Below are 142,411 nucleotides of genomic sequence, written 5' to 3'. Positions count from 1 at the left end.
GTTCTTGATGTAGACGCTAACATCTGTGTTTCTTGCTTTGTTCCTCAGATTAACAGGTATGCCAAAGGAAAAATATGATCCTCCAGATCCCCGCAGATGTTACACCATCATGCCAGCGGAGGAGGTGGCCAGTGGGAAGAAGTCTTACTGGGCCGAGCTCGAGATTTCTGGTCAGTCCAACTATCAAACTATTAAGAAAAAGGAGGTTTATTATTGCCGGTCTCCTACATGTTTGAAGATAAATCAGTTAAGAATGTATTTAGTGTTTTTCTCTGTTCTTGTTTTCATTCTGTGTCCTTTATGTACGTTGTTCCACTGTTTGTATGTGAGTGCAAACTGAAGCTGAGCGGTTGTTTCTAATTTCTAGTGTTGCAGATTAATCGACAGTAAAGTATTTTAAACTATTTATTATTTTAGTAATAGTTTTTTTTTTTAATTCCTTGGTTTTTGGGGCATTTTAAAAAATATTTCCCCACATATTACGGAAAAAAAACGCTTAATTAACTGATAAAGAAAGTCAATAATGGAAACAGTCCTACATTGCAGCATTGCTGTTGGTTAAAGGGTTCCTAACGGAGATAATGAAGCTCTGTGAACCACATGAAACTCTTCAGACTTCAACAGAACCACAGGCGTCTCCTGTTAGAGCTTCTCAGCTGAGTGAACGTGAAACGGAGAAACAACAAACCTTCCCTGATTCTGTTGATGTTGTTCGACCTCTTAATCAGGAGGTTTGTGACCGGAGCTTCAAAAGAGCAATCTAGAAATTCATTTCTTTGCTTTTCATCTGGTTTGATCCAGTTTGTTTCTTATCAAAGTGCATCAGTGTGTTGTTGTGTCCCATGATGAGTCCGTTTCATGTGGTTTTCCACCCTCAAAACAATTGTAGTCGTGTTCTTATTTTGGTGTGAAAAAGGTCTAAAGCAGGATATCTCCACAGATTAAAAACCAACATTATCAGTTTTCAACAGAAGTGTGTTTTGTTCCCTGGTTCAGCTGTAACATCTTGTTTCTCCTCTCCACATCTGGAGTTTGATGCCCTTCTGTTTGTCTGGATGCAGGACGGGTGAGGAGCCTGAGCAGCTCCTTGTGGACGCTCACCCACCTGACGGCGCTGCACATCAACGACAACAACCTGAGCCGCATCCCGCCGGACATCGCCAAGCTGCCCCACCTGGTCTACCTGAACCTGTCGTCCAATAAGCTCCGCAGCCTGCCCGCCGAGCTCGGCAACATGGTCTCTCTCAGGTAGGCCGGTCCTGTATCCAGAGACACAACACAGAACCTGGACATTAAAATAAGCTTTGTCGCTTTGCTTCCTCACAGATCTTCAGAGAAATGTTCAATATGATGCGGTAGAGCTGGAAGACCTGGATAAACATCACAGTATACAGTCATTTCTAATAGTATGAATTAAATACCTAAAAATCAGGGTTATTCATCGCATTGATACAGAAATCATGATCTTTATAATCATCTCCGTGTAAACAGTGAATGAGTTATTGGAGCTGATAGACTCTGATTGTGACTGACTCAGAACCTGAATGATGTGCGATGTTATCGATCACGCACGGTCTCTTCTAGTGGAACAGAACCTGACTTGTGATCAGTTCGGTTACGAGCTAGAAGATGATCTAATAAGACACGGATATAAGAGGATACGGTCATAATTAGAATTAGGAAAGTTCCTCCAGTGCAGCTCAGCATGGAAACAAAAATAAGACACTTTGAAGTCCATCGTGTCGATGTGATGAACTCAAACTGCTCGTCTGTCCTCGTGTTCGCTTCAGATGAACAAAGACTTTAGATTTTCTTCCTCATCAATAATATTAGAAGCACTTTAACGAGATCTCTTAATGTTAGAATGAACTTTAAAAGAAGGACTTTCAAACATGCGGCCGCCTTTGAATCTGCTGTTCATTCAGTTATTGCAAATGACCCACTATACATTTTCAGATGTCATGTTGGTACGGTGCAATGTAATAAATCATAATTTCATGGTCTCTGCTTAAGTCTAATTCCTTAAGAAAACAAATCCTTTTGCACTCAGCATGTCTGCTGACATTCGTCCACGTGTTTGAGGTTCACACAAAGGAGTGATGCTTTTAATCACTGCGTGTCTATTCTGTCTCCAAAAATGGTTCTTTGGATTCATTGAAGAGGTTACGTGACGGTAGAATAAAAAGTGATAAAAACACTCAGAAGAAAGAGAAAGATGATGAAAACCTCATCTCAACAAACAACAAAGACGACAAGCAAAGACACGTTGTGACTAGAAGACAACCGAGGACAATGTGTGGATGTTTTTACATCAATGACTCAAAGTACTGATCATTCTGTCTCATTGTTCTGACAGGGAATTGCTTTTAAACAACAATCTTTTACGAGTTCTGCCTTATGAACTTGGGAGGCTTTTCCAGTTACAAACGTTGGGGCTAAAAGGTCAGTTTGTTTCCATTATTACTATTAGTTTAAACTCAATTAGATGTATTTTAAATGAACTTCTGACAAGTGATTTCTGTCTTCAAGTCATTATTTCTTTAGAATACATCAGTGAAACCTGAAAACGTCTCGTCAGATGTTTGTTTTTACACGTGTTTAATATGTATTGTATGGTTGTGTTGCAGGAAACCCTTTGTCCCAGGACATCCTCAATCTGTACCAGGAGCCGGACGGAACCAGAAAGCTTTTGAACTACATGCTCGACAATCTAGCAGGTGAGCGGCTCGGCCCGCTGATCAGAACTCCTGAATATTGAACCACCTGTTTGTTAATGAGGCTGAGCAGCACAGGTTCACGGTAGCAGCTGTAACCTTGTGTGTGTGTGTGTGTGTGTGTGTGTGTTTGCAGTGCACCCAGAGCAGCTCCCCCAAAGACCGTGGATCACTCTGAAGGAGCGAGACCAAATGAGTCCCACAGGTACGTTCATCAGGGTTAAAGTAAGTTACTGCTCCCTGTTGCATGAAGATTCACTTCTATTATCAGCTTAAATCAGCAGTCGTGGCATCACATCCTCACTTATTGACCAAATGAAAGCGTGACGGTCGTCGGTTTGTTCTCTGATGAGACATTGAAATGTAAATTGTCTCCTAAACCTCGTGGTCGTGACTAAAGGGCCTCAAGACTAACCTGAGCTGGTACGAGTCGGGAGGTAAAAGAAGAAGTAGTTTACATTTATCTAACTTGTCAATTACAATCCTGATCAAACCTAGAACATCTCGAGTAGCAATCCGTGTTCTCTCACCTGCATTTCCTCCTTCACATTTGAGCTCAGATGTGGATGTTTTCATCAGGACGGTAGCCGTCCTTTAAACAAAGTCCTGATTATGAGAGTAAATGTTTTTATAAAATGATCCTACGCACATTGTTTATATGGATCGAATAAACTGATGATTTAAATTGTGATGTGTTGTTATAGTTTAGCTCAATGTTAATGTTGAAGGAAGCCGTCCCCTGAGCGCCAACGGAAGGTAACTCGTTAAAGAATACAGATATAAAAGAATCCTTATTGCCATTTGGATTTTACTTGTTACGTACTGAATCATTCACGCCTCTAAAAATACCTTGAAATAAAAGAATCACAACAAATGATTTGGTTGAACTGCAGTAACAAGTAGAACTCTGCTAAATAGCTCAGTCGGGTTTCAACCAGCAGGTTAGTTTAGTTCACTGACACAAGAACTACAAGAGTAACGAGGCAGGAGGCTGCAGCTTCTATTAGCTCACTCACAACCTCTTATTTAACTTATAAACAGTCTTACCTCTGATGTTTCTTAAAGTGCTTAAATTTGACTCTTAAAAAGCAGTACGAACCCTGAATAACCAACACAAGTTGTCCAAAAAACATGTTTGCAAGTCCAAAAAATAGAAATACCCCTTTGTGTGTTTCGGTCGTGGTTGTAGTCCTAAATCTCTTTACTTTAAACGGAGCCAGAAATGTAAATTAAACTTGCCGATATGACAAAGAAAAAGACACAGCGTAGCTTCCTTCATATCACGCTGTAGGTACAAAGATTTAAATATAATCAGGTGAGGAGAAGGAGAGACGTGTTGAACGAGACCTCACGGGTCTCAACAGTCATCATTGTGTGTGTTCCTCTGCAGCCGTGTTCACGGTCATGTGCTACAACGTGCTATGCGACAAGTACGCCACGCGGCAGCTGTACGGCTACTGTCCGTCCTGGGCCCTCAACTGGGAGTACCGGAAGAAAGGCATCATGGAGGAAATCACCAGCTGTGACGCCGACGTCATCAGCCTGCAGGTAAACCAGCTGGAGGCTGACTCCGCCTCCATGTTTACCTTGTTCGGTTGTTTTGGTTTGTCCACAAAGTGAAACTGTGCGTCTCAACAGACTCTGTTAAATGCTGCTGTCATCGTTTCTTATTCATATTCTTTCTTTCTTTTGTTTCTGACGGTAAGCAGCATCTTCAGAACATCACACAGAGGATGTAATGTTCGTATCACTTGTGCTGTGATCCAATTTCAGGCCTCCAAGTGTTCCAGCTTCCCAAAAACAGACAAATATTTGCTCATCTGAGCAGTCAGAGTCCCGTTAACGTACCACGGGCCCCGGGGCTACGACTCAGTCAAGGCTTTTTTAAGCCCCCTGTGTCCGCCTGGCAGCGCTTCTACAATGAATTTCATTTAAATCCCCCCCCCCCCCCCCCCCCCCCGAGCCTTGTGGGCCCTTATTCATCGTGCAGCAACTAAATATGATTTAAATTAAGCAATTAATCTCTCAAATATTAATTTTAGTGCATTGTTTGGTCTGTGATTAACGATCCAGAAGTGTGCGTTAAACAGAAGTAACAGGAACGGTTTATCTGCAGTAATGTCTTCTTTCCACAGGGTGTCACTACTGACATGAGCTAAAAGTAAAAGTACTTCTTTGATGTAATAAATATAAATGAAGAAATAATGGGAGCAATAAGAGATTTGTTTCTGAGGGCTCCAGATTATTACGTTTGAGGTCAAGAGTAAGGCATCACTTTATATCCTGTTCCACAAATCACATCCGTATTTCTAAACTGTCAAACATTCATTTAACAATCGACTTCACGCAGTTCCTCACGAGCGTATCCTCAGAGTATTCTAAAGAAAAAGATCAAGTTATTCAGTCTGAGAATAAACCGTCTCAGTTTATTATCCTTTTCACACTTTAATGGAAATCTTCATCTTCAGGACGGAAACAAACTCCTGAATTATATTTGCCATTGATATGTGACTGTTATACGGGACATTTCTTTCCCTGTGCGTCTGCAGGAGGTGGAGACGGAGCAGTACTACACCATGTTCCTGGAAACCCTGAAGGAGCGCGGCTACGACGGATACTTCTGCCCAAAGTCTCGCGCCAAACTGGTTTCTGAGCAGGAGAGGAAGCACGTGGACGGCTGCGCCGTGTTCTTCAAGACCGACAAGTCCGTTTTATTTCTGACGCTTTACAGAACAGGATTTATTGAACACGCTTGTGTATTTTGAAGTTTTTCTATCGTTTGGATCAGAACGGATAGCGATGTATTTTTAAGAACAAGAACTCTGTTCAACGGTTCAACCAGACTGACTAACACACAAAGATCCTCTGAACAAGTTGAATAAGAAGAGAATAAATCAGCAGTCAGAAGCTAAAGAAACTGGAAGCTTAGATTTAAACAGGAACAGCTTCCTGTTTCAGTGTCGAGAGTTTCACAATAAAAGCAGCCTAGAACGAGCTGGAATTACCTTTTTAGCAAAGCTCTTCTTCACACTCCTCAATAGAAACAGAAGGTTAGTTTAGAGTTAGCACTGCTGGAGTTCAGCTCAATAAATCACAGACTAACTCAATAATACAGTTCAATACTTCTATTTCTAATGTAAATAACACATTCAGTGTCTGAATTACACAGTTTTTGTTTCTGTTGAACGAGTTCTGATTGAAGGAAAGAAGAGAAACATCGACATAGTAGCTGATTCTGAACTTTTAAAGGGTAGTGTAATGCGTCTTTGTGCTCCTGCAGGTTTACTTTGGTGCAGAAACACACGGTGGAGTTCAACCAGGTGGCCTTGGCCAACTCTGAGGGGTCGGAGGTCATGCTGAACAGAGTGATGACCAAAGACAACATCGGGGTGGCCGTTCTGCTCGAGGTCAACAAGGACGTGTTCTCCGACGGTAAGAAGCTTCTTCAGAGCGTCACACAGAAGCAGTGACTGAATACGATTCTAATCAAGCAATTTATCTGTCGAGTATTGATTTTAATTAGTTGTGTGGTATGTAGTATTTCAGAAATGAATGGACAGGGCTCAAGGTGACGTCTTCATTGCTTGTTTCTTTTTTCAATTTTATGGTCTCAATCTCTAGTTTCAAGTCTTCTTCAATACAGCATGATGTTCATTTAGTAAATGATGGTCCATTTAGAGTCAAACAGACCATAAAGCAGGGGATGCTTTAGGGCGGGGCTACACGCTGATTGACAGGTCTCTACCAGAGACGTATACGGCGTCTCTACGTCACTCCTCCTCAGTCCATATATGGTCACTTCCTGTTCACTGGTTGCAAAAACAACAAGATGGCGACGGCCAAAATGCTAAACTTGAGGCGTAGAAACATCAATCCACAAACCAACGGTTACTACGTTCACTTCTTATACAGTCTATGTAAAGCACAGCAAATCCTCACACTTGAGAAGCTGATAAATTATGATAATCAATTATCAACAGTTATCAACTAAGAGCTTCACCACAGGAGTCATAGAAAGACATATAGTGTTATTATTACTGTATATTATGTACATAGAGCCACGGTTGCGTTGTGAAATAGTGCAGCTAAAGATAAGACAACAAGGTGTTGATACTGACTTTAATTATAAAGTGAGTCTGTTGTAAGTATTGAGAATAGTTCTGATCCTGCTCCGTTTCATAAATCAGTGTTTTCACAGTTGATTCATTAAACTTTGTGAGAAACGGAGTTCATGTATTTCACAGTGACGGTCCATGTGGAGTTTAACTTCCCTGTTTGTGGTTATTCCTTTTTCACTCGTGTTCTGTAATTCCCTCTCTTCCTTTTAATACTTTTATTTTAACGTACAAAAGCTCTTCTAAAGTTGCATCAGCGCTCTGGGCTTTCCTTTAACTAAAATAAGACCATGTTTGGGTTTATTTTAACAAGGCTTTTCCTCATGTTGAAAGTTTTAACATGTTTATAATCCCTTTAAGATAATCCTGGTGGACCTGATTTAATTCCACAGTTTTAATCCGGTTTTAACTTCTCTGTTTTCAGGCATGAAGCCTCCACAGGAGAGGCAGCTGATCCTGGTGGCCAACGCCCACATGCACTGGGACCCCGAGTACTCGGACGTCAAGCTGGTCCAGACCATGATGTTCCTGTCGGAGCTGAAGAGCATCGCTGAGAGGGCCTCGGGCTCCGTGGGGACCGGCTCGCCCTCCTCCTCCTCCTCCTCCTCCTCATCCTCCGACCCGTCCTCCATCCCCATCGTCCTGTGTGCTGACCTCAACTCGCTGCCCGACTCCGGTACGACCGTCCCGCCTCTTCAGGAACCTCCGCCAATATATATCTGATCCTGGTGTCTATATATATATATATATATATATATATATATATATGTATATATATCCGTGTCCGTCACTTCCAATAAGTTCGATCGCATAATTTGAATAAATATCACCACACAATGTTGTCCGAGCACATCAACACAAACTAAGCACGGCGGCTCCAACAACAAGCTTTTCCTTCCGTGTGACCCAGGTGTGGTGGAGTACCTCAGCAACGGAGGAGTGGCCGAGACCCACAAGGACTTCAAGGAGCTCCGCTACAACGACTGTCTGACCAACTTCAGCTGCAACGGCAAGAACGGCAACTCCGACGGCAGCGTCACCCACAACTTCCAGCTGAAGAGCGCCTACGACAGCAATCTGATGCCTTACACCAACTACACGTATGACTTCAAGGTAAACCGTGTGTCTGTTTGGGAGTTTTAAACACCTGAGTTTAGACTTTTGGATGGATTTTAACTTCCATCACAGGCTGCCATTGGCCTCCATTCATTTCTGCAAGGTAGCACATCTCTAACTAGCAGACTCTGGTTCGACAACTTAAGCAAATTACACTGAAGCAAGTTTAAAAAAATATGCAAATTTACTTTCAGATTGTTAAAGAATGAATGGAAACCAATGGATGCCTGGAACAAAATGAACAAAATACATTAAAATGTTCTAAAACATCAAAATGCTCAACAGTAATGAAAATAATGTGTTTCCAAGTTCGTGGGCTAAACATGTAAAACAACTGGAATTAGAAAAGAAGACTTGAAACTAGAGATTGAAACCATAAACTCATGTTTACAATGTTTACTGAGGTAATAAATCAAGAGAGAAGTAGTCATTTTCTCATAGACTTCTATACAACCAGAGGAGTCGCCCCCTGGTGGACATTAGAGAGAATGCAGCTTTAACACACTTCACGTCTTTGTGTCCTCAGGGCGTCATCGACTACATCTTCTTCTCAAAGACCCACATGAGCGTCCTGGGCCTGATGGGACCGCTGGACACCCAGTGGCTCGTCGACAACAACATCACCGGCTGCCCCCACCCGCACATCCCCTCGGACCACTTCTCCCTGCTGGCCCAGCTGGAGCTGCACCACCTTCCCCCGCCCCACCCGCTCAACCCCCTCAACGGGCTGCACCTGCCGGTCCACAGGTAGTGCAGCCTGACCGAAAAGCCCCGCCAACACCTTCCTGTCTCACCTTTAAAACACTCCCCCACCCCCCCTCCCTCCAGCTTTATACAGGACCCTGTACAGACCACCGATCATGTTAACACTCAAGACGCCATCCGACCCTAAAGGAGTGAAGTATTCGCCTGTTTGTTGCTCCTTTTTTTGTGCTTTTGCACAATGTAAATGTTTGTTTTAATACATTTATTTCCCTCCCCCTTAAAAAAAGGCTTGATACCAAATGTTGGGCTTGGGATGAAGTTTTGAATTGTTTTGTTTTTTCCTCTTAGAACAAGCTACTGCAACAACAAACCTTAATGACTAATACTATCGAGCAGATCAGCTGAATTACATTTGTTTTTTTGTTTTTGATACTTCACAGCCGTGAAGTTTTTAGAGTAAAAACACAACTTAATATTAATGTTGTGTTAAAGTCACAGTCTCTAGAAATGGAGCCTGCTGTCACTCCCCAATTTACCCGACAGGTATTTTAAATAACGGAGAAACACTACAAACAGCTGAAGGTTAGGGACGTTTACGTGAAAAAGGTTTGTTTACATCGGTCAGTTTTGTAAACGCAGAACCATATCCTCAATTCTGTTACACCGAAATATTTAATTTGATCACGTGTGGAGAAAGTACCTGTCATTGTTTTAAGGTTAAAGTACTGATTGGGCATTTTAAAAGTAGTTAGTTACACTAAATTGGTGTTTTGTTTTCTTCATATAGGAGCTAGACTATGAAATCATCTCATGTCACATCACTGAGGATATAGATGATTGTTTTCAGGGCTTTCAGATTCACACAACTTTTCATCGTTTGAGATTTTGTCGCCTGGTGTTCGTTTTAAAGATGTCGCCTGACGTCGTCCTTGTTGCCAGGCAGAAAATCTCCACCTGCCAGCCTCCCGGTGCTGTGTGAATGAGCTGCTGCGTTCACTGCTATGGGTTTTATTTTATTTCTTTCTTCCATAATACGGGTGTCGAACCTCTTTTCTTCCATCGTTGCTGAATATCTGACTTGTGTTCATCTCGTTCATGCTCTCTGCAGTTTTCAAAGATGCAACACGTGATGATGACGAAGACATTAAACAAAGTTCAGTTCAGGCCAAATGTTAATTAATAAGCACTTGCAACCAAATTAGCCCCGAAATCTTTGACCTGCTTTGAAACAGATAGTTAAAGGCATGAAGGGACTCGCTCCTGCTGAGGATCAACAATGAGCTTCATGAAGTCGTGCTTTCAAACACCTCCGGTCTTAAGAGTATCGTATCGCCTGCCTAGCCAAAGAATCTCCCCAGTGTGAGTGACAATAATATAATATTTATTTATTGGTGCCGGAGACGAATAATAGAACTTCCTGAGCAGAACCAGAGACTCGTGACCAGGAGCTGAATGTATTCACCAGAGGCTCACTATGAAATGAGTTGTTACGCCAGATTCCTGTGGACTTTGTGTCAGATGATTAGAACTAATAGCCCTTTATGTACGTTGTAACTCAGGGCTATGCTATGCTACGCTATGCTATGCTACGCTATGCATCCAGCAGTACCTCTCAAACTACAGACTCAAGAGTCGTACGAGCAAAAACCAAACAGGAAGCTATTGGTTTGTAAGAATCCTTTATAAAGCACAGGTAATGTATGTGTTTACATACATGGATGTTGTTGTTGTTGTTGAGGTCCCACGTCTTGGTGCATTTTTGATAAAACTGCTGCTGCACTTTTGCTCCATTTCCAAAGAAGAATAACTGATGAGAAACTTAAATTAGTCCAACTTATGCGTTGTCAGAAGGTGCAAAAAGCGTTGAGATAAATGTGGTGGCTCTACCTTGTTTTTGGGGACTTTTCTCTAATCTTTGCATTACTTCCTGTATATTTGGTGTCAGGTGTCGGTTAAATTCTAAAGAGAGAACATCCCTCTTTGATTGAGAAATACATTCAGCAAAGACACCGTTCATTAAAGAGTTGGGAGCCACTGGTCTCAACAACTACTTTACCTAAAATACAAGTCTTTTGACTTAAATCGGGAACTGATTACAGACATCTAACCCCAACGTCTCTCTTGGTACAACAGAACATATTGAGGTTTGATAGCCAGACCTGCCTGTAAGGGTACTAGTGGACTCTATATTAGCCACCTGCACCAACAGTGTCCAACATATCTGTCACATTTCACACCTTTTCCTTAAATTGAACGAGTGAAATGAGTCAAAGCGTTTGCTGTGTTCAGTATTTACCGTAGTTTCGTTCACACTAAGCTCGGCTTTAGGCCGGGGTCAGATCAGGCTTTGCTTCATTTTGCACATGATTTGACGCTAATGATTTGACGCTAGTGCTAACGGATCGGTGGAGTTGATGAAGTCGACCTTTGTGAGCGTTTTGAGGCCGATACTTCACTCCTAAACTCACCTCACAGGGTTTTTACTGATTTTGTACAACAGCTGTACATAAGTTGAATTGCCTTTTGATGACGGGGCGTCGTTCACATCTGTGTGGGGGAATGTACCATTCTCCAAATAGGGGTGCGGCATCTTTTCTCACGAATCAGCAGACGTACCTGGTGTTGTACTTTTTATTTAAGATCTCATATGTGTCTCAGATGAACCCTCGGAGAGACAGACTTTGTTTTTGAACCGAGGGCATGCAGTCTCTCAATTGGTACTTTGTACAATTCAGTATTACCAAGTTCTTCTTTTGAGAAACAAAGATAAATGTTCTAGGTTTAAAAGCAGTTTGTCTCTTTTATTTCTCTCTGAGATGATCCTGAACTTGGTTTCTTCCTCTTTATACACATCATCCAACATCCAACAACCACGTTTCTTCCCACAGTACCATGTGCCCTGTTCATTTAGTCTCTGTAGAGCACGCCTCACACACTCTTTTCTACAAACAACGTGCCTAGTTTGTACAGTTTCTCCAAACAGCAGCACTGCCCATGAGACCAAGACGCTCAGAGATTAACCCAGCGCCATCATCCCTCCATCCTTTCATCCTTTCCTTCCTCCAACCGAGGAGCAGGACCTGAGGCATCGCAGCTCAACTCAGACTGGTTCTTTTTTTTAAATCGAGGACAAATCATCTGTTCAGAGAGGTTTCTGTGTCTCTCACAGGATTATCACGACCGTCGTCTCATGAGATTTTCTGAATGTAAAAATCCTGTTCAACATCTGGACCTGGTTTCTTTGTTTGTTTCTTACACTGTTTATTCGGGCTGATTTTACCGCTCCATGAGGTGTTTTTAGCCTCTGGTGGCCAATAAGGCGCATTAGAAGAGATTATGTGACGAAACATTGAGCATTTGGACGAAGGTGTTTTGTTGTCTTTAATCTGTTGAATGTGACGGCCTCCAGCTAGACCAGGCTGAGCATCAGGACAGGGACACGTGAAGTTAAAGGGTGCTGGGTAAATGTTTTAACCTGTAAACGACAACGTGGAAAAGGAATTCAAAAACACAACAAAATGCCAAATAAGTGTGATTAAAAAGAAAGAGATTATGAACGATTTGAACCTTTTAAAATGCACGGTGTATCTTGAATATGTTTAATTTAATCTGCAGGTTAATGCACTGGTTAACGTGCTGCAATGAGACCATTTTAAAATGAAAGATTCGGACTACGACAGGAGGAAGGCAGCAACTTCAGCGTCAAAACACGTTCACAAGTCTTCCTCTCGTCAGTCGGTTTGACAATTAAAAGAAACCTTTCTTTAAAGTCTTTCCTTAAAACTTGCAATTGGCGAGAAGTGACGAGAAGAGGAAATGCGAGGCTGTTATTGTTCTGAAAACAAATGATTTATTTCCTTGGAGCATTCCTAAAATAAAAGGTATTTTAAAGTTGCCGCCTTTCAGCAACTTCCAGCAGATTTATTCACGTGACGTGAGACCTGGTGAGGATCCTCAGCCACCAACAACGGTGCTACATCCTCTAAAGAGATGATTTTTAAAGAACTGCACTTAAACCTGTTTAAGTTAAGTTTCTGTTTATCAGATTCCAGAACAGCAGCTCTTTCACCACACAGTGGTTTTTCAATCCAACCAGACGAGAGGAAGCCGTCAGCGAACGTTTGACTGGAAGGAAACACTCTGTGGTGGAGAGCTGCTCAACTCAGACGGAAGGTTTTGGTGTCGAGGAAGCTGAAGTGTGCATCGCGTCTGACTGTTAAATGTCAAAAAAAGGTGCAAAAACTGCAGCGACGCGAGCTACTGTTGGCACGCGAGGACGAGTGGAAATTTGTCTGATGTCGGTGGCGGTGCTGACTTTGGTTTTCCTCTGACAGAGAAATACAGATCCATCCTTTGTAGGAGTCCTCCTGACGTTAGTTATGAAAGTTACAGCCGCAGATTGTAGGCGAAGAAATCCAGTTTTGTGCTCTTAACTTATGAAGACCGAGAGGAACCAAAATCACCAGAAAATGCTTAAATTAAAGAATAGATCAAAGATTATATTTTTAGTATATTTTATGTTTTCATATCATTTGAAATATCACATTCTCTGTGAATTCAGATGATGAACTTATTATTTAGGTGAAAGGGGAACATTACACAGTGAAAACCTCTGTGTAATGTTGTCTTTGGTTTGGATTCTTTAAAATAACTGATTATGCAGCAGTGATGTCATCAGGGTTAGAGACTTTTAACAGAGAACTAGCTTTAAAAACTGGAGGTGTGACATTTGAAACAAGCAGGAATATAGAAAGTCTAATGAAAGACTATTGGGTTGCATTATGGGAATTGTAGGATACAGTGTTTTTGCTGTTATCTTAAAGTCGGGGTGATCTGTCGTGAGATACCAAAGTTATGAAGTGCTTTGCAAGGAAACGAAAAAAGGTCAAACAATTAAATCAAATGCAACTAAAAACAAACAATGAGACACTTTGTTCGGGGATTATTAATAAAACTGGTTCCCCCAAAAATCTGACATTTGGGTTTAAGGTTTTCATCCAAACAAGTGATTTGATTGAACTCTTCGGAGCCTCGGTTGTTATTTGGGGCCCTAAGAAGCTGCTTATCGTCTCTCAACACTCTTGTTTGTACAGAAAGAGTTTGTTGTTGTGTTGAAGTGACGTTTCATCGACTGAATGGAGGACTTCTCCAAAAACCACAGCTGTGTTTAATATGTTGGAACCAAACAGCACTTGTATCATCTCTCCACATGAAGCCCCGACTCGCTCCACCTCCTGAAGGCAATAAACAAGTCATTTTATCAAGATTCTCTTCGTCTGTGATTTATTTATTCATGAGAAGATGAGTCACGGATACAACACAAACATGTCAAGAGGTTACAGCATCACCGCGAACATCGGATTCACATTATGTCGTCAAATTTACAGGAAAGCATTTTCTGTTTTGTGCTTTTATTTCACATTATTTACTAAAAGTAGCACCGTTACTATCAAGTGTCAGTACTTCAGGCACATGATGAAGCACTAACAGTATTATTGTGTATTTATTAGCATTTTTCCTAAAGGGTAGCACCGGAAAGGCCAAGAAAAAAGTATAAAATTTGAATTATAAAGGTAGTTTTTGAAGCTGGACAGCGGCTCGTTCCTCCTGCAGTTGATTCACAGCTGGATGAACTTAAATGAAGCCATGTTTACGTTGAAATGCGTGATCAGAAGTCAGTTGTGGAAGCAGTGGATGACGTGGTGGTCGGGCCAGAGTTCTCATGTTTACTGTAATTACAACAAGAAAAGAAAAAATAATCATTTAAAGACTAGAGTAAACAGACAGTAGCTTAATGTTTGGTGATCAGGGACGACATGATAACCCAGCAAGAAAATATTCAGTTTTACATGAATTCTATTAAAGTTTTTATTACCATTACGTCAATAACTGATGACCAACACAAGAGGAAGCTCTTCCTCCGATACATCTCGCCCTTTAGACACAATGAAACACCAGTAAATACACACCGTCAGAAAAAAATGTAAATAAACTGTTGTCTTCAAAGTTTCAAAAAGGTGCTGACAAAAACTGATAGAATCTGTTGAAACTGTTTAAGAAGTGTGTAAACTAAAAGCAGAAACACATAAAACATAGCGACACATCTCCATGACCACCAACATACACTTTATGTTAAAGGCTGCAACTAACAACTATTTTCATTATCAATCATTTAGTTTATAAAATGTCAGAAACTTGGGAAAAATTCAAATTCAAATTTCAAAGAGCAAACTGTGACTTTTCCCCAGATATTCAGTGTACAACGTTGAACCCTGACCTGTCAGAGGCTATCTGTGGTCATCTAATCAAGGTATAAAATCATGTTGATGGACAAGAACACATTCACTGATAGAAATAAAGACTAAATGAAGTCATTACCTTTGCAGATTGATGAGCAGGGCGTTGACCCACATCGCCCCCGGTTTCACACACACCTTTGAGCCGTTCCTCCTGGTGATTCTGGAGAAGGACACGGGTTACATTTTATTATCATTAAAGAGCAGAGAGATCCTCACATTGTGTCACCAGTACTTTCTCTTTTGCTCTGAAGTACTTTTATCTGAATATATATCGGTGTGCTAATCCAAGCTAAGGAGGTGATTAGCTTAGCTTAGCATGAAGACTGGAAGCAATGGGACACAGCTAGCCCCGACACCTTCCAAAGTTTAAAAAATAAGAAAAGAAAAAATGATAAGTGAGCTCTAGAGGTGCTAGAAAGAGCAATGCTAGCTGCTTCCTACTGCTTTCAGTGGTTATGCTAAGCTTCATGATGCGTTTGACAGAAAAAATACAACACAGTATGTAAAATAACAACACTAAAAGGCTGTTGCAAGATGAATACTTTTGAATGATACTTATATTCTGCTGACTATAAGTCTGATATGGAATATTTTACTTGTAGTTAAATGTAAGTAAAATTGCTAGGCTAGTATTTCTTTTTACATATTGCTACTTTCACCTCTACTCACATCAAATATACCGGTAAGTCAGAACTATCGTACATCATAAACAATGAATGAGAAACAAAACAGTCCTGCAGTCTCTGAATCCATCTTGGATCTTGAATACTTACATGATTTCAGTCCGACGACAGTGTCCTGAAATAGGAATCAGCTCCACTGCCTTGATGACCCTCAAGGGGACCACAGTAGTGATGGTCCGAATGCAGCGACACCCCTGTGACGGAAGAGCTGTGAAAAAATTATAAAATAATGTTTAAATATTATAACTCAGTCTCAAAATGTCAGCAAATGTTACCCCTGAGGAATCCATGAAAAACAGAATGAAAAAGAAAACTCAAGGTCCAGTCAGGAGCTTTTTCTGAAGCTTTCTACAACATCTCACTGTCTTCCTCAGAGGACAGAGTTTACTCAGTAGTCACAGAAATAGCTCACGTGAGCTAAGTATGACACTACACCAGCTAATGCCATTGGCTGAGAAAGATGGCAAGATGCGGTTGAAAGGTCCAGAAAAAAGCAAGTAAGTGGACCTTGAATTAAGATTTATATTTTTGGACAATTTATATTGGACAATTTCCAACGTCAAGAATGAACTTTAGCATCATAATATAACTATTCACTGACGGCTGTGACACTAAAGGTTGTGTGCTTTATTTTTGTTTGGTATCAAAATGAATATGTAAAGAAAATCTGTTGTTACGACACCGTTTTGTAAACTTTAGTTTATCTAGTGTGAAAGCAACATAAACGTAAATAAGATCAACAAAAATTGCCTAAAATGAGTAAAAACATCATCTTATGCAGACGCCACATCGTCGTTTCTTTAACTTTAAGTTGTACGAATTCCAAAAACACTAAACTGAGACAAAGCAATGTGATTCCAGAGTTAAGAAGACTTAAAGAAAACTCATGAACTGTTTATGAATACGTAAGAAAGAACGGTTACCGTGCAGAGAGGCGATGCAGCAGCAGAGAGTCAGTGCAGCCAGCAGCAGCAGTGGTTTGGTCGTCATCTTGGTGGTTGTTTTGATCTCTCAGCAACAACGAGGATGTGAGAGTGATGTGAGAGTGATGTGAGAGTGATGTGAGAGTGAATGAAGTCTGGCTTTATAAAGCGCAAAATACGGAAGTGAGCCCGTCTTGACACATCTAAATGTAAATATTGTAGCATCCTGACTTTTTGATGGGGGTTTTTTTTGTGTGAGCTTTGAGTTTCTTTGAGGGTCTATTTTTACTGATCTATCAACCAGGCGTCACTGCCCATCACTGTAAAATAAAATACTGCAACTACTTGTTTTTTACTCACTATTTATGCTGCACAATGTTGGACACTAAGACCCCATTGACACCATGGTGGGAGGGTGAATTCATGCCAGCAGACATGACTGAATGACTGAATAATTATCGAGAATTGACTTCTGGTAATATGAGAGGCAGTGGTAATAACTACGTGTCAATAATTAAATGTTTTTAGTCTTTTAAAGCCTATAAAGTTTTATATGACGGAAATGCAGCTAGAGCGTACCAATTCAAGCAACTCTTACAAAAAATATGAAACCCCTCTATGGTTAAAATAATACTTGATAAAAATGATTATGTAATTAATGTAAATCAATAACTCACCCCGTGTTACATGGAATTATTGAAGGACACCTTTTCTCTTCTCTCATGCCTCCACAGTGAATGAAAAGTCTGAAAAACAGAGAAAAAGTCTCGATGAATCTTGAAGTTTAAAAACAGCAAAACTATATCAAAACATCTGTGTGAGCTTACTACTCTCCAAACACATGCATCTGTGCTATAACCTTACTACTTAACACACTTCGTGAGACTGCTCATGTCTACATTAACAAAGATGCACGTGTTTGGGAAGTACACAGGGTGAGTTATTGATATACAAATGCTCAATTCGTGGTTGAATTATTCCTTCAAGGTTGAAGCTCACTGGCTAACACTCCAGAAAGGTTAATTGTTCAAAGAAACCAACACTGAGTGCTAGTAGGAGATGATGGGATGCTAACAACGGTCTCCAGTGTCGTAAATGCTGTCAGCTTGTTTATGTTTCTTATTTACTTCAAGTATATTCTACATATCCTACTCTACAATCCCTCTGAATGAATCTGAATCAAACATACGACATATCTTTGCTGGAGGTTGGCTGAATTTACCTCCAGCTGTTCACTTAAATGTAACACTCAGGTTGAAATTAAAAATAACTTCTGTTTAGAAGCAGCAGCATCACATGATAGGAGAGCAACTTTTGTTGGCAATTCCAAATCGGATTGCTATAAATTTGGTCAAGGACAGACTTTGTGTAGTTGCACCAGTTTGGGATTAACCTGGTCCAGAATCAGGAACAGAGACACCGGAGAGTACCAAGAACCAAACTGTAGCAGAGCTGTACTTCTGTTTTCAGCTCGGAGATGCTCCACTAATAACCACATCCTTTTCTGGTAAGTAATTAATTGAGGGGAATATAACCCCCCCCCCCCCCAAAATTAGACTGTAGTTCCTGTTTATGAAAATGAGATGCATATTCTAAGATTAAATTTAGATAAACTCAGTCATGTACGGTAAATACTAAACTCTGTGCGGGATCAAGCTGGGGACTCCCGAACAATCATGAGGTGGTTCTAGTCGAGTGGCTCAAAGTCTGAGGCTGAGTTCTACGTGCATATTATTGTTAAATACTTATATTAGTTAATCAGGCTCCAAAATAGATATTACAAGAGGGTGTTCTGGTGGTCCTTGTTCTAAATGTACAAAATGTAAAAGATATGTTATTACTTTTGCCAAGGAGGTTTTGCTTTTTGTTTGTTTGTCAGCAGGATTACGGGAAAAACTACAGATGTTCATGAAACTGAGTGGAAGGGTGTAGCACAAGCCGACGAGGAACCCAATTAAATATTAGATTATCAGAGCAGATTGGCCTCTCCGAGTGCCTTTCTAGTTTCAGATGTGATGATTGACAGTAGTAATAGTAGTAAAATATACTTGTTTTGTTCTCTGCATTTAGTAATCCGTGCCCTCAAAATACTGCAGTCATCCCCCAGAACGATAGAGTCCGTCTGACATATGAGGTCAGGATAAACTGACATGGCCACAACATTGCTTCTCTTTCATTTACTACAGTGACGTCACCAGCGCTTCTTAACTTGGCGGCCGCATTCCTTCTCTCCTCATTGGGAACAATTGAAAAAACGTTAAGAAAAGATGGCGTTAGTGGACACAGGCCCTTAATCTCCATTAATGTGAAATATTTCATGAACTACTTCCAGCTTTAGCAAATGATTTGGGGAACTGAACCTCAAGTTTAAGTTTATCCAACACTGACCTGCTCCCATCGTCTGCACTGATTTGATATCAAACAGCTGTTTTCTTCAGATTACATCATCATGGTGCACCGTCCAAAATTCTGCAGCAACACAACAAGAACAATATAAAAACAGATTCAGGTTAAGATTAACCTTGACAATTCAAATTCAGCAAAATAGGTTGCATCATTAATGAATAATGAATCAATGGCTCAGAATCAGGGCTTAAAACATGTCAAACTGTAGTTCAGCTTTTCTGAGACAAAACTAATCAACTTTTGTTTCCATTAGGTTGATTCTGATTGGTTAAAATATATTCCTGATCAGCTGTGCTGACTTATTCAGAGGACTGATGTAGCAGCAACAACGCTAAATTAAAGATTAGAACGTGAGGATGTGTAGTTTGATTTTTTATTTGATGAATTATCTGAATATTGACTGAAACGCAATCATCACGAGAGTAGATCACAATATAAATCCCTCGATCAACATTTCGCTAGGCGACCAGAGGGAGCTGACGGTAGCTGAACAGAAAAGAAAAAGAAAGTAAGAAGGAAAGAGGGGAAAGTGGTACTGAAATTCATCTTTTCCTGAGTCAATCACACATATGCATTTGCACAGAAATGATACTTCACACCGACTCGCTACTAAACAGGAAACTGTTGAGATCAGAGCATAAAGTGTGAAATCTGATAACGCTTTTATGCAGTTAATCCTGGAATTGATGCTGCACACATGAGTAACACTGACACTTCGTATTACAGTGTGAAAAACATTTATTTTGGAGAAAAATGTACAGTAACAGTAACAGAGCAGCTTAGTGGAAGTGATGTGGAAGATGGATCGTCCAGACGAGATTTCAGAATAAAAACCTGCCAGAAAAATAAAGTCATCTGAGGTGAGGCTCCAGTTTCACAAAGTTAGCTTTTGACTGATTTATATCGATCTAATTTCAGATTTCAGAGAGAAAAATGAATTAAATTTTCGTTATTGTGTCATCATATAACTATGCACAGCTCACGTGGCCTTACAGGACACCATACATCCATACAAGCCGGGCCCAGAATGTAAGATATACCTCAAACAACAGAGAAGTCACTGAAAGAAACATACTGGAAATAAATCTGAAATTAAAGAACCATTGTGCCTTTTTTTCCCAGGCTTTTGAGACAAAGCTGGCAAACTAAATAAGCGGAAATTAAACAGCTGTTTCCAATCTGTACAGCAGAATGCATGAAAGAGCGACCGCATAAAACAGAACATGTTTGCTTCTTGTAGAAGAATTAAACAGTTACAAGGACATTTGACTGCAACAATACAAGAACTTTAATTATAAAATCAACCAGAGCAGACTTGTGCAGAGCTGAGCTGCTGTGGCTTTATAATGTGGCAGGACTCCGTACCGATGTCGTCACTGTTGTATTCCAAGTAACTCTGTAAACATTTTAAACTTTCTCTAAAAGTTGATTCCTCATTTCTTAATCCACACTGGTGTCATTGATTGCTACCACAGAAACATGGCTGCAAGTTGGCCACTAACTTTTCTTTATTTTTATGAAATATATTTGTTTACTTTTGGGTTTCAGTAATCTTGAAGCAAAATCAAGACTGTCTTCAGACTACAGATCAGCCTAAAAGATCTTGTATCTTTGAAAACCCCGTGACTTATTGTCCTTAGACCGTTAGACCGATCCTAAGAAACACAGACTTTGCTTCGTTTCTCCTCATTTTCAAGATAAGACGAAACTTAAAAGGACTTCTGTGGAGACTTTAGTGTTGCTGCAGAAGCAAAACTAAAGCAGAGAAAAAGAAACAAATCCCTATCAACTGCTTCCTCTTGGGTGGCAGCGCGTCCTTCACCGCATGAACTGACTCTGCAGTCTATTATTGGCATGTTGAGGGTATTACACCAGCCTCTGAAGGAGAAACACATCTTGTCTACCAACACAAGAAACCCCTGAATTTCAATTTCCCATGTTTCGACAACTCAATAGTCAGCCCTCCCACAGAGAAACCCGACTGCTTATCTCAGCAAGAATTCATCAGCGTTTGGATTGTGTCTAAAAATCTGCTACAATGTACAGACAGGCTGTTAAGTTCTGCTACTTGTAGTGCAGCTGAAATATTATGGATCTTGTAAACTGGGGGTTAAAATAGATGAATGTATTTTTTAATATCCTATGTCATGCTGATGACATAGAACAGTACATTTCAGGCAGAAATTAGCTGAAAGAAATCCAGTTACTTTTATTCTTCGCTCAACATCGTTGTCGTATGTGAACTGATATGTGTGTGATATGAATTGTAACTCGATACATTACAGAGCTATTCGATCATTTTTTGGGGAGTTCATAACACCGATTAGTGGGAATATGGGATGAGAAGCGTCAAACGTCGCACATACAAGTGAGATGATTCGACTTTCTAAAGCTTCGCAGGGTTTCGCGCATCGGATTTTGCGCCTTTTGGTTCACATCCGACACTTGTTACGCGGACACGGAAAGAGGCGGAGCAAATGGAGAACCTCGATGTGCTCCTAGAGGCAGAAGTGAGGAAGTACAGGCATCTGTACGATTTCTCAATGAAAAATCAAAGAGACGGCCAGATGGCTAAAAAATCCCGGCTCAGCAATCTTTAATTGATGGCTCGAATGACAGCAAATACATACGTATAATTTCTAAAGGACGGTATACTGCGCTATAAACATGCAACCATTTCATGTATATTACATTTCTTTATAAATTCCTAAATGTTGCAACTGAATTTAAGGGGTTAAAACTGTTACAAATCACAAAATACCTTTATACTTTCCCTTCAGTAAGGTGTTGAACACAGGACTTCTAATTGTAAACAAGTATTTTCAGTGTGGTATCAGTACTTTTATTGAAATATCTGAAAACTTCTTCCGTCACTGGTTTACAGTATGACTCCCATGGAAATAATAGTGAGAACTACTGGAGCAGAACTCCTGTTGTAACTGCAGTGATGCGGAAACTGTTTGTCATGTCTGCCCCACATGTTAATCTATTAACTACCACTTCATTTTTCCTTTTAATGCACTTTAAGTGTTTCTGTATATTGATGTTGACGGAGGGCTTCACAACACGAACAATGTTACATTTCTCCCACTTGGAAACTAATAAATCTCTTCAGTTTGCTTCTTCATTTGAGGAAAGTTTCAACCACACACTCTGTGGTGCTCACACGTCTCATCTCACTGCAACTGTCAGTCACAGCAGCCTACTGGTGTTAACCAGTAACCGGTGTTTCTTGACTCATGAAGTATACAGGAACGCTCCTACACTTTAACGCTACATAGAGCAGAGCTGTGATGATATCTTTGATATCGCCTTAAGGTGCCAACCACAAGTCTGCCAAGCAACAGAAAATGATAAACAGTGTGAAACACGTTGTCTTTTTTTTGCTGACTGCTATACCAGGCAGTAAACGTCTGTGTGACAAACATGTCGTGAAAATGTAGATTGTGTACAATGATGGAAGTAGCAATAAGACAGCATAAAGGTATTAGCACAAAAATGTACTAGAGAATGCAGAGTGGCTCAGTGGATCATTATGTATAAGTATTTTTTAATTACATACTACTACTACTACTACTACTGCTGCTGCCGCTACTACTACCACTGCTGCTACTACTACTACTACTTCTACCACTACTACTACTACTGCTACTTCAAAAGTACTTCAAAATTGTACATTACAGTAACGTTACTACAGTAAATGTTCTTAGGTAGCTAGTTAACTACATTCCGCCACTGCTAGTAACTCCAGCTGATAAATAAAGTGAAGTAAAAAGTACAATATTTATCTCTGAAACGTAGTGGAGTAGTAATATATGGTAGCAGTACATCAAACGTACAGTACTAAATCTACTTGGATACTTCCAGCCCCAGAATATAACGTTAGCTCTGTTAAGCTAATGTACCTAAGTAAGCTAGTGCCTAAATAAAAAACACATAATAACTGATATAGCTAGCTTCTCTTAACTTCTCTAAAATATATCAACTTAACATTAATATATATAAGAGAGAGAGAGAGAGAGAGAGAGAGAGAGAGAGAGAGAGAGAGAGAGAGAGAGAGAGAGAGAGAGAGAGAGAGAGAGAGAGAGAGAGAGAGACTTAGCTGCAACATTAGCGCAGCACCAGTTAGCTTAGGCTAACAAGCTAACTAACATTAAGGCTTCAGAGTGTTAGCCTTAATTAGCATATAATTAGCATTAAGTTAAATCACCGTTATCAGCGTTTAAAAACAACTACACCTGGATATTATTGAGCAGAAATATATCTTAAATACAGAAGAGAAAACTCATATATTCACTGACCTCTGCACCGCCAACTGCCCTCCTAATTAATCAATCAATCAATCAATCAATCAATAAGGGATGAAAAGAGAAGGCCAATATGGTGTCGGATAAACTCTGCCCAGTGAGGAGAACCTCTTAATTAATCTAATTAAGTGACAGCACCTGTGCAGGTAAACCAAGAATGTGTAGTGAGAGACTCTGAAGACCAAACCTCATCTTGAAGGTTTATTCACTGAAATAAATACTTCATTATTTTCATTTTTTTTTTTGCTACTATAAAGATGCTTTTTGGTAATTATTATTAATATTATTATTAATATTATTGACTACATTTTGATTCGTATTATTCGTATTATTAATATTGTTATTATTATAAATATTATTAATATATATATATATATATCGTATATTAGTACATATTAATACATTAGAGCTGGAATATACTTTTGAACAGCTCTTTTTCCAGTGGTGCAGTGTAACCAAGTACTCAAGTACTATACTTTTGAGATACTTGTATTTTACTTGAGTATTTCTTTTTTGTGCTCCTTTACAGACCTACTTCTAGTCCACTATCTATAGCTACTTTGCAGATTCAGATTATTAATGCTAAATATTATCAACAAATAATAATAACATTAAAGTTATAGCTTTAATAATATATTCATGCATCAGTAATTATAAATTATTCATATTTTGTTTTTCTGAAAATGGCCAAAATTATTACTTTTACTTTTGGTACTTGTATATATTTGATACTATGTACTCTTACTTAAGAGTTTGAATGCAGGACTTTTATTTATAACAGAGTATTGCTGTTGATAGCTAGTTTTACTTCAGTAAATGATCTGAGTACTTCTTTCGCCGCTGATTTTTTTCTGACACATTTTGTTTCCCAGAAAACAAAAAGCTGCTGCTGAATGTTTAAAAGTCTGGTTTAAAGGTTTTAACTCTGCAAAAAGAGCAGTTTTGTTGCCATCTGCAGAGCATCTCTGCTAAAGTCATAATAATAATGTTAATAATGTGCAGAGCGTCCTTTTCTGCTGGAGGAAGAGAATCACAAAAGTAAAATCATCTGAAGACTTTTCCACACCTTCATGATTGAACTGACACATACTCCTTTGAAAGTAATTTTAAGATATTTAGTCGAAAAAAACTATTTTCACTCTTTAAATAATGTGTATAACTGCAGACATAAACTACACTTATTCCTGTAAACCCCCAAATTCTCAGAAATATTACAGAGGACATTTAAATATGAAAACTTTTCAGAGTTTCTTCTCGTGGTCTTTACAAGTTGAACCTGCAGTACAGGATGTGAAGCGCTGTGGTGTAGAGACAGTGTGCATGGTGTAGTGGAAGGCTTCTTCCAGTGGGGGGCGCTACAGAACACAGAGACACGCTGATGATGATGATGATGATGATGATGATGATGATGATGAGATCTATCTCTAACTTATTCTGGGATTAGTTGTTAGTCTTTATTTTAGATTAAATGTGAAAGTCCATGTAGTCAACAACCTGAACTCAAGGGCTGCGCTTTAAGAAGTCAAGAATTCATGAGGACCGGCTGCCGGTCACAAAGGTTTATAGGATCAATGTTGAGTTATGGAGACAGAGTTATGAAGAGGAACATATCACTTTATTCTTCTTCTAACTCCTTTTAGGAAATAATATATTTATTTATGTTGTTTATGAGTATTTGTTTATTGACAGTTTGATATATTTACTGTTCATTTTATTTGTGATTCTTGTTTTGTTTGACTTATTTGATGCATGTGCAAAATAAAAAGTGAAACTAACCTCAAAGTTAAATCACACAGCTACAGAGTACAAGATATGAATACAAAGTCTCACATTTAACTCAATAAAATTCATATTTTCCGTGTCAAACAGAGAAGTCTTAGAGAAGTGAGAGTTGGAGCAGAGATGCAGATTGTTTCAGATTTGTGGATCATAAGAACTGAATGCTGCTTCTACAGGTTTAGTTTGGACTTTGGGGTCAGAAAGTAGACCTGAACCAGATCCTCAAAGTGATCCATCGTTTACATGAATATTCCAAAACAGCTGAAATAATAGTTTGATCACCTTTCTGTGTTAGATGTAAAGTGAGTGAGGACACACACACTCACCTCTGTTGTCTGGTTCATTATCAGGACACTTTCACTGCTGTTCTTTAACTCATGACAGAACGATGGAGGTGGATTATGATTCAGATGCTCTGTGGCAGCTTTGAAACGTACAGAAAACTGGTGGAAGTTTGGAATGGAGCCAAAGGACTTCTCTTGAAGAGCTGGACAGAAAGGAGCTGGACTGTAGAGCATTGGTTCTGATAGAACTGGTTCTGGAGGGGTCTGGATCTCCAACAAGACTTTCTTGTATTTTACCTCTGAAAAGTGAAAGGCAGGTGTGTAAGTTTGACTCCACTGAATATCTTTGGCTTCTGGACTCTCGGTCGGACAAACCGAGACATTTGAAGATGTCTCCTTGGACTCAATCTCAACAATGTGTGCTGCACTAAACACCACTCGAGTTTTATAGACTCAATGATTGATCACTTTAAAAACATAACTGATGGATTCATCAACTATTAATCTTATGCTTAGTTGCAGCTGTAATGTCTCCTCTGAATGACTCTCTGCTGATGTTGAAACATGTAACGGAAATAATAAGACGACGCTGACCACATTAATCTGATCGGAACATCTCAGCCTGGCCTGGTGCTCATGGAAACAATCATAGAATCTGCAATCAGTCAGCAGCTTCTTGTGAAATTAATATGATCAATTTAACAGAAACACAGTTCAGAAAGGTTTGCCAAAATTCACTGAGTGTGAATATCTTAAATGGACCGATTTAACAAAGGCAAGGGCAGTGAGCAAGAGACTCACAACAACCACAGAGAGTTAAAAAACAACCACAAAGAGACATAAACTGACCACAAAGAGACTCAAAACAACAACAAATTGTTACAAAATGACAACAAAGAGACATAATGCAACTACAGAGAGACTCAAAACAACCATAAAAAGTTAAAAAAACATCCCCAAAGAGCAGTGGTGGGCCGTCAGGGCCAGCTAAGCCTTCTCTGCTGGCCTAAACAGAATCACAAAGTTATAGCTATTTTATCATTTAATAATTTTCCATAAATACACTACATGTATTATAAATATTTTCCCATAATCTTATTTTCTCATTGCACAGCTCCTGTCTTCCTCTGTTGCTCTGCTTCCAGCACAGCTTGTTTTAAGGAGAGCTTTTATCCAATCAGATTTCACCTCTATGTCTCTACAGAAGAGAGGCCCGAGGTCCTCTAGGTAGACTTTGCAGATTAAAGTGAATGAGGACGATATTGTTGATTGTCATAGTCTTCAACCAATCAGATCTTTAGTTTGACATGTTGGCCGTATTCTCTGACGTGCCAGTGGAACCGAGGTAGCCTCCTAAGTACGTCTGCATTAACGTGCGCCGTGATTGGTCAGTGGGCCAGCGTGACTTTTGTCCAACAGAAAGCTAGCTAGCAGATCTTAGTGTTGAGTAAAGTTCAGGTTGAAACATATGTAAGAGAAGTTATGACATTTGTAGCGTTTTGCTTGGTGTAGATTCTTTGTTTTTTTAACACTCAATGGCTGAAGGAGGAGAAATGGATTTAGGAGTTACTGACTTTGTTAACAAAGAAAGGAGGATGGACTTTGTCTTTAAGTGAAGGCAGCTGTGGTAAGTGAACTGCTTTTGTTTTTACATCTGCAGTAGCGTTATGTAACGTTCATTTGTCTATCGTGTCGTTTTTATGAATGATATGAATGGCTCGTGCTCTAGCGCTGCAGTGTTGCTGGGTAATTACATTGATTCTGACTTGTCCGTCCATGACGAAGTAGGGAATCAGCTAACTGCTGTTGTTTCCCAGCTAAGCTAGTTAGCTTAGCCTCCCTGAACACATGCGGGGCCTCAGCTGATTTTTGTTATTGTTCCGGGTTCAAAAGGTCGTTGTCTGTTACGTGAGCACAGTCCACCAAAAACATTATATTTCCCACAAAGAGACTCAAAACAACAACAAATTGTTACAAAATGACTACAAAGAGACATAATGCAACTACAGAGCGACTCCAAACAACCACAAAAGCTTTAAAACAACCACAACGAGACGTAAAACAACCACAAAAAGACATAAACCTTCAATAAAGAGACTCACAACAACATACGATTTAAAACATCTACAGAGAGACTCAATTGAACCACGAAAGTTAAAAACACAGTTTTAAAATGACCACAAAGAGATGCAAAACAACAACACAAGTTTTAAAACAACTATAAAGAGAATCTAACTCTTTCCTATATTTCTATTTCTCTAGCTCTATAGATCTATAGTTCTATGGTTCTATATTACTTCCATGAGCCCACATGCTGTACAGCACAATAACTCAACAGACCAAAGAGAACCAAGACACCAGAGTGAAGTCTGATCCACTGGTCACACTGGAAACATGGTGGACAGAAGAAGCTGATCATGTGACAGAGACTCTTCTCTGTAAAACTAAAGACAGATAAACCATCAGCAAAGCTCCACCTCTTCCTGTACGCAGATATACAACGAGGACAGCAGAAAGAGACTCAGACGGGAGAGAGACGGACAGAGAGACGGACAGAGAGACGGACAGAGAGACGGTCAGAGAGACGGTCTACCTGGACGTCATGGATCACCTGTTGATGCTTCTGCTGTTGTTGTGGAGCTCAGGTAGGACTCTGATTTAGAGATGATGCGTTTTATTACAATATTACTGTTGTATCTTTAAATCAGAGAACACACACATACAAACACACACACATACACACATACATACACACATACACACTTACATACACACATACACACGCACTTACACACGCACACATATACACACACACACACACACACACATACACATATGCACACACACGCACACACATACACACACACACCTACACACACACATATGCACACGCACACACACACATATGCACACACATACACACACAGACACACACACACACACACACACACATACACAAATACATACACACACATACACACTTACATACACACATACACACACTTACACACGCACACATATACACACACACAGACACATACACACATATACACACACACACAGAGACACATACACATATGCACACACACACATACACACACACACAAACAGGCATACACACACACACCTACACGCACACATATGCACACGCACACACACACATACACACATACATACACACAGACACACACACACACACATACACAAACACAAATACACACACACACATACATATACACATACACACTTACATACACACATACACACACTTACACACGCACACATATGCACACACACACACACATATATACACACACACACCTACACACACACACAAACAGGCACACACACACACACACACACCTACACGCACACACACACATACACACATATGCACACACGTACACACACAAACACACACACCTACACACACACACACACATACATATGCACAAACCTACACACTCACACACATGCACACACACAAACACACGCACACATACACACAGACACATACACACACACACATGCACACACAAACACACACTCACACACACACACACACAAACACACGCACATATATACACACACGCACACAAAAACACAAACATATACACAGACACACACACACAGGCACACAGACACACACACATGCACAAACACGCATACACACACACACACACTACATTTCAGAGTCAGATTTACAACTACAGGACTGTCTCAGAAAATTAGAATATTGTGATAATCCCCATACGTGTGATTTAGTTTACTGAACCAAGCTGAGTGTTTTTCAAGGCTCAGGAAACCCTTGCAGGTGTTTCGAGTTAATTAGACGATTCAAGTGATTAGTTGAATACCCTACTAGTATACTTTTTCATGATATTCTAATATTTAGAGATAGGATATTTGAGTTTTCTTAAGCTGTAAGCCATAATCAGCAATATTAAAAGAATAAAAGGCTTGCAATATTTCAGTTGATTTGTAATGAATCCAGAATGCATGACATTTTTGTTTTTTTAATTGCATTACACAAAATAAAGAACTTTATCACAATATTCTAATTTTCTGAGACAGTCCTGTATATGAATCCAATAGAGTAGTTTAAATCATTCAATTGGCAGCTTGCACATTGACTACTCGTTGTTTTTCATATTTCATATCAGCATTCTTTACAGACACGTAGGTAAGCTACATATTTGATTCCACCAGGAGCGTGTGCTCCGCGATTAGGCTGCACATAGTGTTTTATTTTGATAAATTACCGGAAGCTCTATCCCTTTTCGGTGTCTGACTTCCTGTCTGGGTCGATCTGCTCTGTGCATCTTGATGCGACTTCAGCGCGGGTCTGTCAAGAATAGATTCTCGCGCGCCCCCTTCATTGAGGCAGAGGTACTGTTGGCCTCCCCTCTGTGCTCTTTCTCTGCGGTGTCTGTCAGATCAGCAAGACTAAATAGGTTCTACGTGAAATACATGACCTATTCTACAGAAATTACATTTATAACACAGTTCAGTAGAGAAATATTAATATTTATTTTATTTTATCATTGTGTTTTTTTAATTTTCATGATGGCAGGTGAGGCTCTGCCTCCAGTGACCGCACGTCCCTGATACAAACACATGTCTTTAAAAAAAGTGACACTTAGTATAATTAAATAGATTTTAAGTTCTACAAATTTGATAAAAAAATATTGAATAAATTCACAAAATGTAAACAAACATAATAAGTGTATTCAACTCAATTTCTCAAGCAAAACTGAAATAGTAAATCAAAAGTACTTTTGCTCAGATCCTTATCTGAGCAAAAGTACTTTTGATTTACTCAATATCTGAGTGAACTTGATTTGTATATTTACTAATCCTCTGAGGGAAATTGATTTATATTCACTGATTATTTGAGTGAAATTGATAAAAGTTACTAAATATCTGGATAAACGAGCAGTCACGCTGCCAATGTTCTCAACTACACAGTTAAAGATTCTCAGAGGTGAATTTAATGATGAAATATTACACAAAACTTATAGAAAACTTTCTTCTGCTTCTCTGCTGCGTTGGTGCTCAGCCCTCTGGTATCTTCGGACCGGGTCGCCTACCTTTGGACTACTGGAACAAATAATAAGCTCACTCTCCTTCCTTAGCTAGGCTAACGTTAGCAGATAGCAGACACCTGTAACGACTGGAAGGGTGTAGCCAAACGGAGGCAGAGTAGGGGGCGGGTCTTCCCCCAAGGCATTGTGGGTTGATGCGCCCAGTGAGTCATGATCAGAAACATGTCAAAGAAACAAGACAGCAGTCATTTTGTTCATGTTGTTGTCAGTGGATTCATGTGAGACTTTGTCGTGAGTAACAGACAGATTACATCCTACAGAGCACATAGAAGTAAGACAACCAGCCTGAGAGAGAGGTTTAGTGTAGAACCTGTGCTATGGGCGGGAAGCTAGTGGCCCGGCCCATCCACAGTGACCTCTGTGACCCACGTATGCATCCTGTCCCCTCGATTTACTGCCTGATAATAATATAATATGCTGTTATTATCTGTAGTAGTTAGCAGCATCGTGTTCCAGCCACTGGTGGGGAAACACTCGAGACGCCTCACGGATGCAGCAAGAATAAATCACTCTTAAGGTTGTAAAAGGAGGAAGTGTTTAGGAAAGGAGACAAGGACAGGTTTAAAGAGTCTAAGCACAGGTTCAGCCATGAGGTGAGAGATGCTAAACAACTGTACTCACAGAGACTTCAACAGCAGTTCTCAGCTGACTGCTTCTGTCTGAAAGGTTCTCACACTGAAGTTTACTCAAGCAGCACGAAGCTTGTTGTGATTGTATGCAATGGTGTGTGTGTTGGAAATGTTTGGATGTGAGCTGCTGTCTTCTTCATTTTGGACATTTCTCTTTTTTTTAGCCCCTCCCCTCAGGATGCTCTGCCTTCTGAAGGAAGGGGCTAAATAAGAATTACAAATTAAATTAAAAATTAAACAAATTGTTTTTGTTTTTGTCATATTGTCATAACAAATATTACCCTTTAATCTACTCTTCTGTGATTGGCTGAAAAGGAAGGAGGCGTCTAAAAAAAACAGTCCTGTTTTTAAATGCAGGTTTAACTGTCTGAATATAAATGTAACAACATCCAAAAAGGTTTTAGATGAAAATTACAAATACATTTATAAACAAATATTTGTGTATTTCTTTTACATTTACTTAAAACAACAAATATGTGTCTATTTCTCCAGAACTCCAGGCTGAAGGAAATCACACATCAACAGGTAAATAGAGAAAGAAAAGAGAAATAAAGAACCAGTGAAGCAGAATCAGCAGTCAAGTTTTAGTTTGATATTTTATTAATTAAATTCATTTCTTTACTGACGACTCTCTTGTTTCTGTTCAGAAGCTGTCAGGTTGGTGGGAGGAGACAGTCGCTGTGCAGGAACACTGGAGATGAAACATCAAGGAGACTGGAGACCAGTAGATTATTCTGACTGGACCCTGAAGAAAGCAGCTGTTGTCTGTAGAGATCTGGACTGTGGCTCTGCTGTTTCAATGAGAGAGAGAACGGAGTCCTCATGGAGACCTGTGTGGACGAACGACTATGACTGTGTTTACTCTGGATGTGATCTGAGAGAGTGTTTAACACCAGGTTCCTCTTCCTTCATCGTGGATCTCACCTGCTCAGGTAAGCCCATCAGTGACATCATCTATGACAGTAGTGTATCCAGGTTGACACACACATGCTGCTGCCTCAGTAAATCAGGTGCTGAATGCACCAAGATATCTTTATATATGAAACCTCCATGTCTGCTGGTTCAGGAGTCCTCTGGGCCGACCACCACCCAGCCTGAAAGGACTCCTCCTTCAGCTCCACAGCTTTCTTATTCACTGGTTTCCACCAGCAGCTTCTTTGGTTTCCACCATAACAGGCACCAATGACCTGCTGGACACAACTTTGAGCAGCTCAGTTCAGCCGGGGGCTCGTCAGTATCTCCACACCGTCCTTCACCCTGAACACTCCTTAAGGAGAGAGTCCAGCCCCATCTCTCTACATGTTAAGGATCATTTTATAAACATTTATATTCTGGGTCACAGATCTTCTCAGAAAAATAAGACAGAATGTTATTTAGTGTCTGGTGCAGTCGAGCCGGACCCTGCAGACCCTTTCCCTGAGATCTCCCCGAGCCCAGGGCTAGGGGAACTCACCGGCCCCCTGCTTGGTACAACACGCCCAGAAAAGCTAACACTATACATATATACTATATACTATAAGGCAGACAAAAATAACTTTTATTTTAATTGCGTGAAGGTCACAAACAGAGCGGACTGTGCAACAGGCTCCCCACTGTGTGGTCAGACAGACTGGGACAAAACGGACCTGGCCCACAGTGGAGGATTTTATATAAACCTCCCCTGAAAAAACAGACTGCCGACCTCCAGCGGAGGATTTTACATGGTGCTGTCGCCTCCAATGCTTTTCTCGGTTCTTAATCCCTCTGTTCTGAGCCAGTGCCCGTTCTGTAACATTAGAGAGACTGTTTACCATGTTTTTACTGAGTGTAAGAGACTCACAGAGTTCTTCTCTCTTTTAACATTGTTTTTTAGTCTTTTTAATGTGGTTTTTACAGAAAGGGTTTTTATTATGGGAACCGCCTACAAAAAAAAATGGGAAAAGAAAAGTGGCAGCTCCTGAACTATCTTTCAGGAGAAGCCAAGATGGCAATTTATTTAAGTAGGAAAAACAGAGTGGAGAACGGGGAGGGGCAGGACAGTCTGGATGTGTAACATCAGGGCCAGACTCTGGCTAGAGTTTAGGTTTTATAGACACATTGGAGACTTAGATGCTTTCAAACAGCGCTGGTGTTTTAAGGACATTGTTTGCTCTGTGGTCGATGATGAATTGACATTTGCAAAAGTTTTTATCGGGTAAACTGTTATGTATATTTAATAAAAAACGCACTGGCACTTTATTGAATCGTTGAAATTGTAAAAAATATAAATATGTAAATAAAGTGATTTTGAAAAATCAGATCTCTCTCGCTCTCTCCAGACTCTGTCAGGCTGGTGAATGGGACGAGTCTGTGCTCAGGCAGACTGGAGGTGAAGTCTAACCAGTCTAACCAGTCTAACCAGTGGTGGTCCTCAGTGTGTGAAGATGACTTTGACCAGCAGGATGCAGAGGTGGTCTGTAGGGAGCTTAGCTGTGGGGCTCCTTCAGTCCTCCAGGGGGCGCTCTATGGAGAAGTGGAGGCTCCAATGTGGACCAAAGAGTTCCAGTGTGGAGGCCATGAGTCTGCTCTCCTGGACTGTAGAAGCTCAGGCTCAGATAGAAACACCTGCTCACCTAACAAAGCTGTTGGACTCACCTGCTCAGGTAGAAGAGGAGCTGCAGCTTTGATCTGGTTCATTTCTGTTCTACTGAAACTCACTTTGTTCTTTTACTGACGACTCTCTTGTTTCTGTTCAGAACCTGTCAGGTTGGTGGGAGGAGACAGTCGCTGTGCAGGAACACTGGAGGTGAAACGAGGAGACTGGAGACCAGTAGATGACTCTGACTGGACCCTGAAGAAAGCAGCTGTTGCCTGTAGAGAGCTGGACTGTGGCTCTGCCGTTTCTAACAGACGGAGAAAGGAGTCCTCATGGAGACCTGTGTGGAGGATCAACTTTGACTGTGTTCACTCTGGATCTGCTCTGAGAGATTGTTTAACATTAGGTTCCTCTTACTCCATCGTGGATCTCACCTGCTCAGGTAAGCCCATCAGTGACATCATCTATGTGCCAATCTACTTCATCTGTTTTGGTCCAGTCCCTCCCTCACTACATCCTGGGAATCTGTCTATAAAACACTCTCTGAGGTGGCTCTATCCCTTCACTTGTCTCTTCCTTATTCGGTGTACCATCAGATTCCCCATTGTCTGCTTTCAAACGTTACTTTTTTGCATGTTTAACTCTACTGGCTCAGCACCTGGTGTTGCTGAAGTGGAGACATGTTCCTTCATCAAGTTCAAGGCACATCTTCTGAGGTGTGGATATTTGTGTTCCATCAGTACGTCCCATAACTCTTCATTCATGCCAGTTGTTTCCCTTGATTTGATCTCAATGTAAATGTGCAGTTAGAGAATCGCTTTCCCAGCAACAAAGCTGTCCAGGTGGAACACTGATACTATTTAGCTCTCAGTAAAGCTCTTCTGATGTTCTCATGTTGCTCCTCATGGATGTCAAGCTGCACAATGTCTTTGTCCTGATGTTTCACTTCTGTCTGCATGTGAGGAAAGTTCACAGCGTTAAAGCCTAATTGACAGCAGTTGTGTCTTTTAAACGTGTTTCCTTCACTGATGCTGTTGATGACATGTTCATCATAGTCCTGCAGCTCTGAATCAGCTTCGTTGAACAGTAAAGGGAGATCTGTCAGAAACACTGAATCCAAAAGCCACTGGTAGTCCTCTAGCTGTGCATCTTCTGCATGTAATGAAAGATTCAGAAAGTCTCACTGAATGTCAACAACAATGTTCCTCTGCTCAGCCATCTTACATCAGTGTGCAGCAGTAGGTCTCTGTGTTCAAAGCCCTTCTCCTCCAAGTGAGTCCAGAATACCGTTCTCTGTAGAGTCCTGGTTCCAACACAACTCACAATCTTCAAGGCAACATCCCTCCCTTCTTTCATGTTGAACATCTTCCACCACAACGCTTGCTGGTGAATTCTACATGATAATGAAGGAAGTAGAGGATCATGTCTCTATGTTAGCACAACATGATGAACCCAGTAGCACTAATCCGTCTCTGAGCTTCTGTGCACCATTTTGTAATGCAGCTCCAAAGTGCTCTACATTGGTAAGACCACGCTCACAATGCAGACAAGACAGACGCTGTTTGAATTTCAGTCAACATTAAAATAATTCTCCTCCCAGTCTGACTAAATGTGTTAAATTCATGATCTTTTGATATTTGTGTTTTGAGCTAACTTAACTAGCTGGTTACTGATTATTATTATTATAATTATTATTGACTTATTGTATTATTTAATTGTGTCTCTGAATTATTGTTTCATGACATCTTGTTATTTAGTGTCTGGTGTCTTTTGTCTCTCTCTCTTTCATCTTCTATCATCTCTCCAGACTCTGTCAGGCTGGTGGATGGGACGAGTCTGTGCTCAGGCAGATTGGAGGTAAAGTCTAACCAGTCTAACCAGTGGTGGTCCTCAGTGTGTGAAGATGACTTTGACCAGCAGGATGCAGAGGTGGTCTGTAGGGAGCTTGGCTGTGGGGCTCCTTCAGTCCTCCAGGGGGCGCTCTATGGAGAAGTGGAGGCTCCAATGTGGACCAAAGAGTTCCAGTGTGGAGGCCATGAGTCTGCTCTCCTGGACTGTAGAAGCTCAGGCTCAGATAGAAACACCTGCTCACCTAACAAAGCTGTTGGACTCACCTGCTCAGGTAGAAGAGGAGCTGCAGCTTTGATCTGGTTCATTTCTGTTCTACTGAAACTCACTTTGTTCTTTTACTGACAACTCTCTGGTTTCTGTTCAGAACCTGTCAGGTTGGTGGGAGGAGACAGTCGCTGTGCAGGAACACTGGAGGTGAAACTGGGAGACTGGAGACCAGTAGATTATTCTGACTGGACCCTGAAGAAAGCAGCTGTTGCCTGTAGAGATCTGGACTGTGGCTCTGCTGTTTATAACAGACGGAGAGAGGAGTCCTCATGGAGACCTGTGTGGAGGATCAACTCTCGCTGTGATCACTCTGGATCTGCTCTGAGAGAGTGTTTAACATCAGGTTCCTCTCCCTACATCGTGGATCTCACCTGCTCAGGTAAGCCCATCAGTGACATCATCTATGTGTCAATCTAATTCATATGTTTTGGTCCAGTCCCTCCCTATGTCACAGCTCTGCCACAACTTTCCTGTTTTGTCCATCTCTCACTCACCTAATCAGTTTATTCAGTGCACCTGCCAGTCACGCCCACCTCATCAGCTCATCTCTCTCACCTGCTCACTCTGCTGCACCCACTATTTAGACCTCAGTCTCACACACACTCACTGCCAGATCGTTCTCTGCTTTCATGCAAGACCTTCCAGCGTTTCCCCGTTACCGACCCTGCCTGTTCTGGAATACCCCGCCTTGCCTCTGCCCCGGTAATTCACCCAGCCTTCTGTCCCCGACCACGAGAACCTGCCGCTGTCTTCCTGTGTATGTTCTACCTGTTGTGTGTGCCGAAGGAAATAAAGCTTTGATTCAAAATATCCCTGGTGTTTGTCGTACTGCTCCTGGGTCCTTACTACACCCGTTACACCCTGACTACATCCTGGGAAACTGTCAATAAAACACTCTGCACTCTGTGCATCTTCTGCATGTAATGAAAGATTCAGAAAGTCTCACTGAATGTCAACAACAATGTTCCTCTGCTCAGCCATCTTACATCAGTGTGCAGCAGTAGGTCTCTGTGTTCAAAGCCCTTCTCCTCCAAGTGAGTCCAGAATACCGTTCTCTGTAGAGTCCTGGTTCCAACACAACGCACAATCTTCAAGGCAACATCCCTCCCTTCTTTCATGTTGAACATCTTCCACCACAACGCTTGCTGGTGAATTCTACATGATAATGAAGGAAGTAGAGGATCATGTCTCTATGTTAGCACAACATGATGAACCCAGTAGCACTAATCCGTCTCTGAGCTTCTGTGCACCGTTTTGTAATGCAGCTCCAAAGTGCTCTACTTTGGTAAGACCACGCTCACAATGCAGACAAGACAGACGCTGTTTGAATTTCAGTCAACATTAAAATAATTCTCCTCCCAGTCTGACTAAATATGTTAAGTTCATGATCTTTTGATATTTGTGTTTTGAGCTAATTTAGCTAGCTGGTTACTGATTATTATTATACATTTTATTGACTTATTGTATTATTTTATTGTGTCTCTGAATTCTTGTTTCATGACATCTTGTTATTTAGTGTCTGGTGTCTTTTGTCTCTCTCTCTTTCATCTTCTATCATCTCTCCAGACTCTGTCAGGCTGGTGAATGGGACGAGTCTGTGCTCAGGCAGACTGGAGGTGAAGTCTAACCAGTCTAACCAGTCTAACCAGTGGTGGTCCTCAGTGTGTGAAGATGACTTTGACCAGCAGGATGTAGAGGTGGTCTGTAGGGAGCTTGGCTGTGGGGCTCCTTCAGTCCTCCAGGGGGCGCTCTATGGAGAAGTGGAGGCTCCAATGTGGACCAAAGAGTTCCAGTGTGGAGGCCATGAGTCTGCTCTCCTGGACTGTAGAAGCTCAGGCTCAGATAGAAACACCTGCTCACCTAACAAAGCTGTTGGACTCACCTGCTCAGGTAGAAGAGGAGCTGCAGCTTTGATCTGGTTCATTTCTGTTCTACTGAAACTCACTTTGTTCTTTTACTGACGACTCTCTTGTTTCTGTTCAGAACCTGTCAGGTTGGTGGGAGGAGACAGTCGCTGTGCAGGAACACTGGAAGTGAAACGAGGAGACTGGAGACCAGTAGATGACTCTGACTGGACCTTGAAGACAGCAGCTTTTGCCTGTAGAGAGCTGGACTGTGGCTCTGCCGTTTCTATCAGACAGAGAGGAGAGTCCTCAGAGAGATCTGTGTGGTTGATCAACTTTGACTGTGTTCACTCTGGATCTGCTCTGAGAGATTGTTTAACATCAGGTTCCTCTTCCACCATCGTGGATCTCACCTGCTCAGGTAAGCCCATCAGTGACATCATCTATGTGCCAATCTACTTCATCTGTTTTAGTCCAGTCCCTCCCTCACTACATCCTGGGAATCTGTCTATAAAACACTCTCTGAGGTGGCTCTATCCCTTCATGATCCCTATCCTGTCTCTTCCGTATTCGGTGTACCATTAGATTCCACATTGTCTGCTTTCAAACGTGACTTTTTTGCATGTTTAACTCTACTGGCTCAGCACCTGGTGTTGCTGAAGTGGAGACATGTTCCTTCATCAAGTTGAAGGCACATCTTCTGAGGTGTGGATACTTGTGTTCCATCAGTACGTCCCATAACTCTTCATTCATGCCAGGTGTTTCCCTTGATTTGATCTCAATGTAAATGTGCAGTGAGAGAATCGCTTTCCCAGCAACAAAGCTGTCCAGGTGGAACACTGATACTATTTAGCTCTCAGTAAAGCTCTTCTGATGTTCTCATGTTGCTCCTCATAGAAGTCAAGCTGCACAATGTCTTTGTCCTGATGTTTCACTTCTGTCTGCACGTGAGGAACATTCACAGTGTTAAAGCCTACTCGACAGCAGTTGTGTCTTTTAAACGTGTTTCCTTCACTGATGCTGTTGATGACATGTTCATCATAATCCTGCAGCTCTGAATCAGCTTCGTTGAACAGTAAAGGGAGATCTGTCAGAAACACTGAATCCAAAAGCCACTGGTAGTCCTCTAGCTGTGCATCTTCTGCATGTAATGAAAGATTCAGAAAGTCTCACTGAATGTCAACAACAATGTTCCTCTGCTCAGCCATCTTACATCAGTGTGCAGCAGTAGATCTCTGTGTTCAAAGCCCTTCTCCTCCAAGTGAGTCCAGAATACCGTTCTCTGTAGAGTCCTGGTTCCAACACAACTCACAATCTTCAAGGCAACATCCCTCCCTTCTTTCATGTTGAACATCTTCCACCACAACGCTTGCTGGTGAATTCTACATGATAATGAAGGAAGTAGAGGATCATGTCTCTATGTTAGCACAACATGATGGACCCAGTAGCACTAATCCGTCTCTGAGCTTCTGTGCACCGTTTTGTAATGCAGCTCCAAAGTGCTCTACTTTGGTAAAACCACGCTCACAATGCAGACAAGACAGACACTGTTTGAATTTCAGTCAACATTAAAATAATTCTCCTCCCAGTCTGACTAAATATGTTAAGTTCATGATCTTTTGATATTTGTGTTTTGAGCTAACTTAGCTAGCTGGTTACTGATTATTATTATTATTATAATTATTATTGACTTATTGTATTATTTAATTGTGTCTCTGAATTCTTGTTTCATGACATCTTGTTATTTAGTGTCTGGTGTCTTTTGTCTCTCTCTCTTTCATCTTCTATCATCTCTCCAGACTCTGTCAGGCTGGTGAATGGGACGAGTCTGTGCTCAGGCAGACTGGAGGTGAAGTCTAACCAGTCTAACCAGTCTAACCAGTGGTGGTCCTCAGTGTGTGAAGATGACTTTGACCAGCAGGATGCAGAGGTGGTCTGTAGGGAGCTTGGCTGTGGGGCTCCTTCAGTCCTCCAGGGGGCGCTCTATGGAGAAGTGGAGGCTCCAATGTGGACCAAAGAGTTCCAGTGTGGAGGCAATGAGTCTGCTCTCCTGGACTGTAGAAGCTCAGGCTCAGATAGAAACACCTGCTCACCTAACAAAGCTGTTGGACTCACCTGCTCAGGTAGAAGAGGAGCTGCAGCTTTGATCTGGTTCATCTCTGTTCTACTGAAACTCACGTTTGTTGTTTTACTGACGAGTCTCTTGTTTCTGTTCAGAACCTGTCAGGTTGGTGGGAGGAGACAGTCGCTGTGCAGGAACACTGGAGGTGAAACATCAAGGAGACTGGAGACCAGTAGTTGACTCTGACTGGACCCTGAAGAAAGCAGCTGTTGCCTGTAGAGATCTGGACTGTGGCTCTGCTGTTTCTATCAGATGGAGAGAGGAGTCCTCAGAGAGATCTGTGTGGTGGATCAACTCTCACTGTGTTTACACTGGATCTGCTCTGAAAGAGTGTTTAACATCAGGTCCCTCTAACTTCATCGTGGATCTCACCTGCTCAGGTAAGCCCATCAGTGACATCATCTCTGACATCAATATTTCCAGTATGTTCCTTCCTCTGTCACAGTGACAGTCAGTGGGTTTCCATTGGACTGAACTGTAAATTTAAACAGGACAACGACACCCTGAAGTGTAGAGAGGTGGGCTTGTTTCTGGAAGCTTCAAACCCTCCATAGACTGGACACACCTGTTTGTCTGTCTGTCTGTCTGTCTGTCAGACCTGTGACATCACGTCCTTATTCAGGGTCCATCTCGTTTAATGGAGGCTAAACATGAACTTTCATCATCTCTCTGTGTTTACAGACCTGCTGCTTCAGCCAATCATCACTGTGTCCTCCTCAATGTACGGGGTCTCCGAGGCCCAGCAGCAGGGGGCTCCGGTGCTCAGGCGCTCCACCTTCACCATCTGCTGCTCCATCCAGCCACAGTACCCAGGAGGCTCCTTCCAGCTCACCTCCACCTCCTCCAACTCAGCACACAACTACACCCATCCGGCTGTCAATCACTCTGCCCACTTCCTGTTTCCTGCTGCAGAGCCCGCCCACCAAGGAAGCTACAGCTGTGTTTATCACCTCTATGTTTTTAATCATAACTTCTCCTCTGAGAGCCGTCTGCTCTCCATCACTGTCTTAGGTAAGCTGACTGTTTACATGCAGGTTTGAAGATGATTGGTCCAAACTGACTGAAGATGATCAGCTGACCACAGAGTCCATGTTGTTGTTGTTTCTGGAATGACTCTGTGACTCCTGTCATTGTGTCACACATGTCATATAGTAACCAAACCTAAACACAGTCTATGAATGGCAACAGCTAACAATCTACTGTAGGACAGAGCAGGTTTGGTTACCAGGATAACTCAGGCTCTCTGAGAAATGAAGCACCTTCTGACGTGACCAATCACAAAGCTCCACTGCCACCACATCAGTCATAACACCCCTTAGCCCCCAACTCGCAATTTTCAAGTGTAGTTCCTCCACCAATCAGAAGCAAGAAGGGCGGTGTGCTCCGATACCTCACTCAGAGAACCAGGGTTATCCTGGAAACCAAACGTTGAGACAGTCATTAATGATAGCGATTACGCTTTCAATTGACTCTTCACTAAGTCCCGCCCCTCTAGCGCTGACTGGCCAATCACAGCGTAGCACGGTCCAACTCTGACCACGAGCTCTGGTGATGAAAACAGGACGTAGGTGATGACATCATTGTAGCATGAAACCAAGACTAACCAGATTCTCTCTAGTGTTCATCAGGGGGCGACTCCTCTGGTTGTATAGAAGCCTATGAGAAAATGACTCTACTTCTCTCTTGATTTATTACCTCAGTAAACATTGTAAACATGATTTTATGGTCTCAATCTCTACTTTCAAGTCTTCTTCAATACAGCATGATGTTCATTTAGTAAATGATGGTCCATTTAGAGTCAAACAGACCATAAAGCAGGGTTTTGATGTGATGACTGTCCATGTGTTTGTTCAGATCCAACACCTCTGATCATCAAAGCGATCGTCCTGCCGCTGGCTCTGCTGTTGGTGAACGTTGCCCTTTACTTCTACTGTAAGGTACGGACACACGTCTGTTGTTTAGACCAGCCACTGACATGAAGCTCTCGCTCTGTGTTTAGTGAACTGAAGACAGGACTGTGCTGTCATGTCTCTCCAGGCCAGCAGGGGGCGGATGCCGTGCAGACAGAAGAATACTGAGCTACATCGTTATAACCTGGGTGTTCCTGCAGCTGAAGAAGAAGAAGAAGAAGAAGAAGAAGAAGGAGAAGGAGCTCAGGGAGCAGAGGAGCTCCTCCAAGGAGCTCATCTCACATCCAGATGATTTCTACCACACAACCACCATCAGCTCCCTTTGATACGCATGTTCCCTTAAACCAGAAGGCTGAATATGTTCTCACATTATTATAGCCTGTCTGTCTTACTCTCAACAATGTGTTGGTCTCTCCACACGTTCTGACTTCCTGTCTGTGGCTCTCAGCTCCAAGCCCATTGGTTCCTGCTGAAGACGTGAATCTTTAAGAACACCTCACAGATATAAAGTTTCATTTAAAAGTAGACTTGAGATCAGGTTTACCAGAGTCCAAGCAGAAACCAAAGACTACCAGGAACAAAGTGAATGTGATATATTAGAATAAATATGAAACATTGACATACTGTATATCTTCTACATTCTGTAGAACGATTCTCAATGTTGACAATCTGTTGGTGTTTGTCCTTTAAAAACATAATGAACTTCATGACTTCACTTATTGTAGTGAGCAACATTTTGTCAGCAGGACAACATTTAGCTAAAAGATAATCAGAATAATACAAATAGGAACAACGTCCCGCTGTGATCAGCCCCTAAAAACTCATTTATTTGAGATTCAGACATTTTACTATTTTGCTCATAGTTGTACTTGATGATTTTACTTCATTTAGTAATTAAGGATTTTACTCATTTTTTATAATTAAGGATTTTGCTTTCATCATCAGAACATTGTAATCATTGATTTTGCTTGTTTTTTTATAATTAGAGGGATTTACTTAAATCATAATTTAGGATATTACTTATTTCATGAGATTTTTGCTTATTATTGTACTAATATATATATATATATATATATATATATATATATATATATATATATATATATATATATATATATATATACATATACATATATATACATATACATATACATATACATATACATATACACACACACACACACACACACACACACACACACACACACAGTATGAGTGTACTGTGAGCCACAGTATTTAATGTGAAACAGAAGGATAGAACACGGATTATTAAAAACACAGAAACAAACTCAAATCAGCTTTTTATTGTTTAGAAGTAATTTCAGCAGAAATACCAACAAAAAAAATGTCTTGATTCTCTATAAATGTCGGATATACTAGCTTTGTTACAATAATTTGTTAGTTACTAAAAGAAAAGCGCTCAGGGAGGTGAGTTGTGTGCATAGCTTATGATCAACCTCCAGACACAAACATAAATAAATGCTTTTAAAGAATACTAAAGGCTGTGGCGACGTAAACCCAAATCCAGACTCTGAAGGTCAGTGGTTCATCCATGTGATTAATAAAACATAAAGCTGCAAAATACAAAGTAGTGTAAATACAAGTGATTCAACTTTGATATAATGAGCTGGATTCAACCGGCGTAGTGAGAAGAAGAGACGACAAGCTGGACAAACTGCAGCTTCACTGCAAAAATAACGGCCGAACAAAACAGTTTACTGATAAAGAACTGATTTAAAGAACTTGATGAAGAGTCTGAAAAGCTGATTTTTATATTTATTGTAAATGAGGTAAAATATTCTGCCTGTTTCCAGATTGCTTCTTTTATTCATTGAGTACGATTGTGAACTGAATTTGAAGATCACAACCTGGAAAACTTTGACTATTTTTCACCATTTTCTGTCACTTTATAGTCGAAACGATTAACCAATTTAGAGATTACTGAATCATTTAAACAGGTTTGAATTGTTGAGGAAAGTCATCATTAGTAGCAGCCCGATGATGGAACAGAACGTCTGAGTCATTCAAGTAAAGTCAAGACTTGTTTCACCTTTTTTTACAAACAGAAAAATAAGATTTTAAGACTCTGCACAAGATAAAAGTTCAAACTCCAAACAAAAAGCGTCTAAAACTTTTAAAAAAAAAGCATCAACCAGCCAGCTGGTTGCCAACAATTGAATTCCAAAACTTGTCCTTTTTTTAGCCTCTTTGGTGTTTGTTCATCTGAAGACTGCTGTAAACAAACTGGAGGTAAACATCCTCGTAAACACCAAAGGGGAGAGAAATGTGCATGAACCTTGTTGCTCCACCAGGGGGCAACAAAGACCTCTACAGTCTGCACGAACTCTTCACAATAAAAGCAGAACAGTTTGTACCACAGAACTAGAGTCTTCCAGCTGACGTCACGCTTACTTTTGACTCTTGTTGGCGGAGAAGAGCGAGAACGAACCCTCATACAAGTCATCCTTCATGGAGCCACAGAGCAGCAACATGCAGAGGGATTTCACAACAACACTGACACCAAACAGAACAACAGAAACACAGGAAACAGTATTTCTCTCCTCACCATCAGCAGCACTCTGTTCTCACAGTGTTCGTGGTGCTTTAGGATCATTCAAGAGAAGCTTTACAGGCACAAAGTGGTTCCACTGCTGTTCCACCGATCAACAGCGAACAGCAACAAATACAAAATAAAAAGAGACAGAAAGCGTTTTGCATCGTCACGGCCGCTCAGTGGTTTTTCTAAACTCTTGAATCACATTCAGTGTTTGATGTGCTGCCTGTCGGTGGAACGTAAAAAGGATCAAAATTTACACGTCACACTTTTTGTTGTGCGACGCATGAAACAGGAAGTGACGTCATCCTGTTGGGACTCGTTTTAGACGTTTTAAACGTTTCCCTGCTGAATCTAAATCCGAACATTACACATGAACTGAACTCCCAGTGAGAGTCTCGCTTCTGCAGCAACAGGTACGTGTCTGATAAGACGTGTTTAAAATAATATAACCAATCCAAACGTGTTACACACCTAAAAGAAAGGTCCACCTAAAAGAAAGATCTATAGCGGTGTAAGTTCACGCTATATTTAGAACATTTTCACCACTTCACCTCGTTATCACACAGCCCTTTTACCACCCAAACTTATACAATGAGTCCCAGTAGGATAACATAACGTTCTTGTTTGAAGCTGATATCTATGCTCTCTTCAAAGCCACAAGACTCCACTGACAAAATAAGTAATTTACTCTCTCAGACCACTGAACTACCTCTGCCTCTTTACGTTCGTTAGTTTGTGTTACTGTCTAACTTTGGTGAATCCAAACTAACCCTTTAAAGTCACAAACTAACCGATCAATGCAGCGATAGACCAGAAACTCACATGTTCTGTGAGGTAAAGTCTGGTGACTTTGAAGAGTGATTATAGATAACAGCTTCAGTTCCTTGTCAGAAAACAGAAAGTTATCTTTTCTGATGATTTTGGTGTCTGTATCTTCATCACAGTAGCGATGTGTTGAAGTGTGTTTGTATGAGGTTCTTCTCCATCGTCAGTGTTTTACTACAGAAACACACTGTGTTACCCTGGACTATTTTTCACCATTGTATAGTCTCAATTAACCAATTTAGCAATTATAGATCAAACGAATGGTCAAATCGATGAGGAAAGTCACCGTTAGTTGCAGCCCGATCATTGCACATAACATCCATCCGTCATGTAACATAAATTCAAGAGATCTGTGACCTGCATTTGAAAAAGAAGCATTATCTTCACTTCTTCATCTTGCTGTCAGAGTGTCTTTCCAGACTCCATTAACAAAATCTTTACTTTTACCTCGCAGAACACGGGAGTCTCTGGTCTACAGCCGGCTCGTCTGTGATATCGTGTGACTTTGGTGTTTGAAAGGGTTTGTTTCTGTGAATGGAGTCTGGTGTCTTTGACGAGCGTAGATAACACTGACAATGGAGAAGAACCTCACACAACCACACTTCTAAACAGACAGACTGTCCCTTTAACTGGTCAAATTAAATGACGATAAAGATCCACATCCAAACTCTAGATGGGTAAACACACAACAAGGCAGCATGAGAGAGACGTTCTTTGTGCAGACAAACTTCACATAAAGTGCAAACTGACGAGGTGTTTTCCCCCTCACGGCGTCAGACCGGCTGAAGCTCCAGGAAAAACCAGCAGCGCGACAGAAGACGAGGACGATCCGTCCGTCCGTCCGTCCTCGGGTCGACGTGTCCGCCGGTTTAATGGCTCTCGATCACCACGGGCTCGTACCCGCCTGCAGAGACCCTGCAAGGACCCAAACGCACCGGACGACAGTCAGACGTCTCTTTACTGCTTCACACTCATTGTTACCACACACGTTAAATCAGGGTGAATTTCTATTTGTTCTATTTAATTGCAATGTATGCATCTATATTGTATTTTACTATTATTGTTTTATGAATTTTCTTTTCTTATTGTGAAGCACTTTGTAACATTGTTAAGAAAACTGCCGTATAAATAAAGTTTATTACTATTAGTCAATAAGTTTATTGTGTTGCATCAAACTGAAGTCTTGAATGAGGCATTTCTTTTTGGAACATTTGCGTTCGATGTTTAAATTAATTGGTGGATTATGGTGCGACTTCTATAAAGAGAAAACTAAAAATACTGCACAAAACATTCTGTAACTTCTGTGGAAAAAAGTCTGTTGATGCGATCAAGTCAGCTAAATAAATGTTATTATTATTATTATTATTATTATTATTATTATAATAACCCAAAAACACAAGTTTGCCTGATTTTGCAATCTGAGTTTGTTGTAATCTGTACTTTAAATATGAACAGCTATGAACTGGTCAGTTGGAAATAATGTTAATTAATAAGTTAATTGTGTCCAAAACAAAGCAGCTGAGCCAAGAACAATGAGACAAATATATTATCAAATTAGCAAAATGATTTTTGACTTTTTGATTGTTGTTTTTTTAAGGTTGATTTAATTAATTTGCACAATAAGAGATATAAAAAAAGAACTAAAAGGTTTATAAAAGGAATCTCACTTCAATATGCATTAATAGAACATAAAAATGTCATGTAATCAACAAATAAAATTAATCTAAATAAAGAATAATTAAATTATAATTAATAGAACTTTACTAATACGACAGAATATTGCTGCTGTTTTAAAAACGTTGTAGTTTGTCCGTCACATTCTAAATTAACCAGAAAACTGTTTCAGAGCCACAAACTGGGATTGTTTCTGAATGCGGAGCAGAAGTGTTCCAAGAACTAAAACTCCAGTCTGCAGAAAGTTAAGTGAAAGAGGAAGAGAGACCGACAGAGACCGACAGAGACAGAAAGTCACGAGTGGAGCTTCTCACCTGTTTCCCAGCCTGATGCCGCTGAGCGCCGTCGTTCCATCTCTGCTGACGAACAGACGCAGGTTGCTGTCTGAAAAACACACAAACACACAAACACGGTCAGCTCACGGAAACCAGACGGCATCGACAAGAGGCCAATAAGAAGGTGAGAAAACACAGAGGAGAGAAGGAGATCTCGGTCCAGAGACGCTGCAGGAGTTACACGGTTTTAAATACAACATACAAACCAAAATACACTGTTAAACTGTAACCTAACTGTAATGTACGTCTTTAATGTAAAGGACGTAAACTGTCAGAGAAAGGAAACTGTCGGCTTGTTTGCACCATGTTTGTAACAGAGCGTCGACACGGCCCTCAATGAACATGTTGATAGAAGTGGATTATGGGAAATGTAGTCTTTACAGCCGTAACACCATTTTTGTTTGTATCTGTAACCTTCGGGCCATTAACGGGAAAGTTTGGATGTTTAATGTGAGGTTTGGAGAAACTGGAGGAGACCTAAGGTCCTATAAGTTCGGTGTTATTCTTCTTAAATTCAGTGTTTTCTAAATTTCTCAGGTTCCTGTGTTTACGTTTACATTTTTCAAATTTATTTATCACACCGTACCTTCAGTGTTGTTGACGTCTGCAAAGTTCTGGCTTTGGACGATTTTCTCCACGATGTCGTCGGCGTCCATGCGGGTGTCGTTTACCCAACAGGGGTGACTCTCCACTGAGTCCTGCTTCCTCCTGAAACACAGCGATCAGAAGCAGAAGAAGAAGAGTTTAGAACAGGACGGCAATCTCAGCGATCCAACGACCGGAGGACTCGGGTCTGTGTCTGTACCTGGGGGGCCTGTTGGAGGGTAAGACGGGTCGCGGGGGTCTCGGGGGTCTTTCTGGACGTCCGGCGTCCTTGTCGCCGTCTGTAGGCGCGTCAGCGGCGAAACACAAGCCTCCGGAGGCGCTGCTTCCTGTCGAGGTGTTCCTGCGATGTGTGAGGTCCGACAGGCTGGAGGAGCAGGAGTGCTCGGTGCTGTAGCCTGCAGGGAGACGAGAGGAGACATCAGAGGCTATCAGAGGCTATCAGAGCGCTGCTTTCGGGCTGGTAACCTCATTCAAGCAATGAATTCCATATTTTTTAAAGGTCACTTTTCTGGAATATAAAGAGCTTTAAGAATAAAAGTCTGCGGGTGAATCCTGTACCTGAGATTTTGCTGTGCTGGCTGGCGTAGCTGGAGTTACGAGAGTGGCCCGACTGGAAGATTTCTGCAGCACCGTACTGGTTCACTTCGGATTCTTCAAGGAGACCTGAAGGCATCAAAAGCATTAAAAAAACAAAACGTTACCTCAAATGAGTTAGTTTTTAAGATAAGAAAAGATAAGATGGAACTTTATTGATTAAAAAAGTGTGTTTGACGGATTCCCGAACCCGACGCTTTGCTGATTTGAACAACTTTAGTCTTTCAAAAAACAGGTTTAATCTTACTTCAAACTGAATCTTACTTCTTTCTTAAGAAAGAAATAAATAAAGATGAAGTAATGAATTCATGCCCCTTGTGCATCAATTCAATAAATATTTATCAAACAATAACAATTTATTGTGCAAAATAAAAAGTTAAACGCACAAATCTCTCCCAACAAACTAAAGAATGTCCTCGAGAGCGAGAACGAGTCAATCTTTGGCAAAACTTTGGCAGCTCTGCAAACATCAAAGCTCACGTGTTTGTTTTTCCTTCATGAAACAGATTATTTCTAAACCCCCCCCGGTCATGTATGACCTCTTGCATTGTCTCTGCACGCCCTCATAGGGGCCCAACACCACAGTTTGGGAACAACTGGCTGAAGGGAAACTGGGTACTTTGCCAGCTCGGAGTCAGCCGTACCCGAGCTGACGATGGAGGGTCGAGGTTTGGAGGCTCGGCCCAGAGAAACCCCTCCAGCCGGCCCCGGCTCGGCCGTTCCCTCCCCCTTACAGTCCAGCTGCAGGGTGTGCTCTCGTCCCGGGACGGAGATGGACTTCGCTGTGCTGGCAGGCCTGCAGGAAAAAGACAACACACAACGCATCAGTCTGGAACAGATTAAATGAGCACAGAGCTGCTCGGCTTGGCGCGCTCAGATGAGACTCATGTTATCGACTGAGTCACTGCAACACAGAACAAAGGAGCACAAATATTATTAGTGTTTAACGAAGGTTCAAAATGTACATTAAACACCAAGAGACCGATAAATACGTGCAGCAACATTAACCACGACTCCTCCAACACAAGTGTCAATGGTTTAGTTTTGAAATGTTGACGAGTGACGTTCCTCACTCATAGTGAGATCAATAGTTTGATGTGACGGAGGCTCCGTGATGAACACTGTGTGGTTAAACATTCAACATTTAGAAATCACTGTGACATGAAGATTTAAAAAAACAACTCACGTTTTAAAACACGGATCTCCAGACAGCAGGGTCATCCCGATGATCACCTGGAATAAAACATAGAAAAAGATATTTCAGCACAAACTTTTCACTCTTTTTCAGTTCCAAAACGTTGTTACTGTGAAGAGGTGCTCCTTAGAAGAGGGCGTTCATTCTCTTCTACTTGAGCTATTTGAGAAGCAGCAGTGAACACGTTTGGCTGCCTGAGCGTTAATAAAAACTAAATTCCCAGAAAGCTCACTGACGTCAGAGTCGGTCGAACATGAAGTCCTCCAGGGGAACGACACGACACGATGACTCGTGACTTTTCTCGGCTCTTTTGTTTATTTCACAGAGCGGTCTGAGTGGACGGCCTCCGGGTGGCGCCGCAGAGCTCCTTCACTCACAGAGACACTAGAACTGCTCCGGCTGCTGTGACGTTTTAACAGCTTTAAGATATAAACGAACAATCGCTCTCACTTTAAAAGAATAAGCAGATTATCTTCTAAATAAATCTAGGATCCTTTTGGTCTGCACAATGTCAGGAAGGTGACGACTATAAATAGCTTTAAGTCTTTAAGTTTACTATTACATAACAAAACGAAAGGCAGCAAACGCTGGAACTTTTGATCTACGATCGATCGATTCATTCTGCAGGTCGGCCAATTCTTTAACGGACTACTCATCACACCTGAAGGTGATTTATATCAAAACACATCCTGATAGCTGCTTCTAAAGAGCACCGTGTCTGTTCACAACAGATTAATGGATAGGTTTATGAAATCTATTTTTATTATCTATGGATAAAACAAACAGGAGAGTGACGGACAACACAAAGGTAAAGCTGCAACGATGAAACAAAATCAAACAGCAACTATGTTGATGATCACTTAATGGTTTCGGTCAGTTTTTAAGCACAAATGCAAAATAGTATCTGGCTCCCGGTTATGAAATAAAAAGGTTTGCTGCTGTAGACTCAGTTCATTCAGTACGTCTCCTGTGTACTTTTAAAACAAAGAAGCATTGAAAAAGTAAACCCAACCTGGAAGTCGATAGAACTACGGCTGCAACTATTGATTATTTTCTATCTCGATTAATCGGTGGGCAATAAAATTAAGATCACAATATCCAAAAACTCAAAGTGATGATCTTTAAATGTTCAAAACCCTCCAAAAATATCCAGTTTACCAACAATTAAGACAAAGAAAAGCAGCAAATCCTCACAACTGAGAAACTGGAACTTGAGATTAATCGACGAGATGAAAGTAAAAGTAACAAAATATATTTTCACCAGTTTTACACGACAATTAACACACTCATTGATCTTTCCACTCTGGTCGCTTCTTGGAAAGCAATAAAAAACAAAAAAGGTCAAATGTCAAAGTCTCCGATTTAACGACCACGCTCGTTAAATTCATGACACAATTAAAGTCTCAGACGTGTAAAATAAATGAATCTCCCCTTCGTCCAACGGCGTTTTTAAGCATCCCTCTGTTAGATAAACGCTCACAAATAAAGACGTTTTAAACACGGCGTACGTTTGCTCACTGATCACACATGTGCTTGCCTTCAGTATGGAGTTGTCCTGCCGTGTGTTCTTGGTGTCGTAACCCTCCAGCAGACAGCAGCGCACGGTGGAGCCGGAACCGGCGAACTCCGCCATGTTGAGGTCTGTGAAGCCCAGCTGAGGGTGAGGAAGAAGAAGAAGAAGAAGAGTTCATCATAGATCCACTAATGGAGGCGTTCACTGGCACCACTAGATTTCTGTGACACCCATCGTTCAGTTAAAGAAGTCTCGAGAGTCTGAGGTTTGGATGTACGATCTTAACGGACATCAAAGAGTGGAGCCTATATGTTTGAAGTGAGTTGGATTAAGGTAAAAACACCTTTACATTTGTAATATGTTAGCTGATAATATCCTCCACAGCTACTGGGTACCGTAGAGCAGTAAACTGCTCGTAACATCCCAGGGACAACGCTGGTGCGGCTTAGTTGTGAACATGGACTGTATATAAGAAGTGGACCAAGTCGTCGTGACGTCTCTCGTTGATTTGTGGACTTCCGTTTTGAGGCCTCGAGTTCGGCATTTTGGCTGTCGCCATCTTGGTTTTTTTAAAACTATTGAACCATAAAGCAGGGTCACGGCAGTCTCTAAATATTCTGCAGCCAACACACTGTAGTGTTTCTGTCAATGAGGAGTTTGTGGTTCAATAAACTGGCAGGGAAGGCCCGATGTTGCCGGAAGATTTTCAAATTCTGTTGTTTCTCCTTCATCTCAGACTTCGGCGGTGGCAACGGTGTCTCGAGAAGTGCAGCTGAACGCTACCGGTATGCTCGCTGTGTCATCAACAAAGTGTGGTTGTTTTTTTACTTCGTACACATGCATGTGGGCGTGGAGAGAAAAAAACAACAAGGAGAATCCCCGGCCCTTCTTTTAACTGAGAAGCTTATTTCAATTGATTATTAATTATTAATGAATTTCATCAATTACACTTGCACTTATACCAGGCATCAACCTCCAGTTCTGTCGAGTGAAGACGATGCTGAAGTGTCTTAAAGTTGCATTCTCTCTAATGTCCACCAGGGGGCGACTCCTCTGGTTGTATAGAAGTCTATGAGAAAATGACTCTACTTCTCTCTTGATTTATTACCTCAGTAAACATTGTAAACATGAGTTTATGGTCTCAATCTCTAGTTTCAAGTCTTCTTCAACACAGCATGATGTTCATTTAGTAAATGATGGTCCATTTAGAGTCAAACAGACCATAAAGCAGGGGATGCTTTAGGGCGGGGCTACACAGTGATTGACAGGTTGCTGCCGCTACCAGAATCGTATACGTCTCTACGTCAGTCCAAATATGGTCGCTTCTGTTCACTGGTTGCAAAAACCAAGATGGCGACGACCAAAATGCAGAACTCGAGGCTTCAAAACATCAGTCTACAAACCAATAAGAGACGTCACGACGACTTCGTCCACTTCTTATATACAGTCTGTGAAAACAACTCATTTCCACACAGTCCCAGATCAAACCGATAAGGACTCACGACCTTTACCCTGAAAACAAACCTCACAGCTTCTTGCCGTGTGGAAACTGCTTTTGTCTGAACTGCAATCATGATGTTATTTTAAAATCAGCTCCTCTCCAGCTAAAGGTTCCCATTCTTTATTCCACAGGTTCCTCTTTTCCTTTACGAGCTTCTGTTTTCAAAGGTGTGTATTTAAAGGAAGCCAACTTCTAAGGAGGGAAGCGGGGTATATTTAGCCGTAAGGAAACCTAAATGGAGACGGGCCGCAGAACAGAGGAAACGGTTCCTGTCGGGCGACAACGTCCACGGATAAACTTGGTGAGGGCTTTGACATTGTAATTTCAATCACCAGACGTGACTCATCTCTCAGGAGCTCTTAAGACTTACGGTTAAGCGAGGTGTTGCCAGGATGTTCCCGAAAACTCTGAGTAAATGTGAACCACGTTCTTTTGATTTATTGTCACGCCGCTGCTCTTGGCATCCTCGTCTGTGAGAAATGCTAATATTTACACGATAGGGCAGCGCGGTTTACATCTGTACCTGCTTCTATGTGTTCGTGAGCGTGAGAGGAGACTCGAGCTCTTACCTTCGTGTATGCTTTTCCTCCTTTGAGTTCCTGCAGGGGAAAACAGGAAGACAGTAATGAACCCCGGTGATCCAACTTTATATTACAGAGGCCTCAGATTACAGGGCTCCCGACGAGAGAGAGTTGAAATTACAAAGTAGAGACCGCACTGGTGGTTTCTCAGAGCACGGCAACTGAAATAGCCTGAAGGCAACTTCTGTGAGAACGTCTCTGACGTCTGAAAACAGTCTGCTATAGTTCTGAAGGGTATCAATACAATAGCTTTAATACAGAAATACTTATTTTAATATCTTACTTGGAATATAATATCTTTCTGTTTCTACTAAATCCTTTCCCCAATTAGCATTTATTTGTTGATTTTCAGGTGAAAAGACAACCAAAGCAACCAAATTGAAGCTTTAAATTGTGATATTTCATCAAAATCACTTTATTCTACATCTCATTTAAAATCCCCCCCCAAAAATAAACAGGCGGCATCAACCAAATCCTGCAAAAAACATTAAATTCTGAGCTCGTGAGCGCAACTGGGAAGATATGAATGACTGGGCTGAGCCCATAAGTCACATGACAGAAGCTCCTGAACAGAGCAAAAAATACAGATGTGATGGTGTTGTTTATAACATCTTGACATAAAAAAAACAATCCTTGGTGTCCTCTAATGAGGAAAATAACGGACTCTCGGCATCGCCGATTGTTTCCTAGTATCACGACACCTCGTCATGCATCATGGTGACTTTTGGAGAGGAAAACGTTGAAAGAGATTTGTTTTTGATCTAGTTTTATACTCCGAGCCTCGTACCTTCCGGACTGACACCCTGCAGACCGACGGGTCCAGGACTCCCGTGTGGGGGTTGGCGCTCATTTTGGACACGAATGTGAACCTCTTCCTCCAGCGAACACAGTTCTCACGAACCTCCTGTCTGTAAGGAGACAAAAAGAAAACACACACACAGCTTGTAACACATAAATCTCAGCGATGAACAGTTTGGTATTCTTGTGCTTCCGATGAATTATTCATGATTAAGTGCCTTTCTATTTGTGCGTTCTCCTCACTTCTAGAGCTGCAGACTTTGTTTCATGGTAGTATGAATCATTTCTCTATTTGCAGAGACAATAAAAACGTCACATTTCATGTAAAGCGGCAGCAACCTAAAGTGTGTATTTATGCTATTTCCCTGACATTTATGTCAAAACCTCTACATCCTCCAGACTTAGCAACTCATCATTTTGATTCGTTTTGCTCTCCGACTTCAGAACAACACGTTTTTTTTCCAGTGATGTCATCCCAGTCTCACAGCCTCGTGACCAGTATCGTCCACTGAGGATCACATTTGTCAGAGAGACACTCAGAAAACATGTTGTGAGCAACTTTTTCCAAAAACGAACTGAAGAAGCGAGCTGATTCATACGGCTTCTGACAGTTCTACAGTTTTAGTTTAGCTCAAGTTGGCTGATTTTGTAGATGGATGCAGCTTTTTTTGGGAGGGGATTATGAACCGGTGGGACTTTATCAACAAGACGTTCTTGATGGTCCTGCTTTACTGACAAGAAACCCTGTGAAGGAAGCGGTGTACAATGGTCTAAAGACGTCTGTGAAAACACACTTTGCCTGGTCAGAAAATGCCAGTGGACTAAAGCTTTAAGTGTCCGTGCATCCTGGCTGACGGGTGGGAACGCAGCAGGAGGTGTTACAACAAACCGGGTCACTGATCTGTTTATTTCTCAAAACAAAAGCTGCAGAAAAGAAATGTCATAGAAACACTGGAGCAATGCGGCAGCAGGAGGAGGAATGTGGATTAGTGACACATCCTGATTTGTTTAATAAATCACTTGTGACGTGTGTTGTGAAGATTCCCTTCTAAATCTGATTTTATGCAGCCGTGCAAGTCATCTGTTAAGTTAGGCAACAATTGGTCAACTAATCAATCAGTGGATCGACAGAATGCATTTGGACTACTTTGATAACTTTCCAGCTTTTCTTATATTCTTATAATTTGCTCTTTTGTTTTAAACAAGCAATTTATAATTTATCGCTTCAGGAAATTGTGAAAGGCATTTTCCACAAATGTATTTACGCTCTCAAATTTTATTAAGAAAATAATCAATTGATTAATGGATTAATGGACCATATTGAAAATAATCGTTTGTTGCAGCACTATTGATTTTGTGAGCTTCATGTGTATTTTGTTTGACCTTTCCATTAAAAAGATAAGATAAGCTTTTATTGATCCCCAGAGGGGAGATTTTGGTGTTGAAGCAGCAAAACAACAGAAATAAGAAATACGAATCGAAGCGTATCGAAGCGTATCGAAGCGTATCGAAGCGTATCGAAGCGTATCGAATCCCATCGTATCAAATTGTATCTTATCGTTTCTACAGTAGCCCAGAATGAATAAAAAAACAAACTCTGGCTCCAGATGGGGCCTTTCACGTTTTTGCGTCGCCCACCGTAGTTCTCCTAAACACTTGGCACAGCTAGATGCCACCTAATCCTACACACTGCACCTTTAAGCAGGTAGAGTGTCTCCCATTGGTCACCATCGTAGTCTGAGGCTGATGAGGATGTCTTTAGTAAGTTAAGGGATCATAAATGCAGTAGTTGTCGAGGTAAAAATCACAAATGTCGGATGAAAAAGTCCAAAGACATCCTCTAGGAATCATTCATGTTTGTACCAAATGTCTTGAGATATTTCAGACTGGACCCAAGTGGTGATTCTACGGTGTTATTTCTAGTTAATTAGTAACGTTTCTGGTGCTGAAACATGGTAGTTTAAAGTTTTACTCTAAAATGCTACATACCAATTGTGGTAAGACTTCATTATGTCTAAGTTAAGAGACTCTACGCTGTTCTGTGAGCGACCATCACTTTGTCAACCAAACGTTTAAGTTAAATACCATAAAGAGCCCCGTAATCTGTGTGAGTGAAAGCAAAGAATCAGCTCATTTAGGAGTTTTCATTAGATTCTCGGTCACAAAGACATGCCGAGAAGAAGCAGACGGACCGAACAGACAAATGTTTCTGCAGTAACTTTAACTGCATGACGCCTTCTTAATTCTAACACATGTGAATCACATGGAGGCTGAAAGAGAAATGCTACCACTGATGAGCGGTTTCTATTGGAGCAGCTTGAGAACATCAGAGTTACGAGTGCAGCTTTGATACTCTTGATGAAGTACAATTTCATAAAGTTATTTATCGTCATACGCACAACAATTACAGAGAAGCAGTCTGTAGCAGTGAAAATCGCCGGTTACCTCCAACAACGCTGATTAAATATATAAAATATATTAAAATATGTAATCGCACTATTGTGACGGACCTAAAAGGTAACGAAGAAGTTATTTATTGTTATGTGCACGACAATTACATTGAAGCAGAAGCTCTCATTAAATATGTATGACAATAAAAAAACACATAAAGAATGAGAATATAAGACGTAAAATACTGCATAACTTTAAATATATAATCAACGACGAGTCAGCTGTTCTGCTTGAGTTTTAATTCAGTTTCAGGCTTATTTTATTACGTTTATCATCAGAATTAGAATACTTTATTGATCCCTGGGGGGAAATGTGCAGGTTGCAGCTGCTCCTCTATAGAAGCACAAAGAAATACAAGAAGAAATATAAATAAAAGGACTGTGTAAAATAATATGTGTAAAACTATACACAATATATACAGAGAATACAAATATATATAAAAAACAAGAAACAAGGAATGAGAAATACGAGGAGTGTGTGCATCAGACGAACACAACCACAGTGCGAGAAGGGATCTGTTGAGTTATTTAAATAAAGAAGAGAAAGAATATATCTCGAAATAGAATACATCTTTAAATGTACAGTAAAACGCAGTATTGCACGGTTACATTTCTCAAGTTAGGAGTTTTATCATTATTTAGATTTATTCTAATCACTGCACATGAGGCAGTTTGAGTGATGGTGTGAGACAGAAGGTGCTAATGACACACACACACACACACACACACACACACACACACTAGCAGCAGCTGCTCCCCCCCCCATCACAGTCACCATTATTCACCATCTCTCCACAACGTGCTTTCTCCCGGTTTTCTTTCTTTGACCACTTTTCATTGTGTGTAGTTAAATACCTTTAATTAGGAATATCAGGCAAAGTTGTTTTGCTCTGGCTGTTCAATGAAGTCTCAGTAACATGTAAGTGTACGATGTTCACCAGTCCTCACGGTGCGCTTTGCACTGAATGGAAACATAACTTTTGTTTGTTTACAAGAAAACTCCACCGGGTCTCTGTAAACTACAGTGTCTACTAATATAAATCCATCCTAATCCATGCTTTACCCAAAATCGTGGCACCTGCAAGAATAAATACTTCCAAAACAAAACCACAAAAGAGGTTCGTAAATCTCCTTTAAATTCTGATCCCAGAACAACTACAGTGAGGCTTCGCCCTCATGCATCTATCCCTGGAAACCAGTGCGGTTCTCAGAAGAGTAGAAACACTCGCTCTTATCAGGACCCCCTTGCTATTGGTCCTCCAGTGTGTTGCAACGGGGAGCGTTTCCAAAACCGCATTCCTCAGTCCAGATGGCTTTGTTCAGCCGCCATGGAAACCTCTCACTCCTCGAAACCCACCGACGCTCCGCCAGCAGCTCAGAGGAGGAGGAGGAGGAGGAGGAGGAGGCGCTCACACCGACTCCCTCTCTTTCAGCCTTTAGACCTTTTTACAAGCCCTCCGTTCGTTTGCTTTTAATCTCACCTGCAACCTTTGTGTCTCTCGTGTCTACTCCTTTTACTCTGGCGTGTTTTAGGGTTAGTGTTGTGCAGGAGGAGGAGGAGGAGGAGGAGGAGGAGGAGGAGGAGTGAAGCTGTTAACATGTGTTTGCACTCATTATCCAAACTCTGACTTTTGCCTCTCAGATGAGACTCACATCTGAGCTGAACAGCAAAAACCTGCACAGACTCGCGCTGTTTCTGATCAGAACCACATTCATATCTCATACCAACAATAACCTGTAAAAACTAGAGTCTAAGACATAAAATACTGCATAAGTTAAAATATATAATCACAATATTCCACGGAGCTAAAGGTGATGGTAAGATGCCAAAAATATCCTGCAATGTGCCAGCAAAGGTAGAAAACTGAGCTCACCCCTCACGGTTCGGCACACTTGTGAACCGTACAGGACGACCTGTCAATCACCGTGTAGCCCCGCCCTAAAGCATCCCCTGCTTTATGGTCTGTTTGACTCTAAATGGACCATCATTTACTAAATGAACATCATGCTGTATTGAAGAAGACTTGAAACTAGAGATTGAGACCATAAACTCATGTTTACAATGTTTACTGAGGTAATAAATCAAGAGAGAAGTAGAGTCATTTTCTCATAGACTTCTATACAACCAGAGGAGTCGCCCCCTGGTGGTCACTAGAGAGAATGCAGCTTTAACACATGAAGCATCGGCTTCACTTTTCAGAACCGGAGGTTGCCGCCTGCTTTCACCTTTGGCTTAAAAGAAAACAAGCAGTCTTCATGGAGGTTCACGTTTCCTAGTTTAGATGTTTTGGACATCTTTATCGCCGTGTAAAGTCCTCACAAAGACACTCGACTCATCCGAGAATAAAAAGACTAGATAGAAGCAGCACTGTGCTCAGCAGCAAACAGGGTTAAATCCAATCACAGTGACAGTAGACAGACACTGCAGCTGAACGGAGCTCACATAAACACTTTCATAACGCATGCAAAGAGAAACAAACACAAAGGCCGCCGTTGTGCGTGTCCTCTTCCACGCATTCGTCCCGAGGGCGACACTTTCATCGTGTTGAACAAAAAGTGTTCCAAACAGAAAACTGCCTCGACCGAACACGATTAACGACAGCTGAAGATAGAGCAGAACCTGATGTTTCCCACACATGTGGCAGCTCAGGGAACAGCAGGCCTCCTGCAACATCTACGTTTAATCCATTATCTTTACTAAATGTTCACCCAAGAGGAGCGACGCTGTCCTTTGTTGAGGCCTCAGAACCTCAAACCAAAAGCAGAAATCGTAAAATCAACAGAGAAGTCTGCCCCCAAAGCTTGAGAAGCAATCTAATGTAGAACAGGCTCAAATTCCTACACCATCAACAATTAGATGCACATTTTAAGAGTCAAAGCCAACAAGAGATGGAACAGAATATTCCTGTGACTATATAATAACCAGAGTCGATTAGGGAAGTGGTAGGAAAAAGCAAATACGAGCAGAGGAAGAGAGGATTCATCACCTCAAAAAGAAACCTCAGAGAAGCAAACAGAGGAGGAAGAAGTGTAAGAGACAAAAGTTTGAATTGGGAAGAGAAAGAAAGGATGTGAGATTATTTACAGGAAACATCGCAAGAGAATGGTTTTATGGTGAGCGACGTCACCGCGAGGCCACACAAGATATGAAGAAGTGAGGAAATAAAACAGCTTCTTCAGCTTCAGAAACACGTTGCCGTCTCCTCCAGCCGCTGACTCTTTAGGGTTTATCACCGTTTTGTAGGTTTTGATTGGTCTAAACTTCTAAAAACTCTTTAAGATGATGTTTCATGTTCTTTCCAAGTTGTGGTTTTTAAATGAGATGGTTTGTGTTTCATGTTTTCGTCTGTAAATCTTTGTTGTTGCAGCATTTCTCAACCAGAAGCCTCCTGAACAAACATTACTGATCTCAGTCGGGCTTTCCAGGTTAAAAAAGGTTGAATTTGTTTTATTTTATTTAAAAAGGAAAAAAAGGATTCCAATCAGAAAAAATGCTTTTGTAACTTTTGTTACATCAAAGAAACGTTAAACAAGAATTTGTCCACGTGTGTGTTTATTTTTTACGATTTGTTTCTTCCTCCAGGTGAATCTGTTTGTGCTTTATGTGCACAAACAGATTCAGACTGAAATCTACCAATCAGCTGTCCCTCCTCCTGGGAAAACCTCTCATTCGTAAATGTTTCGTGCTGAGCTAAAGTTACAGGATCTGGAATCAGATTTGTTTTGACCGTCTCTCTGCTGCCAAAAAAAAAAAATCAGCAATCTGGCAAAAGGACAGGTTGTTAAAACTCTGTCCAGTAACGGAGATGTTTCTGACTCTTTGGGAGGAAAACTGAACCTAAATGAGACAAACGCAACAGAGGCGGAACAAACTAAAGCTGCGATTGCAAACATAGAGCTCATCAGAAAGCCTGAAAAGTAAACATGAACACCCTGATTTGAGTCCCGCCCCCCCCCCCCCCAAGCATGTGATGACTCAACATGTCAGCAATGCAGCAGTATGGGATCCTTATCTCCCATCCTGGCAGCGCGGCTCCTGGGGGCCCCGCGGCAGAAACACAAACAGCAGCCGAGCCGGTCCCGGGTCGCGTCCAGGGCTCAGATAAACAGCTCAGAGAGCAGAGTGCTGAGGAAGCAGACGGATGCTGCAGAGGGGACGGTGACGTAAGGACCAACCGGGACGGGGGGGACGGGGGACGGGGGGGGGTCAGCGAGGATTTACTGTACCCTCAAAAGGTCACAGGGTCGATCCTCGCTGACAGCCTTTAAACAACCATCTGTAGAGGACACGCTGGACAGATCGTCAATCCAGTTTTTGCAACCGATAAACAGGAAGTGACCATATCTGGACTGAGGAGGAGCGACGTAGAGACGCCGTATACGTCTCTGGTAGAGACCTGTCAATCACCGTGTAGCCCCGCCCCTAAAGCATCCCCTGCTTTATGGTCTGTTTGACTCTAAATGGACCATCATTTACTAAATGAACATCATGCTGTATTGAAGAAGACTTGAAACTAGAGATTGAGACCATAAACTCATGTTTACAATGTTTACTGAGGTAATAAATCAAGAGAGAAGTAGAGTCATTTTCTCATAGACTTCTATACAACCAGAGGAGTCGCCCCCTGGTGGACATTAGAGAGAATGCAGCTTTAAGACACTTCAGCATCGGCTTCACTCGGCAGAGCCGGAGGTTGCCGCCTTGTCTCTGCGCTTGATGCTGAAAAGTTGAGAATATTTCATCTTTTTAAATTGCACGTCTTAAAACCGCTAGAAAAACAAGACGTGCAGCGCAAGAGAGTTTGAGGATAAATCGTACTGAGAACATTTCAACATCACCAAACATTCCTCGTCCGCTTTCTAAGCGAGCGAAAAGAATAAATACAAACATGGCGTCCGACGAACGTTCAGAGCTCCACAGTGCTGCTCCGCTGGCGACCAGTTAGGACACAGTGTCATGGATACAATAATAATAATAATAATAATAATAATAATAATAATAATAATAATAATAATAATAATAATAATAATAATAATAATAGATGTTTGAATAGTTCGAACCTATGTGCAGTGTTCACAGCCCTCCCCCATCGGTTTCCTCGGGGGCCATAATCTCATGAGGATTGTGCTGCTTTTTGCAGCCGTTAAACCGGAACAACAATAAATCAAAAGGGAACCGTGTAATGTTCAAAGCACCTCCAACTGTGCTGCCAAGCAAACGGCGTCACGCTGCTGCTCCCGTGCCATTTAAATGAGGCGGTGCACATAAAACTGGCCTTTTTCTACACATAGAAACATCAAGATAACAAATTGCTGAGACAGAGAAGTTCTGACCATCAATGGAGGAAGAGACATTTTGATTACCTGGCCAGATACCAGAGGAATAATGTCCAAAACACCCCCGCATCTCTCACACACACACACACACACACACACACCCCCATCCGCATCCCAGCAAAACGCGAACGGCTGGAAAAGTCAGATGAAAACAGGAAACAGCTGTCGAGAAGCCGCTCTTCCCGGTCGATTTCTAACTCTCCTCACAAGCGCCTTCCTTCCTTCTCTTCACAGGACGAATGTCCAGCCAGGTGACAGGAGCACCACTTTCTCTGAGCACAGACGGTGCATTCAAACACTCTCAGGGCTGTCGGACGGGACGCTTTCGTTAATTGGATGATCGTCAGTCGATCCGATGACGTGTTGGTGTTGAGACCCTGGGGAGGAAGACGAGGCTCTCACATCACCGTGAACATCAGCCTAATGAGGTTAATGACTTCTGTGCCGCCGCCGCCGTCACAGGGGAGCCGCGATTCTTTATTCAGAGCGGAGAAGAATCAGACGGGTTCTTCGTATCGACCCCACGAGAACCTTCACTTAAAAAAACACACACAAGACCCGAGGAAGCAGGTAAACAGCTCCTTAGTGCCGTCACCTCAGAGCAAAAACAGCAACACGTACAAGCTGCATGTGACAACAAAACATCCATGTGTTGTTCTTACAGGCTCCCAGAACAAATTCATCATCCTTCAATCATGCAGGAGTTAACATCTGGGGACATCTGCTGCATGTCATCAACGCTTTTCTACCAACGCGTCTATGAAAACAAAGGCAAGGAAAAGACAAATCAATGAGAACGCGAAGACGAAGAACGACGTAGAAGCTTCAACAAAGCCGTTCACGATAAATCAAACCCGGTCCAGTTCTGGGAGGCGCTGGACAAGACGTTCTGCCAACTCCACCCAAAGGTTCCTGCTTCTTTTTTTCTGGATGAGGTTCCTTAAAGAACCTCATCTAGAACCGCTAAACACAAACCTGTGAACAACAAGAGTCCACTGGAAACGTTTAACTAACTCACAGACTGAGCGATGGCACCAGTTCAACAGATTTATACCAAATAGATGAGAAGTCATAAGTGTGTGTGTAGATGTGACTTTGGGCTAAAAGAGATACAAAAATACAAAAATACAAAAACGACATTTGAAAAATGAATTTCTGGAACTCTTCAACAAGTCTCCTAAAGCAGAGTTTGCTCCGTCTTCCAGGATGGTTTTAGTCTCCTCCTGTACTATCTTTGTTTCCATGGAGCTCTTCAGCAGACGCACTAAAATAAAAAGCACGAGTTGTGTGTAATAAGAGAGTTCAGATCTCAGAGGTTGTTTAACTGTTTCCATGCGTTTGTGTCTCAGTGACTAATGGCACTGTTTTAGAAAGGAGAAGGCTGCCGGCCTCTTCACCGTCAGCGTTCGTCCACTGAACGTTATCGTCACCGACAGCCTCAGAGTGTCTTTAAAGACATTATGGAAAGAACCCTTCAGAGAAATTAAGCGTGTTTCTTGACCCTTTTCTCTTGATCCGGTCTGTTTCTTATTTTGTCCAAACCAGACAAGGTCTCCTTCAAAATCATCTAAACATTAAAAATCTCTTAGATAACATGAATCTACGCTTTCTGTCCTTCAACACAACAAACTCTCGCTCACGTTTCCACCGTTTGTCTTCAGGTAACAAGTCACATGACTCAACAGACGGAAGGTGTTCTCTCTCTGGAGGGTTCTCTAGAACGTAGTCAGACATTTAGAACAGCAATCTGAGTCCGTCAGCGGCAACAACAAGCATTTAGTGGACGTACGGTGATGAAGAGGAGTTGACCCGATTACATGACAGTCCAGCTAGCGTCTGCTGTCTGCAGCCTTCTCCTTCAGTACCGGACCAGCCTAGAGAGCATGGAGCAGTAGAGTGAAGGGGTGAAGGAGTGAAGGAATGAAGTGGTGAACGAGTGAAGGAGTGAATGGGTGAACGAGTGAAGAAGTGAACTAGTGAAGTGGTGAACTAGTGAAGGAGTGAACGAGTGAAGGAGTGAACGAGTGAAGTGGTGAACTAGTGAAGGAGTGAAATAATGAAGTAGTGAACTGGTGAAGTAGTGAAGTAGTGAACTGGTGAAGGAGTGAAGTAGTGAACTAGTGAAATAATGAAGTAGTGAAATAATGAAGTAGTGAAATAATGAAGTGGTGAAGTGGTGAAGTAGTGAACTGGTGAAGTAGTGAACTAGTGAAGTGGTGAACTAGTGAAGTTGTGAACTAGTGAAGTGGTGAAGTAGTGAAGTAGTGAACTAGTGAAGTAGTGAAGTTGTGAACTAGTGAAGTGGTGAACTAGTGAAGTGGTGAAGTACTGAAGTAGTGAACTAGTGAAGTAGTGAAGTGGTGAAGTAGTGAACTAGTGAAGTGGTGAAGTAGTGAACTAGTGAACTAGTGAAGTAGTGAAGTTGTGAACTGGTGAAGTAGTGAAGTGGTGAAGTAGTGAAGTGGTGAAGTGGTGAATTAGTGAAGTAGTGAAGTGGTGAAGTAGTGAAGTTGTGAACTAGTGAAGTAGTGAAGTTGTGAACTGGTGAAGTAGTGAAGTGGTGAAGTGGTGAACTAGTGAAGTGGTGAACTAGTGAAGTGGTGAACTAGTAAAGTGGTGAAGTAGTGAAGTAGTGAAGTTGTGAAGTGGTGAAGTAGTGAAGTAGTGAACTAGTGAAGTGGTGAAGTAGTCCTTTAAGAGCTGAAGTTTGAAGCAGCTCTAAATGTGTTCTCCATTAAAAACCATCGGCTGAGGGTTTAAAAAATCTCATAAAATAAAAACAGATTTTGGCAAAAAACGCTTGACTTCACCAGAACGTTCTGAAAATGGATTCCTCACTTGACCCTGTAATACCCCATGATGCTTTGCATCTATGTGTGTGTGTGTGTGTGTGTTGAATCAGTATCTGAACAGGAAATGAACACAATCTGTCCTCGCTGCCACATCAGAAGCTCCACGTTTAACTTCTTCTCCTCTGCCTCCATCACAGCTCTCAGTGTCTTTTTCTTGATCTTTAAAACACAAAATAAACCCCTCTGCTCCCAGAATCCCGTTGTTGCGGTCGTGTCTTCACACCGTTTACAACCGGCTTCACTCAGGAAGAAGACAACGACGTCTACGATGTAAACCTTAGAATGTCAAAACAAAAACAGAAAGAAAGCCGACAGAAACCCGAGCTCGTGTAAAATGTCTTTCTGTGCCAGAATCCGGATGGAGAGCAGATGGTTTGAGAAGCTTTGGCTGCGTTGACTGTGAAGCTGGATTTCGGGTGCTTTCCGAAGGCGATGCTGCTGCTCGAAATGAAATAGCAGATCTCAAATGACAAACTTACTTTCATAATTTGTGTTATTTGCAGCTGCGTTCAGACATCAGGCCATTCAGTCCTATATGTGTTTATACACACATTATGAAATGAAATTAATTAAGTTCCTGTCCCAGTATTCCTGTTTTAACGTAACTCTTCGTTTGCCTTCGGCTCCTCTTTGTGTTTGCCGTGTCCGATTGTCACAAACGCACCGTTTGGTTCGACGTTATGTCACTAAAACACAGAGCGTCTGATGTCCGCTCATTGAAAAGGTTACATCATCCAACAGCTGCGTATCAATCAGGCTCTTCTATTGTTCAGATCAGTCATAATATCACGAATCAAAAACCTTATTTTGTGTAAGTTTGTTCCTTTAGAAGCCAAAACGTTGAGATGTTCTCCCGTAGTTTGGTTCTCATCTCAGGGATTAAGCATCGTGAGAGTATTATAAACCACTGTGCCGTCTGATAAGTCTCTGAATTCATGAAATCACATTGTGTTACTCAGACTGGACTTCCAACACAGGAGGTCATGTTGTTTCAATGTCATCATATTCATTGTTTAAATCAATTCATGAAGGAAACATTCGCCGTTTCCTTCATCTCAAGTTTGATTGATTGCTTTCCTCAAAACCAGACACTTGAAGACACTTGTGATTTCTGCCCTTTGTGATGTAACGGAGCTCAACATTGAGCTTCTCTGCTAAACGTTCCACTGTTGCTGCCGTCTTTGGCCCCTCGGCTGACCTCCTGACGGCACGTCTCCACCGTGCAATGATCACACCGCGCGGTGTGATTCTGGAGGAGGAGCTCAAGATGTTGCTGAGGAAACACGTGAATGTGTTTGCGTGCAGCGGCTGACAGACACCAGTCAGGCCAAACAACAAGCGACATATCGGTCCGGCATCGCAGCATGTGATCCAGGCCAACAGGGACCGGACCCGCTGCATAAGCTCCCCCCCCCCCCCCCCATCCCCCCAAATGTTCCCGACCCACAACGAGACCAGGCCCCCTCACACAAAGGCCGGGTTTGTCAGCTCTGTGACATAACGCTTAATCTGTGTCCTCGCTGAGCCGTCGCCTCGTCCTCTGAGAGGGGCCTTGTTCTCAGCCAGGGGGACCATGACGGAGACGTGGAGGTTATGTAACCTCCAGAGGAACGTGACCTCAACCGTGGAGGGACAGGAGCTCCTAGGTTGTTATTTCTCCGAGTTTCAGTTCGATCAACAAACCAGGAACACAATAATCTCAGTGACCGCGAGGCTCGAGCCAAAGAACGCCGTGTTGACGTTTCACTGAACGTCTGGAACAAAGTCTGCGTGATTGTGTTGAAGTGGAGACTTTGGCACCGTGCAGTTAAACTGTGAACATGTGACTTGTTTATTTAGTTGTTTTGCACGTAAGCAGCAACAAGAAAAAACATGAAGAGGAGGACAAAGATCAAGACTTGAGCTGAAGGCTGAACATCGGTGTGAACCAGGCTGTGACTCGGCTCAGAGGGGATTCATCTTCTGTGGAACATCTGCAACCCTCTCCAGAGCAACCCGTCCAACCGCTGTCGCAATATTTACATCTGGAGCGAACCGGTGGACGGACAAACCAAACGGAAAGAGGACCGTCTCCTAAACGGTTTACACACAGGTGTACCAAGAGCTGCTGGTCCTCTTCTGAGGCTCATCACCAGGTGTTGACTTTAAAGAGAAATAAACAAAGAATAAAACACGATCCTGAGCTGCAGGGCTGAACATGTGCTCCTCACACAGCTGTGCTTCTTTGGTTCTGTCCACACTCACAATCTGCTCTTTAGTTAACGGATGAAAGCTACGACGACGGGAGAAGCATCCGCCGACGAGGAACCTGATCAAGATGATCGCGATCTGTCAGTGTTTATTTACACCAGAGACCACCGGAGTCCTGAATGTGACGCATCTTTGACTCAACAGACGTGGAAACCCAGGTCCTTTGAGACAACAAAAACTCTGATATGATTCATGAAACGCCTCACGTTGTTCAACAAGTTCAGGTTAGTTTAGTTGTAGCAGACAGAGCCCAAACCAACCACCGAAAACACAAGACATCCTGTATAGTCGGGGGGAAAAATCAATATATTTAACTTTACAAACACGATTAAGCAGCATGAAGAATATTATAAACTCTGTGAAAGTGCAAAGAAAGTCGCACCAAAAAGACTCTTCCAGAAGTTGAGCATGTGTTCCTGAGCTGCAGTGTTAGCAGGTCAGACGGTCTTTGTGCTTCAGGAGGAGCGTAAACAACCAGAGTTTAAAACGAAAGGTTCTCTGTGATGTTTGCTCACTTATTCATCTGACGTGGGACACAGTGTGAACCTCACACCTGTGATGTAGAAGAAGTTCCCCTTTGGAAACGATGACACGTCAACTACTGACACAAACATTTGGGGAACGGTGTCGCAGGTTCTCGGGTCGTGGCTCTTTGTTTCCTCCGTCACAGCGAGGTTAAGAAAGCTGATCACTGAGTGCTGGCGATCACGGAGTCCTGACTTCATCTTTAAACTAATGTTAAAGAAGAAACGCGGAGACGTCTGAAGAGACTCTGAAGACCCAACGATCATCTCGTGAATCAAACACGGAGCTCAATCTACATTCTGTGACGCGAGTCCAGAGACGAACAGACTAAAAACACCAAGAAGCACCATCTCCACCGTCTGCTGTCGCTTCACCAGAAAAAGAGAAAGCTGCTGAGTTTAGGCCCAACATGTTCTTTACTTGAGGTTTAGAGCCGGTAGACCAGACCGGTACATCAGACCGGTACACCAGACCGGTAGACCAGACCAGTAGACCAGTGTGAACTGGTTGTGAGTTGTGTTTATTCTGGGATCCACAGAGAGGCCACTGAACATGACAACACCCTGCGTTTAAATGACTCCTTCCTCCAGCAGCAGCACACGAGCTGATGCAACGTAAAGATGAAAGACTTTGATCGCAACGAAACAATAACTCTGATTCTATGGAAGATGAAAGTGCAAAGATTTGAGTCTTTTATGACGCTAAAGGAGAAAGAAACCAAACCAACCACCTAAAACACAAGAAACCCTGTTTCTATCCTGCAGAGTCACTATTTCTACTAGAATAAACTCACCACAAGAATATGAACCATATAGCACATTATAGAAACACCAGAGGAGTCAGAAAACTCTTTAAAGTATGAAACATGTCAATAGATGCACTGCGTAGCTACATGAATGCACTTTAAGATCACTGAAAGTCACTTTGACAGAGAAAAATAGTTTGTAAATTATATTAAATTGGACAAAAATACCTTTAAAATGCTACTTAAATACGTTTTGTATAAATTAAGGGTGTTTGGGGATGTTTTCGTGTGAGAACAACAAACAATAAAACAGTTTGTCACCTAAAATATGAGGAATCCTTTACGAATCAATGCTAAACCACTATTCTAGACAAAACAAACCATATAACATATAACAGGAGGAGCTGGAAAACTATTTAAAGTATAGAAAATGTCAATAAATCCACTGCGTAGCTACATGAATGCACTTTAAGATCACTGTAAGTGACTTTGACAGAGAAAAATAGTTTTATAAATTATATCAAATTGCACCAAAATACTTTTAAGTTTATCATAAATGAAGTGATGTTAAAATAACAAACAACAAAGCATTTAGTCATCTAATACAAAATGTATGTATTTGGCCCAACAAACAAGTTTAATAATGATGTTGAATATTATAAAAACACAATTAAGTATAAGAAATGTCATTATTTTCACAAAATAGCTCCTTTTAGGTGCATTAAAGTGACTTCTAAAGAGGAAAAAACTATTTTTAACCGACATAAAAGCAACTTAAAGGAGTTTGCATGGATAAAGTGATGATTAAAGGAGTTTGCATGAATAAAGTGATGTTTAAATGTGTTTGCATGTGATTTAATGTGTTTTTATTGTTTTACCTGGAAGAAGTAGCCGCAAAGTCTCCGTCCAGCAGCCGCATCTTGCAGAACAGAACTCCGTTGACAAAAGGAACCGCGGTGAGCTCCTCCAGAGTCAGTTGAGTCTGGAACTTGAATTTCTTCTTTTTCACGAAGAACGCCATCGTTTAGCGGCTCCACTCGCATAAAACACGACTTTACACGACGGACAACGACGGGAAACAAGACGGTTCTCGTCCGTTTCTTCTCGGTAACCGAGAGGAGGAACTTTGCGCTAGTATCATCAAGCTAGCTGAGAGCGCACATCGAGTAACTTCCGGTTGTCATTTTTCAGAATAAAAGTCTTTGTTAATTCCTAAATCTATTTAAATATTAAAATGTGATAAATAAAATAGAAAATTTGCCTAAATATGACCTTACAAATACATTTTAAAAACTGAACAAGCAGTAAATACAGTTGGAGATAATACTGACTGTTTCCTTGTGAATAAAAAAAAGAATTAGCCTTATTTATTTATTTTAACTGTCCAGATTGACAGTAAACATATAGAGCATGTATAGTTACAAATAATCTGGTAATACATAGATGACAAAGTCAAATTTAACTTTGTAATATTTTACACTCTTGTTGGATACTCTACTTATTAAGTACTAATACTGTCTAAAAATACCACTAAAATAATTTAATTTCACTTTTAGAAAACTTAAAAGCCTTTGTAAACTTTTTAAACGGTAACATACTGGAATACCAACATAAATAGTCAAATTAAACATTAATATTCAGTACATCTAGAGTTATAATGCTGGATTAATTTAAACAATTTAAAAAATAATGAATCACAATATATACACAATATATCAGAAGTGTGTAACTGGATTTAACTTCCGGTCTTTTACTCGCTCACCTTTGCTAACTTGACACATCTCTGTGGCGCCTCGTTCACTGCCAGTCAAACTGAAGCCTCGGCAGTGAAACAGCGACACCGTGTGGCGACAATCTGTCAGTTCACTCATGTTACCTTCAGGGACGCCTCGTAAATTCTATCTTCCCAGGACAAAAAAAAGAAAAATGTGATACAGTTTTAGTTACAGAATATAACATATTAAAATGTCAGACTGATGTGATTATTATAGATTATTATTGTTGATGATCGCTGCTGATTTATCCAGTTAGTTAATTAATTAATTAGTCAGCGTGTTATCAGGAAATTTAAATACCTGTCTCTTTAAACTGGCTTTTATTTTGGAGTAATATTACAGCCTTATTTTTTAAACTTTAACAATTGTTTTTTTACATTATTTTGTATCCCTCGTCTTTATATATTTTATGTTTTATTTAATTGACTTTTCATCCATTATGACACCACAGAATACATTTTTTTGTGGTGTTATCTTTATAACAATAATATATGTTGAATAAAATATTTATTCCTTTTAATGGAATAATAAGTATTTAATGAGTATAATGTTGAGTTGTTCCACCAGTAGAGAGCAGCAGATCACTGAAGGAAGGAAGACGAGATCTGTTTATAATAAACTTCTATATGTACTACAGTGCAGCACCTTCTTGTATATATATATATATAGTAGACTATGCTATATACAGTATTTATATATTTCTTTCATGTTGTTTGTCTGTATTTGCTTTTACTTATTTACCTTTTTACGTAGGCTTCTTTATTTATTTAATGCTATTTAACAGATTTTTATTGTTCTAATCACAATAACAATAAAGATTTATTCTATTCTGTTTTATTACAAGACGGTAAAAGTACAGAGAAAAAATACAAAAGGACATTTTAATAATTTGAACATTATAAGCATAAGTATTTAGTTTATTACGGTGGATTTTTATTATTATTTTACTGTATTTTTCTTTGAAATCACAGCTGACTATGACTGATGTACGTTAATATGTTTAGAAAAATAAGAAGTACTCAAGTATCATAAACTGATCAAATCAGAAGATGTGACCAGATATTAGTGAGTATTGTTGTTAATACTCTGATATGGACACATTATGGTTGGTACCAATAAGTATTACAGTCCAAAACAAGTCCTTTAAAAGCAACACACATGGTATTATATATATATATATATTGTGGTGTGCATGGTGTCCGTTGTGTCCTTTGTGTTTCACAACAACAGGCCGTCTCTTTCTTTGTTCTGAGGTTGTAAACGCTGTGATTGGTGATCAGAGACGTCCCGTTCACTGTGCGTCCCAACAACAACCATAAACACACCTGAGAGACTGCCGCTGTTTTCCCCTGAGAGGCACCGCAACAGGTCACTGATGACGCCCGAGCATGAAGACTGTTTGTCTGGTGCTGCGGGTTAAAGTGCTGCTCAACGGCAGCAGGTTGATGGTTCAGCTTCAGTGACGCACACGACTCGACAACAGCAGCTTCAGCAACATGTTTTCATTCTGAGCGCTGGACTTTCAAACCTTTGTGTTCGTCAACTGCTGCGTCCGCAAAGCTGCTGAAATCAATGTCAACGTTTCTGGAGCTTTGAACGACAGAAAATAAACACACAAGAGACCAGAAGGAGAAAAGAATCCAATACTTTCACTCAAGTATTTCACTTAAGTACACGTTTTAGAAGTATTCGTCTTTAATTCTACCTCACTGGACTTCAGGGGCAAATAATAAAAGTAGAAATACCAGAAGCTAAAATAACTCCATTACAAGTTATTATTATTCATTTATTTTATTTATTGTGTCCTCCACAGACATAAAGAGGAAGTCACAGTCCAATGTGTTTTACATCATAAATATTCACAAAATATATGATAAATATTCACAAAATACAAGATAAATATTCACAAAATACATATGTGTATAGATCAAGTATTATCAGCTCAGTGTACTTGTATCAAAATCTGTGCAGAATGGCTCCTTTCAAAGAATATCGTATTATTATGTTTTAATCAAGTATAGTTCATCATGTGTGTGTGTGTGTGTGTGTGTGTGTGTGAGAGTGAGTGTGTGTGTGTGAGTGTGTGTGTGTGTGTGTGTGTGTGTGAGAGTGAGTGTGTGTGTGTGAGTGTGTGTGTGTGTGAGAGTGAGTGAATGTGTGTGAGTGTGTGTGTGTGAGTGTGTGTGTGTGTGTGTGTGTGTGTGTGTGTGTGTGTGTGTGTGTGTGTGTGTGTGTGTGTGTGTGTGTGAGTGTGTGTGCACGTGTGTGTGTGTGTGACAGGATCAGCTGACAGCCTCGAGGGGTCAGCTCTTGGCGTTCCTTCAGCACCTTCTTTGGCTCTTGCTGCTCGTCCTGAGTTTATTTTAGAGGAACCGGCTTCGATCCAGCGTCTGCTCAGCAGGGGCCCCATGAGATTACATTACATTACATTACATTACATTACAGTCATTTAGCAGACGCTTTTATCCAAAGCGACTTACAATAAGTGTATTCAACATCGGTATTCAAGAGAACTACTAGTCACCAGAAGTCATAAGTGCATCTCCTTAAACAAGCATCTAAGAGCATGAACCAGAGCAAACGTACAGAAACAAAGGAATACAATAAGTGCAACGAGCTAACACGAATACAATAAGTGCTGAGAGGAAGGCTCAGGGTAGCACTTCTTGAAGAGGTGGGTTTTCAGCCTGATTACACAACAGAGCTGAACTACAGCCTGAACAGGACTGTTCCAGAACAAGACTTACACTCAAACAGGACGTGCACAAGGTGGTGAAGTGAGACTAAACCACAGAGAACAAACGGAGAGACGGGTTGATCTAAAATCACTCGCTTTGGTCAAAATGTCCTTCTCTCTAACTGAAACATATCTGTGTTGTGTTTTATCGAGGAGTGAATGTGTGTGACGATGAAAGCTGAACTTAAACCAGCATAAAGATGATTCATGTTGTTTGTCATGTAGGTGTTTATATTGTTTGATATCTGGCTGCAAATAAACTTTAGAAGCAGAGTTTGAGGCACAACTTCACTCACGAGGTGCATGAAGAAGGAAAAAAGTCTGATAAAAGTAAGTAGATGAAACCGAAACACTTTGATATAAACGATAAAAGAATGCAAATAAAATGTCCTCTGGGACAATAATAAAGCTGATGTAAATAGTTAATACTGGCACATAAAGATGACCATGTTGCTATTGAAGGTAGAAAACATCATTATTCATGCAAAGACCACAAATAAATGTTGATTTCCTCAAAATGTCTCATCTTCTCTGAGAGTTTTATTCCTCCTGGATCACCAAATGTCCTGCTTTGCTGTGAGTCAATTGGTGGATGAACAATATAATGAATTCCACATTGTTTAGTGAACTTATGAACTAAACTAAAGCAGTCTCTTCATCATTACACCACGTTGTGGTCTTGTCTTGTGGAGGCTGATCAATAGTGACTCAACTACAAATCTCTGCTCCTCAAACTGGTTCCAACTGTTCTCTTAAATAAACAGCAGGAGACGTGCAGCCAACAGCCTGTTATACACATAGATACGTGAATCAATGTGCTCCATCCTGACTCAAGCACTTTAATGAGTTCAGTTTAGAAGTTGATTTAATGTTTATTTAATTTTTCATATTCTTGGTTTTGTGTTATTTGTAGGTTGTTTTATGACAGAATCATCATAAATATCATAGTTGTTATTATTTCAGCTGCTGTGGTCGTAGGAGTAACAATGGAATACATTCATGATAGAATCATAACAATGTTACATTTTTTATTACTGTAATTGGAGATCATAAACTTGGACTGGATGGAATAAAGTTATAATAATATTATAACAATGTTATATTTATGTTTCTATATTGTTATATTGTTATATTTTTATATTTTTATTTGGATATATATACATATTTTTATATTTTCATTTGGGTATATATAAATATTTGGAGAACAAGCAATTGTGCAATTGAACCGCCACACAGCCCTCGTACCGCCGCTGCTCCAGTTTGAACTAGAAAATAGACTGGTATGGGCGGGACCTAGCCGAGCCCATCAATGGGCGGCCTCGGCGATTGGTCAGTAGTAAAATGACGTAACGCTGCTGGCAATGACAGCCAATGATGCAAAGCGAGCGCGCTATTCCGGGAAGGGGCGTGAACCTTCTTGACATTCTTTAGAAGCCGGCGTTTTTCCCCAGTACCGGCATTTCAGTATCACCCCCGTGGAAGAAGCATCACCGTCGCGGTGTGTGCTATTTATTTATTGTAGTTTCTTTTTAAATTAGCCAAACATGCTCGGCCTGTGCCTTTACGTCCCCGTGGCCAACGTAGACCCGGTTGAAGTGGAATACTTTGAGTCTAACGGGCTTCCGTCTGAGCTGAAGTCTCTCTTTAACCAACTCAGCGTGTTCCTGCCGTCTCAAGAGTTCTCAGCCTACCAACGATGGCGAAAGGTGAGACAATGTATTCACTTAATGTGTTAACACACCGTCTGTTTAGCATTACTAGTCACCTACTTCTTTAAATCATATTACTTTGTCCTTTCTTTCTGGGCGCCGGAAGGATTAGCATGTAGCTAGTGGTGAAACGCCTTTACGACTAGGCCGCTGAATAGCTCACCGGCTTCCAGAAAAAGTCGCCACGAGAACTTTTTTTTTTTTTTTTTTTTTTAACTTTCCTATTTCTATTATGCGATACAATATCAACCCTACGTTTCTTAAAAAGGTAATTTATGTCTTTCCGATGTAACTTTTTTTTAAAATTTTAACGGAATTCGCTGAACTGGGCGCGAGCTACAGTCTCATTCATTCCGGGAAAAATCCACCCTAAAAAGGAATTTATGCTATGCTATGCTATTCCAGTGAATTTAACAGTAGCTGATGTCACTATCTGCTGCCACGAGAATCAGTCTCCTTAAAATGTAATCTTTATCTCATAGTTGGCAATTTCTTGAATTAAATAAAATAGCATAAAATGCAAAAAAAAATATTTTATACATTTGTGAAGTGACTGAAAGTGTTCATGTGTTACAATGCTATTCTGCATATTTGTGAAATTATGTTTAGTAAGTATTGTAATGTTTAAAAAAAGCAAAAACAGGCTTCCTTCTTCTGCTTTAGCGTTTACTGTTCACCTCTTGGGATTTATAAAGTTTTTTTTTTTTTCTTTTCTTTTTTTTTTCTTTTTTTTAACCGGTGAACTGACTGATGCAATATTGCACTTGGTTGTGACTCCTGTTCCAGCTGCAAAACAATTGGACTCTATCTATCTTTGACCCGTCAGGAGTTTCAGTTCTTGCACTGAGCCGGGTCGGGCTTCACATTTGTGTTCACTAACTGATGCAATACAGGAATATTAAGTAAACATTCATTACTTTGTGACTACTCCAGCAAGGTCAACTGCCATGTGTGTCTTTCTCTCTTCTCAACAGTCACACAAACCAGGACTTACAGTGTCACTTTGTGCAGGAATAGCAATCAATTAAAATGTCACATTTCTGCACTTGTGCAGGTTGTTTCAGGGAGAGCAGAATGTCCTGCAGACTTGTGGCAGTCATATGCCTGCTCTGTGGGCCGCTGGATCGGGTTTCAGCTCTGGACTGCTGGTGTCCTCTTTTTTTTTTTTAGCTCGGGAAGTTTGAGTTTAGACTGGATTAAAAACAGTTGGCAGGTCATCCTGCAGTGGAGGTCAAAGATGAGGGTGTTGCTAATTACCTCCTCCCCTCCCATGTTCTGGAGAAATGGACGTCATTCAAGAAGGCCAAGAGCGTTTCAGCTCATTACGTGGGTCATAATGCTGTCTGGTGAAGCCGTGAAACACAAGCCGGTCCACCTTTAAAACCTCTAGTCGTATTCAGGAATGTCCGTCGGACATGAAGCACATTTCAGAACTTAATGTACCTGTTCCACAAACTGACAAATGATATATCTATCAGCACAGTTGACTCATCTGCATACCTCTGCTAGAGGTAATCTGCTGCTGTGGTTTCTCTCTGAAACGATGTCAAAGATGCATCACCACCCTCATTATTCAAACTCTTACTCCATCCCCTCTATTGTCTTATATTAAAGCACCGTGTCTAATTTCCGGTGTGTTTGTTTTTTCTTGCAGAAAACCCTAAAAAGAGAAGAAAAAAACTCTGACGCGCAGCTGGACTTTGAACAGTTTGTTCACTATCTGCAAGACTATGAGAAGGACCTGAAGCTTGTGGTGAAAAGCCTCAACAAGAGGAATGCAGGTATGAGCACCTGATGAGTCAGTTTCATCTTTCTCTTTGTCAGTACTTCACCTACAGTGTGAGAGAGACTATGTTTTCTTACAACCTGTCTTTGTTTCTTTTTAAGGCCACGTTGATCCTAAAGAGTTCATGCAGTCTCTTCAGGACCTCGGTGTGCATATTTCCACGCAGCATGCGGAGAAAGCCCTTCAGAGGTAAATTCATTCATTTCATCCACCGCAGACTCTGTTGTCGCGTTGAGGAGCTCAATATCTCACTCTAGTTTGTTTCTCTTTTTTTTTTTAAAGCATGGATAAGAATGGAATGATAACGATCAGCAGTAGCGACTGGAGCAACTACCCCATGGAGGAGAAGACCGAGAACATTCCCGAGATCATCCTCTACTGGAAGCACTCCACGGTGAGTTCAGCGCTCTGCACCAAAAATACAGATGTAGAGACGGCTGAGCTGGAACAATGGTGCTCTGGATCATTAGTGTAACTTCTTGTGACAAAACTAATGTGGAAAGAACTGGAAAAGTCCAGCTATTGTTATCGTATCAGGGCATCGGATAATGGTATCACTCAGGCGGGATCTAATCAAAGTACAGAGGGTGTTGCACCTTCTTGTGTGGCGGGGGGGTGGGTGAAGAAACAGGTCGACCGAAGAGCAAATTCCCTAAAAGGTTCCATCAGCACAAGTCGTGCGTCAGCAATTGAGCCCCTATTAAGCTATGAGAGGAATTGGTAGCATTCCGGGAGGATTACGTTGGAGGGATTTGTCTAGCTGTTATGTAAAGAGAGCAGTCGGCGCAGGTGGACGGACTGAAGTGATGGAGCATGCGCTCCTGCAGGACGACGGCGTGATCTCGGATGTTTTATTTCACGGCTGTCCAGCAGCACTCGAGGAGACTCTCGACGAGCTAAGAATAGAGCTGGAGGCCGAGCAGAATGCAGCCAAAATACTGATGAAACAGTAGCTGAAATCAAATGTTTAATGAGCTGTGCAACCACAGGTTCAGTGTCCCTACCAGATGCCCCCTGATTATAAGAATAAAGAGGTTTAATCAAATGATGTTATGGTGAAGAGTCAAAACTATAATGACCTGAGTGAGCGTTAAAACAAGCTGAAACCTATTAAATCGACAGATTGTCATTCAGTGACCTCATTATGAATATCTGTCCGTAAACTATAGTTGAGACTCTGGTTAAAGGGGACCAGAGCTGCAGCTTTAGACGTATCCATGTCTGCATTCTGCTCTTGACCTCGATCGTTCTGTCTTCTCTTGCCTTTGGCGCCTCTTTTAACGTCAGCGACTCAGATTTCAAAGCAGTACACTGTGTCCACTGAAGTCCGTTGAATCTTGACCTCCACCCACCTGCGGTTTGTGTGAAAACAAATCCCGGTGCTCAGTGACAGTCATGTGGTCTGACCATTACATGTGCTGCCAACAATGTGCAGAAGCTTTTAGTGCCGCCTGTGAAGATGTTGCACTGGTCAGCTGGGTGTTTGGTTAGGAATGGGAGCTTTGAAATGAATAAAAACAAGAAGTTCTACTAAAACATCTTATAGAAGTTGTCCACATGACGTCGACCTCCTCTAGTGTGTCTCTGGACAGGAAAGTTCTTCTTCCACCATAAGTTTATTGTGCGTTTCTCATGATGTGCTCTTGACCCAATAATTCATGTTTCTCTCGCTGCTCTTGTCAGATATTCGATGTGGGTGAGAACCTGATGGTGCCTGATGACTTCACAGTGGAGGAGAAGCAGACCGGGATGTGGTGGAGGCACCTGGTCGCGGGTGGAGGAGCCGGAGTCGTTTCCAGGACCTGCACCGCTCCACTGGACCGTCTCAAAGTCATGATGCAGGTAAGACGACCAAAATCAGTTTAAACGTCTCAAAACTTGCACTGAAGTCTGGGGAAAGTCTGGCTTGAGTTTCCAGGCCTTGGGGGGGAGTTTAGGAACTGGACAGCGTGTGAGGGAACTTGTGGAAACTCTTATCTTACAGTAGAGAATTATCAGCTTGTGGGGGATTTGACCCAGTTGTCAGCTGTCTAGCCGTAACGTACATCGTGCTGCAACGGACCAAATCCTAAAAGTCGACTCAAGAGATTTAAACACTACAAATCAAATGTTGCATCATTGAGGGATCAATTAAGCTTCTTTCATATCTGCGGGTGGCACAATTGAGGAGAAACTTGAAAGCAGTTGCGCCAGAGTTACCAAAGGACCATAAATACGTTAATGTTTAACAGAGTGCGTACGTGGTGGGTGTGCGGGGTGGGTGTGCAGAGTCCGGGTGCTGATTAACAGTCTAAAACAGGCCACTCCGTCGACCAATGACCTCAGGCATCGGGTCGTCACACCCTCGACCGTCCTCAGTGGGACGAAGGTCTAACTGAGCAGATCCAGGATCTGTGTCGACGTCCCCGACGTGCGTCAGCCGCTATGTGGAATGTCAACTTTGAGCCACGATCGATAAGGAAATGTAAACTTTGGTTATTTAATTAAACTAACCCAGTTGGCCTAGTTCTTTGGGAGTTCAAGGATCAAATCTTGAGCCCGATTTCAACTACCATCTTCATCATCTCACCAGCCAGTAAAACAAGTCAAAAGTTGAATGGTCGTATCTAATAGACGACTCGTTCCTCCTCCAGGTGTACGGAACCAGAACCAACAACATGTGCATCATGACGGGGATGATGCAGATGATCAAGGAAGGCGGTATGAGGTCGCTGTGGCGAGGAAACGGAGTGAACATCATCAAAATCGCCCCCGAGTCGGCCCTCAAGTTCATGGCCTACGAGCAGGTATGACCAGCGACGTGTTTCTGTAACTCAAATGTAGAGTTCATGGTGCTTTTTTAAAAAAAACTTTTTGTGTATTAATGCATTTTCTTTTCTCCAGATTAAGCAATTAATCGGCAGTGAACGGGGGACTCTGGGCGTCATGGAGAGATTTGTAGCTGGATCGCTGGCTGGAGTGATCGCCCAGAGCACCATCTACCCCATGGAGGTGATTATCAGCTTAACTACCTCTGCTTTTACAACATAAAAGGCATCAGGAAACCTGTTTAAATGAGAGTTCTCAAGAATTAAGAGTTTTTTTTTTCTTTTTCTGTCCTCCAGGTCCTGAAAACCCGCCTCGCTCTGAGGACGACCGGTCAGTTCTCCGGTATCTCAGACTGTGCCAAGCAGATATTCAGGAGAGAAGGACTTGGAGCGTTTTATAAAGGCTACGTCCCCAACATGTTGGGCATCATCCCCTACGCAGGCATCGACCTGGCAGTGTACGAGGTGAGCACTATGACACACACAGTTCACCTCAGTGGGTTTCTACTTTACATTCGTTAGCTTTAATAGTACTGAGTATTCTCATCTTGTTGTTGTCCTTCCTCAGACGCTGAAGAACAACTACCTGCAGCAGTACGCCATCAGCGGCACTGACCCGGGCGTGGTGGTCCTGCTGGCCTGCGGCACCGTGTCCAGCACCTGTGGTCAGCTCGCCAGTTACCCTCTGGCTCTGGTCCGCACCCGCATGCAAGCACAAGGTGAGCCTAAATATACTGCACTGTGATATAATGCTTTTAATGTCTTAGCTGTTCATACACTCCGATGATACTACATGAAGTAGAGTTAAAGGGCCACGCCTGTTTTTATGTTTCTGTGGTAAAGGGAGGGACGTTCATACCAGAAGACGCATGATTATATTTAACAAAGACATTGCAATGAACAAGTAGTCGGGGAGGTTAATCTGCCAGGTTATATATAGATTCAAGCGAGCGGTTGTTTGCCAGAAAATGTACAATCACAAAACCCTACAATCCATTGTGACGCTGACATTTTGGGATGTCAGCCAACAGTTCAAAACCCTAAAAGATTGCTTGACAAATGACTGAAACATATCAAAATAATAGATTTTCTGTCAATTAATGAATTGTTCCTCTAATTTAAGTCAGGAGAAACGAGGGAGCTCATAATCTTCACAGTAATATTTCTCACACTAAGTTTAACCTTTTTGTATTTTTAATCTTTACAGCTGCGATCGAGGGCAGCCAGCAGGTGACGATGTCGGGTCTCTTCAGGCAGATCCTGCAGACCGAGGGCCCGACGGGGCTCTACAGGGGCCTGGGCCCCAACTTCCTCAAAGTCATCCCGGCCGTGAGCATCAGCTACGTGGTGTACGAGCGCCTGAAGACACATCTGGGAGTCAAATCGCGCTGAAACTCAAGCAGACTGTCATTGTCTTCAATTCCCAACCCCCCCGCTCTCCCAGGGCTCATGCTAGGGAATCCCAGGGCCCGTTAGGAGGCCCCCTCTAGGGGGGGGGGTCCGTGGAGCGATCTCATTCTGTGAATGTCAGCTGATGAAACACGAGAAAGGACACTGAAAGGTGGAGGATATGAACTCTGTGAGCTCAGGCTGTTGGGCCGTGTGACTGCTGCTATTTATGTTTGCGTTTTAAAAGAAGTTGTCGAGAGACGAAACAACAAACGTGAGAGAGGTGAGAGATTTATGTAACTCGAGGACCAAAGGTGTTTTTGCTCTTCTCGTCGTTTTGAGTTTTGGTGCCTGAGCAAACGTTCTGTTTTTGTTTTTGTGTCACGTTGGTTCGACATTAAAGTGAGGTTTTTTTTTCTTTTTTTTTTTTTCTTTTTTTAAGATGCATCAGCAGCAATCGTGTTGCACAACTCCACGAAAAACAACTCGTTCATACTTTTCTTTACGCGGCAGATAAAGCATTACTACTGAAGAAGTTTTATTAAAAATAGTTCTGCCTACAAGAAGAAATGATTGTTCCTAATACGAGAGGACTTTTGCACACGAGAGTTTGATTTCTCTTCGACTTGAACGAATGAATGGACGACGGGATGATTGTCTGAGTATTTATTTCCTTCCGTCCTGTATTTATTATTTTTAGAGAAGAGGTTCAACGCTGAATGTTTCCCGTCTGAAGAGCCAAATGTGTGCTTTGATTGAAAGAAATGCAGTTATTGTTGTCTTCAGGTTGGGGGGGAAAGAACACCAGATAACAGCCTTATTAACACGTGGCTATGAAACACTAAAAGAAGTTGTGAGTTTGTACTTGTACGTCCCTGTGGCTCTGTTGGAGAGACATTTCAAGTTTCAGATTATATCTGTTGTGTGTAGATGTTTAAATGTCTTAATGTTCACCTCAGGTTTATGGGCAAATGTTTGTCCACCTCACAGAAGAGCACACAATTTTCCTTTCACAACATTTATACTTTGAAAAGATGGGCGACTTTAAATGCACTTTAATTAATGCTGAACGGTTCCACGTGGATGTCAGATCGATCCAGGTATTAAGATCTCAGTCTTTTGTGAAGAATGAGTTTTAGTCTTGTTTTAACGGACCATTTTGATGCAAAATAAATGCAACTTCTTGTAATGCTGCGTCTCTGTCTTCCTTTTAGATTAAACGGCTGTGATTCTGTACAAAACACTTTATCACAAAGTCTTGGTCTGTAGAGATGTTTATGGTCTTTTAAACTCATAAAAAAATATATATATATATATATATTATACACACAGTGATGAGAAGTATTTTGGAGTTAGATTTACTATACCACAGGTTAATTCACAACACTACTGGATACATGGAATAAGAGTTTGATAAATACAAATTAAATTAACTACAATAAACCCTTCCAGTCTTTGCTTAAAGCAAGTGATTATATGGAGACCAATACCTCTTCCAATTAAAAAATGTCTACTTGTTAAACTGCTTTAGTCGTTACTGACAGAGGTCTCTTTATATTTCAGTACATTTAAATTATATTGTGACTACGAACATTCTTTCATTGTGGAGATTATATGTAAACAGTGGATTATACACTAAGTAGTAAAGTGGTGTTATATAACATTGACGTCAGTGGTGGAAAGTAACTAAGAACATTTACTTGATTACACATTTAAAGTACTTGTACTCAAGTATTTCCATTTTATGCTACTTTATACATCTACTCTACTTCTCAGAGGTAAATGTACTTTTTATAACTTAAATTACTTTAAGATACTAACGTGTTAATCATCAAACGAACCTGGATTTCTAAACATGTTTTATTTATTTATTTTTTATATTGTCAGCTTTAATCCTGCATAATGGTCGTTATACAACATCCAGGATTAATTTAATATTACTCGTTTGACTTTTCTTCCGCCCAGGCTTCAATTCGCCTATTTTTGCCTTTGCAGGCTTCCGTACCAAAACAAGGAAGAGCCGACTTCAGGATGGATGATAAAGAACCAGAGAAAACATTTATAAAATACGCATTTATTACTGTTATTAGGTACATGATAACTTTATAAAATACATATGTGATTAACCAACATAGTTAAGATGTATTTGTAATTTTCATATTATTTGATTTAATGTCGTAAAACCGCTATGGGGTGTTGTTGCTAACGAGGCTAGCTAGTTCGCAGCGGTGCTAACAGAAGGCGTTTAAAATGGTCCAGAACATGTTCCGGACCGGGTTTCTGGTTCGGGCCTCACACACCCTGCTCACGTGGGTCATAACGCTCATACTGTTCCTGCACAACACCGGTAAGTTCAGTCAAAATCTATATATTTACTCTTTAGTTAGTGAATTTAATATTATTCTATTTTACTGTATATATTTTGCATTTTATTTTTTATATTTAATATTTTTTACCCTTATTTTTATTGTATATATTGTGCATTTTTACACTCAATATTTGTAATTATTTACTCTGTTACTTTGATTGCTTACCTGTACCATAATTACTGCTGTAGTTCACACATTTAATTAATAAAGTATCTATATATATATATATAGATATATATATATCTATATATTTATATCCCATAGTGGAGAAAGTAGTCTTTTCTTATTTAGAAGTGCTAATACTACACTGTAAATATACTCTTGTACGAGTAAAAGTCCTGCTTTTAAAATGTTTATAATGTTACAACATGTAAAAGTATGTAAGTATAATCAGGAAAATATACTTAAAGTACTAAAAGCAACAATACTCAATTATTTAAAATGGATTTACTGTGAATACTTCAAATTAAATGAAAAATATTTACATTTGTGAAGCTACATTCATACATTTGACTTCAACTACTAGCTAAGTAGTTGTTTTATCTGTCGGGTAGCTTGATTTATACCAAAAGCATCATATTTCGAGGCTTTATGTGTGTTGTGTGCAGCACCAAAGCTGTCAGATAAATGCTGTGCAGTATAAAGTACAATATTTCTGTCTGAAATGTAGTAAAGTAGAAGATCCATGAAATGAACTCTAGTAAAACACTTGATTTTACATTTTCCATAGTGTAATAACATCTTTTATTAGAAGCTATCTGGGTTATTCTCAGGCCACAGAAGACATTACTAACTGTTTTTTCGTGTGTGTGTGCGTCTGTGTGCGTAGATTTGCGTAAGTGTGAGGAGCGAGGAGAGCTGCTGCTGCCGGTTGTGTTCTTCCTGCTGGTCATGCTGTCGGTGCTCTTGTACTTTGCCGTGTCCTTAATGGACCCTGGCTTCGTTCTCACTGACACTGTGAAGGTGAGATGAACTGAAACAAAACCCACATCACATAAACCGCAGCAGACACATCACGCCGTGAAAAGTAAATGTGTATTTCTGTTTATTGCACTGCAGTCGTTACTGTTCAGCAGATGAATCCCAGGCCTCAAACGCTGGAGCTTTCCATCGACAAAAAAACAACTCTTTGTGCTTTCAGCGACATGACGATGTGATAATAATGCAACTTTGACAAAGATGGAACATCTTGTCTCTATCACACATTTTAAAGTCTGTGGAAGTTGATTTTCTTACCGTTCTTAGCTTCCTAGTGGGGAGGAGCTAATTTAGAAACATACACTGTACTATAGAAACTAGATTTGTAGTAAACACACTCAAACGTGTAGTACAATGAGTGTATAGTCGTCTATGTAAAGGTCCCAGTGTTGGTATGCGTGTGTTCTCGTGTGACCCGCATCCGTCTGTGTTGCGTTCAGGGTTCAAATGAGGAAATGGAGTCGATGATTCCTCAGTCTTCAACCCCTCGGCTGCGGCGCTGTGGATACTGCCTGCTGCAGGTGAACTCAAACTCTGTGAACTGAAATCTGAAATCCAGTTTGTCGTTGACACGTCTGCATAGTCACGTGTTCGTACACGCTTTCTGTGTCATTTCCATCTTGTCGAGCTCGACCACAGATCTTCTTTATCTCGTTTTACACACACGTGTTATATTCTCTTAATGTGTTTGTAGTTATATTGGGGTTTTATTCATTTGATTTTGTCGAAATAATGCAGCTTTTGGCAACATTTCTGTCCGACAACATGTTCAATATGGTGGAACATTGAGTTCAGTCAGTATTTTGACACATTGCTTGTATCCATTGTATCCGCTGCTCCACTCTAAAGAGGGGTTTAACTTGTAGCACCTCTCTTTCTCTCTTTCCCCCCTTTTTTTCCTGAGCAGCAGCCAATGAGAGCGAAGCACTGTCAGACGTGTAAGCGCTGCGTCCGTCGCTTCGACCACCACTGCCCCTGGATCGAGAACTGCGTGGGAGAGAGGAACCACCGCTGGTTCATCGTCTACCTGCTGGTGCAGCTGCTCGCTCTGCTGTGGGCGCTCCACATCGCTCTGTACGTCTTTAAGATAAATGTCCTTATCTGGTGGACGGCAGGCCTAACTGTGACTCAGTGAGAAATGATCACATGGCGACAGAGCACTCTGTTCTGGAGGTTTATCTGTGCAACATCAGGCCGAATTAGGAAACACGTTAGTTTAATTGATTAATGTATGTTTACATTTAGTAAACAGACGCTTTGATGAGTTGCTCAAGTACGATTTCAAAGTTCAAGCGATCCTCCTTTTAGATGTCGATGCAGCAGGTTTTTATAGTTTGTTTTACAAGCAGCAACCGACAAATCCGTCTCTTTCTGCCTTTGTACCAATGTTAAATGTTAAAAAGCAACACAAGTTGACCAAAGTGCAGCAGAATTTGGAAATAGCCAGCCGCAGGACTTTACCGTTATTATAAGTGGGTCTAGTGCAGCTCATTTGAAGGTTAGCTATGCTAACCAGCTAACTACGGGTAACTTGCTAATGTGCACTTTGTCTTCAAGAAGTTTGCTTTTTTGTTCTCTTGCTTTTCTTTTTTTATGCATCTTCAGATATTAATGTTATCTTGTCCTGAAGGACCGTCTCTCTCGGCTTCGCTCGCTCATGTTTAACACAACCAATCAAATGATTTCCTGTCAGAAATGTGCAATGGTCGCTTCTTCTTCTTTTTTGCAATATTAAGAATATTTGTATTATTACAGTAAGTGCTCAGAATGAATAGTAGTTGCGAGGATTGGCAGACTAATTTAAATGATAATGAATAAATGTGTGTTAAATCCACAGAAGAGAAAGTATTAGTATAATCTGGGACACTTTGCATTGAGCATTGGCATTGTTCAGATTATTATTTAAGATAAAAATAATCTTGATATTTATCTTAACACTATCTTCCAGGTCTGGCATCTCCCCCAGCGTCTCATGGGAGCCGTGGTTCAGAGCGAACGGGTTCCTGCTGGCGGCGCTGGCCGTCGTCGGCGTCTTCTCCCTGGTGGTGGTGCTGCTGCTGGGCTGCCACCTCTACCTGGTCTCCGTCAACTGCACCACCTGGGAGTTCATGTCACGCCACCGGATCTCCTACCTGAAGAACTGCGGCGACGAGCAGAACCCGTTTGACCGCGGGGTCGTCTGCAACCTGTGGGATTTCTTCTGCGCCTGCAGGACGGTGGTGTGGGAGCAGACGTACGACAGAAACACGCCCAATTCTGTCTGAACCTCCAACAGGACGAACACTTTCAGGGAAAGCAAATCACTTTTTAACCTCAATAGCTGAGATTTAATTGTTTTATGTTTCCTTTTGAGTAACAGTTTACAACTGAAGTGGACCAAAAACTACCTGCACAAGTTGACACCGACTTTAAACTAATTACAGCAAATTTTGTAACACTTTTGAACCCGATTTTTGATAACAAAACACGATACCTTGCTTTGCTGGCTTTTGAGTACAAACACATTTTTACAGTGTCGGCCTGTTTTTTTGAGTCGTTCCACCACTTTGATCCAGACGGAAACATCTATCGGATGGACTGCAGACGTTCATGTTCCTCAGAGGATGAATCCTAATGACTTTGGCTTAGAGCTATCCCCAAATCAGGAGTCTTTTTTTAAGTTGAAAAAGTGAGGGTCAGCATGTATTTTTCATGCTTAATAATTGATGCTATATTAATGCTCTGAATATACCTAGAAGTAAGATTTTTACCTGAAACAGAGTATTTCTACACTACTTTTATTTCAGTAAATGATCCGAGAACTTCTTCCACCACTGGTGATTTTCTGTCCTTCAGTGTTTCCAGATAGTTCCTGAATATTCACTTAAAGGATAGTTTGTATTTTTGAAGTGGAGGTTGTATGAGGTACTTATTTTGTAGTTGCTGGTTTACCGCTGCCTCCATCTGTTAGTTTGTTTGCTTTTGGGGAATCCGAACGTAATACACTGAACACGGATGAGTACCTCATACCTGCACACTTCAAACAATCTGATCTGTACCTTTAAACTCTCTGGACCAAGAGCAGTTTGGAGGCTTTTCTTTGCTTATTAATTTGTAATAACTAGAGACTCTTTTCTGACTGAAGTCTTGAACATCACTGGCTTTTGTACACAAGACCGAACAGTTATGAGGTGATATTTAAGTCTACAATCACACATTTTGTTAAAAAAAGAACTGTATTTTCAGGCAGTTTTGTTGAAGGAAAGAAGCAAAAACTACTCCGGCTTTTTCTCTCAGGTGTGGTCACCACTTTCTGTTTCTGTAAATGTCTCTGTTCCCTCATGAGAGCGGTGACCTCCACAATACAACACCAATGGCCTTGATGTCTTGTGCCTTTGGTTTATTTATTATTTTTTACTGTTAACATTCTTTTTTTAATAATTACATTTTGAGATAATCTTCACAACAATTATTTTACAATTTGTTTTGGTTTTCTGTGTTTGTTCTGTTTGTATTTATTGACAACGAGAGTACATTAAAACACTGATGATATGCATGAGATCTTCTGTACAGACTGACATTCCTCGTCAGGATGCTTCACATACAGACATCCATATATATAAATACAGTACTGACACATAAGTAACAGGTAATATTCAGCAGCATAAACTTAAAGTGCTACAGCAGCTAAATCAACGCCGGCTGCTTATATCTTATTCATAAAGCCTTCACCAAAGCAGGTGGAGGGGTTCAGTGTCTTGCTCAGGGACACTTTAGCAGAACGTACTGTGTTCCTTTTTTAACCTTTCAGTTTCAGGACATCTTCCTATTTGTTTAGAGAGCAACTTAACACCCTGTTACAACTTAAAGCCAAATCAGAGCTCTGGACCAGGCGGCAACCTCCGGTTCTGCCGAGTGAAGCCGATGCTTCATGTGTTAAAGCTGCGTTCTCTCTAATGTCCACCAGGGGGCGACTCCTCTGGTTGTATAGAAGTCTATGAGAAAATGACTCTACTTCTCTCTTGATTTATTACCTCAGTAAACATTGTAAACATGAGTTTATGGTCTCAATCTCTAGTTTCAAGTCTTCTTCAATACAGCATGATGTTCATTTAGTAAATGATGGTCCATTTAGAGTCATACAGACCATAAAGCAGGGGATGATTTAGTATGCTTTATGTGTAATCCAAGATGGCGACGGCAAAATCGTCGAACTCAAGGTTTCATAACATCAGTCCCCAAACCAATGGGTGATGTCACGATGACTACGTCCATTTCTTATACAGTCTATGCTCTTGACAAATAATTTCTCCCTCTAAATGGAATTTAATAAATGACAAAATGAGCGAGAGCTCAGGATGAGTTGTTTAAACATTTAAGCAAACAGTATGGCTTCTCTTGGCTTGTTATTAACAAAGTTGCTCGTTCTCGTTGGCGCTCAGATTTGTCGTCTGTAAACACTTCCATACAGGCTTTTTTTGTCTTAGTCTTAATTAGTGTAGTTGTTTACACTGGAGGCCAAAAGCTTGTGTTTGAAGTATGTGTAACCGCAACCTAACCTACATTCTGTGGCACAATCTCTCATCTCTTTCCAAATTCCAACTGCAAACAAGAAATACATGCACAACCAGAGCTCAAAGACTCCTGCATGACTGCCTGAGATGGTATGTAATCCAACCTGCGTTTCCCGCATCCTTGGCAGTCCTTTCCAAACTGACCCGAGTTGACATGACATAGTCTTGTACGTGGAGTACAAGGAAATGTCACAGATGTCTTTCGACCTAAATGAAAGATTTACTGAATTATCTCGAAAAAAAAGACAAAGAACTGCAGTGAACAATAAATACAGGCACTAGATTAATTAATAGTACGATAAAAATGACTGTACATATGATTTACTAACTCTTAAAAGTGGATTTGGTGTTAAGTTGCTCTTTAAAGTCCCCTAATTCTAGTGCCCAATAGTTCCCCAAGCTCTCTCCTTATTGCATTATAACCGAGCTCAAAGGAGATATTGGGGATTTCTTGGGTGCACATGAACATCTTTCGTCCATGCCTCTCCTCTTCTTCCTCTTCTTTTATTGCACTGACATCATAGGAGCTTTAGTATCACAGAATATGATTTGCTAAATACAAAATACAGATATTTTTCTTACTATTATGGCTATGTTAGGTTCTATGGCTTCTCTTTTTTTATATATATATATATATATATATGTCGCTAGCATTTACAGGATTTCTAGTGCACAAGTTCACCACGGTGCCATGCACTTCTACTGTTGTAACAGAAAAACAGTTGGCCAGGTGGAGACTGATATGTGAATGCGTCTTTGCTTTACGAGGGAAGGACTTGACGAGTACATTAAACATTTCCTATGCTTTAAAAAAGGCTTGTCACCAGAAATTGGGTTAGCTTCTTGTTTCATTTCGTTTGGTCAAGGCAGTGGGCAAAGCCTGTCACAGTGATGCATAGAAACGGCAGCACAAACTGTACCTAAGGATAAATATATCGTAAATAAATACATAATAATAAGCAAAGGCCACAAAGCAAGCTGGATGTCTCCAACACTCAGGATGCTTGAAGAGGCTACAACTGGTTATTAGTGGCAATAATTTGATTTATGTTTGTTACAAATGGCAATGTTTTAACTTTAAAAGTCAATTCTGTACATTTATAGATAATCTGTTCGTAACAGAGAACCGATAACTTTACTGCTTATACATGAGATTGAGTTTGAGTTTAGCTGATCCAGTTATTTGAACTAGTTTACCGTTATTTAGCTGTTTTTATGTCTTTATGTGATGTTTTCCAAGATGGTGCTACAATGTAGTCTTGAAGAAACAAAATTGTAGTTAAATAGTTAAAATTATAAACTTGATAACCATAAAATTGGTGTCAGTTAGCATTAGTCAAGTACATTTAATTTGTATTGACTAATGCTAACTGTTATGTTTCAGTAGGTGGTGTAAGTCAAATACATTTTATTTGACATGAATAACGCTAACAGCTATGATTTCAGTAGTAGCAGTTAGCATTCGTTAAGTAGCCTTTACTTTGACTTAACATGACTAATGCTAAGTGCTATGGTTTAGGTAATAGCAGTTAGCATTAGTTAAGTCACTTTTATCTAACATGACTAACACTAACTGCTATGGTTTAGGTAGTAGCAGTTAGCATTAGTAAAGCAGTCTAACTTTGGTTTCAGTAGTTGCAATTAGCATTAGCATATCGACATTAGCAGTGACTTAGCTGCCTAGCTAGTTTAGCTAGCTGTGTAGTTACTATAGCCAGTTTAGCTAGCTCTAACAGTTTGTTAGCTAGGTTGAAATTGTAAAAGTTTTGGAGCAGTAACTATTATAGCCCGAACAATCCTGGATTTGTATCAATTTGATTTCAATCCAATTTTTTTAACACCACATTAATTTGTTGTTTAAAGAATTGTGACCAAGATATTTAGGCCTACAGCGTTTGACATTTTGCTTATTGGCTAACACACTTGCCAATACTGATAAATCTGCTTATCTGCACTCTATTAATATTAATAAATACAGTTCAGAGCTCTGCAATAAATTCAAATTTGGTGATTTTCTGGGACTTTTAGAGGTGTTTTTAGACGATTGATTTAAATCTTTAGTTTTTTTTTAATTCAGTCTGTGTCGTTGTTCCTCTTTGCGCTGTTGTAGTTTTCCAATGTGATGTGATGTCGTCACGATCTATCAGACATGTCCTCTTACCACACCAGATAATTACGTAAAAGTCACAACTGATGCACCATCAACTGAGGCAACCAAAACTGCTGGTGCACTGCACTGCAAGTGAATACAAGTCAGCATTAAAGTATGCGTTAACTTTCAGAGAGGCATGACAATCATAATTTAATACATTTATAAGGGAACATAAGGCATCTCACAGACTCCTACAGAGTCCAGGCAGTAGCTGCTTAAACTACTGGGTGTATCAGGTGCAAAAGTTGCAAAAGTTACATAGTGAAGCAAGAGGAAAAGTGACGGAAATTATGACGTCAAACGCAGGAACACTATATGCATGTAAGAGGCTCATCAATACTGACTGAAAGACAGGATGTTTCTTAAACTTCAACCTCAAAAATGAATAAATTAATACATCTCTTGACAGTCTAAACAATAAATACCTAGTTGGAGCTTTACGAAATGTACCGCACTGCCACCGTAATTTAAGATTTAGTTACTCAGTACCGGAGTATTGAAATTAAACATTAATGATTAATAAATGGTGATAATGACATAAACTCTTCAAGCATCCTGTATCTGTTTGTACAACATTTCACCTGACCAGATCTCGTAACTAAACTCTTAATAGCAGGAACAGGTGAGATGTATTACTGCTGGAACAGCGACAACAAAGCTTGTCTCTCTACAGAGAATATAAATGGTTATAATCACTTTCTTTTGCTCTGTTGAAAACAAAAACAAAAAAAATAGATGCTGCCTGGTTTAGTCGATCAGCTGCCGATCATCTGGCGGTGAGAACAGTCAGCGGAATCAGCCATTGGATCGTATGTAGAGTCCTGTTTGAAAATGGCTGAGCTGCAGAAAGACTCAAAGTGTTTGTTTAGTTGGTGGTGCTTTGAAGACCAGGGTGGGAAACCTCCTTTAGTTGTGGAAAGAAATAAGTTCTCTTTCTAAAATATTGTATTTTAGTATACGTGTTGGAGTGTTTCCATTTCATGCTACTTGACTTACTACATTCATCTGACAGCTTTAGTTACTTTACATATTCACATTAATAATACAAAATATGAATCAACTAATAAATTATGATGCATTATTTTAGTTTAATCTACCCTGAAGTACTTCAAATGAGCTCACAGCTGCAACATTAAAGTAATTAATGCTTGATTATTATGATAATGATTATTGGGCCAGGAGGTCACATTTCTGGCTTTCAAAACTCCCTTTCTCGCCTGTAATCTGACTCCAACAAACAAATCATTTGGGTTTTAATGGAGTAAGTTGACACTTTGTGATTTATCTTTTTTAGATGATAAGATCGATACCACTCTCTTCTCTGTACAATAAATGTGAAGCTACCGCCAGCAGTCGATTAGCTTAGCTTAGCACGAAGACTGGGAACGGGGGGAAACAGCCAGCTAGACTAGCTAATTGGCCCCCTAATTGGTCCAGTGTTTGTGCTAAGCTAAGCTAACTAGTAGCCTCGTGTTTACCGGTATCAATCTTCTCATCTAACTCTCGGCAATAAAGTTAATAAGACTATTTCCTAAAAAGTTTAAATGTTCCTTTAATTAATCTGTCCTATTTTTAACGAATCAATTTAGTCTATAAACTCAAAAGTTATGACGGCCATTACAAGTTACCATAAAGTGAGGTTGTAAAGAAGTTCACTCATGTCACATTAGTGGTTCTAATGAGCAAATGCTTAGTAATTGTAATACAGCAATATGCCAAAGACTAAAGTTGTAGAGAGTCTTGTCAATGTTCTTGCTAAACGGCTCAACATTTCATCTTTTAATTCAAATAAATAACTAATTAAAGGAGCTAGCACTTGAATTATTTTACTTTCCAATATAAGTAAAAGATAATAGTTGGTCCTCTGAAGTAGACAAACTTCTCGGCCACAAACTAAATGTTCCCACCCTGGTCCTTCTTCAGCTCGTCCTTCATCCGTACAAGGCGCAGAAGTCGAAGTCTGCGAAGGCTTCCTGCTGCTCGGCGGAGAGGACGAAGGGTTTGGAGGGAGGCGACATGATCGGCTGGAGTCGAGTGAACTCGCTGTCAAAGTTGCCGACGTCCATCGACTCTTTGATTGACGGCAGGAAGGGCGGCTTCACTTTCTTGGCCAGAAGGGCTTCCCAGTCGATGGTCTGAAAGATGAAGGTGTCATCTGTCACAAAGCTGGAAAACTAGGCTGTTTGTTCTTTTTAGAGACAAACGTATGATGATCTTATAGAATATGATGCATTGATGTAGATTAAACCAGCCAACAGGATAATAAGGAGATACAATGCAATAACGCAGCAGTAATATGAATCAATTAATTAATCAGTAAAGAACTGACAGGGAACATGTTATCAATGCTTCCTACTCTCAGTACATTTAATTGATAACATCACTTCAGTAAGGGTTTAAACGCAGGACTTTTACTTGTAGTGGAGTATTTTCACAGTGTGGTATTAGTACCATAATATACCCATACATTATGCACATAAATTAAATCATTAAAGTAACACTTTTCAGTCACAAAGGATCCAAGAATCAGTAACTTAGTGGAAAGTGTTTCTCACAGCTCTGACCAGGTTCAGTAAATGTGCCTAATCAATACACATCAATACCTCATTAGGCTGATTTAGAAGTGGTGGACGTGGATCTTATCAGGTTTGGAGGTTGGCCATTTATTTATTTACTTAGAGAGTAAAAGTAAAGTCTAAATAAAGTGAGTTACCTCAAAGAATTTCTCTCCTTTGACCTCGATTGCGTCCCTCTCTCCGGCTCCGAGTCTCTTCAGAGGATTCTTCTTCAACAGCTGCAGCAACAGGTTTATAAATACTATTATACTTCAAATGAATAAGTAATACCAGGTATCACAATCACATCGAGTTTTATAATGAGATGATGAAGTTACAGCCTTTTAACCAGAATCTGTCTCGAACCTTTACAGCCACAAACCTTTGATATTAAACCGAAGGATCGTGACATTAATATAAAATGTTTCGCTTTTTTTTTTTTTTTAATATATTTATTATATAATTGTTGTTTGTTGTAATTTTCTGCATATAAATACTGTATAGATATATATTTATATTTTCAAAGTTATACTGATTTGATGACAAATAAAAGAATGGCATAAATATCTCAAGTAATTGTACTAAAATCAGAGTTAAGTGAGCAACAGAAAAGAGGCTTTTACCTTCTGGAGGATGCCGACGACATCAGGAGGAAGAGACCCTGGATACTGCACGTCATCGTTGACGATGCTGTCGAACACCTCCTCCTCATCCTCACCAGGGAACGGAGACTATAGCCGGGCAGAGAGGTGCGGCGTTAGACATTTAAAGGGACAGCAGTGATGTTTAGGAGTGTTTGTATGAGGTTCTTCTCCATAGTCAGTGTTTTACTCCAGTAGATGGAGTTTGTAGAAACAGACAACGAGACTTAAAATTAGTGTGGGAAGAAAATCTGCAAAAACTGCCAAAAGGAAAACCAAAATACGTGTTAACAACCTCTCCTATGAGCATCTCGAAGATGAGGACGCCCATCCCCCACCAGTCCACCGCTCGGGTGTAGTTGTCGTCCGTCAGGACCTCAGGAGCCAGAAACTCAGGAGTCCCACAGAAGGTGGAGGTCCGATCACCGTGACCCATCCCTGCCGAGAAAGAGACAGAAAAATCATCACGTATCGACCTAAGAAGAGGTTTGAGTGAGGTTTAAAGAGTAATCAAAGCCTTTGTGGGAAGGATTTGACCATTTAAATTGCTACTTGTCACAGAGAACAAAACACTTTTATTATCCCATTTTATGAACAAAAACAGAGTTTTTCTGTAAATCTGATAAACTGCAGTGAATAAATGATGTGAGGTGATGTACTGTATACAAAGAATGTGCTAAATCAACTCACCTTCTTTACAAAGGCCGAAGTCTGTGATTTTTATGAATCCATCCGCATCCATTAACAGGTTGTCCAGCTTCAGATCTCTGTTTAAACACACAGTACACGTAGTTACACCTGAAGTTAACGTCAGTAACGTTCTACGGCACGGTACCACTCACCGGTAGATGATTTTATTCAGATGCAGGAACTCTAAACCCAGCAGGACACATGCTGAATAAAACCTGTCAACAACAACAACAAGAGGTTTTACTAGATTACAATTCTAAATTATATTACCACATTGGCTGGATCGTTAAATATTCAAATCAGAACCAGAATCCAGTTTATTGCCAAGTAGGTTTTCACGTACGGTACAAGGATTTTACTTTAGTGCTTCAGTGCATAACATAAACTTAATCAGAGACGTATTGCAGAAACATAAATACAGAATAGAAGAAAAGTACAATGAAAATATTAAAACATAATGTATGTACAGTATATTTGAATGTGAAAGGTTCACAGTACAAAGTATTAAAATAATATAAATATCTGTAGTAAAAATAAAAAGGTGATTTTTTTTCCAACACCAGAAGGTTTCTTTGATGTACCCTTTTATAAAGAAATTTAAATTCTTAGTACAACTGTATTAGCTTCATCAAAATATACTTAAAGTACCAATATTAAAAGTACTCATAGTACTTTTAATGTATTTATCACTTTAATATTCATTTAAGCTCATTTTAATTGATTTATATACTGCTAGGCAGCTTAATCTATAATAAAACATCATCATTTATTATCTAATTTTATATTTTGAAGCAATAATCTAAATATATAGAATGACTAATGTTGTCAAATACATGAAGTGGAGTAAAAACTACAATATTTACCTCCAAATTATAGTGGAATAGAAGCACAAAGTAACATGAAATGGAAAGTACAAATACGTCAAAAATATACTTAAAGCTACTATGAGGAACTTTCACTTTGTGGTGTTTTTGGCGGCCCCTGTGGACTAAAGTGGTAGTGTTTCTGAGCACCAGAGTCCCTTTAGAAAACCTTTAGAAGCTTTAGAAGCAGCAGGGTCTGACAGTTTCATAACATGTCAAAGGTTCCTCACAGTAACTTTAAATGCAGCATCTGAGTAAACCTACTTATAGTTACATTCACTGCTTTGCTCAGACGCACTGTTTTGTGTCTTTAAACAGCAAGAGGATCATAAAACGAACCGGGTCTGGGCCTCGCTGAAGACGTTGTTGTGGATGTGGATCATGAGGTCGCCGCCTGGTAAATACTCCATGACGAAGCAGACGTGGTCGCCGGTCTGGAAGCAGCCGTGGAGGCTCACCAGGAACGGGTGTCTGGATGCGTTGATCATCTCGAAGATCCTCTTCTCGCTCATCAGGCTGCAGAACAAAACCTCAGTTTCAACAAGAGTTACTCTGAACTCCATCTGTCTTCTAGACTTTGACTGAAAGTCTTGAATGTTTTAGCTCAGTACTTCAGAATGGCCTTGAGTCTACAGGTACATCGGTACAAATTCTTCAAATTAGAAACAAACAAGTAAGAAGTTACAAAAGATGGGCCCCTTACCAAAAGCCTGAGAAAAACAATCAGCTAACTGTTAGTTTTAGTTTTACCGTTGTCTCCTTTTAGCTTAAAACTCATTTAAATTACAGCAGGCGTTTAATTTGTCTGTAATGACTTTGCTAATGTGTAAATGAAGAATCCAATAAAGGGTCTTCATTCTGTTCAATAGAGTTTAATTAAGTAAAACGCTTTAACAGAGTCAATATAACAAACCTTTTCTCAAAGTAGATTGTTTATTCTGTTTCATTTGAAGCGCTATCACTTTTATTTGTAGAGAAAACTGACAAAGTTGGTTACTATTCAAATTTAAAGGGCCAGTGTGTAGAATTTAGGGGGTTTTGTTGGCAGAAACACGTGTTGCTGGACTTTTCTAGGAAAACGCATTACAGATGAAGAGTAATTAATCAGGATAAACCACAGACCTCAATCTGTCCAGTTTTTACTGGAACTACTTGTCACCAAAGACAGAATACTTGTGAACCCTGGTGTACCTGTTCATACGTGTAGTTTTTGTAATTTGGACTCTTCAAAGCTTTCCCTTCACACACATTCACCTGTCCACTTCATCGCGAGTCACAATGTCTCTCTTCTTCAAGGCTTTGATGGCGTAAAGTTTTTCTGTCTTCTTAAACTCTGCCAGCAGGACCTGAACAGAAACATTCACAACCAAACGACTGAGGACAGCAAACACCAGAACGAGCTGAAGTGAAAAACGTTTAAACTTTTACCTTCCCAAAGTGTCCTCGGCCCAGAACCGAAATGTACTTGAAATCTTCCTTCTGCATCCTCGGGGGGGGGGGACACAAATAAAGAAAATGAAGGCGACACGTTATTTTCTACTTTTACAGTATATAAGATGAATATTTGTGTGTACATGTACATGTGTAGTTGTGTACTTTAGAGCAGATACAGGCTGATCTTCACTTCCTTCTGTGTTGTTTATGGATGACTGTAAATGGAAACAAAGTTTGAAACATTTTACTAATCGGCCGCAGCCACAAATCACACTTTAGATAAAAGTGTAAAATCATAAAATAAAATAAAGTACCAGTATTTCTTGCGCTGCAGACACAGGTGATGTTTTGTGTGCTGCGGTGGTGATGAAGACGGGAGCGTCGTCTTCCTCGAGGCTGTTGGGAGGCGACTGATCCTCAATGATGCCGAGTCGGGTTTCTGGAGCTTCGCTGCAGATAAACAAAGACGAAAACAAACCAAATGAAAATGACACAAAGACACAGAAATGATACGTCATGAAATAAAAGCAAAAATAAACATAGTGTTGCAAAAGGATGCTACAATGAAAGTAAAGGTTTAGCAGAGGTTTGCACTAACATACTCAAAAAACAGTAACATCCTGTGTAACAATAATCTAATATCGGAACATATAATAGTAGAACATTCTAAATACTTAAACTACATACTTCCATGCTTTTTCTTAAGTAACATTTTCAATGCAGTAGTTTTACTTGTACCAGAGTATTTCTACCCTTTTACTGAAGCGAAAGGATCTGGACCTTGGCAGTGGAGTGGTGCCTTCAGGCTCCCTCTCGGTGGGACGTTGGGTGCTGTCGGCCACCGGGTCGTGGGTCGTGGAGAGGGACGAGCTGAACGTGGTGAAGGAGCTGTAGCGGGGGAGGACGCTCATCATCAGGTGGCCCCACGTGGCAAAGTTCATGTTCATCTGGGCCGCTCGGAGGAAGTTCTTCCCTGAGGGAGAAGAGGAAATATGAAGTTACGCTGCAGGAAGAGAAACAGGAATGAAATTATTAGTCTGTAATGTTACCTCTCTCTTTAGTGAAGATACAACGCTGACGCCTCAGCTTCGGCTGCCGCTCAACAACAGTGTCGATGAATTGAAGCTGTAAAACCCACAACAGAAGGATTTCTTTTATTTTTGTACGTTACAGGCCCTTTGCTACCAGGTCTTGGTGTGTACCTCAGCGTACAGGTGTCTGACTGCTCGTTTTAGGCCCTTTGCTACCAGGTCTTGGTGTGTACCTCAGCGTACAGGTGTCTGATTGAACGTTACAGGCCCTTTGTTACCAGGTCTTGGTGTGTACCTCAGCGTACAGGAGGCCCTGTGGCTCCAGACTGATCTCCTGGCTGTGGTTCTGGTTGTCCATCATCTCCTCCAGCCGCAGGCACTTCACCGCACACATCGCCCTCCGGTCCCGCCAGAAGACAGCGACCTCCAGCTCTCGAGACTGCCAGCAAAGACACAGCAGACAGAACAGGCACACGATCAATGAACACCAAGAAATAACTGATTTGTTTTGATGATTTCATCTCAGAATTATTGTAGTTTTTTTTATTGAGCATTGCAAAAACAAACAACAAATGGGTTTAAAATGTCTGAACCTGATTTCTTTCTCAGATTTAAAGGTTTTAGTTGAGTGAAGATTGAGATTCTGTGACGAATGAATTTCTGGAGGTATTAGGGAGACACCTGGTGGTCATAGACAGAACTACAACAATAATAAACCAATGGATTTTAAATACTTTACTTACTTTAAAGACTTTATACCCCCAATGTGAAAAAAACTCTTCCTTTGAAACTTTCTGCTGAAACTGGATTATATATATATATATATATATATATGTGTGTGTGTGTGTATATATATTAAAATTGGCATCACAACTCAGAGCCCTACATTACTATGAATACAAACTGTTCTACTATTGTATATTCTTTTATTAGATTATTATTACCTAAGGTTTTACTGCTGTAGTTGTTTGAGCTGGAACTCATTTTGAAAGATTAACTAATGATGATTTTCATTAATTAATCTGCTGATTATTTTCTCCATTAATCGATTGATTGCTTTTTGGTTTGTAAAAATAGTGACAAAGAGTTATAACAATAACTCAAGAGCCCAACGTGACATTACTACTAAAACATTAACATTGTAACATCTGGAACCAGTCAATGTTTTTAAATGAAAAATTACTTTAAAATAGTTGCCAATTAATTTTCTGTCAAACGATTAAGCTGTATTTGTCTAAACCTGTTGTGTCATTTAATTAATAACAAAACATTATATTTTAGAAGTTGTTCGTATGATTTGTGTGTGAAAAATAAATTATATTTAAAAATATGTATACATATATATGTATATATATGTACATACTGTATATAATATACATGTACTGTATATGGATACAACAAAAGATTTATTGTATTATATAAAATAAAAAATAAATAAAAAATATATATAATATATACATGTATATATATTATATATATATATATATTTTTTTATGTATAAATATATATATATATATATACAGTGGAAAATATCTCTCACTACATACTCCGGTCCAGTAGGTGGCAGTATGCAACGTATATGTAACGGTTGCCCGCCATTAAACTAACAGAAGAAGAAGAACAGTAGCGGGCAACGCTGCGTCAAGTCTGCCGAATCCAAAGAAGAAGAAGAAGAGTCCGTTATTTTTGGGCAGTAACCGCAATAATGAGAAGTCTACCGTTTGTATAAAAAATAATTTTGCGATTATCCTCTGCGCACTTGGACAGTGTTGAACGGCGCGAGCCCAGGGCCCAGGTAAAAACGGGTAGGAAGTGACATCAGAAGGAAAAGGAGCACCAGCCAATCACAGCGAGGCGAACGGGACGAAGGCGAAACCGAAAAAAAATGCGCGCGCCGTCTTTTCGAGACGGAACACTCAGTTTGAGGACCGGCTGAGTCGGTATTTATTTTACTTTATTTTACTTTTATTTTACTTCCTTCTCCCCAAAATGGCATCGAACAGCACAGCGGAGGCGCCCATTGTGGTGGAGAGTGAAGACGACGGAGAGTCCGGAGCGGAGAGTTTCCTCACAGATGAAGAGATGGCTTATCAGGAGGGAATCGACCCGGCTGAGGATCTGATGTGAGCGGTGCACGTGTGTTCCACTTGTGTTGTGATCAAGACATCACACACATGAGGGGGAGTGTTTAATGTCACCACATAACTAAGATATAACGTCCAAAGATTCAAGAGACAGACGTGGATGTGAGCTGTTGTTTGTGTTAGGATGTCCACAAACTGTGAATGTTTTAGAGGAATGTTTTGTTTTGGTCTCCTGAAAAATAATATTTAAAAAAATACTCACATGTAGATGATTTATCTTATTATTCTTATTGTTATTATGGTCAAAATACATACCCATATATGTAAATGTACAGATATGAAACCATGCTTTGTTGTCTTAATATCTGAAAGTAATGACTTGTTATCTCAATATAATGACTTGTTATCTCAAAATAATGACTTGTTATCTCAAAATAATGACTTGGTACCTCATAATAATGACTTGTTATCTCAAAATAATGACTTGGTATCTCATAATAATGACTTGTTATCTCAAAATAATGACTTGGTATCTCATAATAATGACTTGTTATCTCAAAATAATGACTTGGTATCTCACAATAATGACTTGTTATCTCAAAATAATGACTTGTTATCTCAAAATAATGACTTGTTATCTCATAATAATGACTTGTTATCTCATAATAATTACTTGTTATCTCATAATAATGACTCGGTATCTCAAAATAATGACTTGTTATCTCATAATAATTACTTGTTATCTCATAATAATGACTCGGTATCTCAAAATAATGACTCGGTATCTCAAAATAAAGACATGGTATCTCAAAATAATGACTCGGTATCTCATAATAATGACTGTATCTCAAAATAATGACTCGGTATCTCAAAATAATCACTTTATATGGCAATATATTGCGTTAGTATCTCAAAATACGGACTGAATATCTGAGGTAAAGGGTTGGAGGAGGTGTGGGTTGTTGTTTAGTGTCTCCTGTAGCTGCTTACATCCTGCAAGCCTCTAAACCGATGCAGGGTTGTTGACAAACCTCGGTCTCAGTGTGGAGTTTGGGGATATCAAGCAGCTATTGTCCTCATATACTTTTGGGTCTGATGATATATGATCTGATATTTCAAACCGTCGATCTTTCTGATGATTTGTATTTGTTTCACAGTGACGACGAGCAAGAGGACGCCGAGGAGCCGAGCAACTCTGCTGCAGGAAACGCTTCCACAGAAGAAGAGCCGACCAGAGAGCGATCTCCTTCTCCGCCACATAAAAAGAGTTCACGGGGCTCCTGGTCCAGGCGTGCACAAGAAGGATCAACACTCCAGACCAGATCCAGATCTCCACCTCAGGCACCCTCGACCGCGGCCTGGAAAACCGATACAGATCCGGATTCGTGTCCGGTGCCGAGAAGATTCATCCCAGCGAGACCGCCGGGACACCAGCTGAACTCCAACACCACGTACACACCGCTGGACCTCTTCAAACTGTTTTTCAGCAACGACGCGGTTCAAACTCTTTGTCAAAACACGAACAAACAAGCTGCCAAAAACATCGAAAAGGGCAAAAAATATTCGTGGACCGACCTCGACACCCAGGAGTTCTTCAAGTACGTGGGGCTGACTTTCTTCTTTGCGCTGGTGAAGCTGGATAACGTCCAGGACTACTGGAAGAAGAGAAGCATCTTCAGCGTGCCGTTCCCGGCCAACGTGATGCCGCGGGACCGGTACCGGGTGATCTCGTGGAACATCCACATGAGCGACCCCGAGAGGGACGCGGAGAACGACAGAAGGAAGGGGTCGTCGGATCACGACCGCCTGTTTCGACTGAAGCCCCTTCTGGACTCGATCAAAGACGCCTGCAAGTCTTTTTACCACCCGAGGCAGAACCTGTCGGTAGATGAGAGGATGGTGCCGACGAACGCACGCGCCGCGATGCTGCAGCACATGAAGGGGAAGCCGACAAAGTGGGGCTTCAAACTCTTCGCTTTGGCCGACGGCAGCAACGGCTACACCTGGGATTTTACCGTGTACACGGGGAAGTCGCAGTTCCCCTCGGGCGTTGGACTCGCGTACGACTCCGTCATGTCCCTGGTGAAGACGGCGTACCTGGGCAGCGGCTTTCATTTGTACGTGGACCATTTCTACACCAGTCCGAAGCTCTTCAAGGATCTGTTCAGCCTGAATATCGGAGCGTGTGGCACCTACAAGGATAACAGAAGAGGGTGCCCACGCACAGACTCCAACGCTCTGAGGAAGAAGGATCCCAGAGGCTCCATCAGGTGGATCCGCGACGGTCCGCTGGTTTTTGTGAAGTGGATGGACACGCGCGAGGTCTCCGTCTGCTCCACGATCCACCCGGCGTACTCCGGCAGCACCGTGCAGAGGAGGGTCAAGTCACCTAACGGCGAGTGGGCCGCCAAATACATCGCGTGCCCGACGCCCGTCGTGGATTACAACAAGCACATGGGCGGCGTGGACCTGTCGGACCAGCTGATCCAGCACTACGTGCACCACAAGACCATGCGCTGGTACCGCACGCTGTTCTTCCACTTCCTGGACATCGCGGCCACCAACAGCTTCCTCCTCCACAAGGAGCTGTGCCGGGAGAAGCAGGAGCAGCCGATGACCCACCGGGCCTTCCTGCAGGAGCTGACGGCCCAGCTGTGCGGCGTCACCGTGGCGGTGCCTCCGGCGCAGGCGCACAGCGGACACCTGCCCGTGCCGATATCCGATCAACCCGACGCGAGCAAGAGGGCGTCGTACGGACGCAGGACGTGTCTGCACTGCAGGCAGACCAGGCAAGTGAGGCTGTCGACGCCATGGAAGTGCATGGAGTGTGATGTGGCCCTGTGTGTCATAGCAGACAGGAACTGCTTCAAGGAATGGCACAGCTGACCATGAACACAACAACAAACAAGACTAGGGACTTTAAAGACATGTAAATACAATACAAATGTAAATACAATACTATTTTTTTACTTTTTAAAAACTCCCGATCACCAAGCGTGTACGTCTGATTTGAATAAATATCTGAGAAGATTTAAATTTCCGGTTTTCTTTTGCTTTTTGTATTTATGGTTATATAACTATTTATTTTATTTATTTAGTGGTGTGATGGACCGATCCGTGACTCTGATCCGTGATACTATGCAGAAGTACTGAACCAAACCTCTAAATGTAACTCTTCATATGTGGCGTGTCAGTGTGTTCTCTGTCCTGCATGGTGTCCTTGTACAGTCTGCATAAAGTCCTGTGGCTGCTGTTGTTATATACTGTATATGTGTGTCAGCACATGCAGCGTTGTTCTGCAGCCCGCAAGCTGCCGATGATGTTTTATTTCTGCACCAATGTCACAAAGTAGACGGTGCATTCATCATACGAGGAGAACGTCTGTGTCCCAGTGACCCTCTGGTGTCTGTAACTCAACTCTATTTCAGGTTGAAACAGGACGATCTGGAGGGAAGTTCATGCAGAAGGACGGCTGATCGGACGTTGGTGGTGTGACTCGAATGATACTGAAGCTGGTCGACGGTGAAGGAGGTTTAATTGATGGGAAATCTGTGGTGGAGCGATCGTTTGAGTTTCTCCGACACTTTCAAACTGGTCATGATTGAAAATAGGTGTTAATTAGCTTAAAGGTAAAAAGATCTTTAAAAATATAACCCAGAAGTGTTTGTTTTTTTGGATTAAGCTGTCACGTTTTTCGTGGTTTAACTAATGTCCTCATTGAATGTAACTAAGTGCATTAACTAAAGTACCCTACTTTAAGGTACTTGTACTTTACTTTTCTACTCCATTTACAGCTCAGCTCAGTACAAATATTGTACTATTGTTTGACACCAAATTAAGATTTTTGCACACAAAACATAAAAAGAGCTTCTAAAATGTGTGATGCTCTGTTATAATTTAAATTACCACACAGTTTATACAACTCTTGAAATGAATAGTCGATTAATTAATTATTCAATTTCACAAAAAATGAGTTTTCTGTGCAAAAATTACAGAAATGTGATGATTTGCTGTTTTTTCATTTAATAATTTAAATCTATTTAAAACCATTTTAAGTTGAGTTTATGTTTTAAATGTCAGTGACTGGACTCACCCGCTCCAGCTGGATGCAGAACGTCTGATCCCAGGTCAGCCTGCTGACGGCGGACCAGCGCGTCCGGCCGACCGCTCTGCTGTCCAGCCGAAGCACCGCGCTGACCTCCGCTGATGGACAGAAAGAAATAACCAAAAAATCACAACAAGCTCGATCCGGCCCATTCGACCTCTCCCTGCTCTGTTTACAGGAAGTGTTTCTAGACAAAAGTCTGATTATAACTATCAACTGAACAAGTTAAAAGTAATAATACACTTGTTAAGTTACTGTAACGCGTCACAATAACACTCAGGAAGTTCAGTTCAACTGTGAAATATAAAGATAGAAAACTAAATATCTTTTCTGGACTAGAAAATAATATCTGAGTTCATTTGAGTTAACTTAAAGATGTATTCATTGTTGTTTTTTGGCCACTTTGGAGCAGAAAAACTCCACAACAAGCGGATAGAATCAGGAGTCTGACACGTAATCATCCAACAAGGAAACCTGTGTAGTTGTTTTGTGTCTCTTTGAAGACATTTTGAGTCACTTTGTATTTGCTTTGTTGTCATTTTGTATCTTTATTTTGTGTCTCTTTGTAGTTGTTTTGTTGTCATTTTGTGTCTGTTTATAGTTGCTTTGTTGTTATTTAGTGTCTCTTTGTAGTTGCTTTGTGTCTCTTTGTAGTCATTTTGTGTCTCTTTCAAGACATTTGTGTCTCTTTGTTGTCATTTGTGTCTCTTTGTGTCTGCTTTGCCCCTTTTCATAGTCATTGTAAGTCCAACCAACACAACTTCCACATCCAGCAGACACAGGGCCACATTATCATCCCATCAATCCACCTGATGAATGTAAGTCAAATATTCACTTTACGTTTAGATCTGGTTTGGTCTCCACCAACTCTTTAGCTGCTAAAGGCAAGTGACCAAAGTGAACGTAGCGTTTCAAAATAAAACCTTTCATTTGTCAGTATGAATAAAGGCTCCTACTTCCAAAGCGGCTCACTTAAACCAAGTGGCTATAAATGTTTATCATTTGTCTTTTCTGTCAGACTTTATGACATTAGAAAGTAAATGTCATGCCATTCAGAAAAGGGCTTTTTGAGATGACTTCCAATGTCATTGTCAGAGGATATAATGTAATAAAATGCTGATATTAGATTAACCTTTATACGAGGATTTCATACTTAACAACGCGTATAAGTATAAGAGAAAAAAAGCTTTTAATGAGCAAAACAACAAAATAACGCCATACAACTGAGCAAGTTCCATTAATGGATGAAGACCATAAGAAAGGATTGAAAGCTCTGGAAGCAGCTGGTATTTAATGGACTTTGAGTTAACATAACTTCTGTTCACAAGGTCAAAAACATTCACACTCACCTAAACATGCTTTTAAGTAACTCATAATCACATATAAATGTGTATCCTGTTTGCATATTAGTGATTTATTATTTTACCAACTTTTAAAAAATATTAATTTCTTTTATGGGTTTCGAATAATTTTTGTTCTAAAAAAAATACAATGTAATACAACACTAACTAAAAGAAAACAATTAAGTGAATATTTATTATTCTTAATTTATCATTAGAAAATGAATTCCCATTTTTGCATGTTGAAACAACTTTTCGATTATCTATAATTATCTATAATTCATCCAAAATTACAGATCTTTCTTGACCCTTCTAAGAAATTACTCAGACACTAAACAGCCCTGAAGTTAAAGCACTACCTTATTCTTTCTCTTCTTTCTTACTGTTACTGTATTATTATTGTTAGTTTTTATAACTGCAAGAATTCTATTGATCAGTAACATTTCATCCTTCAGTAGGAAACACAGCTGAGAAACTAAACTAAATGCTGAAACTAAAATACAACTTGTCTACTTACCAGAGTGTCCGTCCGTGCTGTGAGCTCCTGAACTGTCCTCAGTGGGACTCGGGGGGTTTTCCTGCTCCGGGTTTGTCTGAGGTTTCAGTAAATCTTCACATCCAAGAAGTCGGACTTCAAGTTTGCCTGAAACGATAATAAAGACTTTAAAAAGCAGAATATTTCATTCTCAGTTTACAACAAGAGCATCTGCTAAATTAAATGTGTTAAAGGTCAAACTATAATACCTTTTTTATTAGGAGACAACAAAGGTCTTGAATTTACTACTAAATACTGAAATAGTGTTTGTCTTGTGTGTGTTTCTATATTAATATAGTTATGTATCGTTTATATTTTCTAAACTCTTAAGTGTAAAAATAAGAATGTGTTGCTGTCAAGTGTAAAAGTAAGTACACACAAGTTGTAAGTGATTTTTAGCTCTGATCTTACTAAATAACCATCCATGCATGTTTCTTGTGCTGTTCTACTGGTAATCATTACTGAACTGTCTGAGGCCCCCCCTGGCCTTATCCTCCAAAACAATCATACCATCCTAGAAAAGACTCAAAATGACCACAAACATAAAACACCTATAAAGAGACACCATCAACAACCACAAAATGGCTACAAAGAGACAGGAAAGGACAACAAAGACACACAAATCAACTGCAAGGGGACTCAGAATGACTTCAGAGTCACAAAACCGCTACAAAGTAACACAACACAACTACAAAGAGACACAAAATAGCTATAAAGAGATATGAATATAAAGTCTTTCTCCTATAGAGGAGAGGTGGTGGGGCCCTTTGCATGTCTGGGCCCAGAGGACCACTCTCTCATAATCCGCCCAAGCTCGTAATGAATCTCAGTTAAGGCAATTGCAGCGGTTTTCAAAATAAAACCCTTCATTTGTCAGCCATGGATAAATCTCTCGGCCCAAAGCCTCTAATCAGTTCTGTCTGGAGCTCTCGCATCCTCATTTTCTCCATCTCACTGCAGCGCTAACAGCTGTGGAGGCGAGTGTTCTGAGACTCGTTCTCATTATTTGCTGCCAACAGAGCAACTCCATGGATTTGTCTCCTTGTTACATCATCAAAGGCGAACTGGCTTACAACTGAACCGTCCCACAACCAGCAGATTACATCTGATTACCCACAGCCAGAGGTCAGCGTCTGGTAAACCATGAATCTACCGACAACGGCTGCGGACTTCAAATTATTTCTTTAAACAGAAAGGTTGCTTTAACCATCATTTTTTAAAACATTTTAAAGGTAAAGTGGGGCAAAATCAATTTCAATACACACATAAAAACATTTAGAATTTGATCATCTTTGGTCAATAAACAGCATAATTTGCAACGTACCCGTCAAGGAGGCGGGTCGGATAGAGAAGATGGACGGCGAGGTGGACAGGGGACATCCAGGTCCGGAGTCTCGTGGAGACGGGGGTCCCTCTGAGGGGTCCACCTCCTCTTCTGGCTCCTGGTTCTTTTCGGTCGTGCATTTCTCCAGAGACAGCCGCAGAAGATCCAGCTTCTGGGAGGACTCCTGCACCCGGGACTGAGCCTTAAGGGAAGTTAAACACTGTGTTGTTGTGAACATTTTGGGATCCAGGAACCGATGCTCCACTTGAAACGTAAACATGTTTTCCAGACATAAGACTTTAACTCGGATTGATTTTGGCTTTTTTTATGCGCTTTTATTAAACATAACATTTTAGCTAATCAGTGTCATTGTGACTGGAAACTGAAAACAAACCAAAACCCTGAACTGAAACTTTATTTTCTTTGCATGTTTAATTTTTTCAATCATCTATATTACTGGTTAAAAATCCAATGACAAACTCTTGAAACCTTGCTTGCGTTGTTTGATCTATGAAACAGTTAACGTCTGGATTTATTTTTGTAAAAGTTACATGATGCAGACTTGATTACACAACCCAAATAAGTTGATTTAGAGTTCTGTAAACTGATTCTTATCAATGGAAACCAATAGAAGACTCGTCAGGACAGCCGTTAAACATACAGGATTTGTAAGAGGAAAGAACTTGTAAAAGACACCAGTGTGGTCCTAAAGGTTCTTAATGTATTATCATGTCATGTCCTGAAGCTGTTTTAATGATCTAAAGGCTGTTTCAGATGCTTCTCCATCATGACAATGAGTAAGTTAAGAGGAAAGGTTTTTACAGGAACATGAACGAGGTTTAAAATACTGAATCTGAAACTGATTATCAGAGGAACCATAATGTTCTCAGTCGACATCTTTCTCTGTAGCTAAAGGTTATGCGAGTATAGAAAGTCTTATAAAATAACACTACTAGGCATATCTTTTGCACACCAGCCTGTCTCAGTCCCTGGACTCAAGCTAAGACAGATTGAGCCTCAGACCTCAACCAGTGCCTTCTGGTCCAGCGATGAGATTCCCTCCAGCTGCTTCACCACATCTTTGGCCAGCGACAACGCATCCGTCTCCCTCTGCATTAAGTGCTGCAGCTCTGCCAGACGAGCATCCACAGCACTGACGGCGACCGGAGAGATCGCTGAGAGGAACAGAAGAGTATTTTTAGTGTGAAGGGATGAGCGATGCGTCCTCTTTTCATTCCTGCATTCAATATTTATAACTCCCTTTTTCCTCTAAAATGTCACTGTGCTGCAGGCAAAGGTCTTCACGTGACAGTTTTTTATGTTTCTGGCATTTAGCCACTAATCTGAACTGCATGGAAGCTCTAAAAGGCATAAAGGATAAATGACTGAGGATAAAATCCCTTCACCTGTTGCTAAGTTAATATGAGGATAAAATAAAGTATATTTCTCTTGCTGCTTTGTGATATTGACTTCTGAATGTCTAGTTTTAAACATTTGATCCATTTTTCATCGTAACTTTTACTTTTAAATGGTAGAAATCTGCAACAATTTTCCTTTTCTGAACTGACATGGTTTCTTTATATTCAAATGAATCAATTAAGAATGAATTCTGTACCTAATTTTTCTAAATGTTTTTATTAATTCCTGCCTATGCTTATAGGGCGTGAAACATTTTACTAATGCTGCTAAAAACAGCAGTGATTTAATATCTATTTTAATTAGAAATGTGTCGCTTTTCCTCCATAAAGTAGATGAGAAGTGTGAATCTTCACCGTTAATTGTTTACATTTCTTTTGCATTGTGTTTTTGATCATATTTATTGTGTGTATTTTGTTTATTTGTAATCTTTTGTTCTCCAAATGCTGCACAACAACTTCCCTCGGGATGAATACAGTTTGATCTTATCTCTAAAGTTGTATTTTTGCTATATTTGTTTTAACATTTGTCACATTTAACTGACTCTGTGAATCAAAGCGCCTGCTGTAGTAGACTTCCATTCCCCCGCAGATCACAACATCATAAAGAATCAATGAGAGGGGACGAGGTCAGAGGTCAGGGAGAGGAAACGTGAGCCGAGGAAACAAAGTACAGACTTTACTCGTCTCCGATTTCATGTCCTCTTTTACTTTTCAAGTGTTAGTTCAGAATTACATGTCACGTTTACTCTCCAGGCTCCATTGATGCTGCCAGAGAGGTTTCACTTTCCGGATTAAACAAACAACACCCACAGAGATGGTAGTTGGCAGGAAGCAGGAATTTGATACCAGAACATTCTGCTCAGCGTCTCTGATCTTGAACTTTGTTTCAGTGGAAATGCTTCTAAAACGAGACATAACTGAAACACAACTGAAACTAAAAAATGTTTTGCAGCTTGTTGCAACATGACAACCGAAAGCACCGTTGAAGAAAAGAAAGCTCATATGTGGATTAACATCAGCAGGAAAAGTAAGATAAAGATTGTTGATTTTTCACATTTTTGAGCTCCATCAAAGAGAAAAGTTTAACAAGCTGTTATTTGGAGGGTCTTGCAGCTACAATTTCACAAAGTAGTCGCACCAATAACCTCTTTAACTCTACCAAGCACTTCTCACCTCTTCACCTTCTGACCACCAAAAACAAAAGTCTTTGTTAGTTTTGACCACTTGAAAGCGAAGGAAGACATTCATTTTTTACACTAAATTATAATTTTTTAAGAGAAATAAAAAGGTGTATTTCTGCCACGTAGCAACAAAAAAAAACACAACATGTGCAGGGAATGATAGAATTATCAATACTTCAGCTTCCAGCCTGAACCCTGATCATATTTAGTTCAATGATAGATTTGAGGTTTGGAGGTTAAAATATCTGGTTTTCAGCCAGAAAAATTGCATTACAGTTGTATTATCACAATACTTTGTTATCTATCTAGTTATTTCTGATAGATCATTGTGTGACCATGTAAAGAGGGTCATGTCCCGTGAACTCTGACCTCCATGAGTGGAGCTGTCAGGGTTTCTGCCTCCATCCTCGCCAACGCTTCCACCACCGCCGCCGCCGCTGCTGCCGCTGCTGCTGCTGCCGCTGCTGCTGCTGCCAGCCTGGGTGACTTTGATTATCTGCAGTCGGATCAGCTCGATCTTGGAGCGGCTATCCTGCAGCATCTGCTGAGCTGTGGACAACATCTGATCCTGGATAACGACATCACATCAAGAGAGAGAGAGAGACAACAAGCCTCCACTTCATCACCACACTTTGACAAGTCAGCCGGGACAGGAAGAGAGAGAGAGAGAGGGGAATGATTTATCATAACAAGTGGAGCAACATGAAGGCAGTCATTCCCATACCGGACAGAAAAAACAAGTGAGCAAAGAAGAGATGCATCAGATTGGGATGACTTTGCACTTCACTAACCTCGGGGTGACGCTCTCGCTCCTTTGCTGAATAAAGGGACTACTTTCTCATCCTCCCTGGAGGTGGAGGAGGAGGGAGGACTTCTCAGGGTTGCACCTCTCCACCTTCACTATATCCTTGAAACACAAGAGATGTTATGGTGTGTTCGCACACACTCTGATTGTCTCTCTCTCTCTCTCTCTCTCTCTCTCTCTTTGTCTGATGATGCAGCTCCTACATCTTGAGACCTGGACCACACAGGCTGTCCTCCTGTTTGTTTTTATGCCTCTGTGCAGCCTCCTCTGCAGCATCCCCATCCCACTGCATCCTCGTCCTCCTCTGTAACCGAACCCCCCTCCCCTCTCTCTCTCTCTCGTCCTCTCTCTGTCTCTTTTAGAGGGGGTTTCTTTCTGCAGGAGAGGGGGAGTTCCTTCTCTCTGACAGTGCTGGTCTGCCTGCTCTGGGCTCTGCATTGGCCGCTGCATGACCACATGTTTCCTGAGCCGTCGCCGACCAAAGAAGACAAACACAGAGCTGCTGCTGCTCTCTTCGGGACGAGGAAGAGAGCAGCCTGCATGCAGTGTTCAGGGGGAGATTTGTTTAAACCTGCTGTGTCTAAGAAGGGGGGGGGGGTGAGAGACGTTAATAATCACATGATCCTGATATTTAGACCACCATCGTGGATGTTTACAAGCCCTGCATGTGCACATACTGTCTGTTGGTTGCTGTTGTCTTCTCCTCAGCTGGGTGTTTCCGTTACAAATGATGATGGAGATTGTTTGGGAAATTGACTGATTGATTGATTGACAGATTGATTGATTGATTGATTTGAAAGACAAGTTACATGTAGACATTAAATGAAGTGAAAGTGGAAGAAGTACTCCGATCTTTTAGTACCAGACTCTAAAAATACTCCAGTAAAAGTTCTGCATTCAATATCATACTTAAGCAAAAGTAGAAATATTAGCATCAAAATATACAAAAGTACTCATTATGCAAATGATCTGATTTGTTGTTGTATTGTACTTGTTTTTAATGTAGTTGATTATTTTTTACTTTATTTATTTACTGTTCCATTGTGTTGCATTTTGCACTGGTGTCAATATTATTTATTTCACCCATAATAATTGTTATTCTATTGTTCATATATGTTTGTATTTTTTATTCTATTGTTTTTTGCTATTCTTCTGTTGTAATATTTGATGAAACTCTGGCACAAGAGTTGTCTTAACTTAATCTTTAATAACACTTTATAATAGAGTAGATTCACATTTCTTTAGCATTGTGTTCATTTGTTTTTCGCACGTTTTTGATCATCTTTATTATGTGTATTTTGTTTGTTTGCACTTTTTCGTTCTGCAAATGCTGCACAACAGTTTGATCTTATCTCTAAAGTTATATTTGTGTTACATTTGTTTTTAACATTTTTCACATTTAACTGATTCAAACTGCCTGCATTAGTCGGTTAATATTTAGTTTTAATAATAATCTAAATCTCCAAAGTGAAGCTTTCAGATAATAGAGTGGACTATAAGTACAATAATTATCTCTGGCATGTAGTGGACTATGAAGTATGAAGTGGCTTAAAATGGAAATAAAGTGAAGTACAAGTACCTCAAAATTGTTCTGTTGGTACAGTGCAGATGTAAAGCTGTACACATAAACACAATGAAGTAATAAAATAAGATAATCCTTTATTAGTCCTGCAGTGGGGAAATTTACAGGATTACAGCAGCATAGTATATACAGTATATATATATATATATATATATATATATATATATATATATATATACTGTATATAATGGATAGTGCAAACAAGAGGCATAGTAAAAAAACAGGATCAAAACAAGTATTAGAAATAAGTAATAATAATAAAACAGTAATAATAATAATAAAACAGTAAAGAATATTAAATATAAAAAGTAAACAAAACAGTAAAGAATATTAAATATAAAAAAGTAAACAAAACAGTAAAGAATATTAAATAAGTAAAAAATCCACAATAACTAAAATATTATATATACAGACAGAATCATCTTAGTATTGCACAGTGTATTAATATGCAAACTACTGGACTTATATAACATACAAAATGTATGTAATTGTTTGCATTTAATCGTTCACTAAAAGAAACAGTTAAACCCGGACTCGTGAGCTCTGCCCACCAGAATGAGGTTCCTCCTATCTGACATTCAGCGGTTCTTTTTTTTTTTTTTAACTGCGCAAGTGCGAGTCGGTCCAACTGACGACGTCTTGAATAAACGTAATTTTTTGGGCGGCAATTAATTAAAAACTATTAGATAAAATATACGTGCTTAATTCGAGGTTTAGTTTATCTGTGGTGTATGTTTTAAAGAGGAGAAAGAGGAGTAAATCGGTAAAATTAGGGCTGAGTAGTGAGACCTATTTTGAGAGGCGGAGCTCGCGCTTCCCTCCGTTCGGTGAGGCGCGTTCATAATGAAAAGGAGCGCGTGAGCGGCGGTTGGTGTGACTTCCTCGCTCATCACGCACACGCTACATTGTGTTGGAAAGCAAGCACGTTGTTGGGCTTTTTCTGCACGCGCTTGTGAACTTTGCGCCCGAAAATTTCTCCTTGGTTTTCAGGGAGAAACCAGATTTAAAAAGCTACGAGCTATTTTATTTCTCAGGCGTCTTGTAAGTTACGGAAAACATGTCGGCCTCGGCGGCAAAAGTGAGTAAAAAGGAGCTGAACTCGAACCATGACGGAGCGGACGAAACCTCCGGTAAGAATGGCGGCCTCCTCTATTCAACCGCCATTTTCTTTACTTTCTTCTTCTAACCTTTCATTTGCGTTGTTGCATGTTATTGCTTAGATTTTTTTGCCTCCGGGACCTTCTTTTGTGGTCGACCGTTGTTTGCAACGGTGGTCGCGCGCGTGTTCACATTTCTGGTAACAGCTAGCTAGTTAGCTCACCAAGCTAACTCATTTATTAGCATGCCTGCTGTTGTTTCAGTGCAGACCGGTGCTGAGAGGCCATGTTAGCTTAGCATCATCAAGCGTGGCTCAGTTGTGTCGTTGGCTACTGACTTAGTGGCCGTGTGCAATGCTGGAGGATCATTGTTCTGCGTATCGTTGTAAAAGTATTTAATCGACCTATATATTAAGCATTTATATTATGGTGTTTGATAACCTGGCAATTTTGGCCATTTCATGCGGGCATTAGCATTTAGCCAGCTAGCTAATGTTGTTGTTGTAGTGTTACCTAACGCTAGCTTGACGACGTTTATGTTTTGTTACTGGTGGTCAAAATATATTTAAATCAACTGGCCCTTCAATCAGGAAAGCTCGGCCATTATTATATTTACACAAGCGGTAGCAGGACTGCACCATACGAGCAACAGTTTGACTGTTAATGGGGGTATTAGACTGTCCTATAGCTCAGTGTCTCTCTCTGTGTCCCACATTTAAACCACGCGGCCTCGTCGGTAGCAGCCGGCAGGAAACGGAGAAGTCTTGAGCCGCGAGAGCTGCAGCCATTGGCCGCTCGTATTAAGCCCTGTATACCTGGCACGTGTACCGTATTATACCGCAAACGAACGCAGGATTAATATAGAAAGATAGATACTGTATTAACCCCGCAAGGGTAATTTTGTTCGCTGCAGCAGTCATTTATAGATACAGGTAAAGCAATCCAAGTAACAGAGTAAAAATATATATACATCGAGTATAAAAATGCATAATATATATACAATAAAAATGCACAATATTTACAATGAAATACAATATATTAAATTAACTAACTAAACAATATGTAAACACAAAAATGCATCAAGTGCATTCAGCTTAATTCCGGATCAAAAAGTAACTCACAATGATGGCAAATTAACTTGATTTAAAAAACGCATCTTTTTGCATGCATGCACAAGTTTGTTGATAACATCCATTTATTTTCTTTTTACTCACTGTTTTGCATATTTTGTAACGCATCTGTCTCTTTTCTCCCCACAGAGAAAGAGCAGCAAGAAGCTATTGAACACATCGATGAAGTTCAAAATGAAATTGACAGGTAAAAAAGTCAAATTGTTATAATTTGTGGATGTAATGCTGATTTTCTGTCTGTCACAAAACTCTAACTTAATGTTACTACATATTTAAAATGAAGAGGAACTAACTAGTGAATTCAGATGCTTAAATCTGTTTGCCATGAAAATCTGCACCTTCATGGTGTACTGTTTAATTCCCCGGTGCCTGATTAAATATACTTAAAATTGTAATTTTTATTAATTTGTGATATTCCCCCCCCCCCCCCTTTTTTAGGTTGAATGAGCAAGCCAGTGAGGAGATCCTCAAAGTAGAACAGAAATACAACAAACTCCGTCAGCCATTCTTTCAGAAGAGGTCAGAACTGATCGCCAAAATCCCCAACTTCTGGGTCACCACGTTTGTCAACCATCCACAAGGTGAGCAACTCAACACTGGCTTTTTATTGCTTTTGCTTTTGATCTCCTTTTTTTTTTCTCCACTGATAAAAGTTTGAGTAATTTGGACAGCGACTAAAGTGTGGTCTGTATATTGTTTCCCCTCACAGTATCTGCTCTACTGGGAGAGGAAGATGAAGAAGCACTTCATTACCTGAGCCGAGTGGAGGTGACCGAGTTTGAAGACATCAAGTCAGGCTACAGAATAGATTTTGTAAGTAAAGATACGCACACAACATGGAGGTGCAAAGTGTTTCTTTGTGTTCTTACTCTTCTCTTTTTATTTTTTATGTCTTCTAGTATTTCGATGAAAATCCGTACTTTGAAAACAAACTACTTTCCAAAGAGTTCCATTTGAACGAGAGCGGAGACCCGTCTTCAAAGTCGACAGAAATCAAATGGAAATCAGGAAAGGTATGTGTCGTTACACTGGAAGCTTCTCTTCTTACCTGTAACCTGTAAGGATGGCATTCTTATGATCATCTTGCATAATTAAGTGTTGTACCGTTCAGACATCTTATGTTTCTCTGTTTGTAGGACCTGACCAAGCGCTCCAGCCAGACACAGAACAAAGCAGGAAGGAAGAGGCAACATGAAGAGCCAGAGAGCTTCTTCACTTGGTTCACTGATCACGCTGACGCCGGCGCTGACGAGCTCGGAGAGGTCATCAAGGACGACATCTGGCCAAACCCCCTGCAGTACTACCTGGTATGTTTAACGTATCAATAAGTAAACATCTGTCTACGCTGCATGTTTCATGCATTTTCATCTTACGATAAAATGTGTTTGAGACTTTGTTACGTGTGGAATAAAAGTGCTAAAAAAGAGACTCTTTTATCTCCAGGTTCCTGATATGGATGACGAAGAGGGTGAAGGTGAGGACGATGACGAGGATGAGGAGGGTCTGGAGGACATAGACGAGGAGGGAGATGAAGATGGAGAGGAGGATGAAGAGGACGATGGAGAAGATGGAGAGGTAAATTGATGGTGTTAATACGGATATCTCTTAAGAGTAGCTTGTCTTCAAGCGGTCACTGACTTTCTGATGTCTTGTTTCAGGATGACGAAGGAGAGGACGACTAAGAAATAATATCATCTACTCAGACCCTAAACCTTCTATTCCCCGTTTTGTTTTTCCACTCATGTTCGGGAGCAAAGGTTTTAAATTTTTTTTTTACTTTTTTATATATAAATCTGCGTGTGCTTCATTTTCCATTCTGAAGCCTCTTCACCTCGTTGGTGCCATGTTATGTTCTTCTTTAGACTCGTCTAAGGCCAATAAATTGTGAGTACCATCCCCAAAGTCATCTCAATAATAATAATAATAATTATTAAATAAAATAGAATCAGCACGGCATCCTGAGTAGAGTTTGAAGACGATTCACACAGAATTCCTCCAGTTAAAGGTTGTGGTAAAATAACTTGAAGCCATGGTGTAGTGACCCAGCGCTAGTTAACCTCAATTTCTTTATCCCCCGTTTAATTTCCTTTTTGTTTTTTCAGTTGGGACGTTGATCCCTTGAAAGAAACTTATTATTTCCCCCCTATGTGGTTAACGAGTACCAGCTCATTCCTTTTGACTTGTGATGTTTCGGGGGAGGGGGGAGGGGCAGGAGTATGTTGGTTATTTGGGGAGTGGTTATTTTGACACCATTTCTATGGGACTTTTTTTTTTTTTCATTGTATTGTTTTACAGATATCCATGAGATTTGAAATGACATTTTTAATAAAGAACAAAATGGAAAAAAAAACAAGCTTGTAAATTTTGGCCCCCTAACTGCTTCATGGGTAAAATAAAATAAGACCTGTCGTCTCATAGAAGTTGCATTTAATCACCTTTCATTTGGGCGGGTGGGAAAGAAACTGTTTTAAATTTGAGGTGTAAAACTTGCTTTGTTACAATAATAAAACTTACTGTGTTTACACGTGTGGGAGTCTTCGGAGTGGGTGCATAGAACATTTATTTACACAGTTTTAGATTTAGGTAGCAGCGAAGGCACCTGGGTTAATCGTACAATCAAAAGTCCCTTCAGCTCTTGAAGGATTTTGGAGTCACGAGCAGGCTGGAAGCAAAGTCTTCTCTTAGTAGACGCTGTGTGATTAAAGCCAGGAAGGTGTGCGCCGACTCCTCAAATCTGTTCTCCGTGATCGTGTCCGGCCAGTCAGTCGGCTGGAAGGCCCAACCTGGATGTTGGAGGTAGAAAAGAATCAGAAACGCAAAGGTGACTTAAGTTTATAGGCACCGTATTGCATAAATAAAATGTAAATTCAGTGGTGGGAATCAAGCAAATATATTTTGAGAACCATCAGTCTGCATAACTATTTATTTGAGATGAAAAATTATTTAAATATTGTTGCCAAATATGTATACAAATTATTTTACTTAACCTGAGCTTTGACTTGAAACATAAAAAAACTTAAATTGACCCTACTGAATTAAAGTATTTCACAAATACAATTGGATCATTACCATATGCTTTGTAGAAAGTGAACAAAAATGGGCATGAAAGTCTATAGAAAAATGTTTTCTTGGTGTTTTAAGTGAAGTTTGTCTCATCTCTCAGTATGAAGACTATAAACTTCTCCCATTAATAGAAAATGTGTTTTGGCACCATCGTGGGTACGTACGCACCTAAATGAGTTTTACACCGTGGACAGGTGGCTGCCGTCCACGAGAACCCCGGGAACCAGGAGAAGTGTTTATTAGCAGGCCAGTGCTGGGTAACGTCCGCCTTTCTGAACGTTATCACTTCAAACTGGTAACCGTGCGGGTTCTCGAAAAGCTGGACGTTAACCCTTCGGCCCCCGATCGACGTGTCGTTGCGGCTGGAGAGCGCCAGCCGGCTCGCCACGAAGTGGATATCGGTCCCGACCGCCAGCTCGTGGCCGCACGCCCTGCACAGTAGCAGGGTAGCGGCGCTGCTGGTGCCCCCCTCCGCCACGGCTGCACATGCCTCACCGGGCTGGTATGCTGCGGAATGAAACAGCAGTGCGAACGAAATGTACTGCATTATTAACCTCTCCAGCTGCTTCACCAGCAGCCGCATGCTCCGCTTGTGCATCATTGCTGCCCCTCACGCACATGGATTCACAAACTAGCTTAGCTTAAACTCCTAGCTAGCTGTTTTTAGCTGAGGTGAGCTAGCATCGATGGGTGTCGTTTCGGTATTAAACTACCAATCGAAAGTACACCAGATCCACCACTTAACAGTTCAAGAAGCACTAAAGCGTAATGGCCATTTTTGTACTGTATGGTGATTAGTGAACATAAGAAATGTCTAGCTTAAAAATAAATTGCGTTAGCTTGCTAACTAACGGCCGGAAGTAAGCGCCAGACCGGAAATGCAGTCATCTCAATCATTTCCTCCTCTAGCAAAAACTAAACTGCGCACATTTAACTTTACAGTCACAAAACAGTCAAATCGATATTTACTCTACTCGAAAAGCCATTTAAATGTACTTTAACTGCATTTATACTGTTCAAAAACGTTTTTATGTGGTAACCGCGGTGTCCTCCATTTTGGGTTTCGTAGTGCTCCCTCTGATTTTAGAGTAAGAAAGAGGGAGAGTAAAACACAAATTTTCAGTTGAATTATATATTATATACGTTGTTTCTAAGGAGATTGAATAATATGGGCGTTTTAACGGTTAATTTAAACACCAGCCGTTACTTTCAGTGGTCACCACGGGCAACGCGTATCGTAAACTATCCTCCGCCAATCACAGAACGGGATACTGAAAATGAGCCAATCAGAGGTGTCATTGTTGTCGATTCAAACAACCGTCCGGTCCACAGACAAAACGCCGAGATTTATCATGGAAACACTGGTTCTTAGTTGATTCTGAACGGGGTCTGATTGTTGTTGTAACGTCTCGAAAATAATGAAAACCCGGGATTCACCGACACCGGTTCACGTGCACGTACCGGAGACCACACCTGTACACGTGCACATGAGGAGGAGTCCACAGGTAATTATTGTACCGGATTGTTATACTGGAAATATTGTTTTGACGATATATGAATGAGGATACACTTTAAAATTACATCCCAAATAACGCAGAGTAATGTGACTCTATTTTGTATTTTACAGCTAATTTGTGAAAATCACAGTGGTGGGAGAAGTACTCAGATATTGTACTCAAAATACCTCAATGTACAAATACTCTACTACAAGTAAAAGTCCTGCATTCAAAGTTTTACTTGAGCTACAAAGACATCAAAAGATACTTGAAGTATCAGAATGTTATAATGCAGAATACATTATTTCACAATAATACATGTTTTATTATTGATGAAAAGGTGTTTTTAATGTTGCAGCCGGTAGAAATTAAGCTAATTGTATTACTTTATATACTGCTGGGTAGATCAAGAGATCAATACAGTTTTATCTTAATATATAAATACATTAATTATTTTATTATTATAATTAGGAATCTGTGGCAGAAAATAGAAATACTATATATAAAGTACTCGTTACTCAAAAATTGCATTTAATTAAAACTAATTAGTAAATGCATTTGTTAGTTTCTTTACAGTAAGTTGTAATTTGTCCCCCTTTAACATACTTTCTTAAAGAGTTAACAATGAAATAGACTAAATCATCACTCCATTATACAGTTTTATGTGATTTTACCTGTGGAATTCCTCCTTTTTGATGCAGAATCGTACAAAAGCGTCCCAGGTGAGGGGAGATGGAGGGAGGCCGAAGGTGCGGACACCGTGGATTCCTCCAGGAAGACTGTCCTGCAGAAGAGACGTGGGTTCCTACCAGTGTCAGGTCTCTTTACAGTGTTTATGTCTCACTGCAAGGCTTTCAACTAGAGCTAAATAACAATATATATATATATATATATTATATATATATATATATATATGATGGAAGATGAACACGATTTGGAGAGAGTAAGGGATATTCTGGCTGGAATTTGCTCTGAAAGAAAACTGAATTTGAAGGTATACGAGGTAGCATTATAGGTTTCTGTTTGTAAACACTAAAAAGTACTTTAAATACTTTAGCGCTTGAATATCCTAAGAATATTTTCAGCCCCTGGTTTGATTGCAGATACTACAGATATGTATTTGTTGTTGTTGTTGTACGTGTAACCTGTTTGTTTGTGTCTTGTGATCAGAGAAGCAGAGCGGAGCATCGATCAGAAAGTAGAGTCGGATATCGACGTGATGATGAGGAGGAGGAGGAAGAAGAGCTCGATGCAGTATCTAAAAACCTCAGCGTCCTCCTCAGAGAGCAAGAGAGCTTCCGTCATTTAAAGAAGTAAGAGTGTCAAAATACAACTCACAAATTTAATAGTGTGGAAAACACATTCAAATTATGTACTTTTTATCTAGCTTAGCTCAACGTATCTTATCTTAACTTAGCTTGATTTATCTTATCGTATCTTAACTTAACTTAGCTTAGCTTAATTTATCTTAACTTAGCTTAATTTATCTTATCTTAACGTATCTTAACATATCATTTATTTTTTTCGTAACTTAACTTAGCTTAGCTTATCTTATCATACCTCTTATCGTACAGTTTATCTTAACATATCTTATCTTAACTTATCTTAACGTATCGTTTATTTTATCGTAACTTAGCTTATCTTATCGTACAGTTTATCTTAACGTAACTTAATGTATCTTATTGTACCATTTATTTTATCTTAGCTTAGCTTAGCTTAATTTATCTTATCGTATCTTATCTTAACGTATCTTATCGTACAGTTTATGTTATCTTAACGTATCTTATTGTACAGTTTATCTTATCGTATGTTATCTTAACTTAGCTTAGCTTAATTTATCTTATCGTATCTTATCTTAACGTATCTTATCGTACAGTTTATGTTATCTTAACGTATCTTATCGTACCGTTTATCTTATCGTATCTGCTGACAGGTCCGATTCTCGGGGTCAACACAGAGAGACCGACGTGCTCCTGAGGACGCTCGTAGAAGCAGAAATCGACGGCGTAGCGGTCGCTAATCAGCTGACAGCGCTGAAGGAAACCATCGACAGCCTCTCTAAGGTAAGTCTGGAAGGACAGAAGCAGGATGGATGGAGGCGGAGGGCTTCTTTTGCAGTACACGATCATGTTTTTAATTCATCTTTTATTTTATCTTTTTAAGGCCAAGCGGCTGTCAAAGTTGCACGCAGCGTCACTGGGACGGCAGCAGGAGTTGCTGCTGGAGAAGATCGAGATGTTTGACAACACGAATCGCAGCCTGCGAGAGCTCCTCAGAGAGTGGAGGGAATACGAGGTACAGGAAGGAGGCAGCAGAAGCAAATCAAGGAGAACCAAGTGTCAATAAGTCTCTTCTCACTGGTATTTGCATCCACAGAGAGAATCATCGGTGTGGTCGGAACAGAGAGACGCCTTAAAGAAGAGATTGACTGACAGTGATGCAGAGAACATTGTGAGTGACTATCACCTGGTCATGTGAGGTGAGACGTTATCTTCAGCCTCCAGACATCTGATGAGATGCTTCTTGTGTTTCTGCTTCTCTTCCAGAGACTCTCGGCTAAACTCACCAACAAGGAGAAGGAGGCCTCTAAGCTGGCCGTGCATTTGGACTTTGAAAAGGTTTGAAACTTTACCATCAGATCTGTTCACGAAAACATTTACACAAGTTGTGTTCTGTCATAGCTCGGTGGAAAATCTCTCACACACCTTCTAATTAGGAATAGTTCAGATGTGTTGTATGAGGTTCTTCTCCATCGTCAGTGTTTCACGACAGTAGATGGAGTGTGGACGTATGTTAGACTCCTAAAAGCATCAGTATCGGTCTAAGTGAATGCTGTCAGTCAGAGCTTTATGACGGAGAAATGAAGCTGGTATCTATATTCTCTCTTCAAAGACACAAGACTCCATTGACTAAAACAGTAAATGTTCCTCTAAACATCACATTTATCCCTTTTCCAGCTTCAGGTGTTCACAAATACATAAACTCCCCCTCACCGTCTGCTTCTCTTCTTTCTCGGCAGGACAACGTGAAGACGACGGAGGAACTTTCAAGAATCCTGCAGTCGACCCGCGACCATCTGGAGTCTGAGCTGAACCGAACAGAAGCAGAAAAAGTCCACCTGGCCGCTCAGATTCAGGTCTGTGATCGTAAAAATATGATGAAGCGCACACCTGAACATTCAGTTCTGTTCTTTTGTTCACTACACGACCAGTCAGTGGTACTAGATCAGCATCCAGCACGGTGATACTGTAACGATGTCGTATATGACGAGGATTTTAGAAAACACTCTGAAACAAACTGTAGCAGATCAGAAGCAGGTTTTTCTTTTGCCGAGTAGGTTCAAACTTAAACTTACTACACGTACGAGGAATAAACTACTTCCATTAGTTCTTCATAGCTAATCCTGAGTAGCATATTAAGATATGTATTGATAAAGTGATGGTTATGAGCAAATTTAAACCCTAGAGAGGATTGTTTACCTTATAGGATACATTATTCTGTTAATGCTCTCTGTAGCACGACTGCACTAACTGAGTAATAAAGGAGCTGATGAAGTTCTACATGTTCTTGTTATTATTTAGTTTTATAAAGTGTTACCTGGTCTTTCACAATGTGGCTCATCTGAAACAAGCTTTTCATCACTTTCAGACTGTTTTAAGGGACTTTTATTATCTTTAAAAGCTTTACCACGCTATAAAAATACTTTATTTAAGTATAAAGCGCTGTGTTCAACCTGTTTCTTTATGGAAAGTATGTATATTCAGGAAAATGTACTAGAAGTATTAAAAGTAAAAATACTCAATGCAGAAAACTCTAAAAACGGAATAAAACTCATAATAATTTAAGATTTAAATAATTAAAAGGAAAAGCAACAAATCTCATATTTGTTCAGCTGAAACCATAAATTATTTTATCTTTGCACGAAAAATTACTTAAACTATTAGCAAAATACTTTGATAACTAACTAATCGTTTCAGTTGTACTTTAAACTTTTAATTTAAACTGTTGGATAATTTAATTTATAACAAATCATATTTTAGAAGCTCTTTGTATACTTTTTGTTCAAAAATTTTAATTTGTAAAAGAACTTCAAGCTGTTGATGTTGTGGAGTAGAAATATAAAGTACCATGAACAGAAAATACTCAAGTCAAGTACAAGTACCTCACATTTGTACAGTACTTCAGTAAATGTACTTCGTTACATTCCACCATTGAAACGTGTGGATGTCTGTGTGGAGCAGAGGATGCAGCAGAGCCACGAGCAGCAGCAGGAGGAGCTGCAGGCTCTGAGGCAGCGGAGAGAGGAAGAGGAGGAAGAGGAGGGGCGTCAGGACCAGGAGGTGCTGGCTCTGCTGACCCAGCAGGCCGAGAGAGCCCAAGAGTCCACCAGGCAGCTCGCTGCTAAACTGCAGGAGAAGGTCAGTGTTCAGAGGTATCTCAGGGTCCACGCCACGATGTCTGAGACACGTGTGAGGGGCAGAGACGGGTCCTGGACACAGAGTCCTGGTTCCTCGGGATGATCCGCAGACCTCTCCGTGGATCATCCTGCATGTTCATGAGCTTTTATGCAAATCAAGTGGAGAGGAAGTTCAGCAGCAGTATTCTAAAGAAACACACGAGTGGTTACAAGGTAATGCATTGTGTCATAGGGACACAAAAAAACACCACAAAACTACAACATATGTGGAGGATGTAGTTTTACAGTACAGACAGTAGTATTCGGTACATACAGTAGGATACAGGTAATACTTTAGGATGCAGTACAGACGTGTTGGAGGGAATTAACAGTTTCTCACCTGTTGAGTTTGACTTTACTGTGAATCTTGTCTTGTAGCTCTTTCCTCTTTTGTTCAGAAGACTCAACAACCTTTTCTAAATGATCCAGATGTGAAGTAACTTGACCGTCTAAATATGAATTAGACATGTTGTGTATTTTATTGGAGGAGTCCCAGTTGGCTCAGGCTCTGTCCTCGTCCAGCGACTGGTGCCTCCGCCACTCTAGAGAGTCGGCGGCTAAAGGACGTCTGGAAGAAGACGTTTCTGCTCTCAGACTGTGAGTATACGTGAGACACCATCATGATGTGTACAGCCCAAAAATACAGTTACTTATTTCACTCATTTCACTCATTTCACTCATTTCACTCATTTATGGAGGCGTTTCATGATAGAATTTAGATTTGTATAATGAAGTAAGAATAGTCACATATAATGTTCCCTCTGCAGCAGTTTTTTATACTAAATACTAAATGTTTTTAATAATTATTACTTTTAAATGTTTTTAATAATTATTACTTTTAAATGTTTTTAATAATATTACTTTTTAATGTTTTAAAATGTATTTTTCTAAAAATATGGTTCTAAAGAAATTCATCTTTTGCATTTCTTTCTGATTTATTCTAGTCAGTTGTTAAACTCTTTAAATTAATAAATAATATAAGAATAAAATGTTTAAAGAGTGAAATGTGCAGTATAACAGTCTAGAGAAGCGACATGAAGATATAACTTTATGAATTTAAGACGTATGATAAACTGTGACGACAGCATAACTGGAGCTTCAGCTGCTTCCTTCACAGTCAGGCGACCGAGCTGAACTCTCAGCTTCATTCAGCGGAGGAGAGGAGTCGGGCGGAGAGGGAGGAGCTCAGGGATCATCTCCATCATCTCAGCGCTGAGAACGCCTCCACCAAGCTGGACAGCCAGAGACTCAGGGTACCTTTAAACATCAAATCTATAACACGGAGTCAAATATATCCCATGAGTACGTGTTCAACAGTCGTGGGAAACCTGGAGAAGTCTTTGAATTTAAAAATAGCAGGTTTAGGTGGCGGAGAAGTTTTTAAAAAGAGAGTTTTGGAAAAGTTATGGAAATTCTGCTTCACAAACACCTGCATAATAGAGTATATGGGGTTCAGTTAAGATCAACTGAGAAAATTCTATATTGTTTAAACATTTCTCTAACGTTCAGGAGGATCAGTGACATCACTGTTCTCTGACTGGACTAACCTCAGACTTTTATTTTCTATGTATGCACAGACGTTTCAGAGAAAGTATGGTCGTGAAAATGTGCCTCAAAGTCTGAGAAAAGTCTTGTACATTAATTGGTAAAAATGTGTTGAACCCTGTCAGTAGTTCATTTAAATAAACACTATCATATGATAGCGCAGTGTTTATTTAGATTATTTTGGTTTATTGGATTTATTTGTCAGCTCTTAATAAAAGTAAATCTTTTCAACAAAAGTTTGACAGAAAAGTTTGTTACATTTTCTCTGTTTTAACAGATTCTTCTTCTAATGTTTTATGGTATTTGATCACTAAATGAAATGTGGTTCATTCATCATATTTAGGGTCAGCTGACGTCCTCTGAGGAGAAGCTCCTCGATCTGCAGTCTGAAGCCCGTCAGCTGAAGTCAACGATCAAAAAGCACGAAAACCTGGTGGAGAAATACAAGAAGAAGGTGAAGTCACTCTCAGAGATGAATGTTTACGATAAACTGGATGAAGTGTTTCCTTTATGTGTGGAGAAAATCCTAAATACCATCGGATCAGATGGAAAATGCATCGTCACAAAGCAGAAAACAGGCAGTTTGTTCTTTTTAGAGATGGATGATAGTAAAACACTGTCGGGAACATTTTACTGCACTATCAATCATTTCACTTGACATACTTAAAGTACATTGTGTGATATTACAAATATACTTTTACTTAAGATTTATGCAGGATTTTTACTTCTAACAGTGTAGCTTCACAGTGTGGTATTAGTACTTTTACTGAAGTTTTACTGTTACATAGTTCTGATAACACTTTTATTTAAGTGTGCAGTACTTTTACTAGTAGTGGAGTATTTTCACAGCGGGGTAGTAGTACTTTTACTGCGGTAAAGGATCTGAATACTTCTTCCACTACCGTGTGATTGCAAAGTGAATGTAAAGACAAACCGGTTTCTGCAAACACGCCCTTTTTTTGCAAATAAATCACAAATAAATCTGAAGATCTGATCTCCCTTCAGACCCCAGAGGCTGTTTGCTGTGTCAGTAGTGACGTCACTCTTCTCTGCACAGGTGCAGCAGGTGCGTCTGGAGTCGGAGGAGCTCCGCCTGAAGCTGGAGGCGACACAGGAGGAGGCGCGGGGGGCGACGGTGAGCCTGGAGAGGGAGACGGAGCTGGTGAGGAGGGAGCTGCTGGGCCGGCTCGGGGAGCTGGAGGCGCTGCCCGACCGCCTGAGGAGGGCGGAGCTGCAGCTCCGAGGCGCCCGGCAGGAGGCCGACGCCCACGAGAGGAGGAACGCGGAGCACAACTCGGCCCTCGCTGAGGTCAGACACAAGGTACTGAAAGAACCTGGGAGGTTTGGTATCGCTTTGAGAGTTGAAGAGAAGGTTTACGTTGTTGTGTTGTTAGTTTGTTGAAGTCAAAGGTTTTTGACTAAAGTCACGGGATCTGGAGAGATGACGTCTGGAGTTCCAGAGCTTCTGCAAGGGAAACTTCTGTATTTTCCTCTCTTTTGTTGTGTATAAGTGATTAATGGGGACAGCAGTGACAGGAGGAGGATTTCCATCATAACCGATGGTTACATGTGTTCCTTCACAGGTGGAACAGCAAGGCACTCAGCTGGAGACGTTCCAGCAGAGGAACCTGCTGCTGCAGGAGGAGAACAACGTTCTCATGGAGAAAACACACAACTTAGAGAGGTACAGACACTTCGAGACAACGGGCAACTTATGAGACAATGAGCACAGAAATGCAAAAGGCCAGAACATCTCCCCTACACAGGAACAAGACACACAGACGACATCGTTTGTAGTTGTTTTGTGTCTCTTTGGGATCATTTTGTGTCTCTTTATGGTGGTTTTGCCCCTTTTCATAGTCGTGAGTTGCTTTGTGTTCTCTTTGTTTCCTGCGTTTTGCATCCTTCTGTAGTTGTTTTGATGTCTTTGTAGTATTTTAGTGTCTCTTTGTAGTTGTTTTGGTCTTTTTGTCGTACTTTTGCTACAATGAATGCAGACAAATCAAAACACAGAAATGGTTTCTATACATTTTCTCTAACTGATTTCTGTGTTGTCTGTCGCAGGAGGTTGGAGGACATGACGGTGGAAAACGAAGAGATGTCTCAGGCTCTCCCGTCTAAGGAGGAGACTATCCGCAGCGTTCAGCAGCAGCTGGAGGAGAAGACGCGCGAGTGCAGCGTCCTGTCCAGACAGCTGCAACTGGCTCTGGACGACGCACACAGACAGGTCTGGACTTCCTGTACACTCACTTCTTTCACCATTTCCTCCAGCATCCTCGGAACAAACCTTCACATAACAACTTCAATGTTTGACTCTCGTCACCTGTTATAGTCCCGACCTTGTGCTCATTCACCTCCATGCTGCTTCTATGTATTCAGTGCAGTTAAAGCTTTTAGGACTATTTAGGAAGAGTTTTGTGGAAGTCAACATTCAGATACTGAAGGCAATTTGGGGCCGACTGTCTGAGCTGGTTCTCTTTTACTCTTTAAATAACATTTTATTGCAACTTTCATACAAGAATTGCAGATCAAAGTGCCAACCATAAGAGTCCATAAAAACACGTCTACGATCTAAAAGTAGAGTAATTAAAAATGATTTTATTTATAAGCTAGATATCTCTAGTGAGGAAAACCTAAACTCAACCAGTGTTCCCTCCTGCAGGTGGACGACAGCATGCAGAGGGTTTTGACCAAAGAGAGAGCGTCTCAGTCTAAAGCTTTGGACCTGCAGAGTCAGCTGAGCCGAGCGAAAACAGAGCAGAGTCAGCTTCAGCGAAGCAAGGAGGAGGTACGTCACGATGTCCGTGTTTGTTTTTACGTTGGACAAACTGTTGGTCCTCATCTGTTGTTTCTGTGCGTTTCCCTTCAGTCGGAGCGTCGTTTCCACACTCAGCTGCAGAACATGAAGGACAGACTGGAGCAGTCGGACTCCACAAACCGCAGTCTGCAGAACTACGTTCACTTTCTCAAGACCTCATATGGAAACGTGTTCAGTGACTCTTTGCTTGCGAGCTGACGAGCATTCTTCCATCCTGAAAGCATTGCAACAGACCTCAATGAGTTTTTTTATATATATATACATACACATATATATATATATATATACACATATATATATATATATGAAAAGAATAAAAAACTTTTAAAATGAAGTGCTCACATTGTAGTTGCCTGAAATGTATTTATATGCTCTTGTAGAAATAATGTCCTGCATAACTCTTGATTCTGATGATTTCTCTTATTTCAAATCTTCCATCTTTCATGTCAATTAAAAAGTTTTCACCTTTTGATAAATGTATAATTGTGGTTCTGATAAAACACATAAAAAACACCCTAGTTTTTATTTAATTAGTCTGAATTAAAATGATACCTAAATAAAATATTTGTGTCTAATGCCAAACCCCATAAATAACTTTGATAATTCAAGACATTCTTGCTTATTCTGAAACATATAAAAACAGAAGAAATACATTTTGGATATTTTATAAATCACTTGAGTCTGTTGTTTAACTCGGTATCTATTTCATACAAAAGAATCGTGTTAAATTTAAATGTAAACATGCATAACTTCAGGGAAAGTGCGCTGTAACACTGCACCATGGAGCAGGTAGAAACTATATGTAACACTATTACATTAAGGATAATGCTGGAGGATCTTTACGCAGAATTTGGCCACGTGTCGTATTCTAATCATATTTAAAGTTTTGGTGTGAAATGAGTATTTGTGTACAGCAAACCGCACAAATATTGGTCATTTAAAAAATGCGGGAGTGTAATACTATGGTTTCCCCGGTTGAGCCATCAGGTCAGAAATGCTCTAATTATTAAAATCAAACTATTACAGTAGTTACATCATTTAGGTTGTATCGCCATGAAATGTTATTTATTAAAGAAATAAGTCACGGTTTTTTTCCCAACTGGAAGCATCGTGACGGGTTGTTCCTCGTCGGATTGTAATTGATGTGACCATATCCGGCGGCGATTCAAAACTAAGCCCGACGATATCCGCAGTTAGTAGTTGTTGTTTATCCTTCTTTCGTGATGCCGGCAACAAATCTAAGATGGGAAACTTTACAGGCTTTAAAGAACTCACCGAAGGGAAACATCACGTACGACCCGTTCTGGTCAGAGAGAGGAGAGGTGAGGTTAAAGCTAATTTAAAGCTAACCTGGACGTTAGCTGGCTAGCTAACGGCTGGCTAGTTAATTAGCACAGTTAGCTAAATCACCGTTAAGACCAATGAGAGGCAGCTGGAGTCACTTTAATTAGACATTAGTTCACTTTCATTATTACATGGACGCACGTTAACCTGGGATTTTAATTTACATACATACACAGCCTCAAATATACACAGTTGTGCACTGTATGTATGATTATATTATATGATTATAATTATCTTATATATAATGTATTATAATAATAATAATAATAATAATAATAATAATAATAATAATATAATTATACTACACATAATCTAACATAATTATATTATTTATAATATAATTAATATATTATATTAATTATAATGATTATGTGGTTATATATAGTATAGTAATATAAGGCACTCAACTTGTCTTATTTCTTAGATTATTGTACTTTTAATGGAGTAACGTGATTTCCATTTTATACTTTGTGGAGGCTAAGTTACTCCACTATGTTTCAAAAGTACATATTGTACTTTTACTTTACTTAACTACCACAATTATTAGATTGTTGACCACAAGAACTGCATAGTTAATCACCGTTTCCTTAATCATTTGTCACGTCTCTTTGTGTCAAAACTTACACAACTGTTCAAAAGTTTGATTGTGTTCAGTGAGAGGACTGATGGTCCTTTATGTGTTTAAATGTTTGTTTCATGCTGTTAGTTTGTAGAAAGTTATTTTGCATGAAGGGTTTGTTTTGTTGTATATGCTGTGCAGTGATATAACCAGTAGAAGAAGAGTCTGAGTGTTGCTGTGTGTTTGTAATGTGTGTGTACATGATACAATCAGTGGAGCTTAGTGTGTGTGTAGTCATCCCGTCTTTAATAAAGGAAAAGTGAAGTAAACGTGAGGTTTTAATGCTTCTGTGTTTCCTTCAGGATATTTTGGCCGGCTGCAAAGAGGCCGTCAGCCTGTCCTCTCGCTCCGGGCTCATTCTGGAGCGTCTCGGCTCCTTGCCGCCCCAGAAGTCCTGCTTCCTGAGCCCCGGCTCCGGAGGCTCCAGCCCCGGCCTCTCCGGTGAGATCTCGGCCTCGGTTTCCTTCTCGGGATCCATCCCCGACCTCAACGCCAACGCCAGGCACAGCGTGCTCTCTGCAGTGCCGTCTTTGAGCACCGAGCGTGAGCAGGCAAGTCTGTCGTCCTGCTGAGCGTCATGTGGTTGTTGTGCTTTTCTTCTGTATAAATTAAAACTGCTGCACACTTTCTTTATGACTTCCTGTGACTCTGTCCCCGGTGTGCTGCAGGCCGTTGGTGACGAGCTGAAGGATGAAGATCCAGAGGAAGACGTCAGCGAGCTTCTCTGTCCGGCTTCACTTCCTTCCATTTCTCTGTTGTCGCCCAAAGCCATGGAGACGGCGGGGCGCATCATCAAGTTTGAGGAGGAAAAACGAGAAAAGGCCAAAGTCAGACATTATGAATCTTAATTATCACATAAAGTCAACATTTAACGGTGGATTAAAGGGTCAAAGAGTTTTATACAACAGTATAAATGATACAGACAAACTGTTTGATTAATCAATCAACAGAAAACTAAACTAACTTAGCTTTTCTTATTTTTTATTCCTTTGACTTATTTATGTTTATATAAGCTTTCATGTTTCAGTACATTTGTATACATATATATAATGTTGTTCTCTTAGACTTTGTTACTTATTAAGTTACTATAAGCTTCTTTTTAAAAACGCTCTTTGTCCCACGTTTGGCTGAATGTGTCATGACTCGTAGGTCAAAGTTCAGACCGTTTGTTGTGTGTTTTATACACACCGGTCCTCGTATACGTATGAAACCTGTTTACTCTAAACGTGATGAACAACAAAGAGTCTGACCTGGTGGACGTCTTGAACGTGTCTCCTCAGTTGGCGCTCAAACTGCGGCAGGAGATGCACGAGCAGCTGGTGGCCGTGGTGGCGAGCTCCGAGTCGGAGCAGCTGAAGCGCTTCGAGGAGTTCATGGAGCTGAAGCAGAGGCAGGAGTTCCAGAGCATGAGGGACATGATGGACCGAGAGTAAGACCAGGACGGCCAATCTGAATCTGAACGTGAAATGTTATTTATGTGTCGATTTAATAACTGTTCTGGTTCTCCACTTTTCTGCCCTGCAGAACTAAAGAGAGCATCGGGCGTCAAGAGAAGCTGAAGGAAGAGCAGCGACACAGAATGAAGGTATGATGGTCTTTAAAGGTCTGGAGAGTCCGTGAAGTCTGCTGCTGTTTATCAAGCATCTCATCAAAAACCGGATAAAAGTCTTCAGAGACGTGTTCTAGATTCAGGGGTCAAAGCATTCGTGTATATATCGGAGAACGAAACGTCTCCCGTTAGCAGCAAGTTTTTGTTTTTTTATTCGGCATAAACACACATTTTCCGTCCTCGCTGTCAGATCATCAACCTGCGTCTGAGGGAGGCGGAGCAGCAGCGCCTGCGGGAGGCGGAGCTCGAGCGTCAGCGGCAGTCGGACGGCCGCGAGCGTCTGCGTAACCTGAACACCATCCAGGAGGAGATCCTGCAGCTCAACCAGCTGCTGGAGCCGTCCACCCAGACCAGGACCGACCTCGGCTCCTACTGCACCCGCGGGAACCAGCTGTGCTCACAGCTGTCGGAGGTGGTGCGGAAGACGGCAGAGGTGAGTCTGACTCCTGATGGCTGGAAAATCCTTGTTATCAGATAATCTGTTTATTACAACCTGGTTTGTGTTTTATGTGGTTCTCAACAAGTTAAGACCAGAATCGTGATGTAAACAAACTGGTGTAGAAGAGAAAATAAAGCTTAACAACAATAATATCACCCAAACCTTTTCATAACAGTTTTAATATAATGTGTGCTTTGTGTGTTTTATATACATCGTACGCGTGTTTTTCTTCCGAGCTGCTCTCAGGTCTCCTGGTTCAGGATGACTCCAGTCTTGAACCTCTAGAACCGGATCTCTGAAGTGGATCAGACCTCTCATCAGACCTCTCATCGGACTCTGTAACCTGTTTTTTGTGTGTTTTTCTTCCAGGGAGAGTTTCCCAGCGTGGACGACATGACGGTGGCCGAGCGAGCCCTCCACGAGATGAGGGCTCTGATCCGCCTCATGCAGGAGGACGTCGCCAAGGCTCAAGAGAAGAAGAAGAAGAACGAGGAGGAGGAGGAGCAGCGCAGGCAGCGGGAGGAGCTGCAGGTGCAGCAGGAGGCGCAGAAGAAGGCGGCGGAGTCGGCCAAAGAGAAGGCCAAGAGGAAAGGTGAGCGAGTCCAGTGCATCACTCTGATCATTATCAATATAGAGACGGATACCTTTTGAGAGCAGCTTCGAGGACAAACATGGCTGCTCGGGTTTAAACATTTGTCCTCCAACAGGTCTGCAGAACAGCGCTGAAGACGGAACGCTGAAGTGGTACAAGGAGCTGCAGCAGTCGGCTGCTCAGTGTGCGCAGTCCTTCGAGCAACTCCACGCCGCTAAAGACGCTCAGGTGAGCGAGAGCTTCAGTAAACACCTGAGTCTATGACATCATCAGCTCTCTAACCAGCGTCGTGTGGGCGACTAACATCGCTCCGTTGCTCTTTATTATCTATTTGGGCTGCTAACGGACCAAAGCTTTAGTTTATGACCTTATCATTTAAATTGTGTGTTTTTCTGAAGAAAAGAAAACACTGTAAATGACTATAAACCAAGTAAAAGGACAAATATCTGAGCAGATATTTGAGAATATATGAGAGAGAGCGAGCAGCGGTTAAACGGTTGATTTCTCTGCATTTAAAGACCAAGAAGCTGAAGCTGGAGCTGCAGAAAGCCGCCAGCATCCCCGTCAGTCAGATCTCCAGCAACTCCGGATCGCAGCTCCGAGAAATCTTCGACAAGATTGACAAGCTGCTGTCGGGACGCGCCGTGGTGTCGGGGGGGCGGAACATCTCCACCTCCCAGCATCCTCAGGGGCTCGACTTCGTCAGCTTCAAGCTGGCTGAGAAGTTTGTGGTAAGTCTGTGTTTAGATGCGATTCATCCAAGAAACCAAAATGTGGGTCGTTCAGGACGACTCGGTGCACAACTACACCGAGCGTTGTGTTTGCATCATCTTGAATCCACGTTTGCATGTTTAAAATGTATTTTTTTTCTGTGTCTGTGGCAACACATGACGTAGTATTTAGTCTAGAAAGTTGTGTACTAATATACAAAAAAAACACAACAGACTAAATGACGATGCAGCTCCTCCTGGGATTAATTATCTCCCCCCCCCCCCCCCCCCACTGTAGAAACAAGGAGAGGAGGAGGTGGCGTCTCACCACGAAGCCGCGTTCCCCATCGCCGTGGTGGCGTCCGGCGTCTGGGAGCTGCACCCTCGGGTGGGTGAGCTCATCCTCGCTCACCTGCACAGGAAGTGTCCGTACGCCGTCCCTCACTACCCGCCCATGAAGGACGGCACGGCCGTGGAGGAGTACCAGAGGATCCTCGGCTACCGCGTGGACGACTCCGGGGTCGAAGGTCAGGACAGTTTCCTGAAGAGGATGTCGGGGATGATCCGGCTCTACGCCGCCGTCATCCAGCTGAGGTGGCCCTACGGCTCCAAGCAGGCGGTGAGAGGCGACCCTCCTCCACTAATATGTACTTAATGTCACTCGGCGTCTTTAAACCTTTTGGTTCTCCTCGGTGTGTTCCAGGCGGCTCCTCACGGGCTGAACAACGGCTGGCGTTGGTTGGCTCAGATGCTCAACATGGAGCCTCTGGCCGACATCACGGCGACGCTGCTGTTCGACTTTCTGGAGGTGAGTCCACACACACACACACACACACGCACACACGAGAGAATATTAAGGCAGAATATACGCCACATACTCGTTTAATTATGCAGATGAGTTGAATACTTTGTGTCTCCTTCAGGTTTGTGGGAACGCTTTGATGAAACAGTATCAGAGTCAGTTCTGGAAGCTCATCCTGCTGCTCAAAGAGGAATACTTCCCGAGGTACTCGCTCATTTAAATATTTAAAGTATGTTTATCTCTGTAGTTTGTAAGAGTCAGTTGAAGTTTAACTTGCGATGTGATAAATGTGTGTTTAGGATTGAAGCGGTCACCAGCAGTGGACAGATGGGCTCAGTCATCAGACTCAAACAGTTTCTAGAGGTACGTTACCCACTGCTAGTAATAACAGTATTATTATACTCTTTTTGTTTTATATATAAGCTTCATTAACCCTAGCACACGGTTTTATTCTGTGTGTGTGTGTGTGTGTGTGTGTGTTTACTCTTCATTTATAAAGTTTGTTTCTTGAGAATAAACTGAACTTTTCCTCCTCGGCCGTAGACGTCGCTGCAGAGCCGACAGATCCGTCCGCCTAAAGGACAGCTGAGCTCCATGTTCTGGGGCTCGTGATGGAGGAAGAGGATCCGCCATGTTGGATGTAGCGGCGTGACGCTGTACAGGACTGAATGAATGGGGGGAGGGGGGGAGACTGTGGAGGGAGACTTTAGTCGGTGATCAGGCAAGAAACGCTGCTTCTGACGCTCATGAACTTCACTTTAACTGGACGTCTCTCAGAACTCTGAATGAGTTCAACATGTTTGGAAGAATTTTTTTTTTTTAATACTTCTAAACCTTCATCTGTTGAAAGAGTTTTTGAGGTCTTGATCATGAGGTCTTGGTCTTCATCATGAGGTCTACATCATGAAGTCTTCATCATGATCTTGATCTTGAGGTCTACATCATGAGGTCTTGCTGTGATTGTTTGGATGTAGACGTTCAGGATCACAGTGTTGAAGCGGTTTGAACGGTGGTCACTAGTGAAGCTCTTTGTTAAACTCTTTCTGCCGCCTGTTTTTATTTCAACAGTCGCTCAGATTGTTGGAACGATTTTAACTTTTTTTATGAATCCACCATGTGGAGCAAAGACTTGTGGGTCAGAAGAGCTGTTGAGTCGTGATTATATTTATCAAGAGAAGTTTAACTGCTGAAGCGCGTCAGTCGCTATGTTTCTGAAACACTAAAGATTTGATGTTGAAACTGAAATCTGAATGTTGATTATTAGTGTTAATAGAACGATCGTCTTCATCTGTGAACCAAATGTCTGAAATAAAAGTTTACTCAGTTTGCCATCTTTTGATTTAGTTTTCCTCCTTTTGTAGATTACACGATTCTACGGAGCCTCGTGAGGGTCAAAACAATTCAGTGATGAAAATGGGAACTATGCACCGAAACACCAAGTTAAATGAGGCCATTAACCTAATTAGTTTAAATTATTAAAAATATAACGTGTGGAAGCTGATGGCTTTAAGAGAAGCTGTCACAAAATATGTGATGACTCAATGTTTCCTTTATTTTTACCTTTTAACAACTAAGCACATCGAGTTGGTTTTAATCAAATTAATTCAGAAATTCATCTGCAGTTTGTGGATTAATACATTCAAACTGGAGGATCACCAGTTATTCTATTTAATATAATTTAACCCCTGAAGAGAACAGCAGATGAGCTCATTGATTCCTGCATCAGTTAAACAATCACCTGAAATAAACTGATCTCAAACCAGTTCACACAAATAAATCTAAATGATCACTTTTTTCCAGACAAAGCCTTTAAATGATAAACTTAGTGTGTCTGAGTCGACTGGACCAAAACACTTAACTCAGCGATGTTTAATTGATCTCCAACTAAAGATAATTTTCCTTTTCAGAGGTTTAGAAGCTAAAACCTTCATATTTATCAACAAAACTTTGAGCAAATGTGAAGAAAAACAGATTTTTACTTTTTATTTTTCATAAATACAAGCAGCACTTGAGTTCTTGCAGGAGCCAAAAACAAACAAACTGGTTGAGACCGGCTGAAATAAACCACGTTCAGTCAAAGAATGAAGACTAATGTCGGAACCGTTTTTTTTGGTCATGGTGAAGACTGAAAATGATTTGAGTTAAGCTTTTATTGTGAAACCTTTCAGAGTCTGGAAATGTGTGAAACATACACTTCTAGATCTGCATGGAAACTCGGCAGACTGTAAAGTATTAAAGGAACGATTCGTGAGCTCCTCATAGTGAAAAATAAAACAATGCAGTAAATTAACAAAATCGCTGCTTCAAAGATAAACTTTGTTTAATTTGTTGCAGTTCCTACAGCTCAGCAGTAGAGGCCAGTAAAGCGCCTCCAACATCAGGCCGGTTGGATAATTCCTCCACAGCAGCAGCTTCATAATTAAACGGTCAAATCAGATATAAGGCGACAGTATTTATGCGTTTAATCTCTCCATCTACATAAACGGCTGCAGGTTTGAATTCATTCGTCTATCAGGGATTCTCAAACCCCTTCCACAATAAAAGCGGGTCTTCTTGCTTCCTGTTTCTCGGTCTCCGTCCGTCCGTCTTGGCAGTTTACCGTTTAGTCTCTCCGGCGTTCTTTCACTGGTTCACTCGCGGCCCTCGTGGTTGAGCGACGCCCTCTCCATGCGTCTGTACCAGTGTTTGACCTTCGTGTTCACCATCATGTCGTCAAACGCCTGCAGGCCCTCCATCACTCTGAGCACGCCGAACACCGCCTGCAGAGGAAACGGTTCAACCAAAACACATTCTGTAAGCGTTGAGAGGCCGTGATGTTCACCAGATGTTTATCGTCTGTACGGTGGCCGTTAAAGGACATTTTACAGACTAATAATGAATTATTAATCAACACGTTTTATACCAAAAGCCTGAAGTTCACATGTTACCATACATTTACTATCAGACATTAACTTTATATACTTCTACTAACGTGTATACTTTCTACCAAATTATACATATATTATTTTATATTTGATCCCTTTATTTAAACTAATGCACTATTTTATGTCTTAGATTCTTTGTATATATTATTATTTTATTTATATATTGAGCTTTGTTGGATGGGAGCTTCTGCTTCTCTAAACTGTTGAGCACCGAATAATAATAAAACATGCTAATTGTTAGCGTTTGTGTTGAGTTATAGGAGTTTAGTTGTCACTCTCACAATTAAAAATACAGTTAGAAATAAACATTTATATCAGAATGAGTGCATAAAAACTAACAAAGTTTGAAGAGAAGAACAGAACATTTGTAGCATTTGAGAGAATTCTAAATGTTTTATCTCAAAGTTGATGCTGAGTTTTAAGAACTGTCTGCAGATCCCCAAAGGGACGAGAAACCTGCAGACAGACAGGCAGACAGGCAGACAGGCAGACAGACAGACAGGCAGACAGGCAGACAGACAGACAGGCAGACAGACAGACAGACAGACAGACAGGCGGGTGCGTCCTCTCACCAGGTCGGCCAGGTTGGGACGATCTCCTCCCATGAACTTCCTCTTCTTGCCGATGGCTGCCACCCAGTCGTTGACGGCCTTGTAGAGATCCTGCCTCACGTCGTCCTGCAGCTCGTATCTGTTTACCCAAAAACAAGAAGAAGAAGAAGAAGAAGAAGAAGAAGAATCACTACTTTGACCTCCAAAATAAAAGAAAATCTGTCATTAAAAACATTTTCGTAAACACAACGGAGACCGTTTGGAGCTGAACCCCTTTAAAGAATTCCTCACCGACTCTTCAGCCGCTTGGCGATGAGAAACATGGCGGCGGCGCCGACGTATTTGGCGAAGAATCCTTCGTAGGTGCTGAACTTTCCCTCACGCACGATGTAGTCGAAGGAGGCCAGGGCCTCGCCGGTGGTCCGGTACACGTTGGGAGATATGAGATGCACGAGCCAGTCGTCGGCCCACTGACGCCACTTCATCTCCTCTCTGAACACAAACCAGTTTATACAGTTCAACTGTTTTTACAGGTGTGCAACGCAGCCATTGGATGACAGCAGCCTTTCAAAATAAGAGTATGCCGACAACCACACTACCGAGTATACCAGAGAGAGATTTTAAAAGATCTTACTTTCACAAATAAAATGAATAAAAGTGATGCATTTTGCACTTACATTTTAAGCGGCATCTAAAGAATCTCAACAGATGAATAAGAACTGGAAAACATTTTAACACTTAAACCGCAAGCAATAGTACGTGTTACAGCCGTTAACCAACTCTCTCTGCACCTATTTAAACATGTTGGAGTGTGAACAGCGAGGCAGCTTTATATACGTGGAGGTCAGTCAATGAGGAGGAGGGTGACATTTATATTCACACAAACACACACTGTTATTGTGACCTGCCGACTTTAACGAGGATCCGGTCTGGGACCAGAACCAGGACTTACTTCTGCATGTCCTTCTCTGGGTAGAGCGCCGCGGCCTCGGCCTCGCCCAGCATCACCCAGTACTTGTTGGAGTACTCCGTCACCTCCTTCCCGCGGTCGTTCACAGACTTCATCTCCGGGTAGCAGCGAAGGATGTCCGACACGTTTTTGTCCCTGGACGACAAAACTTTCACATTTAAACACACACACCGAACACACACCGAACACACACAAAACACACACCAAACACACACAAAACACACACAAAACACACACCAAACACACAGTATATTTCCTTCCTTACCTCTAGTGCTGGACACACATGCATCATAGTTTGGGTTTTATTTGCCCGGGCAAGTTTAGAAAAGTAACGAATGTTTTCTTTATTCAATCTGCTCATTATTTTCTTGATTAATCGCCTTTTAAATTTTCTAAAATGTATGAAGATAGTCGTTATAATTCCCCACAGTCAAAGGTAATGTCTTCAAGTGTTTTATTAATCCGACCAACCAAAACCCAAAAGATCTTCAGTTTACCGTCACGTATGATGAAGAAAAGCATAGAAATCTCACATTTATGAAGCTGGAACCAGCTCACTTTTGACATTTATACTTAAAAAAAAAAAAATGACTCAAAACGATTGATCGATTATCAAAATAGTTGCAGATTAATTTAATCTGTGACGTCTGGAGATTATCCAGTAAACCTGAGACATTTTAAATGGAAAGACACATTTCTGCAGAATTTCTGACGATGAGTTCAATGCTTTGAGCTCCACAACCACATGAGTGAAGCGACAACTTACTTGCTGAATAAATAAGTCTTGAGGGAGCTGATGATGACAGACGAGTCGTTCAGTTGCTGCAGAGAGAAAAGACAAAAAGACACGGAGGGTTAATTTATGAGGTCACCATCTTGGATTACGGCTGTCGCCATGTTGTTTTTTTTGCAATCAGTGAACAGGAAGTGACCATATCTGGACTGAGGAGGAGTGACGTAGAGACCTGTCAATCACTGTGTAGCCCCGCCCTAAAGCATCCCCTGCTTTATAGTCTGTTTGACTCTAAATGGACCATCATTTACTAAATGAACATCATGCTGTATTGAAGAAGACTTGAAACTAGAGATTGAGACCATAAACTCATGTTTACAATGTTTACTGAGGTAATAAATCAAGAGAGAAGTAGAGTCATTTTCTCATAGACTTCTATACAACCAGAGGAGTCGCCCCCTGGTGGACACTAGAGAGAACGCAGGTTGATGACGTGAAGCATCGGCTTCACTCTGCAGAACCGGAGGTGAAGAAACATGTTGTCATTCTTACCACGTCGCTATCCACCATCAGGATGGGCACTTTCCTGTAGATCGACCACTTGATCTCCTTCCTCATCACCGGGTTCACCTCCACGATCTCGTACGGCAGCCCGTGGTAGTCCAGGAAGGCTCGCACCTTACTGCAGAAGGGACAGGTCTTGTACTGGTACAGGGTCAACGCCAGACCTCGTCCTGCTGAGACCTGGAGCGAGGCAGAAGAGGAGAGACGCTGCAGGTCTGACGTACACTAATATATAGTTGCTGTTTTTTTTACAGGTCACCTGAACTCAGAGAGCACTGTAGACACAATCTGCTGAATGTGAAAGTATTCATGAACTGTGAAACATTAAAGTCAAAGTTTCAGAAGAAAACTAAAGTCATTTAAATATTAACACAACATTTTAATGTATAATATTATGTGGTGGAAGAAGTACTCAGGTTTAACTTCAGTAAAAGTACCGACTCAACAGTGTAGAAAAAGTACAAATCTATTAGCTTAAAATTATACTCAAAGTACCAAAAGATAAAGTGCTAATTTTACAGAATCATATATTATATTACTGGAGTATAATTATTGATGCATTCATGTGTTCATCACTTTAATGTTTAACTTGTAAAAATACTTCATCATTTATTAGTTAATGTATATTTTTGTATTAATAATGCAAAGTGAGTAAAGCTGTCAAATACATGTAGTGGAGTAAAAGTACAATATGTCCCTCTGAATTGTAGTGGAGTAGAAGTATAAAGTTGCATACAATTGAAATACTAAAGTACAAGTAGCCTAATTCAACAGTATTTGAGTAGATGTACCTTGTTACATGCCACTACTAGTAACTAGTAACTTAATCTGTCAATACTAAATGTAGGTGGAGTGAAGGACTTAGTTCAGGTGACCCTGTCTGCAGAAGTTAGGTAACAATGGAGCACCGGAGCAAGCGGTGATCAACGGGACACCGGCTCACAGTGTGACCGCGTTAGAGGCTCTGGAGAGCGGACTCACCTTGGTCTCCTCCTCGGCCAAGTGGAGCTGCTGGAACTTGAACTTCACAGTCTGATATAAACCCAAACCTCCACCGAGCAGGACGACGGTGCAGCCCAGCACCCTGGACCGGTACCCTCCGGTCCGCAGAGAGGACAGCAGATTGGACCGGTACCCTCCGGTACCGTACGTCCTCCGGGACCCGCGAGCGCTCACATTCCCCACCAGAAAGGAGGCTGGAGACTCCAAAATACTACCGCCGACCTTACGGAGGGCTCTGGTGGTGCAGGCGGCCGCCATGTTGGATTTACATAAAGTACCAGAATGCATCGCGGGGGAGAGGATACGTTTCAGTGTCCCTGAGAAAATAGGGCATTAAATAAAGGTCTGAGGGGGAACACAGGTAAGATATGTCTTTAACTACAATTTACAAGGTCTGCAATCATAAATATAGTCTTCTCATTATTGATATTAAGGATGAATGTTGATTTGTTAAGGCCGTTTTCAAATAGTATAAAAAACAGATTTAAAAGTATATATTTTGTTAGTTTACATATCATTTAACAAAAAAATTAAAAGTATGCTATTTAATACTTGAAAATAAGTATTTTGTTTGTTTATTTTTATTTAACACCTTGGCCGGACTCTACAGACAATAAATAGCCTTTTTCTTTAATCATGTGTATTTATTATTTTGCACTGCCCCTTCTTTCCAATAAACTAAATATCAATATTATATGTAAAACATTGACAAAAAAACTAATCAATAGTTATAATTAAAGACTTGCTATCATTGCTATTTTTAAGGATGAATATACAATTGTTAAGTCCATATTTTGTATAATTTCTAATTTCTTTATTCTACTTATTAATACATTTTAGAATTAAATGCATGCATTTTTTATTTCTTTTAATTTTAAAACATATTTTTTATTTATATATATGTAAAAGACTAAAAGCTTGAATTGTTTTAATTTTATATTTATGTATTCTATTTATTATTTGTTAGAATTAAAAGTATATATTCAATATACATTTGGTGGGGTGTGTTGTCCTTTTTAAGGATGAATATAAAATTGTTAAAATCGTTTTGAAATAGTAAACAAATATTTGTTATTATTTCTAATTTGGTCATTCCACTTATTAATTCATTTTAGAATTAAATGCATCCTTTAAAAAAAAATATGTTTTAATTAAAAAATGTGTGAATTAATAAAAGCTTTTTTTATTTTATATAATTTTTTTATTATATTTATTATTTATATTCATTAAAAGTATATATTATATTACATTACATATATATCACATTATAATATACATTGAGGTGTGTTCAAGTGCGTCCAATGTCGCCTTAATGCCATCTTCTGCGTCGTGTGGTGCGTTCACAGAGCGTCGTTATTCTGAGACACGCTCTTCACTCTCCGCCCGCAGCAGCAGCAGCACCGTCTTGTCTTCAGCAGCATCCATTTAAGCATCAAAATCAGCCACATCTTCTCCGGAGTCTGACCACTCCTCACCGGGATGTCGTCGTCGTGCGAGCAACGGGCGCGGATTTAGTCGGAGACTTTTCCGTTGCATTTATTTATTTAAAATAAAATTGGACTTGAACGCAGCGGAGCAGCGATGGACGAAGAGCAGACAAATAAAACATTTTTTTGCTGAGATTTAGCTTGCTAGCACGCTAACGTTAGCTTAGCCTTTAGCACGCTAACGTTAGCTAGCCCTCAGCTAGCCGTTGGTTGTTTTTTTTCCTCCATGAATACACCGCCCGTTAATCTCCTTTTTATATGAATGTGGAGACACACTGGAGCCAGTGAGGAACATTTATCTCAAGGATAAAATAAAGCACAGTAAAGCTGTCTTGCTAGCCTCCCAGCTAGTTAGCTTCAAAAACCGTTCTTTTTCCTTTTTTTGGGTATTATTATTATTATTTTTTCTTCTTCTCTCTCTTGCTTCATCCGTGAAGAAGAAGATGCCGACAGAGGAGGAGTGTGTCTGAACGGGAGGACGTGAACTGGACACAAACACTCTCTCCATGAAGGTCATGATACTGAGAGAATGATCATGCTGGAAAAACAGGTAAGAAATTCATCTGGTTTTTAAATGGCACACCTGAGCTCATTTGCATATTCGTTAATTAGGGGCGTGACTTAGACCTGCTTTCACAGCTTGTGTCTGATTGAGGATTTGTGCAG

At 40.8% G+C, this 142,411-nt stretch overlaps 12 protein-coding genes across 14 annotated transcripts in view; 7 read left to right on the top strand and 5 right to left on the bottom strand.

The window, feature by feature from the left end:
- Positions 1 to 13,916, top strand: part of cnot6l (CCR4-NOT transcription complex, subunit 6-like) — a 17,144-nt gene extending 3,228 nt beyond the window's left edge. For both annotated transcript variants that reach the window (XM_079161900.1, XM_079161901.1), the window contains 11 exons: positions 49 to 170; positions 1,062 to 1,248; positions 2,357 to 2,442; positions 2,628 to 2,717; positions 2,851 to 2,919; positions 4,105 to 4,262; positions 5,264 to 5,418; positions 5,995 to 6,146; positions 7,254 to 7,505; positions 7,740 to 7,942; positions 8,472 to 13,916. In XM_079161900.1, the coding sequence (XP_079018026.1) occupies positions 59 to 170; positions 1,062 to 1,248; positions 2,357 to 2,442; positions 2,628 to 2,717; positions 2,851 to 2,919; positions 4,105 to 4,262; positions 5,264 to 5,418; positions 5,995 to 6,146; positions 7,254 to 7,505; positions 7,740 to 7,942; positions 8,472 to 8,696 (1,689 nt within the window). In that variant the 5' untranslated portion in view covers positions 49 to 58 and the 3' untranslated portion in view covers positions 8,697 to 13,916. The remainder of the gene's footprint in view (positions 1 to 48; positions 171 to 1,061; positions 1,249 to 2,356; positions 2,443 to 2,627; positions 2,718 to 2,850; positions 2,920 to 4,104; positions 4,263 to 5,263; positions 5,419 to 5,994; positions 6,147 to 7,253; positions 7,506 to 7,739; positions 7,943 to 8,471) is intronic.
- An 18-nt stretch (positions 13,917 to 13,934) lies between these two features.
- On the bottom strand, positions 13,935 to 16,641 carry cxcl13 (chemokine (C-X-C motif) ligand 13). 2 transcript variants are annotated; one of them, XM_079161908.1, is made up of 5 exons: positions 16,556 to 16,641; positions 15,723 to 15,840; positions 15,029 to 15,109; positions 14,526 to 14,585; positions 13,935 to 14,379 (listed from the first exon to the last, which is right to left on the bottom strand). In XM_079161908.1, exons 1-4 carry the CDS (start codon positions 16,620 to 16,622, stop codon positions 14,528 to 14,530), a joined length of 324 nt encoding a protein of 107 aa, XP_079018034.1. In that variant the 5' UTR covers positions 16,623 to 16,641; the 3' UTR covers positions 13,935 to 14,379; positions 14,526 to 14,527. The 2 variants fall into 2 exon arrangements, with proteins under 2 accessions (XP_079018034.1, XP_079018033.1); XM_079161907.1 differs by lacking the exon at positions 14,526 to 14,585.
- Positions 16,642 to 29,897: 13,256 nt separating this feature from the next.
- On the top strand, positions 29,898 to 42,094 carry LOC306697079 (scavenger receptor cysteine-rich type 1 protein M130-like; the record flags this gene model as incomplete). The annotated part of the gene is made up of 11 exons (XM_079160821.1): positions 29,898 to 29,904; positions 33,363 to 33,686; positions 33,780 to 34,061; positions 35,427 to 35,741; positions 35,835 to 36,116; positions 37,304 to 37,627; positions 37,721 to 37,837; positions 37,967 to 38,002; positions 40,385 to 40,642; positions 41,558 to 41,640; positions 42,062 to 42,094. The coding sequence occupies 11 exons, from the start codon at positions 29,898 to 29,900 to the stop codon at positions 42,092 to 42,094; spliced, it is 2,061 nt and encodes a 686-aa protein (XP_079016947.1).
- A 3,657-nt stretch (positions 42,095 to 45,751) lies between these two features.
- Positions 45,752 to 68,972, bottom strand: eeig1a (estrogen-induced osteoclastogenesis regulator 1a; the record flags this gene model as incomplete). Its single annotated transcript, XM_079162068.1, has 11 exons — positions 45,752 to 45,910; positions 46,984 to 47,053; positions 47,591 to 47,712; positions 47,810 to 48,005; positions 48,169 to 48,273; positions 48,849 to 49,000; positions 49,391 to 49,437; positions 50,937 to 51,053; positions 52,983 to 53,012; positions 53,782 to 53,902; positions 68,830 to 68,972. The coding sequence occupies 11 exons, from the start codon at positions 68,970 to 68,972 to the stop codon at positions 45,865 to 45,867; spliced, it is 1,149 nt and encodes a 382-aa protein (XP_079018194.1). The 3' UTR covers positions 45,752 to 45,864.
- Positions 68,973 to 73,939: 4,967 nt separating this feature from the next.
- Positions 73,940 to 81,333, top strand: slc25a25a (solute carrier family 25 member 25a). The gene is made up of 10 exons (XM_079161921.1): positions 73,940 to 74,169; positions 75,827 to 75,953; positions 76,060 to 76,147; positions 76,241 to 76,352; positions 77,642 to 77,800; positions 78,592 to 78,744; positions 78,842 to 78,949; positions 79,063 to 79,230; positions 79,334 to 79,484; positions 79,973 to 81,333. The coding sequence occupies exons 1-10, from the start codon at positions 74,008 to 74,010 to the stop codon at positions 80,155 to 80,157; spliced, it is 1,413 nt and encodes a 470-aa protein (XP_079018047.1). The 5' UTR covers positions 73,940 to 74,007; the 3' UTR covers positions 80,158 to 81,333.
- An 846-nt stretch (positions 81,334 to 82,179) lies between these two features.
- Positions 82,180 to 87,054, top strand: LOC306697966 (palmitoyltransferase ZDHHC12-B-like). The gene is made up of 5 exons (XM_079162080.1): positions 82,180 to 82,501; positions 83,353 to 83,486; positions 83,942 to 84,022; positions 84,409 to 84,575; positions 85,450 to 87,054. The coding sequence occupies exons 1-5, from the start codon at positions 82,405 to 82,407 to the stop codon at positions 85,763 to 85,765; spliced, it is 795 nt and encodes a 264-aa protein (XP_079018206.1). The 5' UTR covers positions 82,180 to 82,404; the 3' UTR covers positions 85,766 to 87,054.
- Positions 87,055 to 92,137: 5,083 nt separating this feature from the next.
- LOC306697078 (serine/threonine-protein kinase N2-like) lies at positions 92,138 to 109,969 on the bottom strand (the record flags this gene model as incomplete). Its single annotated transcript, XM_079160820.1, has 19 exons — positions 92,138 to 92,341; positions 92,920 to 93,000; positions 93,385 to 93,492; positions 93,698 to 93,840; positions 94,093 to 94,169; positions 94,245 to 94,307; positions 95,295 to 95,471; positions 96,210 to 96,301; positions 96,384 to 96,441; positions 96,552 to 96,604; positions 96,704 to 96,839; positions 97,170 to 97,362; positions 97,439 to 97,514; positions 97,716 to 97,859; positions 103,598 to 103,707; positions 105,467 to 105,592; positions 106,809 to 107,010; positions 107,832 to 107,983; positions 109,834 to 109,969. 19 exons carry the CDS (start codon positions 109,967 to 109,969, stop codon positions 92,138 to 92,140), a joined length of 2,331 nt encoding a protein of 776 aa, XP_079016946.1.
- A 2,565-nt stretch (positions 109,970 to 112,534) lies between these two features.
- seta (SET nuclear proto-oncogene a) lies at positions 112,535 to 116,222 on the top strand. The gene is made up of 8 exons (XM_079161756.1): positions 112,535 to 112,924; positions 114,151 to 114,208; positions 114,460 to 114,602; positions 114,731 to 114,834; positions 114,921 to 115,034; positions 115,158 to 115,328; positions 115,465 to 115,596; positions 115,680 to 116,222. The coding sequence occupies exons 1-8, from the start codon at positions 112,852 to 112,854 to the stop codon at positions 115,701 to 115,703; spliced, it is 819 nt and encodes a 272-aa protein (XP_079017882.1). The 5' UTR covers positions 112,535 to 112,851; the 3' UTR covers positions 115,704 to 116,222.
- A 185-nt stretch (positions 116,223 to 116,407) lies between these two features.
- Positions 116,408 to 117,801, bottom strand: LOC306697727 (uncharacterized protein). The gene is made up of 2 exons (XM_079161757.1): positions 117,253 to 117,801; positions 116,408 to 116,804 (listed from the first exon to the last, which is right to left on the bottom strand). Exons 1-2 carry the CDS (start codon positions 117,683 to 117,685, stop codon positions 116,650 to 116,652), a joined length of 588 nt encoding a protein of 195 aa, XP_079017883.1. The 5' UTR covers positions 117,686 to 117,801; the 3' UTR covers positions 116,408 to 116,649.
- Positions 117,802 to 118,502: 701 nt separating this feature from the next.
- Positions 118,503 to 127,787, top strand: LOC306697077 (outer dense fiber protein 2-like; the record flags this gene model as incomplete). The annotated part of the gene is made up of 17 exons (XM_079160819.1): positions 118,503 to 118,589; positions 119,282 to 119,377; positions 119,751 to 119,893; positions 120,514 to 120,643; positions 120,744 to 120,875; positions 120,957 to 121,031; positions 121,127 to 121,198; positions 121,600 to 121,716; positions 122,822 to 122,998; positions 123,524 to 123,633; positions 124,154 to 124,289; positions 124,925 to 125,035; positions 125,639 to 125,902; positions 126,165 to 126,265; positions 126,646 to 126,808; positions 127,244 to 127,369; positions 127,451 to 127,787. The coding sequence occupies 17 exons, from the start codon at positions 118,503 to 118,505 to the stop codon at positions 127,595 to 127,597; spliced, it is 2,187 nt and encodes a 728-aa protein (XP_079016945.1). The 3' UTR covers positions 127,598 to 127,787.
- A 796-nt stretch (positions 127,788 to 128,583) lies between these two features.
- gle1 (GLE1 RNA export mediator) lies at positions 128,584 to 134,837 on the top strand. The gene is made up of 14 exons (XM_079161609.1): positions 128,584 to 128,721; positions 129,665 to 129,913; positions 130,031 to 130,189; positions 130,643 to 130,791; positions 130,887 to 130,947; positions 131,162 to 131,404; positions 131,780 to 132,002; positions 132,118 to 132,230; positions 132,521 to 132,733; positions 133,011 to 133,331; positions 133,416 to 133,520; positions 133,636 to 133,718; positions 133,814 to 133,877; positions 134,058 to 134,837. Exons 1-14 carry the CDS (start codon positions 128,623 to 128,625, stop codon positions 134,124 to 134,126), a joined length of 2,151 nt encoding a protein of 716 aa, XP_079017735.1. The 5' UTR covers positions 128,584 to 128,622; the 3' UTR covers positions 134,127 to 134,837.
- A 635-nt stretch (positions 134,838 to 135,472) lies between these two features.
- Positions 135,473 to 140,546, bottom strand: ptgesl (prostaglandin E synthase 2-like; the record flags this gene model as incomplete). Its single annotated transcript, XM_079161699.1, has 7 exons — positions 135,473 to 136,273; positions 137,011 to 137,128; positions 137,281 to 137,481; positions 137,942 to 138,094; positions 138,726 to 138,781; positions 139,245 to 139,436; positions 140,238 to 140,546. 7 exons carry the CDS (start codon positions 140,544 to 140,546, stop codon positions 136,145 to 136,147), a joined length of 1,158 nt encoding a protein of 385 aa, XP_079017825.1. The 3' UTR covers positions 135,473 to 136,144.
- Positions 140,547 to 142,411: the final 1,865 nt, after the last annotated feature.

The sequence above is a fragment of the Pholis gunnellus genome (assembly GCF_910591455.1).
Source record: "Pholis gunnellus genome assembly, chromosome: 6".
In the NCBI taxonomy this organism is placed as follows: Eukaryota; Metazoa; Chordata; class Actinopteri; order Perciformes; family Pholidae; genus Pholis; species Pholis gunnellus.
The sequence above is the reverse complement of the archived record's forward strand: the minus strand, read 5'-3'. Positions and strand labels throughout refer to the sequence as shown.

Excerpts from the sequence above, each read along its gene's own strand:
- LOC306697966 (XM_079162080.1), top strand. The coding sequence starts at position 82,405 with ATGGTCCAGAACATGTTCCGGACCGGGTTTCTGGTTCGGGCCTCACAC. Across the intron at positions 82,502-83,352 it reads ACTGTTCCTGCACAACACCG|ATTTGCGTAAGTGTGAGGAG; the intron begins GTAAGTTCAGTC and ends CTGTGTGCGTAG. Across the intron at positions 83,487-83,941 it reads TTCTCACTGACACTGTGAAG|GGTTCAAATGAGGAAATGGA; the intron begins GTGAGATGAACT and ends TGTTGCGTTCAG.
- LOC306697727 (XM_079161757.1), bottom strand. The coding sequence starts at position 117,685 with ATGATGCACAAGCGGAGCATGCGGCTGCTGGTGAAGCAGCTGGAGAGG. Across the intron at positions 116,805-117,252 it reads ACGGTGTAAAACTCATTTAG|GTTGGGCCTTCCAGCCGACT; the intron begins GTGCGTACGTAC and ends TCCAACATCCAG.
- slc25a25a (XM_079161921.1), top strand. The coding sequence starts at position 74,008 with ATGCTCGGCCTGTGCCTTTACGTCCCCGTGGCCAACGTAGACCCGGTT. Across the intron at positions 76,353-77,641 it reads TCTACTGGAAGCACTCCACG|ATATTCGATGTGGGTGAGAA; the intron begins GTGAGTTCAGCG and ends TGCTCTTGTCAG. Across the intron at positions 77,801-78,591 it reads GTCTCAAAGTCATGATGCAG|GTGTACGGAACCAGAACCAA; the intron begins GTAAGACGACCA and ends TTCCTCCTCCAG.
- seta (XM_079161756.1), top strand. The coding sequence starts at position 112,852 with ATGTCGGCCTCGGCGGCAAAAGTGAGTAAAAAGGAGCTGAACTCGAAC. Across the intron at positions 114,209-114,459 it reads GTTCAAAATGAAATTGACAG|GTTGAATGAGCAAGCCAGTG; the intron begins GTAAAAAAGTCA and ends CCCCTTTTTTAG. Across the intron at positions 114,835-114,920 it reads CAGGCTACAGAATAGATTTT|TATTTCGATGAAAATCCGTA; the intron begins GTAAGTAAAGAT and ends TATGTCTTCTAG.
- gle1 (XM_079161609.1), top strand. The coding sequence starts at position 128,623 with ATGCCGGCAACAAATCTAAGATGGGAAACTTTACAGGCTTTAAAGAAC. Across the intron at positions 129,914-130,030 it reads TGAGCACCGAGCGTGAGCAG|GCCGTTGGTGACGAGCTGAA; the intron begins GCAAGTCTGTCG and ends GGTGTGCTGCAG. Across the intron at positions 133,332-133,415 it reads CCTACGGCTCCAAGCAGGCG|GCGGCTCCTCACGGGCTGAA; the intron begins GTGAGAGGCGAC and ends GGTGTGTTCCAG.
- cxcl13 (XM_079161907.1), bottom strand. The coding sequence starts at position 16,622 with ATGACGACCAAACCACTGCTGCTGCTGGCTGCACTGACTCTCTGCTGC. Across the intron at positions 15,841-16,555 it reads CTGCATCGCCTCTCTGCACG|CTCTTCCGTCACAGGGGTGT; the intron begins GTAACCGTTCTT and ends ATTTTTTCACAG. Across the intron at positions 15,110-15,722 it reads TGTCGTCGGACTGAAATCAT|AATCACCAGGAGGAACGGCT; the intron begins GTAAGTATTCAA and ends GTCCTTCTCCAG.